The 144179-nt window shown below is 38.3% G+C and overlaps 1 protein-coding gene and 2 long non-coding RNA genes across 5 annotated transcripts; 1 reads left to right on the forward strand and 2 right to left on the reverse strand.

The window, feature by feature from the left end:
* Positions 1–15128: 15128 nt before the first annotated feature.
* On the reverse strand, positions 15129–61931 carry ITGB1 (integrin subunit beta 1). Of its 2 annotated transcripts, none has more exons than XM_042945303.1 (16): positions 61678–61931; positions 44234–44300; positions 41209–41294; positions 38471–38693; positions 36586–36756; positions 35851–36089; positions 32466–32621; positions 31590–31685; positions 31161–31250; positions 29355–29495; positions 28976–29175; positions 27276–27514; positions 26831–27053; positions 25986–26218; positions 23679–23845; positions 15129–16306 (listed from the first exon to the last, which is right to left on the reverse strand). In XM_042945303.1, the coding sequence occupies exons 2-16, from the start codon at positions 44298–44300 to the stop codon at positions 16241–16243; spliced, it is 2397 nt and encodes a 798-aa protein (XP_042801237.1). In that variant the 5' UTR covers positions 61678–61931; the 3' UTR covers positions 15129–16240. The 2 variants fall into 2 exon arrangements, with proteins under 2 accessions (XP_042801237.1, XP_042801238.1); XM_042945304.1 differs by lacking the exon at positions 61678–61931 and adding an exon at positions 61217–61396.
* On the forward strand, positions 49159–54931 carry LOC122224038. The gene is made up of 3 exons (XR_006204636.1): positions 49159–49359; positions 49748–49894; positions 53385–54931. It is a non-coding gene; the product is annotated as an uncharacterized LOC122224038 (long non-coding RNA).
* Positions 61932–104815: 42884 nt separating the features above from the next.
* Positions 104816–126203, reverse strand: LOC122225521. Of its 2 annotated transcripts, none has more exons than XR_006205223.1 (4): positions 126129–126203; positions 110518–110699; positions 110119–110194; positions 104816–108397 (listed from the first exon to the last, which is right to left on the reverse strand). It is a non-coding gene; the product is annotated as an uncharacterized LOC122225521 (long non-coding RNA). The 2 variants fall into 2 exon arrangements; XR_006205222.1 differs by having other exon boundaries at positions 110518–110772; positions 126129–126185.
* Positions 126204–144179: the final 17976 nt, after the last annotated feature.

The raw sequence follows: 144179 nt of genomic DNA on the forward strand, positions 1-144179 counted from the left end.
TTTAAGATAAATAATTAAAAAATAAAAATAAATGCATACTAAAAATGTTTTAAATTATGGTTATTTACATTTAATGAGAACTAAGCATATTTTAATATTGTTATTATTAGATACTTTAATTTTCTCCAAGAATCACCTACTTATTATATTTCTGGTAGTTGCTTTTGTTATTGCAGAAATTTTTTGTGTAATAGGATTTAATTTTTTAAAAATTTCTCTCAATTCAAATTTACAGAGAAATTGAAGGACTTCCAGAAGGAATTCTCATATAGCCTATACCCAGATTCATCAATTGTTTATTCTGTATTTTTGTCTTATAATTTTCTCTATGTTCATATATATATGATATAGATAGATTAGATAGATATAAATGTGTGTCTGTCACAAACATATTATTTTTTCTGAAATGTATAAAGGTAACTTGGAAGATAGTGACCATATTCTCATCTCCATACCTTCAAATCTAAGCACACAATAAACACTATAAAAATAAATGAAAATTAAATATCAATGTAGTGATTAGTTAACTCACCACACTCAGGGTCAGGGAGAAAACAATGACCACAGGAAGCAAGGAGAGCCTTTGCAGACAACTGGCCTAAGGGATAGAGCAGCCAGAACACAAAGCAGAGCACATGCAGCATACACCAGAGATATCCCCCTGAAGTGTCAGGCCCTGGGCACTACATGACCTCTTCTTCATAAGGCCATTACTTTCAGGAGCAGAAGACATGATTGGATTTTCTCACACAGAGAAGAAGGCAGAGGCCTTGACAATGCAAAGATGGAAGAATTTATCACAAATGAAGGAAAAAGATAAATCTACAGCCAGAGATCTAAGTGAAACAGATATAAGTAACATGCCTGATGGAGAATGCAAAACAACAATCATAAGGATACTCACTGAGCTTTAGAAAAGAAAAGAAGACACCAGTTGAGACCCTTACCGCAGAGATTGAAGAGTTAAAATGGAATCAGAGATGAAGAATACTATGAATGAGATTAGAAACAGGCTTGATGCCATGAACAGCAGGCTGGAGGAAGCAGAGGAATGAATTAGTGACCTAGAAGACAAAATAATGGAAAATAATAAAGCTGAACAAAAGAAAGAAAGAAGAATTATGCAACATGAGAAAAGACTTACAGAACTCAGTGACTGGATCAAACATAATAACATTTGCATTATAAGACTTCCCTAAGAAGAGAGAGAAAAGGGGGTAGAAAATTTATTTGAAGAAATTAATAGCTAAAAACCTCCCTAATCTGGGGAAGGAAACAGATATCCAGATATAGAAGAGACAAAGAATGCCAAACAAAATAAATAAAAGCAATCCAACACCAAGACATATTGAAATTAAATTTGCAAAAATATAGTGATAAAGAAAGCATTTTAAAAGCAGCAAAGAAGATAGTAACATGCAAGGGAAAACACATAAGGCTAACTGGAGATCTTTCGGCAGAAACTTTCCAACTAGAAGGGAGTGGTATTATATATTCAACGTGCTGAATGGGAAAGATATGCAGCCAAGAATATCCAGCAAGGCTACCATTCAGAATAGAAGGAGAGACAGAGTTTCCCACACAAAAAGAAAAGTTCATGACCACTAATATGAGAAATATTAAAGGGGACTTTTTGAGTGGAAAAGAAAGACTAAAAATGTCAAAGACAGGAAAGGATAGAGAAAATCTCTGGAAATAATGACAAAACAAGTAATACAATAGGAATAAATACAAATCTATCAATAATTACTTTGAATGTAAATGGACTAAATGCTCCTATCAAAAGACATAGGGTGTCAGAATGGATAAAAATACATGACTGATCTATATACTTCCTACAAGAGGCTCATTTTATACATAAAGACACCTGCAGATTGAAAGTGAGAGGGTGGAGAAACATTCATCACACAAATGAATGTCAAAAGAAAGCCAGAGTAGCAATACTTATATTGGACAAACTGGCCTTTAAAACAAGGACTTTAACAAAAGACAAAGACACTATATAATCATAAAGGGGATAATCCAACAAGAAGATACAACAGTTGTAAATATTTAGGCACCAAACATGAACGCACTCTAATATATAAAAACTGTTAATAACAAAAATAAAGGAATTAATTAGTAATAATACAATACACAAAAATAAACTCAAATGGATTAAAGACCTACATTTGAGACCTAAAACTATAAAAATACTATAATAGAACATAGACAGTAATTTCTTTGACATAAGCCAGCCATAGCAACGTTTTTCCTAGACATGTCTCCTAAGCAAGGGAAACAAGCAAAAATAAACTATTGGAACTACATCAAAATAAAAAGGTCTTTTCACAGAGAAGGAAACCATCATCAACAAAACTAAAAGGCAAACTATTAAATGGGAGAAAATATTTGCAAATAATGTATCAGATAAGGGTTCATATCCAAAATATATAAAGAATTTATACAATTGAACACCAAAGAAACAAATAATCTAATTTAAAGAATGGGCAGAGGACATGAATTGATATTTTTCCAAAAAAGACATGCAGATAGTCAACAGATACATGAAAAGATGTTCATCACTCATCATCAGGGAAATGCAAATCAAATCCACAATGAGGTATCAGTTTACACTTGTCAGAATGGCTAAAATCAACAACACAAGAAACAACAGGTATTGTCAAGGATGTAGAGAAATAGGAGTCCTTGTGCATTGTTGAGAATATAAGTTGGTACAGCCACTCTGTAAAACAGTATGGAAAGCTTCTCAAAAAAAACATTTAAATGTTACAGCCACTCTGTAAAACAGTATGGAAGCTTCTCAAAAAAAAAAAGGAAAGAAAAAAAATACCATATAATCAAGTAATCCCACTACTGGGTGTTTATTCAAAGAAAATACAAACATTAAATCAAAAAGGGATTGCTTTCTTAATTTCCCTGATGTTTTATTTTGGTTTATAAAATGTTACTGATTTCTGTATGTTAATTTGGATCCTGCAACTTTACTGAATTCCTTTGTTAGTTCTAACATTTTTTGATGTAGTCTTTTGGATTTTCTGTATATAATATAATCTGAAAACATTTTACTTCTTCCTGTCTAATTTGGATGAATTTTTGTTTCTGTTTTTTCTATAATTGCTATGACTAGAACTTCCAGGACTCTTTTAAATAGAAATGATGAAAGGGGTACTCTTGTCTTGTTCCTGATCCCTGATAAAAGTTTTGTGTTGTTGTTGTTGTTGTTTTTCATTGAGTATGTTAGCTGTTGGCTTGTCATATCTGGCCTTTATTATGTTTAGGTACATTCCTTCTATACCTAATTTGTTGAGAACTTTTATCATGAAAGAGTGTTGAATTTCTCAAATGCCTTTTCTTTATCTCTTGAGATGATTATAATCTTTCATTTTGTTAATGTGGTGTATCACATTTATTGATAGGCTATGTTAAATCATCCTTGCATCCCTGAGATGAATCCCAGTTGGTCATGGTGTATAATCCTTTAAATGTGCTCTTGAATTCTATTCCAGTATTTTGTTGAGGCTTTTTGCATGTATGTCCATCAGGGATATTGGCCTGCAATTCTCTCCCTCCTTTCTTCCCTCCCTCTTCCTTCCTTCCTCCCTCCCTCCTTCTCTTTCTTTCTTTCTTTCTTCTTTCTTTCTTTCTTTCTTCTTTCCCTGTCTCTCTCTCTCTCTCTCTCTCTCTCTCTCTCTCTCTCTCTCTTTGTCTGGCTTTAGTATCAGTAATGCTGGCCTCATACAATGAGTTTGAAAGTATTCCCTTCTCTCCTATTTTTTGCAAGAATTTGAGAAGCATTAGTATTAACTCTTATTTAAATGTTTAGTAGAGGGGCACCTGGGTGGCTCAGTAGGTTAAGTTTCTGACTTCCGCTTAGGTCATGATCTCACAGTCCGTGAGTTCGAGCCCCACGCTGGGCTCTGTGCTGACAGCTCAGAGCCTGGAGCCTGCTTTGGATTCTGTGTCTCCCTCTCTCTCTGCCCCTCCCCTGCTCATGCTCTGTCTCTCTGTCTCAAAAATAAATAAAAACATTAAAAAATTAAAAAAAATAAATGTTTAGTAAAATACATTCATGCAGTCATCTGGTCCTAGGGTTTTATTCATTGGGAGATTTTTTGATTCCTGATTTAATTTCATTGCTGTTATTACTCTGTTCATATTCTTTATTTCTTTGTGATTGTCTTGTTAGGTTGTGTGTTTCAATTTATCTATTTCTCCTAAGTTACTTAAATAATAGTAGAGTCTTATGATCGTTTGTATTTCTGTTGTATCAGTATTGTCTACTCTGCATTTATAAATTTATTAAGTCATTTCTCTTTTTTTCTTAGTCAAGGCAAATGTTGGTCAATTTTGTCTATGTTTTCAAGAAATCAATTCTTCATTTTGTTGACTTTCTACTATTTCTTTTATTTTTCTCTAATTTTTATTATTTGCTTCCTTCTGCTAATGTCAGATTAATTTATTGTTCCTTTACTTTTCCTTGAGGTGTAAAGTTAGATTCTTTATTAGAGAGTTTTCTTGTTTCTTAGTGTAGTCATTTATTGCTAAAACCTTAGCAATTAGGACTGCTTTTGCTGCATACCATAAAGTTTGGTATGTTATATTTCCATTTTTCTTTGTTACTAGGAATTTTTAAATTTCCTTTTTGATTTTTTTTCTTTGGCCCATTGGCTGTTCAGAAATGTGTTGTTTAATTTCCACATATATGTGAATTTTCTACCTTTCCTTCCACTATTGATTTCTAGTTTTATACCATTGTGGTTGGAAAACATGCTTGATATGATTTTAATCTTCTCAAGTTTTTAAAACTTATTTTTTGACCTAACATATAATCTAATCTGTAGAATGTTCCATGTGCACTTGAAGAGAATGTGTATTCTTCTGCTACTGTATGAAATGTTCTGTATATGTGTCTGTTAGGTCTAGTCCAAAGTTTAATTCAAGTTCATCATTTCCTAATGGGGTTTCTACCTGAATTATCTTTCCATTGTTAAGAATGAGATATTAAACACTGTTGAAAGTGAGATATGAAGTTCCCTGATTATTGCATTACTGTCTATTTTGCCTTCAGATCTGTATATTTAGGTGATCCAATATGGGATAGGTATATTTACAATGGTTATATCCTCTGAACGAAATGACTCTGTTATCATCAAAGACTGATTTTGTCTTTTTTGATAATTCTTAAAGTTTAGTTTGTCTGGTAAAATTATAGCTACCCCTGTTCTCTTATGGTTTTCATTTGCATGGAATATCTTTTTCCATCTCTTCACTTTCAGTCTATCAGTGCCCTTAAAGTTTAAGGGAGTCTATAGTAGGCTGAATATGGTTGAGTCTTATTTATTTTTTTAATCCTTTTAAGTCCTCTGTATTTTTAATTGGAGAATTTAAACCATTTATATTTAGTATAATTATTGATGGATAAGGACTTAGATCACCATTTCGTTAATTGCTAATTGTTTTATTGTTCCTCTCTTCCTCTCTTGCTGTCTTTATTTGTGAATTGATGATTTTTTGTAGTGATATGTTTTACTTTCTTATCATTTGTGTATTATAGATTTTTGCTTTGTTATTATCATAATACATTTATAATACATCCTATAGCAGTTTATTTTAAGCTGATAACAACCTAAATTCCATAAAAAATTCTACATGTTTACTTATACTCCCAGTTTTATTTTGTTGATGTCTCAATTTATATCTATTATATTGTTTACATTAGCAAAATATTGTATCTATAGTTATTTTAACATTTTTGCCTTTTAACATATATGCTAGAGTTCAGCCTAAATTATACATCATCATTACAGTACTATTTTGATTTTGACTGCATATTTTCATGTTACTAATTAGCATCCTTTCATTTCAGCTTGAAGGACTCCCTTTAGCATTTCTTGTAGGGCAGGTGTGGTGGTGTTAATTGTAGGGCAAGGTGTAGCATCTCCAATTGCTGGGAGGTACAGCAGTAGAGGTCTATGTTGGGGAATACTGTGGGTGTCTCTGTGGCCAAGATTGTGGAGTTCGTATGGTTGGCAGTAGCAGCTGGGCTATCAGGGTCCTCAGGAGTGAAGGCTGCTGGAGTCTTCCTGTTCTTTTTCGCCTGTGGAAGAGGTTCTAGCTGAATGAATCCCTCTTGGTGCCAGTTCTGATGTACTAGCACTCATATTAGCACTAGAGCCAGTCTTGGGATCAGTTGCATGTGGAACTACCACAGCAATTGGATCCTGGGATACAGTGCACTTGCTGTGGCAGGGGCACTAGTGTTTGAGGTGTGGGATGTGCAGATTTCCTGTGGAACTGAGATATAGGTCTCTGGGTAGTGCTTGGAGGAAGGGAGTATGCAACATCATGGGCCCTGTGGTAGCAGGGTATGGTGGTGATTTGGCCTAGGGAGCTGGGTGCAGTAGCACCATGGCCTGGGGATGGTAGGTCAAAATCCTAACTCTGGCCCCACAGAGTAGTCTGGAAACAGCAGCAGTACGTCCAGGTGATATAATGTTAAAGTCCTATGGCAGAACCCAGAGGGTTGAGTGAAGAGTAGTGATTTCTTCTATTAATGGCAAGTCAAAGCCACAACCTCTGGGACCTGGGGCAGAGGACAGAGCAGTGGCAGCTCCTCTGGTTCCATAGATGATGAGGTGTTGTGGTTTCTCAACTGGAGTAGCAATGACTGGGGTGCCTGGGGGCAGGTCCCACCACAGCAACAGCTTCAGTCCTGGACAGATGGGGGCAGTTGGGAGGGGCAACTCCAAGCAGCTCTGTCAGCTGGAATTAGTGTTGGTGCATACTGTGGGAGTAGCAAAAGTGCAAACATCTATGGTAGTGAAGCCTGCTGGAGCTCTTCTGTTCTCCTTTTCCCCAAGGGGTGATATCCCTCCAAGGGAACTTGTCCTGGATGCCCTAGCATGGAGGATGAGGTGACTCAGGTAAAGGGTCTCCTCCGCTTTTCTATGTGGTCATCCTTGGTTTTTGAGCTCTGCAGGATTTCTTCTGCTTTTTCTTTGTAGTGCAGTTTTTCTAGAGCTATTTTCATTGGTTTATATTTTATTCTTGTTGTTTTGTCGGGAAAATAAGCATTGGGATATTCTAGATCCCCATCTTGTTGATATCACCTCTATCATTATTTATTCAAAGGAATCATGCATCTTTTTGCTCCTTTACTTTTTAACATGTAATAATATATCTTGAAAATCTTTCCATATCAGCACATTCAAATCAACCTAATTTTTTTAAGTCCTTTATATTTGAGAATACCATAGTTTATTTAATCAGGCCTCTGGTTAAATGGGCACTTTGGTTGTTTTCAGTTTTCTCTCTAACAAACAATGTTGCAAAAAACATCATTTGAATAAACAGATGTTTTATAATCCATTTTTGGTTTCTATCAGCTAAAAGATGAGTCTTCTACCTAAAAGGAATTGCCACTATTTCCTCTGTAACATTAATTTTATGATCCTTTTCTTTCGCAGTACACAAATTGTCTCTCACTTAAAACTGATTTTTTGAAGAACCATAAATATAGTAAGCATATATATTATATGTATTCCAACCAAAACCCATCATTCCAGTGTTTGAACTTTTAAAATTTCTCTATGAATGCTTCTCAAATTGTGTCCTCTAGACTAGTAACCTAGGCATCAACTGGGAATTTATTAGAAATACAAATTATTGGACCCTACCTCAGACCTACAGAATCAGCTTCGGAGTTCAAGTCCAGCAATCTGCTTTAATAAGTTTTCAGGGTGATTCTGACATTAGCTAAATTTGGGGAACAATTGTACTATATTTATACTACTCTATGTTAAGGATGTCCCAGTAACATTTCTATAGAAACAGAAAATTAAATTTATGTACTGCTTTTAAATTTCCAATTCCATTGTTACTATTATTCATATATAATAACCTGTTTTCCCTATGTAACATATGATAAAAATTATATCAATAATGAAATTAATTTTTTAAAATCACAGTAACTTTTCTTTAAAATGCCTGAAAATCTCTATCCCACCATACTTTTGAGAATAAATGAATTCTTGTCAAGATAACATGAGCAAATTCATGGAGATAGCAATGAACATTTCAAGTGTGGAAGCCTTATGAAAATAACACTGACTTGAAAGAATGGTGCTTATTGAACAATAGTGTGCAACACCCTGGATAAATAGAGTAGGTCCATATCATAGAGGAGCTTAATTGGAAACAGGTGAGTTTGAATGTTTGCAATTCTTTTTTCTAATTTAAAAAAATGTTAGTTATATTTTAAATCACAAATGATGAAAATACCCTATTCAAAATGTTAATGTTTAAACACTACACAAGAAATTTCAAAAAAGAAGTAAACATAAATGCCTCATGACAATAATGTGACTGATATGTATTAGAGCATATTTTGTAGAATTAGTAATGGCATAAAATATAAGTGCTAACAATTTTTTAAAAAAATTAATGTTTATTTTTTTAATTTTATTTTGTTTTTCCTCCAAAATGACAAAACGAGGGAATTCACCCCAAAAGAAAGAACAGGAAGAAATGACAGCCAGGGGCTTAATCAACACAGATATTAGCAAGATGTCTGAACTAGAATTTAGAACCACAATAATAATACTAGCTGGGGTTGAAGAAAGCATAGAATCCCTTACTGTGGAGATATAATAAGTAAAATCTAGTCAGGACAAAATCAAAAGTGCTATAACTAAGATGCAGTCTCGAGTGGATGCCATGATGGCAAAGATGGCAAAAGCCATGATGGCAAAGAAGCATAGCAGGGAATGTGATACATAAAATAAAATTATGGAGAATAAGTAAGCAGATAAAAAGGGGAAACAAAGGCAAAAGAGCCCACTACAGGACTTAAAGAACTCAGTGACTTATTAAAAAGGAGTAACATCCAAATCATAGGAGTCCCCAAAGATGAAGAGAGAGAAAAAGAAGCAGAAGTTTTATGTGAGGATATTAGAGCAGAAAACTTTCTTAATCTGGGGAAGGACACAGACATCAAAATCCAAAAAGGACAGAGAACTCCCATTAGATTCAACAAAAACCGACCATCAACAGGTATATCACAGTCAAATTCACAAAATACACAGATAAGGAAAGAATTATGAAAGCAGCAAGGGGAAAAGAGTCTTTAACCAATAAGGGAAGACAGATCAGGTTCACAGCAGACCTATCCACAACTTCGTAGGCCAGAAAGAAGTGACAGGATATATTCAACGTGCTGAACAGAAAAAAATAGGCAGCCAATATCCAGCAAGGCTGCCTTTCAAAATAGGAGAGATAAAGTATTTTCCAGACAAACAAATAATAAAGGAGTTCATGACCACTAAACCATCCCTGCAAGATATTTTAAGGGGAACCCTTTAAACTGAGAAAAGACAAAAACAAACAAACAAACAAAACAAAACAAAAAGCAACAAAGACCAGCCAAAAACACCAACAGGCAACACAACGGCACTAAATTCATATCTCTTAGTACTCACTCTAAATGTCAGTGGATTACATGCTCCAATCAAAAGGTATCGTATATCAGAATGGATAAGAAAACAAGACCCATCTATATGCTGCTTATAAGAGACTCATTTTAGACCTAAAGACACCTGTAGATTGAAAGTAAGAGGATGGAGAACCATCTATGATTCTAATGGTTTTCAAAAGAAAGGTGGAGTAGCCATACTTATATCAGATAAACTAGATTTTAAAATAAAGATTGTAACAAGAGATGAAGGACATTATAATTAAGGGGTCTATACACCAAGAAGATCTAATAATTGTAAATATTTATGCCCCCAACATGATAGCACCCAAATACATAAATCAATAACAAGCATAAATAAACTCATTGATAATAATACCATAAGAGTAGGGGACTTCAACACCCCACTTACAACAATGGACAGATCACGTAAGCAGAAAATCAACAAAGAAACAATGGCTTCAAATGATACACTGGACTGGATGGCCTTAACAGATATATTCAGAACATTTCATCCTAAAACAGCAGAATACACATTCTTCTCAAGTGCACATGGAACATTCTCCAGAACAGATCACATACTGGGACACAAATCAGCCCTCAACAAGTACGAAAAGATTGAGATCATACCTTGCCTATTTTCAGACCACAATGCCATGAAAATCAAAATCAGCCACAAGAAAAAATTTCTAAAGACCATGAATACTTGGAGATTAAAGAACATCATACTAAAGAACACATGGATTAACAAAGAAATTTAGACCTCAAAAAAACTTAAAATTTCATCTTCTCAATAATTCTGTTCCAAGCCAAGAAACCAAATTTAAAACAGATCAAATGAAAGAGTTTTCAGCACTTTGGGCATTCCTGAGAGATGGAAAACAAAAGAAGTGATTTCTAGAATTGTCCCAAGTTACAGTCTTTAAAGTCCTGTTCCAAGACACGACTCAAGGAAGGTGTGCCAAGGCAGAGCTTAGCATACTCCCTGGAGCTGAGCATCCAAGCAGGCTAGAACACACAGGGCAGGGTAAAAGAAGAGCTGTGCACAGAAAGAACACTAGAGATCTGCTAAGTGTCCCTGTAAGTATTCAGTAGACTACCGATTACTGTATTTGTGTGAGGAAACTGAGGATGTATCAACCCAAAATGGTTAGAGGCTTGCAAATAGCCAGGAATAATTATTCCTACCAGATTAGAGGACCTCAGAATCCGAAAACCATGTGTAGAGTACCCAGAAGGATTTTGCTTAAATAAATGTGGGCTAGCCCTGATTAAACACTGCTCTGGTTGTTTGTTGTGTCAACCCCCACCTATTGATAGTGATGCTGTTGGCTAGGAATGCCTGAGGCACACATGCCTGCCCCATATAACTCCTAGTGAGGTCCCACCAGACATCTCCCCCACTAGGGCCAAAGTTGTGGCTGCACGGGTCATCGTGGTTCTTATTATGATTGCAGAACACACTTAAGAAACTATCAGGTAACTTTAAGAAACAAGATTTATTACTCATAGTTCTCAGTGGGCACATGGCCTGCCCAAAGATCACACAATGAGGTCGGGAATGGTGGTAGAGAGAGGCTGTGTATCAACTTGGGTCTCTGCCTTCATTATGGTCTGGGGGTGGTGTGCCTTAAGTTTCCTGCATTCACTCTTTATTGGCCAATTTAAAGCACAGGAGCAAGAGCTAAGGATCAGGAAGTGTGAGGTGGGGTCACTCAAGCAGTTATCTAGGCTACCCAGGGCTTTCCGAAGGAGGGACCTTCATGGGTGTCGGGGGGTGACCTAACGTCTTATCTGGTCCTTTAGGGTGTAGCAAAACAACTTGGGTTGTTTCTGCTTTTTGGCTATTGTGAAGAATGTTGCAATGAATACTGGCACACAAGTGCCACTGTTTCAGTGACTGCTGTCAGTTCTCTTGGGTATTAACCTGGAAATGCTGGGTCATATGGTAATTTTCTGTTGAGCTTTTTGAGAAACAACCAATATATTTTCCATAGCTGTTGCACCATTTTGCATTCCCACCAGCAAGGTACAAGTTTTCTAAATTCTCATCAACACATTATTTCCCACTTAAAATTACTGCCATCCTAGTACATGTGAAGTGGTATTTAATTGTGGGTTTAATGTGCATTTCTCTGATGGCTAATGATGTTGTGGATCTTTTCATGTGCTTATTGATCATTTGTGTTTCTTCTTTGGAGAAATATTTATTCAAATCCTTTGTCCATTTTTAATTTTGTTGTTTTATTGAGTTGTAGTTATTTATGTTCACCCCTTATCAGATATGCAATTTTCAAATATTTTCTCCCATCCTGTAGGCTTTCTTGTTACTCTCTTGATAATGTCCTTTAATGCACAAAAGTTTTCCATTCTGATGAAGTCCAACTCCTACATTTTTTTGTTGTTGTTGTTGCTCATGCTTCTAAGTCTTGTCTAAGAATGCATGGCCAAAACCAAGGTCATAAGGAATTACCATGTAATTCACGTAAAAACTCTTCTAAAAGTTTTATGGTTTTAGCCCTTAGGTCACTGATCTATTGTGAGATAATTTTTGTACATGGTGTGAGGTGTGGGGTCCAATGTCATTCTTTTCCATGCAGAAATCCAGTTACCCAGCACCATCTGTTGAAGAGACTTTTCTTTCCGCCTTAACATCTTTGTTAAAAATCAATTGGCCATAGGTGTATGCATTAAATAACTCTTTTGTGTTATAAAGGGAATAGAAAAACAGAAAAGGTAGCGATAGCAGGTTTGTTACTGATGGAAATAATCTAGAAGAGAGGGGAAAACAGTGATGCAGTGATGCTTGTCTTAGTAGGCAAGAGATAACAGCATCTAAAATAAAGTGGAAGGACTGGCCCAGGGGGATAGAGTCCACCTACAAGAACTGGCAGGAAGGTCGAGAAGCTCACTGCAGATGATACTAGGTAGGTAGATACAGTTGTGGTAACTTATGGAAACAAATCCATCTATTCAACAAATACTTATTAGTCACCTATTACTGTGCCAGACATTGCTCTAGGGATACAATGATGAATCAAAACACACAGATTGCTGTATTCACAGACCTATCAAATCTAGGGATAAGACAGAAACGTCAAGTACAAAGGACACATATTAACCTTGAGGATCTGAAACTGGAACTGGAATGCAGGTGTTGAGATCAAATTCATGTTTTAAATTGTTGCCCAGAGGCCACTTAGCTGTTGGAGGAGACCCGAATGCTGATATTATCCCCCAGGAATAATCCTGGTCAGTACGCAGTATTAATGTAACATTGCTATCAATGAGTAAAGTCAACAACATATCAAATACTACACATGAAATTGAAGGTAACTCTGTCTTCTGTAAACTATTACAATAAAGTAATGGATTAAATAATGGGATTTAAATATTCTGATAGTGTTTCCACTCACAAAGTGATCCATAATTAACTCTTGTTTAATATTAGTCTATTTTAGAATTAGTCCTAATAATAAACCCAAAGTAGAAAGTCCAATAAAATTGTATGAAATATCACTAGTAGCCTTTTATGAACTCTATCCCCTTGAAAAATTCATATAAGATCTTTAATACAGTTAAAATCTAGTGAACACTTAAGAGAAATTATAGAAGGAAATGAATATAAGGATTGTCATTATCAGTGGACTTAAGACAGTAATACTTGCCTCATACTTCATCCTAGCATTTTTGTACTCCAAAGGTTCTAGTTGAGAAAACATGTCACCATCACAGTGGTAACGACTTAATGGGCTATTTCATCTGAATCTAATTCAGCCTCAAAATCTGCTCGTACCTATCAGTCAGAAGCCACTTTTACCTATCCCTAAATTCTTAGAAGAATCCTAGAACATGATAGAGATTCTAAAGAGCCACTGAAGTCTCTTTATATGCTCAGTAGTATCCTGGAGATACTATTTCTGAACTCCTTTGAGCAGATCAGGTCAGAAATATCCAAGTCTTCAAGAGGACAGGCAATAAACCTGGCAATAAAGACAAATGGCCTCTATTCAAGGTTCTCTCTCAAACTCCAGCAAGCAACAAGGAAAAGAGGCCAATTCCTGGTTAAAATAGTTGACCATGGTAACTTTTTTTAGTATAATGAACTGTTCTTGTGGCTTAAGGTCTTATCTGGGTATCTTATCAAATAAATTCATAAGGTTATATGTTGCAAAAGATGAGAAAACTTTGTAGAATGTCAGAATCACTGCAACAAATGTGACTATTGACATTTGACATCCACAAATAATTTGTGAATGATACGTAACATTTTGCAAATTTTCATAATAGTGTTTAAAATAAAAGAAACCTTATAACTGTTACTTTACTTTCAGGGCTCTTACTTTTTGGCAAGTGTTTCATTGGAGGTTTCACTGGAAAATAAACATTTTCATGACAAAGTTCTATGTGGCTTCAATCAAAGCTAATTTCCCATCTCTTAGATTGTACTTTGAAATTGCCAATTTTAAGCCTGAATTATTCAACACTCTTACAGTCAGTATGAGAAATAAACAACTCCAGCTTCCAAATAAAAGGATTTCAATAGAAAATCTTTTTATAAATTGTAATGGAAATCTAAAAATTCACCATATTTCAGTCTCAAGGAACTGTCCGGAAAAAATACGTATATATAGAAGAATGAGTTTGTTCCTCATTATAAAAGCAAACTCCTGGAGTAGAAATATGTAATTCAATCGATTATGCCTACAGCATAAGGAAATGACCTGAGGAGTATGTGTGGTGGGAAAGAGAAAACAAACAAGACAGTTTCTCTCATGAAGCTTACAATCTAGTAAAAATGTATGATTCTAAACTGATATAAGCACAAAAGGATAACTATTTTTAAAAATGTTTAAAAGTTTAAAAGTTTCAACACAATTCTCTCCCCCAAATCTTTCTGACATTTGTTGTATCTCTAAGAAGGAATATATGTCTTTTAATATGCTTTACACAAGTATTTTTTTAATGGGTATATACACTTCTCTGACAAATAAACCAAAGCCAAATGAAAATAAGATTTCCAGGGCACCTGGGTGGCTCAGTCAGTTAAGCGTCTTGACTTCGGCTCAGGTCATGATCTCGCGGTTCATGAGTTCGAGACCCAAGTCAGGCTCTGTGCTGACAACGCAAAGCCTGGAGCATGCTTCACATTCTGTGTCTCCCTTTCTTTCTCTGCCGTCCCCTACTCGTGCTCGCTCTCTCTCAAAAATAAACATTAAAAAAATTTACAAAAAAAAAAAAAAAAAAGAAAATAAGATAACAATCCTGTCAAATCTTAAATAAAATGACGTAATTTTAAGCTTCTAGTCATCAGTTCTAAAACATTCAGAGTTATTCTGCTTGATGTAGGGGTGAAAGCTATCTGCTGCTGTAGGGACAGAGTGGCATGGAGGAGGGAGGGATGAGGATCTATACAATATTATCTAAAGAGCCCAAAGATAGTCTGACAAATCTATTTAACCATACCACTTTCCTTATGTCCATGGCACATCTTTTTTTTTAAGATATAGATTTTAGTTTCTTAAGTGAAATATCCATTAACCAGAAATATTGTCAGCCTAAGCTATAAAAATTTCACGCACAGAAATTGACAAAATATATCAATACAGAGCAAAAACATGCAATTTAAATATTTTAGGCATTTTTATTTAATAAATAACTTCAGTAAACAGCATGTAAAAAGTGAACTGTTAAAATTAAAAGGCACTTAACACAAGAACGTGAATCGCATGAAACAACACGGGCAAATGGTGAGAAGGAACTATACAGTGGTCTGTTACAGCGCTGAAAGTAAGACGTGCGTAAGTGATAGCTGTTGCGAAAGTCACAGGACAACTTCACATGTTCATTAAAAAGGCAAATTTACAGCTGGAACATCAAAGAAAAAGTATTGGTTAAAAAAAAAAAAAAGTCTTACCCCAAATTGCAAACAAATACATTAAATGATTAGAAGAGGTGATAAAAAAGCACCAGGCTTTAAACAAAATAAAACGAATAAATTCACCCAAAGGTCCTCAATTCGGCAATTATGTAAAGTAAGGCCTTTATGTAAATAATGCTAAATTAAGGACTTTTCTGCAGAAAATTTCCCGATACTTTTATCCAAGGCTTGATTTTCTAAAGAGAAGGCGTAAGAGTTACCAAGATTAAGTAACTCTTAAAATGGCACACAGGTTTTAAAGCTATGTTTTCCCTTCCTAATTGTGACTTTTTCCAATGGCCTCTGTAGATCAAATATTCCAAAAGTATTTTACATCAGTAATTCCCAACATACTCACATGTCATCCAGTCTTGTCTAATAGGCAAATAGCAAAATAACAAATTTAAAACAATTCTAGTTAAGTAGGATATTTACTTTGGATTCTGTATAACTAAAACCTGACATGTCTGTAAAGCTAGAAATCAATTTTAATACTTGATTAACAGAAACTCTCATCATACTCATTACTTTACTCTCTTTCAATCGCTCTAGAAATATCATTTCATCCAGTAAGAGCCTGATTTCAATAGTCCAGGAGGAAAAGGTCGAAAAGGCACAATGTGACCTTAGCTGACAAGGATAGCCATCCTGTCTCAAATTTTTTGTCAGTCCCTGGCATTATTACATTATTTTCAAAATAATAAAAAAAAATTTAAATTATACATATTGTACATTTTCAAAACCTGCACATGAGAAAAACCATGGTGATACTGCCCTATCTCTACCTTACTGTGACTATGAAAACTACGACTTTGCATTCAGTGCTGTGAAATTTGCATGGGTAGTGCTCATTTTCCCTCATATTTTGGATTGACAACAGTTGTCACGGCACTCTTATAAATAGGATTTTCACCCTAAAAAAAAAAAAAAAAAGAAAGAAAAATTATCACTCTACTAAAATCATGCAATATTATTTTATAAGACAATGTTGAAAGTTATGGTCATTTTCAGAAGTCGTTCATATCACACTCCACTTTTTAAAAGGACATTAATAAAAAGTTTACACAAAAATGAAACATGAAATCTTTGCTCTCTACAAATTGAAAGGTGACCCTGTAAATTTGGCATTATTTCATTCCTGAGTCCTTCCTACACAGGGACTGATTTCAGAATGTCCTCCAGATCAGAGAATGTGCTGTTATGGCTTCTCTCCTTTAAACTAGTTTTGAATGCCCTTAAAGAAGTAGTAACTCTTTTGTCATTAACTGTCTGATTCTTAACCCTTTATTGTGGTGAAGAAGGTTCTTGATAATTACTAGGAATCCCTGGCTGTCAACCCTGTGAGGGAAGTGTTCTCCAGAGGTTCTTCCACCACAGAAGTTATTGACATGGAGAGTTGTGGGATAAGGTTGTCGTACTGTCACTGAGGGTACTGTGCCTCCACAAGGCACTGTGTTGCCAAATCTACTTAGAATGTTAACAAAAATAGGGGTGCCTGGGTGGCTCAGTCGATTAAGCGTCTGACTTCAGCTCAGGTCACCATCTCGCGGTCCGTGAGTTCGAGCCCTGCGTCGGGCTCTGGGCTGATGGCCCAGAGCCTGGAGCCTGCTTCCGATTCTGTGTCTCCCTCTCTCTCTGCCCCTCCCCCATTCATGCTCTGTCTCTCTCTCTCCGTCTCAAAAATAAACGTTAAAAAAAAAAAGAATGTTAACAAAAATAATTACCATTCTCCATTATTTTTTAGTATCATATTGATGAAGTGTTTCATTTTTATTGCAATACTAAATTTTAGTAAAGAGTACTGAAATCAAGCCCAGCAAATGACTCCAAGCCACAAACCCAAGAATTCTTTCAAGATCCAAAAATAGCCTGAGATTGATGTTTTAAGCAGACAAATAACATACAATTGCACACTACCAATTTCTTAAAAAAAAAAAATCTTATGCTAAGTGATACATTTAAATATCTACTATAACATTTTATTTCTCCTATCCTTATGAACTGAAAGTAGGCTTGAAAGCCAAGTAAGAAATACAGCCAAATAATCTATATCAGAGGAAATTTACAGTGAGCACAAATCAGTAAATGTTAAATTAAAACTTAAAATACTACATTTTTAGACAAAAATTAAGATTTTGAAATGCTGTTTGGTTTTATATTGTACTATAGAGAAATTTGTGGTGATTTTAAAAAATATTTATAGGAAGCATCTAAATAGTAATTTTTACTTTTAAATTTTATTTACACTTACTTCACTGCAGGTTATATTTGGATATGGCTTGTATTGCCACAATTTCTGCCCTCTAGGAGGGTACAGTTTGGTGGATGACAGACATGCAAATAAGTTAAGGCACTCTGATAGAGCACAAAATAGAATTATGTACACAGTATGGGAACAGTATAAAAAAAGGAATGGACTTTGAGAAGATCAGGGGTATTTTCATAGAGAAATTGACTATAGATAAAATATTAAAAGATGAGTAGAAACGCATGCAAAGGGTCATGTGCAAAGTTAAGCCCTAGGGAAAAGAATGGCATATTTACGTAGAAATATATATAGGGGCACCTGGGTGGCTCAGTCAGTTAAGTGTCTGACTTCAGCTCAGGTCATGATCTCACTCATCGTGGGTTCAAGCCCTGTGTCGGACTCTGTGCTGACAGCTCAGAGCCTGGAGCCTGCTTTGGATTCTGTATCTCCCTCTCCCTCAGCCTCCACCACCACCCACCCTCCACTCACGCTCTCTTTCTCTCTCAAAAATAAACATTTATACACACACACACACACACAGTTTTGAAGTTTTTAAGGGTGCATGTGTGAGTGTATGTTTTGAGGTGTGAGCAAGGGAGGGGGACATAAGACAGAAGAAAGTGCCAAATCATAAAAGGTCCTGTATGCCATGCTAAAAAGACTAAATTTTATCCTGTAGATGGGAAATCACTGAGAAAAAGCTGAGCATGAAAAGGGTGGAGTGGTCGTGAAACACACCAAGTAAACTATTACGATTTCAGCTCAGCAGTTAGTCTGAATTCCAATTAAGACATGACAATATGTCCTAGCCCTGCCCTAACCCCATCCCATAGTATACAACTCTGTCATTTTAGAACTAGTCATTTCAGAACCATGGAGGAACTCAGGATCCCTCAGAGACATACATATAGGAGAAAAAAAAAAAACCATATCAATTTCTGATCTCTAGTCCAACTGAAGCAAATATACAGACATTACAGGAGACATTTCATAAGAGACAGGAAACTGCATCCTAGCAACTACATTCTTAACAAGTTATACAGTACAAATAAGTTACACTCTTTATTTCCATCTTCCTCGTCAGCATAAGAGGCTAGAACCTGCATTCTTTCAAATAGACTGAGAAAACAAATTACCATTTAAGTTTAAAACAATACATTAGATATATATTTAATACTTAAGAATTATAAGGGAAGTAAACACATACACACAACACCCTTACCCCCAGAAAACAAAACAAAAAACAAAAGAAGAAAAAAATACCCAAATTATTGACGAGTCCAAAGTATGTAAGGCAGAAACTTACCTTGGGAGAAGTTTACCATTTCATATACACAAACATTTATATTCATTATTACATCCAAGCAAAATTTTAACATGCAAGGTTAGAGGTAAAGTTAAACTATCTGTGTCAGGCATCATTTTAAATGGAGGTAAACTAAAATAAATCAGATTAGTTTCCATTGTACAGAGTGCAACCCCACCCCTATCTCTAGGAAAAAAATCAAAGCATATTTAAATCAAGAGAACAGGGTTATATTCAGAAATGAAGTCCTCTGTACTCAGTAAAACATCATCTTTGTGCTTACTCTGGAATCACGGACAATGGTGGCTACAGAATCATCTCTATAATATAACACTTTAGATATACAACACACAACTGTCAGATTAGAAATCCACATTTAAGTGTGCATAACAGCAGGGAAATTAGACAATTTTTTAATCTACCTTAAAATTATAAAGTTGATAATTTGATTTTTTAAATGTACCTACATGATAGTCTTATGCAGTAACATAACTACAGTTCCTGCTCATTACCCAAAATATGTTAATGACATAACTTACTGACTGGCAAACCCTGGTCTCATGTCAGAAAAGTGTTTTATGAGCCATAATTTGTTTTTTCATTTCTTGATGCTCATTCATTAATGTCTATTATTTATTTCTACTTTAATTTTTGTGAGAAAACATCTCAGACTAACCTGTAGCTATTAACTTGCCTGGATTTCACTAATGAATAATAAAATTTTAACCAAACTCATGCTTCTCGGGTTATCCAAAAGGCTTTTATTTTGGCTGAGGTAGTAACATTTCAGCTAGAAATTAATTTAATGATATAAACATTAAGTTTCACTATTAATTATTGATCATTTCCTTCAAAGTACAATTAAATGTATAGTAAAGGTGTAAATTTCACCTTTCAATAGAATACATAGAAATTCATCTCATTTGAGAAGTAACCGTATGGAACTGCCAATGTTTGTTTCTGATGAAGAAAAAAGAAAGAAAGAAAGAAAGAAAGAAAGAAAGAAAGAAAGAAAGAAAGAAAAAGAAAAAAGAAAGAAAGAAAAGGAGGAGGAGGAGGAGGAGGAGGGAAGGAGGGAAGGAGGGAAGGAAGGAAGGTAGGAAGGCAGGAAGGCACGAAGGCATGAAGGAAGGCAGGCCCTAGCAAGTCAGTTTCTTTCTAAAAATACTGTGGTAATTAATGTCCATCAACAGAAGAATGGATAAAGAAGATGTGGTATATATATACAATGGAGTATTACTCGGCAATCAAAAAGAATAAAATCTGGCTGTGTGCAACTATGTGGATGGAACTAGAAGGTATTATGCTAAGTGAAATTAGTCAGAGAAAGACAAATATCATATGACTTCACTCATATGTGGAATTTAAGATACAAAACAGATGAACATAAGGGAAGGGAGGCAAAAATAATATAAAAACAAGGAGGGGGACAAAACATAAGAGACTCTTAAATACAGAGAACAAATTGAGGGTTGCTGGAGGGGCTGTGGGTGGGAGGATATGCTAAATGGGTAAGGGGCAGTAAGGAAGATGCTTGATGGGATGAGCACTCGGTGTTATAGGGGATGAATCACTGGAATATACTCCTGAAGTTATTATTGTACTATACGCTAATTAACTTGGATGTAAATTAAAAAATTAAATAAATAAATAAACTACTCTGGTAAGGATTAGGTGAGGTGAGAAAATGAAAGATGCATCAAGTCTCAGACTAATTCAAAACCATAACAGCCTGCCCATATATGAGTGTAACTGTAATCTTCTGCCATCAAATTTAATTTTGCCATTGCCAAAGTCTTAACCTGCTCAGAAATAAAAGGAAAATCTGACAAGTAATGGTTTCTATTATTGGGCCTTCCTACCTCTTAAAAATATTAAACATTCCTATATTTTAAGTATACTCCCACTAAATGAGAAAAACAGTAGTGTTGGTTTCTAGGTCATGAAGTGGTAACTCTATTACAATGTTTGTCCAATGCGGTAATACTACTCTAAGTTACTACAAATGTCAAAAAGCCTTAATTCTCTATAGAGAATGAGCTACCTCTTCTTAACCACTAACAGTCCCCTGAAGACATGTGATTGCTGCCAGCATACTGCAGTGGGTAAGAAAACAGACTCTGGAGTCCAAACTGCCTGAGTCTACATCTGAGCTCTTCCACTCCCTAGTCAAATTACCTACTCCTTCTGTGCCTCAGTTTTCTAATATGTGAAATAAAAATAAAAGTTGTGGGGAAAGGAAAGAGGAATTCTAGATCACCAGCCAGGAAAATGTGTTCTTATCTTAACCTTTTCAATCAGCTTTAGGGACTTACATGATTATATTAAAATATGCTAAAAGCATTTCATGAAAATTCAGATATAAGGTAGAATCCGTCCACTAGTAAAAGACAATAAATTTGTCATTCAGGTAAAATAAACATTCACCAAATAGCTTATCCTAGCTTAGTGAAGAGTGATCGGCAAGCCTCATTACAGCTCTGAAATTTTCAACGAAGTTTTTATTGAAAACTGTAAATAGGACTTTCTCTTTAAAGTCTGTTATCTTTTTTTAAAAGTTCAATGTTAGATTTGAATATCAGAATCATTCAATAACCAGAAAAAAAAATAAATGTAAAAGATATTCTAGGTTTTTTTTATTTTTTAAGTTTATTTATTTGAGAGAGAGAGAGAGAGAGAGAGAGTGTGTGAAAGAGAGCACACACGGGGGAGGGACTCTGCACTGTTAACAGGGAAGCCCACTGTGGGGCTCAAACACACCAACCATGAGATCATGACCTGAGCTGAAATCAAGAATCGGACGCTTAACCAAATGAGCTACCCAGGCACCTAAGTCTTCTGTTTTTAATGGAATTTCAACTTAAATCAAGAACTAAAGAATCTCAAAATAGTTCTAGAAGCAGTAACAATGATACTGGAGTTGTATAATATATAAATGTTTCACCAAGTTACATTTATTTTTCTATTTTGCAATTTAGATTTCACTTTTCCCTATTTCACCCTAAAATCTGCATATAGTAATTTGTATATAAAGATAATACCATTTAAAACACAGGACTGTAGTGAAAATTAAAACTCACAGGCTGATATCATATACTGTAGTTCATCAGCCAAAACACCCAGACCCACACCATAGATATTATTAATAACACCCTATTAAAGGTATGAAAAACTAGGGGCGCCTGGCTGGCTCAGTCAGTTAAGTTTCCGACTTCGGCTCAGGTCATGATCTTGTGGTTTGTGAGTTTGACCTCCATGTCAGGCTCTGTGCTGACAGCTCAGAGCCTGGAGTCTGCTTCAAAATTCTGTGTCTCCCTCTCTCTCTCTGCCCCTCCCCTGCTTGAGCTCTCTCTCTTCTCTCAAAAATGAGTAAATGTTAAAAAAAATAATTAAAAATATGAACTAAAAGGTCTAAACAGGGAAGTGAGTCAGTGCTGTTGAAGAGCTGGGATCTGACCCTAGGTCTGTCTGACCACAAAGCACATCCTCTTTTTTACTACAAACCAGTTGCTGCTTCTTTACCATAAAGCCTGTTTGAAAGCCCTTCTAAACACTCACTCTAAATTAACACACGCATACACACACAAAAGCCATGGTATGGCCATATAAATAAAGCCAGACTTAAAAAAAACAGCAGTTGTGATAAAGGACACACAGTGCAGGTAAAAGGGATAAAAGTTCACATGCAAACACAGAAAATGAAAGAAAATACGAACGGCAACTTAGAGACCAGCTTTACGTCCATAGTTTGGATTCTTGAAATTATTAATAGGACTCTTGTAAATCGGATTTTCTTGCTAAAGTAAAAGAAATAGTTTCTAATGATTTCTTCAGGAAAAAACTGACATGTATAGTGTTTAAACACTGTAAGAGAATTTTTACTATTTTTGCACTTCTGAATATCATGTTTTAAAAAAAAAACCCAAGCCAACTGTAGTAAAATGCAAATGACTAAATTCATTTACAATTTAAAAATAGCGAAGACTGCCTTGTTGCATCAAAAGATAATACATGAAGGCCAACATTTGGCTAGTCTACCCTTGGACTTTGTATTTCAAAGCACATTAAATGCTATTACATTTCACTTTCAGCTTTTAAAAATTTTTACAAAGCAAATTTTATTGAGTTATAATTTGCAGAGAATTAAAAATACCCTTTTTAAGTAGAGAGTTGTATAAACATGCCCACAATCAAGATCATCCCAAGAAGATCCCTCAATGCTCTCCTCCCCCCACTCCAGCCTCTGAAAACCACAATTTCTGCCCCTATAGTTTTGCCTTTTCCAGAATGTCATATAAATGGTATCATACAATATGTAGTCTTTTGAGTATGGCTCCTTTTGACTTAAGGTTCTTTGTTGAATAAAACAAAAAAAACAAAAAAAGAGAGAGAGAGATGTTTTCCACTGAGTATCTTGCTATACGGACAATATTTAGAATTGTATTTTACATTAGAAGAAAAGGCAGAAGAGCAGATTCAAGATCAAAATTAAGGAAATAAAAACACTGACCACAGTATCCAAAGGATACTTTCTCATAATGTTTTATTTTAATGGGACATATTTAAGATGTCTTCTGTTTTTTGCTAAATGCATGTTCTCTGGATAGTGAACTTTTGGGGAAATAAAATATTTAAAGAGGACTTTAATAACTTTAGAGTTAACAGATGAGTCTTAGAAGTGTTACATTTACTCTGTGAACAATCTTGCTTTTTTACATGTTTTTCAACTTACCGTGTCCCATTTGGCATTCATCTTTTCCTTTTCAAATTTGGCAAATTCCCTTCTGTCATGAATTATCATTAAAAGCTTCCAAATAAGCAGCAATGCAAGGCCAATAAGAACAATTCCAGCAACCACACCAGCTACAATTGGAATGATGTCTGGACCAGTGGGGCACTCTGTAAAGTCAAAGTTGAAAGGAAAGAATGAGCACACAAGGGATTGATATAAGCAAAGTAGGGCCCAAACTACAAAGTCCTGGTTAGTCTCTTAGCAAAACATATAGGAATAAAAACCCAAGATAAGTAAATGCATACTATCCAAAAGTATAAAAAAGAGACTAGAACTAACATGAGGATATATAACCAATAAACAAAAATCATATGTATTTCTATATATTATACAGAAGTTTGTTTCTACATATTGGAAACTGAAATTTAGAAAACAGTACCTTCTACAATAGCATCAAAAATCATTAAATACTTATGCATAAATCTAACAAAATATGTGCAAGATTCACATGCTAAAAATTACTAAACACTGATTAAAGAAACCAACGAAAACCTGAATAAATGGAGAGGTATTCCATGTTCATGGGTTGGAAGGCTCAATATTATTAAGATGTCAATTTTCCTCAAATTTGATCTATTTAAACTCAATGCATTACCAATCAAAATGCTGGCAAGATTTTTGTAGATATCAGCAAGTTAATTCAAAATGTATAAGGAAGGCAGAGAACTAGGCAAGTGTTTCAAAAACACTTTGGAAAAGATCAAAGTTGGACATTTTACCTTATCAGATTTCAAGACTAGCTGTAAAGTGACCGTAATTGAGACAGTGTGGTATATTGGCTATAAAGGACAGATGCACAGAGTAATGGAACAGAATAAAGAAAAATAATTTTAGAAAGTATTAGAATTAGAAATAACATAAGATCACCTGATTTTCAGCAAAGGTAGAGAAAGGTCAGTCTTTTCCACAAATGGTGCTAGAACTCCAGGACATCCATATGCAAAAAACTGAACCTTATTCCATATTCTAAGAATAACTCAAAATGGGCTATGAACCTAAGTGGAAAACCAGAAACTACAAAACCTCTGGAATACAGGAGAAAAAGCTTTATGAAGCTGAGTTAGGCAAGAAATTCTAGATATAATAAAAGTAAAAGCAATATCCATAAAAGAAAAACCTGGTAAATTCTAGTTCATCAAAATTAAAGCTTCGATACTCTTTAAGAAAACACTGTTAAGGAGCGCCTGGGTGGCTCAGTCAGTTAAGCATCCAACTCTTGATTTCAGCTCAGGTCATGCTCTCACGAATTTGAGCCCCGCATTGGGCTGCGTGCTCTCTCTCTCTCCCTCTCTGCCCCTTTCCCATTTGCATTCTCTCTTGCAAAATACCTAAATATGCTTAAAAGATGTATACTTTAAAAAACACTTAAAAAAGTGAAAAGATGTTGGTTAAGCATCCAACTCAGCTCAGGTCATGATCTTGCGGGTTCATGAGTTCAAGCCCCACGTAGGGCTCTATGCTGACAGCTCAGAGCCTAGAGCCTGCTTCAGATTCTATGTCTCCCTCTCTCTCTGCCCCTCCCATGCCCATGCTCTGCCTGTCTCAAAACTAAACACTAAAAATAATAATAATTTTAAAAAAGGTGAAAAGACAAGGAAGCATAAACCAGGAAACAATATTTGCGAAACATGTTATCTGAAACAATAGAGACTTCAAAAAAACATTTTGGCTATTTCTTTAAAGTTAAATACAGGCTTACCAGATGCCCCCTAAATGCATTCCTACTATATATTCAAAAGAAATGAAAATTTACATTCCCACAAAAATCTGTACACAAATGTAGACAATTCAAAGAATATATAAAAAGGCGCCTAGAAAAAACAAAATAAAAAATGTTTCACCTTCTGAGAAGCTGAGCAAATTCATGCCTTATAATATCCTTTAACAAGTTATTTTTCCCAATGTCCAAGCCTAAATCAAGCTCAAACTTAAATATTATCAATAATGATATAACTCTTAGTGAGTATCTATTTAAATAATTGTCAGGCAGAATGCCAAGTGTTTTGTGTGTATTCACACATTTAATTTTCAAACTCTCCACTCATAAAACTCAAAATTTGTTTTCTCTTTTCCTTATTTCTTATACAGTCAATGAAATACTATTTTAAGCTTTGAGACTAAAAATGCCCTAACTTGAATGCTGGAGGCTGTTTCTGGGTGTCCGGGAAACCACCAAGAGGCCTAAGTAGTAGTAAAAACAAGACATAAAAGAAAATGCAAAGAATTTTGAAATGATCAGATTTTTACCTGGAGTCTCTACAACATGAACAATGGCCTCATTGTTCCCATTCACTGAATACGTGAAATAAAACCAGCAATCATCAACATCTTTCTCTTTACAATGGGACAGGGGATCGACCTGGCCTGGCTGTGGTAATTTGTCTCGATTTTCAACCTTGGTAATGTTGAAATGTGAACATTCCTGTGCGCATGTGTCTTTCTTTTCTCCTTTATTGAAGGCTCTGCACTGAACACATTCTCTGTTAAAACACAAATTATATTAAAAATTTATTTAAAAATTAAATATTTGCTTAAAGATTATTTCGTGTGAATAAATGGGAGAGGCATGACACTTCTAGATGGGAAAACTAAACGTAAAGATGCAGTTTCCCAAGTGAAATTATAGATTTAGTACAGTTCAAACTAAAATCCAAAAAGAAAAAGAAAACAGAGTAGTAAAATAAAACTAGCCCTATCAAACATAAATATAAAACACAAAATCAAAAGAATTTAAACAACGTGTTGTTGGTACAATAGTTCTTCAGAAGGCAAAAACCTTCAATTTTGCTTAGTTTAGTGAAAAGATAATAATTAAACAGCTATAACACTAATTTAACAAAGGTTACTATGTGGACTCAATTATACAGCAAATTCAGACCAAAATAATGGTACCAACTATTTTCATATGACACACATTAAGTATCATATGACAAACACTCCCTAATGAGAAAGAATTTCAAAGATTTAGAGTGGGCTACAGTGTCAGATATTTACACTGTAACTTATTATCAGTACTGTTCTGGTTGTAGAGAGAAAACCTAGTTAGGCCAACAGACAGTATCAACTTCTTCAAGCAACTAGGAAATACTTACTTATGCTCAGCACAGACACCAAGGCAGGTCTGACACATCTCACAAGTTGGCCCTTGAAACTTCGGATCTGTACACTTACAGGCGCCACACTCACAGATGCCCCTGCCATTGCAGATCTGTCCATTTGTGGCCATGCATGAAGTAGTATCCAAAGAACAGTCACAGGCGCTGCCGGTGTAGTTGGGATTGCATTCACATACACGACACTTGCAAACGCCATTTCCTGTGATTAAAAATATCGTTTGTCATAACAATGGTCAAAATATAAAATTGCAGCACTGACTTAATAGTAAAAATCAGCAGTAATGTGGAAGAAAATGTAGCTAAGGATGGACAGACCCCTCAGTGCTGTCCTTTTCTACTTATTCATCAAGCAAATTCTTAGACGTTTCTTACTGCATTAGATAGGATCACATTTTATGACCATTCTCAGACCCTTTCTCACCTCCACAAATTAAGCCATTGGATCTATCACAGTTGAAATTATCACATTCGCAGAATTTGCCAGAATAAATTTCATTTGTATTATCCCTCTTCCTACAAACACACTGTCCACAGACACACTCTCCATTGTTACTACAGATTTCTGAACTGTTTTCTTTCCTGCAGTAAGCATCCATATCTTCACTGTTAACTTCATCTGTGCTACATTCACAATGTCTACCAACACGTCCCTCGTTGCACCTAAAGAAAGAATCCAAAATTTCAATCACATAAAATAACAAGTCATACTGTGAGAAAGAATGGGAGAGGAAATAAGACTATGAACAGTATCTTCAAACTACAATTCTATTACATGGGAGTGTTCATGCCACACATCACAGACGTGTACAAAAGTGTACCTATATGCGCATACACACATGGGTGCACCAGTCAAGTTCATATGGAATATATGCAAAGGCATGGGAAAAAACCTGTCTTCAGAAAAATAACCATTTTGATCAAGATGAAAATATAATCTAGCATTGAAAAGGTAAACAAAACATTTGGAAACACAGGATCAACTTACTTTAAAAGAGTGTAACAGCTGTATTCAAATGATATGCTATTACATTTGGTAGTATAGGTGAAGTAACTCTAAATTTAAAGCAGTGGTCCAATTGTTAATCTAAAAAAGTACAATAAGGGGTGCCAGGCTGGCTCAGTCCAAAGAACATGCCAATTCTGGATCTCGGGGTCAAGTTCAAGTCCCATGGTGGGTGTAGAGATTACTTAAATAAATATTTTTTAAAAAGTACCAGAAACACACCCCAAAAAGATCATGGAAGGTGAAGAAAAACATATTGAACATATCATTTAAAAATACCATTTAAAAATAAAACAAATCTACATGACTCAATCAGGATATGTGCAACATAAAAAATTAAAATATTTTAATTATTACTTAGACAACTAATAACTGATGGTGAAATACAGTTATTTTTCACAATTGAAAACTCTTCAAAGCCAAGTCATTTGGGGCTGATATTTAGATCAAAATACTCTCTCCTTCCTCCTATCCTTTAAGGAGACAGCTGTATTCAGAGTATACTCAATTTTAATTTTTAGATAAGAGGTAAATATCATAGTCTAAAAAAAAATTTAAAATAATTTGATTAAAGTTTTGTTAGTAATAGATCTATGTTCATAAAATAGTGTTCTTTGCAAATATATTTTTTAAAAAATTATTCCAACAATGCAGAGGTACATGCACAAGGTGAACACCCTTTACTGCTTCCTAGTTCCATTTCCTAGATAAAACCACCATTGTTAAGTTTGATATATTTTCCTAAAACATTTTTCTGTAAACATATTTTATCTGAGCTTATTTAGCTCTAGAAAATACAGGCTGCTATGCTATTATATGAGGGAAAAACCCAAAGGCTACCTTAACAATTTGTTAAATATATGTCTTAGATGGCTATAAAACCTTTTATTTCAAAGAGCAGTCTTCTTAAGGAAAAAAAGGGGGGCGGGCAACGAAGAACTTTCTAGAAATATCACACACAAGATTGTCAAATTGGTAACGTGATGAGCAACAGTGGTTGGAACAAAGAATTTATTTCCTCCATATAGAGATTTTTCTCCTCGAGGTCTCAAAGCAGCCTGTCTATAACTTTCTAAACCTAGATCTTTCTCTGTCACTCTCCAACAACCTCAGCTCACCTGCAAGCTCCACACTCGAACGTTCCATTTCCTTCATGACACTTTGGACTGCTAGGGATGCCTTCATTTTGGCACTCACATTCACAGATGAACTGAAGAATAATTTCTACTTCTTCAGTAAAGCCCAGAGGCTTAATTTTAATGATTTCAGAATTCTTATTTGGACATTTATTTGAAGTTATGCTAATTTCAAATTGAACCTTGAAGGAAAAAAAACAATTAAATTAACAACAAAGCAATCTGAATCTGCTAAAAAGTATTTCAAAAAGCTACTAATTTCTTTCACTGTTTCTCAAATTATAAACTGTTTCTCAAATCTATAACTAGATTATAAACAAGCAATTTTTTCTTTCCTTCAGAAAATGCTTATACAACATACCTCATCTCCAATGGAAATATTGGAACATTTTCTTCCATTTTCCCCTGTTCCATTCACCCCATTCTTGCAGTAAGATTTGTAGTTTATTGTTACTCCTTCTGGCAATTTGCTGTTTTCCAAAATGACTTCTGAGGAAAGGGACTAAAAGAAACACTAATCACACACAGGAAAGGCAAACAAAATAAAGTACAATGATTGGGTAAAACCAATGGGCAAAATGAACTATTAAGAAAATAGTATCATTTAAATAAAAGGCTTGGAGCCAAATTCTGAGTGACTAGAAAACACAGACCCCAAAGAAACAGGCTCTAATTAAAATTTTTCAAAATAATGTACATGATTAAAAAGTAAGAGTACTGGGGCATCCAGGTAGCTCAGTCGGTTAAGCATCCAACCCCTGATTTCGGGTTGGGTCATGATCTCATGGTTCATGAGTTCAAGCCCTGCATCAGGCTTTGCACTGACAATGTGGAGCCTGCTTGGGATTCTCTCTCTCTCCCCCTTCCCTGCTTGCACTCTCTCTCTCTCTCTCTCAAAATAAATAAACTAAAAATATATAATAAGATTATTTGTGCTTTAATTATTGATGATCATACAGTGCAGAAAAGGCCTAATATAAATTATGAAAAGTCCTAAGACCTCAGAACAAACATTTTCTGTCCCCATTTGGCAATATGGCTCTTCTCTGGCCCTACCACTTCCAGCCAACTAGGGACTAAGGTAAACAACTGACTATACACAGTCTGGGAACACATATGCTTAAGAGCCATTATAGACCAAGCCAAAAAAACCAAACAAACAAAAAACAAAAAAAACACCAGCAAACTCAAAACCCCAAGTACAAAGAATTCAAGCCAATGTTTTTGTTTTTTTTTTTTTAGAATATCAGAATGCTCAGGACAAAGAGAAGACTCAGCGGCAAGCTGTCACATGCCTACATGCCTGTGACTAAGGAAAATATTAAAATATTCTGTTGGGTGGAGAACTATGGGGAAGACATGAACCAAACGGAATCCTGAAAATCTTTGTAATACAAAACCCGTCTCTTTGCGTAGGGTCTTTCCAAAACATTTTAGGAAACCCTAACATGAGGTAAAAAGTATCTTAAATTCAACCTGTTAAAAGGTTGAGGGTGGACACACATTGATTACCATAATGTTAGAAATGTCTCCTGACTACTTAAAATGATTATTCATCAATGCTTAAGCATCAGAATTAGCTGTACACAATTCAACTTCATGTGTGGGGAAAAAAAATCTTATAAATCTTTTTAAAACAGTTAAAGCATATATATATATATATATATATATATATTATATATATATATATATATATATGTATGTAGATATTTTATGGTACATATATATATGAGTGTCTGTGTATCCCTTGAGAATAGAAAACTGCATCTCTGAATACATGGCAAGAGAAGAACTGGCAAAAAACTTTTCCAGAATAATTCATCACAACCAATCTACAAAGGATTGAGAAAGGGGAAGAGAAGACTGAAGTAATCCTGTAAATCTAAGTTATGTTCCACTTGTTTTCTGACAAGGAAACCTATTTAGTGACATTGAATATTTAGAATCTTCTCCACATGTCTTCATCACATTTTTGCTTTGTTGAGGCTATGTAAATAATTATGCTTTAGCAAGAGAATATAAGATGTTTTCTTCCAGATATACAGAATGTTAGTTTTGTGTTGTCCTCTGGGCTTGCTAAACTGCATATGGAGAGAGTTTTACTTTCTTTGAGCAAAGTATTCTCAACAGGGTATTGTCTAAAACAGTTTATTTAATATGTACTTACATTGTATGCATCAATAATCAACTGAATTACATTGCTGGAATTTGCAGATAAAGTTCCTACTGCTGACTTAGGGATCAAATTTTTCAGTTCCTGAAATTAAAAGATAAAACACATGAGATACAAATACTATTCATTCAACCAATCAGCATCTACTGAATATACAATATTTATTTTTAATGAGTTCCCTATCCATTTCCTAAATAACATAAGGGGTCAGACCAGAAAAAACAACTCATTTTATATGTGATTAAAACTTAATAAAAACCACTTATGTAAAATCCAGCCAGTCTGGCTAGTGACACTTTCCCACATTTCAATTCAGACATATGATTTTGCCTCTAATGACTAAACATAAAGGGTCTAGAAACTGGTTCTTCTTTTTAACCCATATATGCATATATATAGATAGATAGATAGATAGATAGTTACCTTGTAAACGGGCTGAAATTCTTCAGTAACTGCAAAAATTGTCTGAATGTTATTTTCACTTAGTTTCTGGACAAGGTGAGCAATAGAAGGATAATCCTAAGAAATTAATAAAATTTGTAAGTAATTACATCCAATGTATTCCAGTTTTCCAATACTTTTTGAAAGTAATAATGATCTGCATATATAACTGGATTACTTACACAGGACTGCTTGAAATAACACAAATAACTGCAGACATGGGAGATGTGTGCACATGGGTTTCTAATTTTCTATCTTTATGTATGTGTAAAAACTTCAATAAAAAGATTTTGAAAAGCAAGGCCTATGTGTATTAAATGTTAGAACAATTAAATTGAAGAATTGTCAATAATTAAAGGCTGTATCATAAATCACTTAAGAAAAAGACCAAATTTTGCCAGGGTTTAGATTTCTTCTAGAACTTGAATAATTTGACAATCTTTGTTTTCAGTAAAAATAGAGTGCCTACTTTCAAAAATCTTATAGAAATAAGATGAGGAGTATATTACTATACAAATTATTTGCTTAGGAATAATATCAACTTTGCTACCAAATGATATGAGCAAGTGAGAAAAGCCACAGCGACAGGTTGAGGCATGGAAAAAAAAAAAATAGTGTTCAAGCAGCTCCTTTCACAGGTGGAGGCCCTTGGCTCAGCAGCAGGAAGCAAGCACAAAGCCACATCTTCAGAACAGCAACACTAGCTTCCTTGCACATTAGGTTAGAGCCCACACTTACCAAAATAACAAACCCCCAAACCTAGTAAAACCTACAAGCTTAATCACCCACAATACTCTTAGTATTAAACACTAAAATTCCACATGAGTTCATTCAATGTATAAGGAATTCAGCACTTACATAATAATGGCTCATTGTGTACACATCATTTTCCAGGTGACACTGTCCATCATTGGGTAAAACAATGCCACCAAGTTTCCCATCTCCAGCAAAGTGAAACCCAGCATCCGTGGAAAACACCAGCAGCCGTGTAACATTCCTCCAGCCAATCAATGACTTGAAAAGAAAATGATTTCAATTTAAAAATACTATCCACGATCACTGCAAATAAATCTTTAACCCTCATATAGGCTGCCATTGTACTTTTAACCTAATTCTGTATCTTTTTAGCTTCTTTTTTTTGCAGTGCTAATACTCTCGCCAATAAATGCACAGAGCCCACGCATTAAGGCTCCTCCACCCCATTGGAAAACTATGTCTTGCCTGGTTGCCCATTTCTCTCAGCTAGTTTTTGAAAACTATCTTTGGGGCGTCTGGATGGCTCAGTCAGTTAAGCATCTGACTCTTGATTTTGGCTCAGGTCATGATCTCACAGTTCGTGGGATCAAGCCCTGCGTCGGGCTCTGTACTGACAGTGTGGAGCCTACTTGGGATTCTCTCTCTTTGCCCCTCCCCAACTTATGCATGCTCTCTCAAAATAAATAAATATTTTAAAAATAATAAAAATAAAAAAAAAAAAAAAAAGAGGTTAGAGTGGGAGAGAGCCAAAGCATAAGAGACTGTTAAAAACTGAGAACAAACTGAGGGTTGATGGGGGGTGGGAGGGAGGGCAGGGTGGGTGATGGGTATTGAGGAGGGCACCTTTTGGGATGAGCACTGGGTGTTGTATGGAAACCAATTTGACAGTAAATTTCATATATTAAAAAATAAAAAAAAATAATAAAAAAATAATAAAAAAAAAAAAATAAATAAATAAAAATAATAAAAATAAAAAACTGTATCTTTTAAAATCAACATCTCCCTTCCCCACTAGAAGGTAGGCTAACTCTATGGGGGGGGGGGGGGGCGCGCGCAGGGAGCACATCTGCTTCTTCAGTAGCAAGCACAGGGCCCGGCACACAGTAGGTACCTGATGAATATTTGCTGGGGAAACAGAAATGTCTCAGCCCATTCCGTCCTTTACCTACTGCTGTTGCCTTGTTCTCATCCATCCTTCCATCCTTGCTCCCACCTTCTATAGTATATGCCTCCTTTATCAGCCCTCTGTATTAGGCTTTCCTTTTTTTAACTACAGAAGAAATCATCTTCTCCAAACACCTGCCCTACCTAATTCCATCCAGTCTACCTCATAAGTACTATTTGTTCATTTATTTTATTCTCTTCTTTATTCAACAAAGAATTTAAAGTAGCAATAAAGGGGCACCTGGCTGGCTCAGCCTGTGGAATGTGCAACTCTTGATCTCAGGGTTGTAAGTTCGAGCCCCATGCGGAGTGTAGAGATTACTTAAAAAATAAAATTTAAAAAAAAGTAGCAATGAAATCCTCTTCTATGGTAAATTTGTAATTACATTTGCCTAAATTTACTCAATACATCTTGTATATATCCTCATAAAGCTGTAAATTCCTTGAAGATATGAATTCAGTTTACTAATGCTGGCAATCCAAGTGTCTCTTGCATCTAGGGAAGTAGGTGGAACAGTTACTCTCAGTCAGCATGATAACCATGGAAAGACAGTAGAGGCCATGGATGCTATGGCTTGCTCTAATCCCACAGGCTGAGGCACAGCTGGAGGCAGCCCAAAGAATGTTCTCTCCACAGGGAGCTGCCAACAGGATCACAAATAAATGTGAGAAAGGGTGGCAGGCTAGGCACTACCTGGAATATTAATCTTTCTTCCCCTTTAAAAGCCGAGACTAGGGGCGCCTGGGTGGCTCAGTCGGTTAAGCGGCCGACTTCGGCTCAGGTCATGATCTCGCGGTCCGTGAGTTCGAGCCCCGCGACGGGCTCTGTGCTGACAGCTCGGAGCCTGGAGCCTGTTTCGGATTCTGTGTCTCCCTCTCTCTGACCCTCCCCTGTTCATGCTCTGTCTCTCCCTGTCTCAAAAATAAATAAAATGTTTAAAAAAATAAATAAATAAATAAAAGCCGAGACTATCTTTAAATTACAACTGCCCCAGGGAGAAATCAAAAGTAACAACAATATAGTACTTAATATTTGCTGAGTGCTTACTGCCACTTTATATGGATTACTGTATTTGTATTTCCTAACAGTCCTATCAGGTATATCTACTATTGTCCCTTCATACTGAGAAGGATACAGTCCTCGAGTGTGGCTAAGTAAATTGTCTAGCATCAGTAGCCATGGGAAAATGTGAAACCATGTTCTAACAGTCTATTCTCTTAAACACTATACCATACTGCTACACCATATCATTATCTTGGATATCTTGGATATAAGATATAGCACCTTAGCAAAAACTGGTTGAAAAATAACCATTAGGAAGCTTCAGGAATCAAGGAACAGGGAACATATATGAGTGTTCCAGGGAACAGGGGTACCATAAGGAAAAAAAAGAGGAAAAATGAGACAGAAGTAGGTCTTAAGACAAATCTTATTTAATACCTCACAATGCTTACTGGTTTCAGCTTCAGCCATGTCATGAAAATGTCATCTCAAAATCTTCAGCTGCTAAATGGGTCATAGAATTCTATCACTAGTCTAATGGAGATGAGCTTACTAAAAACCTTACAATTAAAATTATTAATAAGGGCGCCTGGGTGGCTCAGTCAGTTAAACGTCCTATTCACTCTTGATTTTGGCTCACAGGATCTCACAGTTGTGGGATTGAGCCCCACAGTGGGTTCCAGCTGAGCATGGGACCTGCTTAAGATTCTCTCTGTCTCCCCCCATCATGTGTTCTCTCTCTCAAAAATAAATTTAAAAAATAAATACAATTAGTAATATTGTAGGGCTTCTCAAAATATATATGTTCATATAGATTACAAAGCAGAATTTAAAAAGTTCTTTTTGAATTACTAAGACACAGGAAGACATCTTTCAAAGACAATGAGAAGAAAACTGATCAAAGGAAAATGGTATCGGAGATACAATTCCATTTGAGCTCTTTTAATTCTCCTGGTGATACCTTGGACAAGATCAATTCCATCTTTGGCACAAGCCAGAAAGTCAGGACACCTGTGCCTCTTCTAAACACCTAGAATGCTAGCCAAGCATAGCTAAACTGCCCCACTGTTTCAAATGGTGAGCATTCTGGCTTTTAAAATCCCATATAAAAGAAGTAATTGCCTGGTTGAAATAAGGACGTAATGATTAAATATGCTTTTACAAAACACTTGTGTAGCTGGAGGGAATTTAAGGGATCCAATTCTGTATTTCTCTGGGATAATGAAGGATGATTTGGTAAGTAGGTAATGTTTCTTTACTGAGAGTAAAATCACACCTAAAATTCATACAATAGCCCTTTGTAGGAATGAATGCACTTACTCCGCAAACTGCAACTTGCATGATTGCATCGAAGCCACCTTCTGGAGAATCCAAATTTCCAGATATGCGCTGTTTACCAACAAGTTCATTAAATACTTCCCCTTTATCAGTAAGACTGAGCACATTTTTGTAGCTAAATGGGCTGGTGCAGTTTTGTTCACTTGTGCAAGGGTTCCTGAGCTTGGCTGGTGTTGTACTAATGTAAGGCATCACGGTCTTCTCCACAAATGAGCCAAATCCTGTGAAGGAAAAATGCATGTAGAGAGAAGGATAGATGGATGGACAGACATGAACTTGCATTAAAAAGAATAAAGTATGTTACCACATAGAAGTCAACCTTTTTCTTTAATGAGAAATAAGATTTTAATAATAAAGTTTGGAAAGGAGATCATTCTAACACAAAAAATCCAGGTGTAAAATGAGATTAGGTTGTGCTGACAGGTGTAGTCATTAATTAGTAACGAATTAGAATTTGAGTACTCAACATGTTTATAATACAACACATGAATGGAATAAGTCCCTGTTTCATTATCTATGGTGGTATGATGTGTGTTAAGTAACATGGTAGCATAAAGTAACAGAGGGACAAAGATTACTAGATATGTGACAGGAATAGGTTTCCTCTCAGAAAGAAAAGGCTAAAAACTGGCCTGTTTATTTCATAAGTATGTGATGAAGAACAAAATTGCCAAGACTTAGACAAATGAAAATTATTAGTTTTCTTGATATCCCTACCAATCCGGAAATCTGAAGTAATCCTTCTCATTTCATTCATCAGATCTGTTCCAAGACTTTTGACATTCTCCAAATCATCTTTCATAGAGTAGGAGAGGTCCATAAGGTAGTAGAGATCAATAGGATAGTCTTCAGCTCTCTTGAATTTTAATGTAAATGTCTGCGGCTCCCCTAATTAAACAGAGATTAGAAAATGAAGTTAGTTTCCAGCAATCAAAAGCAAATGAGAAAAACCAAATTGGATTCAAAAAATAAACACTATAAAATGAAATGTATTACTGCCATAATCTTTTTTTTAAAATGTTTATTTTTGAGAGAGAGAGACAGAGCATGAGCAGGGGAGGCGCAGAGAGAGAGGAAGACACAGAATCCAAAGCAGGCTCCAGGCTCCGAGCTGTCAGCACAGAACCCAACGCAGGGCGCGAACTCACGAGCCATGAGATCATGAACTGAGCCGAAGTCGGAAGCTCAACCAACTGAGCCACCCAGACACCCCACTGCCATAATCTTTACAAAAACCTGGGAATTTCACTGGTTAACTAAATGAGTGTATACTCCATTTCATTCAACAAATACTTACCATGCTAAGCACTGGGCATTCAAGATGAAAAAGACAATACTTCCATGGGCAAGACAGACAAACAGTAGATTTATAACTATGACCAAGGACAAGAGATAGATGAAACTGCATAAATTAGTCTGGGGTGGGTAAGGCAGGGCACATTAGAGAGTATACCTGACTTCTAGAGGGTGAAGTTGTAAGACATTCTGTACTCTGTTTATATGTTAAGTAAATATCGTCTGATTTTTACTTCAGAAAACCTGGCAAAAAAAAAAGTTTTAAAAATGAACTGTAGAGACACAAAGCCTTGTTAAGAAACTACTGCAAAAATCCTTGAGGAAGACATGAAGATCTGAACTGAAACCATGAGGAAGAAGAAGAGGGGAGGGATAAAAGAGGCAGAAGGTAAAATTCATTTAGAAAACACAGAAGAAAGAGGAGGTTTGGGTGAAAACTCATTGCTTGTTAACTTGTGGATGTTCTCTATACAGATTTCTAGTAGGCAGCTGAGTAAATGTGTTTGGGGCTTAGGAGAAAGGCTGTGTTACAGCACACAAATGGCTTTAAAGTTACGAGGGAAAAGCAACAATTAACTGCACTACAAAGAGGAAGGAAGAAAAAAGACACAAAAAGGAGACTGGAAAGTAATGTTAAGAGATAAAAACTAGGAGTGCTACTGCTGAAGCCAAGAGGAGAGCATTTCAAGAAGTTTCAAGGAACGGTACAGAAAGGTTAAAAGAAGAAAAAAGGCCCTGACAGGGATCCACTAGGCTTGGTGGTTCAAAGTGATGGTAGAGCTTTGCCAAAACAGGTAGAGAAGCAGACTGAAAAGTGCTCAAGAGGGGAAGTCATGGAGACCACAGTGTGCACCATTCTGTTGAGAGAAAAGGGATGGAAACTGGGAAGTGGAGGAAGAAGGCTTGTTTTCTTCTTTCTTTTTTCAGATGCAGGACTGCCACAGATTCTCATAAAAACTTACTATTTTCACAACATTAAACAAATACAAGGAAAAACACAGGTTAGAATGTTGTCTGTATATTAAGTAATTATACCTCAGGATGGATACTTTTATTTTTAAAACCCATTAAATATAATACTTTCTGACTCTTTAACAGAATTTGCTTTGAACATGAGGCAACCTTTATTATTTCAAATATATGTGACTTGCAGAATGCTATGTCTGCTACAAATTTGTAAAGTTTGACACATTCCACATTTCTATGTGAGTACCAGTCCGTATGTGAAAACCCCTTGATGGAAAATATAAAGTTGTCAAAAAGCTCCTGTTGAAATAAAGGTATTCATGCAATTAGATTTCTGTACCTGATCGCAACTGCAAAACCAACTGCTGAGGCTGGATTTGAGTAATATCTTCTGGCTGGAGCTTCTCTGCCGTTCCTTTGCTACGGTTCGTTACATTTTTATTTTTCTTTACATCTTTGGAGCCTCTGGGATTTTCTATGTCATCTGGATGGCAACCCTTCTTTTTCAAAGCTTCTAAATCATCGCATCGCGCAGACGTAGGCATTCCTTCTTGTAAAAATGTCTAAGTGACATACAAAATATAGGTATAAATAGTAAGTATAATAGTCAAACATTCTGTTTAATCATAATTGCAAACATGCAATATTTAAATGCAAAAATCAGGTGACACAACTAACACACTTCATTTTTGGTTTTTAAACAAAATACCCTCTTCACCCAAATCATATGCTCTTGTTTAAAAACAAACAAACTCATTCTCTAGAAAAGTAATACCTTTGTTAATATATTATTAATAATTTATTACTTTGGTAATATTTAGGACTGACCTAAATGTACATTTTAACTGTCCCACTTTCAAATTATAAGTATTTAATCAAAGGAATTTCTTCAGTGAAATCACTTATTCAGAATGCTTAATGGCCACTAATAATGTATATACCCAACTACTGGACAAGTATTTTTTTCCCAAAATTTCCCTTAGAAAAATCTTATATAAGTCTCTCATTAGCCTGAAGATGTCTCAATTAATGATACAATTTTTAAAAAGGAGACCAAGAAACTTAACACAGAATTAGTAAGTATTCCTAGAGGTTTGAAAAAATTTCAAGTATTGGCTAGTATTTTAAATAAGTCTTTTAAAATTTATTTTTAAAAACAATAATCACAGTGGTGATTATGTGACAATACAAAACAATAATAGCAGTAAAATTTGATTACCTGACAAGGTCATGAATACATATCCACAGAGTGCATTTTAAAAGAATAAAAATAAAAAAGGTCTGAATGGTATATAAATGGTACTTGTGGCTTGGGGTAAAATTTCCAGTAGTGATATGACCTCAAAATGTGTTATACCTCAAACAAATTAGATGGAAATAAAAATATTATCAGATGACTGAAGAAGTATCTCAGTGAAAGCAAAAACACTGCTGTTAAGATGCACGTAAAATCTCTGAATAAAAATTTTTCATGAAATCTGAGGAGAAAAACAATGACCTTAGTGTATAGGTGGGTATGTGTCACTTCAAAATGTGTACCTATAACAATCAATTATTAGAATAGACATTTGAGTATTTCACATATATCCCTAAAAATTGTATATAGTTGTACTAGGCCAGAGTTGTTTGCTTTTTTTGTTTTTTAATTTTGACACTGGGAAAATGAGGAAATGCCTTTTATTTTGGGTCACTTTATCTTCAATTTCATATGGTATTTGTTTACTATCTACAAATTTCACAGTGCTGTGTAATGAGGATATTTAAATACAAAGAATATATAATGGTTTTGATCAGTTACTTTTTTTGATCGGTTACATAAAGAGCATTTATGTAACTAGAAAAACACCTGGAAGGGAATACCAAAGGGCAGATAATTCAAAGCTGAACTACTTTCTTGTATTATCAAACCTGAAATACTACCAAAGCACAGGAGCCTAGCGTGGAAAACTTAAGACTGTAACACTCAAAGTTTCACTAAACACATTCTGAAATACCCTTTAATAATTTAAGAATTATGCCACAAATATCAAAGGCTTAAGAACAGTTTGGCAAGTAAGCCTTGCCTGAGACAGAACTCAGAGCACTCCCTATTTCTTCCACTGTCTCCAACTGAATTCCAGAATACCATTTTTATGAGAACAGAAAGTGTCACTAGGAAAACTTTGAAATAACAAAACAAAAACCTCTGATTTTCCCTTTCATATGGTTAAACCATACAAAATATCTGATATTTGACCAGTTACGTACAGCTACAAACAAGCAGTTGAAATGTGTGGGGTCAAATGTCTGACTAAAATCAAGCAATTAACCTTTGACCTTCTGATATTATTTACCCTGTGAATAAATTATAAATCCTCAAAATGACTTCCCTTTATTCTGTTTTGATTCATTCATTCATATTTACTTTTTCATTTAACATTAGTAAGCTTTGTGAAAGGTATCAAGTAAGCAATGTACAGAGATGACCACTGAATAAAATTTAAACCCTAACCTCAATGGGCTTTTATTAGGCTGCAAATCAATTCTATCTTAGTTTTAACTCAAATATAATTAGGAAGGTTAATTTCTACCTCTCCTGTCAAAAAAAGAGAAAAATCTACAACAGTCAAATTAAATGGCTAGGGATTTATGGGAGGCTATTCAACAGAAATATAATGCATGCCACAAAGGCGAGCTACCAATGTACTTTAAAATTATCTAGTAGCCACACAAAAAGAAAAAATAAAATGAAACAGGAAACTAATTTTAACAATATATACAAAATATGATCATTTCAACATTATTAATGATTTTTTTAATCATTAAGTCTTCAAACTTTGGGATGTATCTGGGGCTTACAGTAATTCTCAATTTGGAACATCTTGGAGCATATTTAAAGTGCTCAATAGCTACATGTGCCTAGTGGCTACTGTGTTTAAATAGCACACCTCCAGACCATCACATAGTGTTAGACACAGAATTGATACTTATTCGATAAACACTGATTTAACTGAAAATCATATCTAACATTTCGTAAGGGTACAAAATTGGGCAACAGTAAATGACTAGAGAGTAAATGCCTTGAGCAATCTTACTTACTGAATTTACACACCATCCACAATTTGGCCCTGCTTGTATACATTCTCCACAGGATTTGGCATTTGCTTTTAAACATCTATTTTCATCTGTCAGGAGAAACAAAGAACAGACAACTTTACTTGAAGTTTCAAGAGAGAAAATAATGAAAAATGATTAAAATGCAACATATATAAACGTTAAATATGAATAACAAAATATGTCATATATTGTTACATATTATAATACTATGTATTATATTATATTATATCATATCATATCACATCATGTTACATTACATTACGTTATGTTACATAATAGTTACTGAACTGATCCAGATGTACTCCAAAGACTGGTGATTTCAGATTACCTTGGCATAGAGACCCATGAAAAAATAGTGATCTTTTTCTTGTCTTCTATAGCAGACTACGTACCAGTAATCTATACGCTTATTCTTTTCCTCAAAGGCATAATTTCAGGATCTATTGTTTGATGGTCGTAATTGTCAGTTTTCTTACAACTGGGTAAAATATTATTTATTTTCAATTAACTCATACTACCATATCCATACCTCCAGAAGCATCTGCAACTGCTTTCCTTTTATTTTTAGTATGTAAATACTTGAAAAGCTCAATTCATCCAGTCCACAATCTCATGATTTTTCAAGCTCTATGTCCAAAGTATGTCTCACATTTCTTTGAACCTACCTAAGGATCAGCATGCCTTTCATGTGGTAAGCACTAACATGGTCTGTCTCCAATGTGTATTCTCTAATTATAAACCTAGCATATACCCATAGTAGAAAATTTGGAAAATATATAAAAGCGTAAAAAACAAAAAAATCACCCATAATCCACTCCCTAAGAGATAACTACTGTTAACACTTTTGTATATTTCTTTCCAGTCTTTTTTCTATAAAGACAGATTTAAAAAAAAAAATAGCAAGGAACCACACATAGAGACATTATTTATATAGAGAATATATATTTTGCATACTACTTTTTATACTTTATCCTGTTTCATTTCCAGTTCTTTGGAACTGGAAGCCTGGGTGGCTCAGTCGGTTAAGTGTCCAACTGTTGATTTTGGCTCAGGTCATGATCTCATAGTTCATAAGATTGAGCCCTATGATGGGCTCTGCACTGACAGCATGGGGCCTGCTTGGGATTCTCTCTCTCCTCTCTCTCTGCTTCTACCCCGCTCAGGTACTCATGTTCTCTCTCAAAATAATTAAACTTAAAAAAAAAAAAAATCTTCAAAAATATGCCTTTTAATGGTTATATATTACATTATATTAATGTACCCTATTTAATGTTGGGCAAATTTAGATTTTTTTCAATTGCATAAGTGCATCATTCACACACTTGCTCACGTGCACACACAAATTCTCCAAACACAAATATAAACATACATGCACACACATATATGTACCCACTGTGGTGACCATTCTCACAATGTAAAACTCTAATGATTTCCTTATCACAGATGAAAAACAATAGAAACACTGAGTGGAAAACTATTAATGTTTTTAATATTCTTTTTTTAAAAAAAAAAAATTTTTTTTTTTAACGTTTATTTATTTTGAGACAGAGAGAGACAGAGCATGAATGGGGAGGGTCAGAGAGAGGGAGACACAGAATCTGAAACAGGCTCCAGGCTCTGAGCTGTCAGCACAGAGTCCGACGCGGGGCCCGAACTCACGGACCTGACCGCGAGATCATGACCTGAGCCGAAGTCGGCCACTCAACCGACTGAGCCACGCAGGTGCCCCTAACATTCTTAATATACACTAACTTCTATCCAAAAGTAATATTTAAATTTATAATCCCACAAACAGTATACAAAATACCATGTTCACCAAACCTTCAGCAAGCACCAAGTACTTTTTTAAAAAATTGTTTTTAATGTTTACTTATGTTTTTCAGAGACAGAGAGAAAGAGTGTGCAGGAGCAGGGAGGAGCAGAAAGAGGAGACACAGAATCCGAAGCAGGCTCCAGGCTGTCATCAAAGAGCCTGATAAGAGACTCGAACTCATGAACCAAAAGATCATGACTTGAGCCTAAGTCGGCTGCTCAACCGACTGAACCACCCAGGCGCCTCCAAGTACTTAATATAAAAAATCTTTTACTCATTTTACCCATATAAATTAGAGTATCAATTCACTTGTCACTTATTTAAGGTTTCATTCTTACCATATTTTACTGACCATTTGTTTTGTAAATTTTGTTTGCAAATGATTCCTCTATGGCATTCATCTGTTTTTATTAGGTCTCTATACATGCTAATGAAATTAAACCTTTATTGAGTTTCTCATCTTGTTGAGAAGCTGATGGTGTTCTGACATCTACACACTTTGAGATTTTATGTTGTTGTTGGTTTTAAGTAAATCAACATTATCAATAATTTCCTTTAAAGTTTCTTCCTTCATTTTTCCATGTAGTAACTCCTTCCTGTCCTGAGATCAAATAAATGTCACATGTAATGTACGTTTTGAGATTTGGAGGAGGGAACTACACATCCATTATTCCAGAGGTGGGTGCACCATGGTTTGTAAGAGGATTAAATACATTTTCAGCTTTACTTTTTATTCATCTTCTAAATAAACATTTTGCCAAGATTTTATGATCAAAGAGGGAGAACATCTTCTAGAACGTCAGTTGTGATAGTAATGGCTTGTTCATAATCCATCATCCTACACATTTACTTTATTTTCTTCTAATACATTACACACCTTTGCTTTCTCTCTGCTCACTTAAACCTCTGTTACAATCTTAAAAGACCTTTCTGCAGCATACTATATTCCTGTCGCTTCGGCATTTCCTTAGCCAACTGGCCTTATCTCTATTCTGGGTGGTAGCGGCGAGAGGAGCCGGATGCCGAAGGGCCTTGCAGGCCTCTGTGAGAACACTGCCTGTCACCCTGAGTGAGATGGGGCACTGCAGGGCTTTCAGAAGGAGCAGCATGATGGAATCTAAGTCATCAAGAAGTAATACAAGACACTGAAATGAAAAGATAACCAGAAAACTTTTTTTTTTTTTTTTTTTTTACCTGCTTGGCCAAACACACAGCAAATTGAACTGATCAGTCCAATCCAGAAAATCAGTTGTAAATTCATCTGAAATACAAAATGTACATGGCTAAATATTAAGAAAATAACAAAAAAGATAACACGTTAAACACAAAACATTCCCAGTCACCTTATCTTCTGTTGATTTCATAAACATAATACCTCTCAGACCATTTCTTCTGCCATCCTTCTTTATATCTTTTTTCCCACCACCTCCCCTTCCCAGTTACCTCATCTTTCACTTACTCTACAATAGTTTCCGTGCCAGATCCCTGAATCCATTCTTGCCTTTCTCCCTATCAAATATATTTTAACATCTAATTAACAGTGCTCAAAAAAGTGCCAAGTATTCGCTAACACCATAAAAGCTATTTAACAGTCTTTGTTCCACGGAATCTCTCTCTATGCCTATTACCTTCTGTGGCTCCTATGGGGGCCACACAGCCAGCCACATCCAGATGCCTCCGTTACCTCAATACTGAATTTTGAGTGAACCCGTCGAAATCCTCACGGTTCACCCCCTTGATTACAACTTTTCAATAATTTCCATTTCTCCTCAGGCTAAGACCAACATCCTATACAAGGAAGGCCTGACTTAATTTTTGAGTCTGATCTCCTAGAATTAGTTATCTTTTTAACTAAAATCAACTTCTATGCATGGGATTAGTGAAATATTCCATTCAATTCCCTGTAATTTCTAGATCTACAAATGAGACCTAAAAAGAAAAAGTTTGGGAGGGTAGCTTAAGAAGACCTGACAGAGGCTTAAATGTCTCCCAGAATCTCCAAAGAAAAATTAAGTATTATCCTGTATATTATTCAGAATTATCCCAACCTGCACCCATTAGGTATAGGACTATTTTCCATTTTCATAATATTAATCTACACTTTAGCAGAGCTGTCAAAGATGGGTCTCGCCACAGGTCACTAACCCTATCCTTTAACTGTTTACTGTTCTTGGACCAGGAGCCAATTATGCATGAATATCTGCCTCTCCCACAAGAATACAAAAACCAAATACAGTATAGACCAAAAATGTTTTTAAAATGATTTTGAATGTAAAGTACATATTCAGATGACATGTATGTAAAAATTACAGTGTACAAACATAAAGTACATACACATAATATAAAAATAATAGGTTTCTTTGTTTTAACACTGTCATAGTGTTTTCTTCTTTTCACTTTCTTCATAAAAACAATTATGGCTGCGTAACTGTGTTGGATTTTCTTCTGTCTTGGTAATTTCCTTTAGTAGGAAAAACATTTCTTAAAAAACAAACAAACAAACAAACCTCTAGCTTCAAAAGCTTCTATTCTAGGATGCTATTCCCACTGCTCTGGGAGAGTGCTTCAAAATTGTGCTCAGAGCACCCCAGGATTCCTGTGCCTCTTCTGCTGTTAAATGCTGTTTAAGCTTTCTCTGTTGGCTTCCCAGAGAAGAGCAGTAAGAATAACTTGCGTAGCTACATACTCTACACTGTGCTCAGACCAGAAAGTTCTGCTGTGCCACGAGCTTATAGTTTTGCTTACATATCACTTGTAACTGCATCCGAAAGACCGACAGAGGCAGAGTGTCATGGAAACAGGCCATGCCTACAGTTTGCCTTCTATGGCCTTTCCAACAGGTTTATGTGCCATAAATCCACGTAGGCTAAAATTCTAAGCAATTTGCATAATGTTATCAATTCCAAAGTTATGACAAAAAGGGCCTGGAACATTAAGACTGTGATGAATGGACCATCTGGGCAGTTTCTACACAAAGTGAACAGAACAAATATTTGTTCCATATATGGGCTGATATGTGTTTCCTCAGGATATTCCTCAGGCTACTTCATGACCACTAGACTGCTTTGAAAAACCTTTTAAAATATTACACAATTCAGAGGGTTACCACTAAGCTAAAGTTACTAGGTCACAGAAACATTCTATTATTAGTCAGCCTCGCAACCTTATGCTATGTACCTTTAAAATATTACTTTAACCACCCTGTCCTTTTCCTTCTGCAAACCTTGACAAGCCAGAGATCAGCTTCTGGAAGAGCTCCAGACCCAGAAGGCAGAACAAGGCTTTAGTGTTAGAGAACAGCTCAGAGAACAGGACAGGAGCTGAGAACAGTTTCAAGGACACTTGTCAACTCTCCTGTGACTGGTCAGCACACTCACAAGACACAGAGAGGCACTGTCATTGGCTGGTTATGCCTGTAAAAGGCCAGTCTTTCCCTCAAGGAAACAGAGAAGCCACTGGAGACAGAAGAAGACAGCAATGAAGAGTAAAGAGCAGTGAGGACAAGGCTGAGAAGAGACCGGGTTAGAAGTGGCCAGGAGGAAAGTGCGCCACAGAGAGCAGGACATGCGGAGGAAATGGCACAGAAGATTCAGCAGCCTCCCCGTCAATCCAGCTCTTGAAGGTACTAGATACTCCTGCATGGGTGGGGAGAAGAAGGACACCCCAAGAGCTTCCTACAGCATTTCAGAACCTCCTCAGGAAGTACTTTCCAAGTGTGGTCTTGTAAGTATCTACTTCAGATTTACCTGGATGCCCACCAGGGCCTAAAACCACAAGCTCGGTAGGTGAGGCTTGTGCTCCACTGATTCCCAAGCAAAGGAGTTTCCTACCAAAGGCATTCCATGCAGAACAGTTCAGTATGAGGGGCCAACAGGGAGAGATGCCTCCAGGCATTATCCTGATCCTATCTTTTGTCTCCTGTTTGAAATCAAAGGCCTAGAAATAGTTGTCTACACTGTTCTCCATTCTATAATCCCCTACTCCCTCCTCAACCAGCTGTAATTGGTGTCCATTTCCTACCATGCATGTGAAACTGCTCTTGCAAAAGAGAACCCTCCAGGCCTTATCTTACTGTCTGCATTCATTCATTCATTCATTCATTCATTCATTCAAAAATGTCTTGACTGCCTACAATACGTATTCTGCAAGATACATCAGTTTGCCACCCACAGAATTCACACAAAGCACTTAATACACATCGCCATTCTTTCTTAATGCACTCGAGTCCTCGGGCTCTCCTGGTTTCTCCCCCACTGCTCTGGAAGTTCCTCCTCTGCCAACTATGTCCGGTTTTGTGCTATATATGGAGATACAAAATTTGCTGTCTCAGGAATTTTCCATTCCAAGACAAAAATACAAATGATTACAATATGATGTGATGGTTTCTGTAGAGAAAATAAGGACAAAGTGCACTGAGGACACCAAAATCTGCCTAGCCACGTTCAGTGGCTTCATGAGTTTGGCAACACTAGAACTGCAGACATACGGGAACCAGGCAAATGGAGAGAAGTGTTCCAGGCAAGAGGTTAGTACCTGCAAAGTCATGGAGTCCCGAGAAGAATTAGATAACTTCTTTCCAATCTTACTTCTAAACATACATGTTTGGGTGACTCCCCAACCCTCACCACCCAACTGGGATTGTCTCGCTCTAGCTTTACAGAAGACTAGAAAACATGTATCTATATGTTATTTGTAAGGTAAATCTAGTCTGTGGGAAGGAATATTTTTATCCCTGTAATTTTCTAAAGTACAAACTATGTTAAAATCTTAAAAAATCATAAAGGCCAAAAAGAATCTTAACATACTTATGCATTTCTGAAACTGAAGTTATGAGATGGGAAAAAGAGAAACCGAGGACAGCAAGGCAGGAGGAGTTAGGTTGCAGCCAGCCAGCCATGCCCAGTTGAGATACTACCCGATACACAGCAGGGAGACACCACAGGATGGAGCAGCACATGCCACACACATACACTCACACACACACACACACACACACAACACACTCATGGCAGAAAATCAGCGAGGGAGGGGAGGAGAGTCAAGACAAGAGCTACAAACGGGCACCGCTCTCACTGCTGAGGTTGGGCCTAAATGAACTCACACGGTAGTGATGAACAAGAAGACAAACGTGCGATTAGGATAGCTCAGTGGGGCCTGACAGTTGCTTAGAAAACGAAGTGTGAGAAAGAAAAGAATCACCATTTTTGAACAAAGAAGGCAGAAGGAGAATGAAGTTAGAGGAGCAAAAATGTCTTAGCTACAGATCTGCAAAAGGTGAGAAGCCTGAGGGGAAGCAAGGGAGGACGACACCTACGGGGAAGTAAAGACACAGATCCTCATCTCAGGAGGTAGGTCAGGGTCAGAGATGATTACCCAACAGTGGATGGCATAGAGGCATAACCGAAACTAGGAAACAGAGGAGACTGTGAAGACACAGCAGAGGGTAACTGATGGTGTGGAGAGGGTGAGCCTCCAAGGCACAGAGAGGGCGAGCATCCAGAGTGCGGGTGAGTGTAGGAGCCCAAGGAGAGGGGCTTCTCTCAGTCAGTGCAGAGCAGGGCAGCCTAGGTCCCTTCTGCAGGAGGGGCAGGGCAGGAGTAGGTGGGGCTGAAGGCTGGAGGACACTAGGAATCCGTATAGCAGCATCACAGAGCTGAGGGCCCTGACTTACAAAGGCCCATCTGCAACACTCGAAACTACCTGCTCACACCCATCTTTCCTGATGGGCTCCGGGCTCCAAGAAGACAGAGGCTTGGTGTGTCTTATTCAGCTTTAGTACCTAGAAGCACCTGGCACAAAGTCAATGCTCAAAAAGTTTTGCAGAACTATATTAAATTGTATGACATTTTTCTCTGACATTACTCAGAAGCCCAGAAGAGTTCTCAGAATTAATGTGCAGATCCTCTCTAAATAGAAAATAGTTACTGTAGACACCCTAGTGATACCAATTTTCAATTCATTTAAGTATATACAGCCAACTTAAAGCTAGATATAAAATGCTTCATAGTCCTGGCTCTCACACTTTATGAACCAAAATTTACATATGCAAATACAAACTAGGCACTAAAATAATAATTACTCTGTTACAAGGTAGTCAACCAGATAATCCAGATGTTGGTTGCATACTGTTACAATTATTAGCACAAAAGCACAACATTGTTTTACAAATTCTTACAGCTCAAATCACTGAGACTACTTCCCTTGGGTTCTCAGACTTCACTCGAAATCACTGCATTAATCCATTGGTTTACAGAACAAGTGCAGGCACTGAGGAGGCCTTGGCTGTGCTGACAAAGAGTTAACAACAAAGAGCACAACAGGTAGGTGAGAGAAAAGGGGCTCATGTAAACAGGGGAGGGAAGAGAGCTAGAAAATAAGGACAGGTTTATCATTTCAGAGACAGGCAGTCTTAGGTAAAAAGGTCTAAGTGATGCTACAGCTTTGGGCAATTGTTTTGGCCAGAGTTCCTTCTGAAAGTAGAGGTCGAGACAAAAACAGGAGTGCAGGCGATTATTATTACCGAGGTGACCCCAGGGAAAGACACAGATAGTAAAAAGAGTGAACCGAGACAGCCAATTCAGGAGACTTATTTACCACGGGGGTGCCTGGGGGCTTGATCTGGCTGAGAAGTTTTGAGAAGCATATAGAAACTGTGTCCAGAAGAGGGTCAATGTGGAGAAGTACATTAATTAATTCTAGTCCCCACAGGTAAAAGTTTGCCCCAAGGAGTATTAATTCCCCCACACTTCCAAGAACTACAGTGCATCTGCCCAGAAGGCTGCACCAGCTTCTCACCCCACAGACAGACAAGGGAGGTCCCAAGAGGAACCTGAGGCATGCTGCAGTCAGCCAAAAGTGAGTCATAAAACGAACTGTTCCCAGCAGCACTGGCTGCAATCAGAGAAGAGGCCAGGAAGAGGTGGGGACAGAAGGGGTCTCTAATTCAGTGCTCAAAGGCCACTGGAGTTGAAAGAGTCAAGAAAACAGCTAGAAAAGAGTGTGAGTTTTATCTGCATGAACTCTTGAAGACCCTGATGATGGCAAGAACTGTGGAGGGTTTTAAGTCAGACACACATACATGTACTAAATCAAATATAAACAATCTGTTTTAAAAATTTAGTATTGAAGGGGTGCCTATGTGGCTCAGTGAGTTAAGCATCAGAGTCTTGAGCTTGGCTCAGGTCATGATCTTGAGGTTTGTGCAATCGAGCCCCGAATAGGGCTCTGCACTGACAGCACACAGCCTGCTTGGAATTCCCTTTCTCCCCCTCTCCCTCCCTCCCCAACTGGCACACACGTGCACTCTCTCTCAAAATAAATAAATAAATTAAAAAAAAAAAACACTGTAATTTAGTATTTAAGATACATGTAGCTCTTATCCGTCTACTAGCTGTGTGAAGCTAACCTGTCTTATAAATAGCTATCTCCTGGAAGTCAGTGCTTGGCGTTCTTTGTATGAAGCGCAGTATCTTCATATTTAATAAAGAAACTAAAGATAAAGGTAACTGAAAATATTGAGGTACCCAAAAACCAAAAAAAAAACCCAAACTAGTTAAGCTTAAGGAGGGCAAGGAGTGTGTTATGCCCAGCACTTCAGTAACAGGCTAGCACAGAGTTAAGAGCATGGATAGAATGCCTAGCTCCAAATCTCTGAACTGTGTTTGAAGATTTTGCTTTTTTTCATTCGTAATTATAACCAGAAAATTTTTGACTGATTCACGTTAGGGGGGAAACAAGATATGGAAGAAAGGATAAGGGTTAGAAATAACACGACTGCCAAGAACAGATAAATGTTCATTATTATATCCAGAGACTTACCAAAACCTTTCTATGCTGTTTAACAATAAGGTTTAATCAGATGCTATTATATTAGATACCAATTATCATATTAATTAAATATAACTAGATGACTTATTTTAGGTTCCATATCTAAGGATTATTCTACTAAATACACGTTCTAACACTTGGATTCCTAACAATTTATATGTAAAATAATAAAAGCAGCAAATTCTCAATGTTTTATATTACATTAGGCAAAATACAGGTTATTTATGAACATCAGTATCACAGATTACCTTGCACAAGATCAGGGTAGGAGAGAACATACCTAATACAAATAGAAGACTTGAGGCTTCTGTCAAGGAGAAGCAACCTAGGAGAGGATGAAAGAAGGAAACTTCCCTGAAAAGACATCTTACCAGTAGAAACATGAATCTGAATGCTCTACACCAGTGGGATTTCATTCATGGACTGTTTGTAGTCCTGTTTGTAGTTCCACAAAAGGAAGATCTATTTGTCCATTTACAGGGCCAGAGTAGGTATACAGCAGGCACAGACAAGAATAACACAATACACTGAGTTTTGATGATTTAGGGTAATTTGTAGCAAAGTTATCTCACTTTTAATTCAATACCTTCAAATGATTATAATAATAATAATGATAAAAAATAGTAACAGCTATCTCTCCCAAGTGACTTCGTGGTTGGCAATGATACTACCTTTGCTTTACAGATGAGGAAACCAAACCACAGAGAGGTTAAATAACTTCTCCAGAGTCACACAGGTATAATGGAGATCAGACTGTCTGAATCACAAGCTGTGAGACTGGATTTGTGCTTCATGAAACTAAGTTTTTGAAGGCCTACTCAAGTCATTATTGGAAAAAAAAAAAAAAAAAAAAAAAAGACTATCTGTCCAGTGTGAGAACTGACTCAAAGCATAGAAATGGAAAGGATTTATAATGTTTTGTGAGTTTATTTCTCAGTGCTTCAAACTGAATGGAGGCTAACAAGTTATTTTAATTGTCAAATTTCATGAGTGTACCCACAGGTTTTGCATCTTATTTCCATGGAGACATTTTACCCTAGTATTATTTTTTTTACCATATTCAAGTTTATCTAAGGGGTCATAATTCATTCCTTAAACAATAGATCATCTTAAACATCTCCCCCAAACAATAACATTTTCGTGGTTAATAGCCTGCACTGTATACATTGTCAAAACTGCACATAATTATTTTAATCTCCACTCTAAACTCACCTTTATTCACCAAATTAAGTGTGATTTTATGTTCTATTCAAACTTCTAAATATATACTTATTTTAATGTTTTTAACATTGTCACAAATAACTCATTTGGCATTTATATTTACATATAACATCTTCAGTAACTTTTTATGTACTAAATTTATAGAAATTAAACAATTACATTTTACAGAAAAATTACTTTTAAAAATATGGTGAGTTACAGTTATTTCAAGTTTTAAAATAAGGTGGCCAAAGCCAACTAGTACAAAAAGAAGTCATCTACAAAAGATTTCTTCCTATAAAATATTTGCAAAGGGTACATTTTTATTCAATACAACCAATTCAAGTCAGCAAGTATTTATTACATATCTACTATACTAGATAAAGCTAGACACAGCTGGGATATGAACCTAGGTCTGATTCAAAAGCTCAAGCTTTCAATATAAGTAGGTTTCTAATAAGAAAAGTTAAGGGTGGGGTGCTTGGGTGGCTCAGTTGGTTAATATCACAGTTGGTGAGTTTGAGCCTCACTTCAAGCTCCACACTGAATGCACAGTCTGCTGGGATTCTCTCCCTCTCTCTCTCTCTGCCCCTCCCCTACATATGCACTCTCTCTCTCAAAATAAATAAATAAAACTTAAAAAAAAAGTTAAGGGTTTTCACTTTTCAAATGCTCTTTCAGACAGTAGAATTTACTTCCTTTTTTATGTCCTAACTTTTTGTTTATGTATTGAAAGAGAGAAAGCACACATGCGAGCCAGGGAGAGGCAGAGGGTGAGTCCCAAGCAGGCTTTGCTGTCAGCACAGAACCCAACATGGGCCTTGACACAGGGATCGGTCCCACAAACCATGAGATCGGTGAGATTATGACCTGAGCCAAAATCAAGAGTAGGACGCTCAACCAACTAAGTCACCTAGGCGCCCCTATGTCATAACATTTTAAAATCTTTTCCCCTTAATGGTAGAAAAGATGAGGATACCTACATTAAGGTATATCATAAATCTCTCCTAAAAATATAAGAAAGTTGTATTCATCAAGTCTCTCCCACTATCATTATTTTCTGTATCTGCTTTTTAAAAGGGAAAAAATAAATATTTTTCTAACATCTAAATCTAGATTTTTCTAAAATCTAAAATATTCTAAAAGAATAGTATTAAATATCAATGTAGGCCATAAAAACAACACAGAGCCAAACTGCAAGCCTCAGAGAATTCACATACAGCTCTTCCCACTTCTCCCCACAGAGAGCAGTAGGATGGGGAAGTCCACATGCAAGGTGGTCAGAAATGCTACTGATCTCTATTCCATCAAATTTCAGGGTGAGAGGGAGGACGCATTCCTCTGAGGCAAGAGCATCTTTCCCCTACAAGAAGAACACTGAAAGTCAACATTTTACTTCCCTTTGTCTGGCAGGAAGATGTATGTGCTGGTGGTGACTGTGAAAGTGTTTATGACCCAAACAATAAGCCAAAATTAATGATCAACAAAAACTTAGCAGAAAGGATAAAAAAGAAAAAAAAGAAAGAGAGAGAAAATAGGAAAGAGAAAAGGCTAAAAACTCCAATGTGAAGATGCAACTAATACCTCACTAGAAGTCTTTTTCTGCCTAATGCGGAGAAATAGAACAGTAGTCTCAACTAGAAACCTTTCTATAATTCACTACTCCCGCCCAGAAGAAAAGAGTGCTTTTTATGAGCACTGACCCCTTCTTACCCAAAGGTGGCATCAACCTGAAGATAATGAGCTCCAACAAAAAGGTCAGGCTGCTCCAAAGCTACAGGCTCACAAAATGATTTGAAACCTGAGAACGGCTCATGACAGGACTAGATGCTTTAAGAAAATGACAATAACTGAATAGACTGAAGCAAAATTCATCACTAGTAAGTACTCTACCCACCTTCTCCAAGGCAACATGAATATGGAAGATGGATCACCATCACCTACCACCCAGTCCACAAGTGCACAGGAAAGATAAAGAATGGATATACTGCATGTTGGCACATAAAGAGCCTCAAAGATAAATCAGCTGGGGGGTGGGGTGGGGGGTGGGCAGGTAAGGGCATGGAACTTATTCAGGAAAAACTTCTACAGAAGAAAAAGTTAAAGGAAGTGAAGAATCTTCCAGGAGAAAATCTAGATGAACTCATTATGCTCTTGAAGAGACTTAGAAAATCTCAAATAGGTCTTCTAGCAATCAGTCAAAAACAGTTAAGACAACAAAACTAGAGGAAAAGCATAGAGAACTCAGGGAGGAAATTTAAGTTGAAATCCCTATAGAACTCTTAAATATGAGCAACAGAATCAACATGGCAGGCAAAGCATGGACGAGAAAAACCACACCGAATTCAAAATAATTCAAGCCAATCAGACACATTATGATAGAACCAGTAGTGATCTAGTAAACAGGTAACTGGTAGACTACTACCACCCTTCCAAAAGGAGAGCCTATGTGAGAATGAAAAAAAAAAAAAAAAGAATTCAGAGCTTTCGGGTTGGTAAACTGTGGAGATTTAGGGAGAGGGCATGGAAGAAGCTCCCTGCCCCTTCCCTATTCCTTGTCCTACGCATCTCTTCCACCTGGCTGTTTGAGTTATATCCTTTTACAATAAACTGTTAACCTGGTAAGGACAAAACAAGCAAACAGAAAACAATCAAGCATTAAACTAAAAAAAACTGGTGAGGGGGCATGTAATAAACTCAAAGACTGAAGAAGGACAAACTTAAACACAAGCAGGAAACTAAACACCTTAACAAAACTGTTAAGCCGTATTATTAAAGGCTGATCCAAAATGAGCATGGAAAGTTGCCCGAAATGAATTGTTCCAAGATCCTCTTTGCACTCAAAAGAGAAAACATTACCTAGCAATTGATATTTTTCAAACCAGCCTAGTAAGCTGTTCCTTCTCTACACTCCCTGTGGCTATAGATTTGGCCCTTCCCTGGGAGGAGAAAGGAGTAAGTTAGTAAGAGTTTTGTTTGAGAATTTAACTATGGGGCAAGTTTACAAAGATAATTGTGAACGCAGCTAGCAAAAAGTGAAATGTTAACCATCCTGTTATAATAGCATCAATAAACACTGAAAGTAACAGTTGTTCCACATTATTTTCATTAAAGGGAATTGTAAATTATGTTCCCAAATTGTGTAATTTTACCTACTTTTAGGTAGATCACTCTAAAATTCTTTCTTGATCAAAACTCTAATAAATTTTGACCATATCTTTTGCCACAGCTCATCTCTGCCCTGTAGTGGAGTGGAACAAGAACAGCACTACATATATTTTAAATATATAACACATGTTTTAAAACAAACTATACAAAGGGAGAAATCAATTTCCCATTGTACTCAGCACTAGGTGGGAATAATATCTAAATACAATGATCAATGTAAAAGCTCTTAGCAACACACATCATTACGATTATCTGTAGACTACATTTTACTTAATTTCTGAATTTTCTTCTTGCTCTCCAACACATTCACTAGTCATAGGCATCTAAACATAAGAACCTGAGTGACTACTTAATAAACGGTTTTCAATCTTTTTAAATCCATACTTCTTTAGCAAGTACAAATCCATTCCTATTGTGTTTTTTGTTGTTGTTTTTCCTAATATAATGTTGAATGCACTTTTTCAAACTACAACCTTCTTCTCCAACAATCAAATATGACCTACCATGACCCCTTTTAGGAAGCACTGAAATCATAATATGAAATAAATCATACAGTGGTGCCTGGGTGGCTCAGCCGGTTACCTGACCGACTCCAGATTTCAGCTCAGGTCACAATCTCATGGTCATGAGATCAAGCCATGCACTGGGCTCCACGCTGGGCATGGAGCCTGCTTAAGATTCCCTCCCTCCCTCCCTCCCTCTCTCTCTCTGCCCCTCTCCCACTTATGCTCACTCTCTTTCTCTCTCTAAAAAAAAGAAAAATCGTACATTAACTGTAAGATATTGGAGAGCTAATTATTATTCTGAATTTCACAAAGAGTACAAAAGCTTAAGTTACTCACATTCAATAAACATTTATACACTCAAATGTGACTTCTCTACTTCAAATGGTACATTCCCAGTAAGTTTTTCATGTAAATACTTTCCTCATCCACTGAAACTATATTCCCTACAACAAAATAAAATGCTAATTTTTTTTTTTTTTTTTTTGGCCTTCACTGGTTCTTCATCTCTTCACACCACAATAAGCAGAACTACTCCTTTTCTGATTCTTTATTTAAGTTTCTAGCACAGCAAATAACAAACCTTCAGTGATGCTCAATATCATATTGTTTTAATTCAAACGTCTATTATAACTATACTCACATCTGTGAACCATACCAGACAAAAGTTGGAGGACAAAATCCAGGCCTTCAACAGATACACACACACACACACAAACACACACACACACACACACACACACATACTTTGCTAAATTAAACTGAATTCTGCCTTATACCTGCAGTGTCCTTGGAATATGTCACCCATCTGTCACCCATTTCTGTGCTCATACCACTCCAAGCTCCTTTATAAAGCCTTCCAGGGGCGCCTGGGTGGCTCAGTCGGTTAAGCGTCCGACTTCGGCTCAGGTCACGATCTCCCGGTATGTGAGTTTGAGCCCCGCGTCGGGCTCTGTGCTGACTGCTCAGAGCCTGGAGCCTGTTTCAGATTCTGTGTCTCCCTCTCTCTCTGACCCTCCCCCATTCATGCTCTGTCTCTCTCTGTCTCAAAAATAAATAAATGTTAAAAAAAAAAATTTAAAAAAAAAAAAAAAAAAAAAAGCCTTCCAAAACCACTTAAGCCAATGCTGATCTTTTCCCAAAATCTATTAAAGAAAATTATCTGGTACAGTACAATGAGTAAAGTATTCTTTGGTATTTGTTATGTTTCCCTAGAATAAACACAACTTGTCCTAACTAGACAATACACTCAACAGTAAAGTCCACATCAACTGCTTGTTCCACCTCCACTCAGCATAGCATTTTCCAGGTAACTGGCTCTCCATACACAGATAGATTAAAATGTAACATACTACAGAGTTACATCCCACAAAGAACTAACAGTAATAGATTTCGCTGGTCAACACTGGCAGGTTTTCTTAAAGCAATAATTTGGCACAGTACCTGTCCTCTCTGGTTATGATACAAAAAAAATGGCTGCTCACGGGAGGAGAGCTGCCCTCCACACTGCATGGGTGACTCACAGAATGACAGAATGATGGAAACATACTGACCACTTCTGTAAGGTGCAGCTGTAGAAACCAAAGCCCTGGAAGGTGAAGGTGAAGTATTCCAACAAAGGTCACAGAGGGATTCAGTGGCAGAGCTTGTACCGAAACCCAAGTTTCCCACCTCTCAATTACAAAGCCTTTATTACATCAAACTGCTCTTCCAATATGAGTCTAAAATGACTACTAAGTCATTTTGTCTTTACCTCAAAAATGTCAACCACAGGAAAAACTTGTGAATTCTCAAGTCACTCACTAAACTGTCACACAAAAAGAATTAGGAATTAAGAGAAGAAACAGGACAGGAAATGCTTTCCTGGATTCCTTTTCCTCCACCCAGCCCTGGACAGTTTGTAAGTGTTCCCAGGCTTTCTGTCCAGCCCCTTTTCACTCTACACACTCTCCTTTGGTAGTCTTATATGCAGGCCATCGCTTCAACTAGCCCTTGTAGACTAAGAATTCCAGAATCTGAAGCCCCCAGCCAGACTTCTTATTTTGAGCTCCCAATCTGTGTGTTCAGCTACGCTCTTAGACATCTCTACCAACGTCCCATAGTCACTTATAAAAACACTCGGCATTATAATTCATCATTTCCTCTCCCTCCAGTCAACCTGTACCACCCCCTTGTGATCATACTGCCTATCTTGGCAAATGACACCACCTACCCAAAAACCCGTGTCACTTTGGGTTTCTTTCACCTCTCTTACCTTGAAAACCAAATCTCAATTCCCCCTCCTGAATACAGTAGCGCTTGTACCCCATCCAAATCATTCCCTATGCCAATGATCTCCAAAGCTTTTCCATCACTCACTTTTATTACTGAAAAGATTTTTGAACAAACATATGCCTAAAATATGTACATATTTATTTATATATTAAAATTCATGTACTTCTACAGCAGTACAGTTAAGATTGTAAGTCATGATAAAAATTTTAAACTTTAAATAAAATATATATATATATAATATTAAATCTAATATGTTCTTCCCACGCTCCAGTAAGTTATTTTACACATCCCCGGAGTCTAGGAAACTGCACTTTGGAGACTACATGAGACTAGTCCAATAAGTAAGATATATATATGTATATATTCATATATATATAAGATATATATATATGTATATATATATACAGATACACACACACATATGTATATATATATACATATATATGTATGCATGTGTGTACGTGTTTATATAGGTATGCAGTAGGCATTTGAAGCCCTTTCTTTTTACTCACACATACATATTTCAAGATGATATACAAATGCTTTAGCATACTGCTAAATATGGTTAACCTTACTAAAGGCCACAAACCAAAAAGTTTAAAGGTAGCTGACTTCTAAACACCCACTCAATATTATTTTATAAAGAAAACAATTCTGTAAGTCTTATAATTATCCATCTTTAAAAAGACAAGAAATTGACAAAGTATAATTTGGCTCCTTTTGCACATGGCTCCTGGAGGAGAGATACCGTATTTTTTTCACCTACCCACTGAAATACGCTAAGGCTGCTCATGTTCCGGGCTTTATGCACTGTACCTCCCTTAACCCAAGTACATACTGAAATATTTTTTCAGCTTTCTACATCTATAGATACTGCTACCATTCACCATCCTGAAGAATAATGCACTCTTCCTTACTCTTATCCCTGTCAATCCATCCACCCCACTACAACAAAAAAGGACAAAATCCCGCAATATATAACCAAAGTTAGAATAGACCTGCTAATACAACAAGAGATATTTACATATTTGCACAATAGAATCTTGTAGGATTCTACCCACAACCTGACACATCCTAAGTTTCCACACAGAGTGGGGAAACCTAAAATTTAACAAGGGCCTGTATAAATCCTCAGATAAATTCAACTTGTTACACATTCAGAAACTGAAAATCTCGAATTCAAAAGTTCTGCAACTTTCACCAAGTAGATGTTTCATCTTATCATTCTAGCAGTATAGTTAAGAGCAAACCAGTGCACTAACAGAATATTAACGAGAAAATATTTTCTGGAGGTAGAAAATCACACTACCCTACCCCCCCCCCCCCCCACCAATGTTGTAAGCCACAATTTATCTGGCAAGAAGTCAAACAATAAAGCTATTATGTGGCAAGTATCCCATTAAAATTATCACATTAAACTGATTAATTCTATTACAAAGTGACAAGATGTCCCCAGAGAAGCTCCTGGTATTAGGAATTTATGGGTAACAATACAGAGAACTATATATCCATTTAGTGATGGAAATTTGAGCCAGATTTTAATTATACTGACCAGAAAATTAAGAAAAAAGGCACCTGATTGTTAAAATTACTATATCTAGCAATTTTCAGTATTGTTGATTCTATACTTTTTCATGTACAGAATGTTGAGGGTCTTACAAAATGATAATAATATAGAATTTAGCATTCTTTTTTAAAAAAAGTCAACATTACAAAAACTTAAAACTTTAGATCTGTGAAGTCAACACAGATGCCTTAATTTGGAGTTGATTTGCTTTCCATTTGCAGAAGTATTAACCACATCCCCTGTCTTCTTAACCAGCATTCTAATAACATCTTCCATTTTACAGCAAATTTTAGAGGATAAGTAAATGGCTTTTTCCTCAAAGACCTGTCCCCAAAATACTGACTTGTTTCCTCTGTTTTCTATGTACCACTTCATTATCTTAAGTCACTCATTTAATACTGATCAATGAACTCAAAGTATTTAAAAATATGAACACTGCAGTGGAACGCTTAGGTCGGTCCTACCCCCTCTGAGCCTAGCTCTCCACAAATGCAGAAGAGGTAAACTTCAACTAAAATTTCTTAATCATTTCTAAAAGCTGTCTATTAATATAACCTAAAGGCTGTGTGTAGTTTAAGAAAAACACCTAATCAAAATTCATTTTGCATTGTTATTTTTGTACCATCAAAACAACAAAAAATAACAACCCAGTAATTCTACCCACATGAGTATCTATGTGGAATGTGACCCAAAGAAACCTTGCTAATTATGTTATTAATTACATCCCCAGATTTAAAAAAAAATCTTTTTAATACACCAAGAAGAGATGAAAAGGAATTGTATTTATTATCTACCCTAAATTGTTTTCCATATTACATTTGATTTTCACAACTATATTGTAGTTATGGAAAGTTACCTGTGGCTCAAACATGAGCTCTGGAGCTAGACCCCTTGGGTTCTCTACTTGCTAGCTGGATGATCACAGGCAAATTACTTATGCTCCCTGTGCCTCAGTTTCTTCATTTGTAAAATGGGGATGAAAATGGCACCTACCTCACTGCATCGGTTCCAGGATAAAATGAGAAAATAGACTTAAAGTGTTTACAGGTAAGCATGGCTGACACTGTCGTTATTATAATAATAGTTACTTTTATTATAGTGTAGGTATTCTTGTATCCCATTTTACAGATGATAAAAGCTTAAAGAGGGTAATTTACTGGTGCTAGGTTTTGACTCAAAAGCACAAATTTGGTGAAATAAAAACTACTTGGACACAAAATATTGATAGTCTTAAAACTACAACTCGTTAGGAAGCAAAGGAACTGACACGTAGTAAGACAGGCACCAGGGGCAGGTCGGGCACTCAAACTTGCGGAGCGGCAGGGAGCCCGGGCCCAGGACTCTCACTGCAGAGGGAGCCGACACTCAAGTGCGGCCTTCATAAACACGAAGTGGAAAAAAATATATGCCAACACTGCGCCTTCTCTTCCTAGCGGCTCCACGATGCCAACTTTTGTTTGGGCCCACCCGGCAATTCATCCCGGGCCACAGGCCCTGAAGGCCACGGCCCAACTTCTGAAGTTGGAAGCGAATTACTAAACCGAACGCTGAAATCCAGACAAAGGGAAACCGTCAAGGACTGTTCAAAGTCCTAAAGCTTCGAGTCGCTGGGAGGCCTGCCCCCATTCGCCGTCTCACCTGCACGCGCCCAAGGCGGCGGACGGAAACCCGGGCACCGCGTGGGGTCAGTTCGTTCAACGGGGTCCGGGCCACGAATCAGACAAGGGTTGCTACGAATGGCATGTGTCCGAGGGGCCGGTCGCGGGCCCCGGTCCTCCGCGGACTCCAGCCCCGACGTGACAGCGCCCAGGCCGACGACCCTCCCACTCGCTGCGCCGCTGGGTCGACTCAGCGCCCTGGGGGCGCCCGGGCCGGGGGAAGGGAGGAAGGGCCCCGGGAGAAGCCGGGAGCGCGGCCGCCGGCCCAGACTTCCTCTCCGGCCCCGGGCAGGATTCCGCTCGCACCCCCGCCCCGGCCTCCGCGGCCCACTCGGCCCCAACGCCCCACACGCAGGGCCCGGCGCGCGGCGGACCGCCCGAGGTCCGGCCGCGCTCGGGAGCCCGGAGGCCGCCGCCCGCCCCGCCCCCCAAGGCGCCTACCTTCTCCGGGCGGCGTCCAGGCCCCGGCGCGGTCGGCTCGGGCCTGCTGCTCCGCGGCTCCCGCTGGGTCTCTCCCGAGGGCTGGCGCGGCCTCCCGGGTCTCGGGCGCGGCGGGCGGCGGCGGCTGCGGCTCCTCCTCCTCCTGGGGGCGGGAGGAGGAGACTCGGCGGCCCAGAGCCGCCCCCTGGCAGGAAACGACCCCCGCGGCACCTCCTTCTCTGCGAGGCTGATCCTGCTCCTCCAAGCCGCTGCGTCCGTCCTCTCCCTCCGGAAACGCATTCCTACCCCGGCGCGTCAGCCGCGCCCGAGGCGAGGAGGCGGCGGCGGAGGCGGTGGAGGAGGCAGGAAGACCGCGGCCCAGGACAAAGGAGCTGGCCGAGCGGGGCGGGAGTGGGCCTGGGGGAGCCGCGGGGGGCGGGGCGGAGGACTCGGCCGGGCCTTCGCTGTGCCTCAGTTTCCTTTTATGCCTGGGGACGGAGGCGTTGGTGTTGCACCAACGCTCTGCGCGGCCCCGGCAAGCCGTAATACCTTACCGTGAGGGAGGGCTGGATGGGCCGCAGGGAACCTGCGGCTGGACTCCTTTTCGGCCTTAGGTTCTGCTTCCCCCAGGACACACCCAAGGGTCCCTTTTGCCCTGGATTGTCCCGGCATCCCCTTCAGCCTCAGGCAAATCGAGACAGTCACCCACCCTACAAGGCTTCGTGGGGCCAAAAATGTTTAACTTTTGGAATGCAGTTAACTAAAACTAATACTGTTTTCTGGAGTGATAGTTTGCTTGTCTTGGGTCTTTGAGAAGGTGAAGACGGGAAGGAGTTCGATGCCAAGAAAGATGGATTTTAGGAAGGTTTTAGAAAAAAAACCTGGTAAGTTGGGGATCTGCTTTTGTTAGATTAATCTGGAGGTCCGTTTATGGGGAACAGGAATAAGGAGGGAAAGTTCCATCCATAAGAATACAGTGTCTGTTTCTCTTCACTTTTTTTTAGTAGGTGGAGAGGAGGGCTGGAGGAGGAACATTTAAAATGGAAGGGAAACATTCATTGTGAGAATGGCTGGACACATTTTGATAAGAGGCTTGGAACTTGTACCAACCAACATCATATTGAAACCTAGTAATTCAGACTGTGCTGCTGGCAGGCCGCCATCCTGTTAACAGAAAATGTCACAGCCATGCCGCCCGGCCAGCTGCAACACCCTGTTGGGAATAGAGTTCAAATGAGATTTATGAAACTGAGTAATGTTTCACTTGGGGGAAATTAGAAGCTGATATGCCCATTTGGCTGTGAATTTTATAGTCTTTAAAAAAAAAAAAGTTTATTTTGAGAGGGAGTGTGTGTGCGCGAATGGGGAAGGGGCAGAGAGAGAGGGAGAGAGAGAGGGAATCTCAAGCAGGGTTTGTGCTGCCAGCACAGAGCCTGTCAAGGGTCTAGAACCCACAAACCAGAAGATCATGACCTGAGCTGAAATCCAGGGTCAGATGCTTAACGGACTCAGCCACCAGGTGCCCCTTGGCTGCCAATTTTAAATAAGATAAAATAAGATAATTCTACTTATGGAAAGTTTGCATATTGCTCACCAGCAAATTCAAATCTGTTGATTAGATAATCTCTGAAGACCTCGAAGGGATGAGCTTGATTTTTCCCACTTAATGGATGACGCTAAATGATGTTTATTGTTATCCCAAGAGTAAAACTGCTACAAGACCTCAACATTCTTGGATTTAAAGAATCTTGGATTCTTGGTTATACCACTATTCAAAATTACTAAGAATTGGCCTAGTCTCAACATGGGAGACTGAAGTTCAAAGATAAAGCATAATTGATATATGCCTGATTTTGCACTACATTTCCCAGAATTTTCTTTCTTATGTGATTTGAGGAGGCACTCTTTGCCACAAGAATATTATGAGATTTAGGGGCGCCTGGGTGGCTCAGTCAGTTGAGTGTCTGACTTGTGATTTCAGCTCAGATCATGATCCCAGGGTCGTGGGATCAAGCCCCCTCGTTCAGCTCCCTGCTGAGCATGGAGCCTGCTTAAGATTCTCTATCCTTTTGCCCCTCTCCCTCACTCATGCTCTCTCTATGTCTCTCTAAAATAAAAATTAAAAAGAAAAAAATATGAGGTTTAGATTTGTACAACCCTAAACTAAATGAGTTCAAGGGCAGTTTAATCATCTCTCTAATTCCAGGGTCAAACATTATTCCAGGACACATAATAGTGGCTCAGCTAATGTATGGTAAATGAATAAATAAAAAGGTCCTTTTGCTCCCTTGGGATAGGTTAGACCATTTGGCTAAACTGAAGTGTGAGTAGCAATTTATGTACAGAAGTCATGAGCCCTGAAGAGGAGAAATTAAAGAAATATGGTAATTGAGAAAAGCAGTGATTGGTCAAGAGTATGGCTCTACTTGTGATTTCATAAAATATTAATTGATAGCTAACTATAAAATTTATGAATACTCTATAAAAGGGTTGGTCAGTCTTACCATGCTGAACAGGAAATCCTAGTAAGTAGGAATAGTGCAAGTCACATTGCCAGATCAAATCATGATAGAACATCTATTGGTAGCTTATGTTTCAAATTATATTGTACCTATACTGTCTCCCAATTATTGTGAATTGTCTTCTATCTCATAAGTCATTACGTCAGATAATTAAAAGTTGGCCTTTTCTTTAGTTTTGCCACCACACTACTATATGTTCTTTGAAATGTATCTTTATTCACCCCGTTTTCCAAAGTGAAGTTTCAGTGTTGGTCACCAGCAAAGACTATTGGATACTCAGGTTCCTTTCAATCAGCATTTAATCCTACTTCTATGTATAATTAAAGGATAGGCTTACATAAATGAAAGGAACCACTAATATTTAGTGAGGCACAAAAGAAACTAAAGGTTCTCTATGAACTTGATTATCTCTTTTAAGCAGCAGGATCACAATTTGATTACTGACCTTTAGAACTAGCAGGTTGTATTTAATCCCGTGATTATAAAATACAGGATTGGGAGTGAGTAAGCCGATGTTGGCTTCAGGAGTGGATAGCTGTCTTTCCCTTGCAGTTTGAGCAGTCTTGGGACTTACCCTCTCACATATCAATGTGTTTAGTAGGCATCCCATGATAACTTGACAGCTTTTCAATCTTTGAGAGTAGAAATAACCCTAAGTAGTATAAACTTTTGTGGGCTAATAGTTTAGTACATGTTCATCTATAAATCATTTTCAACGTGCAATAATCATCAGGGGATCCTGTAGGATTAGAACAAAGGATGAATGTCTGCATTGTAGGAATAGAAGTATACCTAAGACCAAATTTTTCTTGGTGTTGGCTACTGACTGGCACACTCTCACACAATATACCAGATTGCCTCTATTTTTAAATTTTTTAGAGAGAGTGAGAGGCACATGTGGGAGACCCAGGGAGGGGCAGAAGGAGAGGAAGAGAGAATCTTAAGCGGGCACAGAGCTGGACACGGGGCTCCATTGATCTCAGAATGGTGAGATCATGACTTGAGCTGAAACGACGAGCTGGATGCTTAACCAGCTGAGGCACCCAGGCACCCCCCCTCCCCCCACCAACCCCAGATCACTTTTAAATAAGCAGGGAGACTTTGTGTCCTGGTATGCCCAAGATAGTCACAGTTTGTTGTCCATGCATAATTCCCAAAAGTACATCCAAGATATGGATGATAGATTCTGTGGTTGCCCAATAAATAAGAATGTCCAGACAATAAGGAATGAGAAATAGTTTTAGAAATTCAAAGAGGATACATAGGGACACATTGCAAGTCACGTTCCAGGTTTATAGGTGAAAACCAATTCTAACATTAATGATAGGGAGGGAAAATTGTGTAGGGATGAGTGTGGTAAATGAAGCAGTTTGTATTGATGAAAATGCCCTACTAGTAACTTTAATTGAGGAAAATCTTTGACAGTAACCTGGTTGATCAACAAGACTTGTTTTAAATACCATGATAAATGTATGTGGTGGTTTCTGGAACAAATTGACAACGGCTAGGTGAGTCTTCATTTACTTTTCTAAGAACTGTTTCTACAGAGTGACCTAGGTATATTTTCCTCATTTGCCATCTCCAGCCACTTAGATTGTAACTTCTCTTTAAACATTAAAAAAACAAAAAGGACAAAGATGAGTGGATGGGGAGAGAAGGAATAAAAAGTCTCTGATAATGTCTTAAAATGCTAATGTGGAAGTGCTTTAAAAAAAAACACCTTTATTTTGAGAGAGAGAAGAGAAAGAGCATGAGCAGAGAAGGAGGGAGGGAGAGAATCAGAGAAAGAGAGAGAGAGAGAGAGAGAGAGAGAGAGAGAGAGAGAGAGAGAACCCCAAGCAGACTCTGTGCTGTCAGCACCAAGCCCAATGCCAGGCTCGATCCTATGAACTATGAGGTCATGACCTGAGCCAAAATTGAGTCAGATGCTTAACCGACTGAGCCACCCACACTCCCCTGGGTTAATCACAAATAACTCCATTTCTTTTCCTAGGAAACTAAAATCTCTCTATTAAAATGTGAATCTGTGTGCTTTGGTTCAAAACAAAACAAAACAAAACAGCCATGGGAATTACTGGCTTTTTGAAAAACAAGAAAGGGTGAGACAGACCTTCCAGTTCCTTCTTTTTCTGTCTCCAAATATATAAATAACATGCAAATAATCATATAATGCAGAGAAACTGGAAGTTCATTTATTTTGCAACTTGTATTTTTGGCTTTGGGACTTTGATTTCATGAACACTCCTCAATACCCTAATTGCCAGAGCAACCGTGAAGCAAGACAGCTATCATCAGTATACATGGTGTGTGTCTGGGTAGTTGACTGTCCTGTCCTGAGGCTTTACTTAGTTCTTTACTTTTTGCTTATTTAAAAGTAGGGTGGAACATGTCAGAACAGTCTGGCCTGATTTTCAATGTGTCCCTTATAACTTAGGCTAGCTATTAAAGCTTTTCCTTTTTCTAAAAAAAAATTTTTTTAACCTTTATTTATTTTTGAGACAGAGAGAGACAGAGTATGAATGGGGGAGGGTCAGAGAGAGGGAGACACAGAATCTGAAACAGGCTCCAGGCTCTGAGCTGTCAGCACAGAGCCCGACGCGGGGCTCTAACTCACGGACCATGAGATCAGGACCTGAGCCGAAGTTGGACGCTTAACCGACTGAGCCACCAGGCGCCCCAAGCTTTTCCTTTTCTAGATAACAGTTGCTGGATTATGACTGTAAAGATGGGTCACTTACGAGTGAGTCTTCCTCAACTAGTTCTGTTTCCTGTCTTCCATATATAGCATCCCCATTTTTCTCTTGCTCAATCCATCCAGTATTGCTTCCACTGGGTGTGAGCATTCTCTCCCAGCATTCAGATGCTGAACATTTTTAAGAGCCCAGAGGGAGCAGTGTTTTTAAGCAGCTCTTTTCATGAGTTTCTTCAGCTGGAGAAGGGAATGTGCTTTCCCAAATAAGAATGAAGAATATGCCAAATATAAGCAGTTGAACAGCACTGGAGTTATTTTTAGGAACCGGGGTCATTCAGTGCGGGAAATGGTGCTGCTACCAGTGAGTTATGGCAAGTGACTATAAAACAGTGTTATTTTCTTTCTTTATTTAATTACTTTTGAGTATCGAGAAAATTTGCTATTTTGAGTTAAGAATAGCTTGATTTTAGGCCAGATTCATTAGAGGTAGAAAGGTATATAAGGTATATTTGTTTGGAAGTAAAAGCACCCTCCTCCCCCAGATTAATCCCCATAACATATTATTTAAGACAGAGTTGTTGATATGTCAACACAGGCAACCCATGAATACATTAATTCCCAAAATTGTAGATAGAATTTCACTTATACAGCTCTGTATTTTTGCAGATATTTTTTGTTTTAATGGGATCTTAACCTCAAAACATTAAGAATCAGTTTTTTAAGCCCAGATGCAATCAGTCCCTTTTACAGACCAAGAGACTAATTTTTTTTTTTTTGCCCTAGATTTTTGAGTTGAATATTGGTTAGTCTTATCTAATTTTTTAAACATCAGATAAATGTCCAAATATTTTGTTATAACAAGATATTCACTGCAGTGTTATCTAACCTGTAGGAAGTAGAACAGAAAAAATAGAATCATTTTTGACCAAACCATACAACTAAAGAGTGTTTGTATTTAATTTTTAAGGTAAAATGATCCTTCAAAGAGAAACTAGAACCTTGTTATTTCAAATCTCCAATTTATATACTGGGACTTAAATGCCTTCAAATTATATCTAAAAATTTTCCTAATCAAAAATCGTTGTAAATTTTTAATTAGATAACAATTCTAAATAAACTTTAATTATATTTCCTAGGAATATTTTCCATATAACATTCAGAAGAATAAGCCCTGTGGCTTTTCTACTTTAGGATTTCTGCATTGTTTCTGGCTGATGTCATAGGCTTTTCACTCTATGATCACAAGAATTCCCTATTTAGAACTGCTTATGGCTGCCACATGCCTAAAATGTCAACTAAACTGTTTCTTCTGTACTCAGATCATTGGCTCTGGAAATGAAACACTTCAATTTCACCAGCAGGGAGAAAATACATACAAAATACATATCTGATAAAGGACTGTTATCCAAAATATATAAAGAACCCTTAAAACTTAACAGTAAGGAAACAAACAACCTGATTAAAAATAGGCCAGGGGCGCCTAGGTGGCTCAGTTGGTTAAGCATCCAAGTCTTGATTTTGGCTCGGGTCATGATCCCAGGGTTGTGGGACGGAGCCCTGATATTGGGGTCTGTGTTGAGTGTGGAGCCTTCTTAAGATTCTCTCTCTTTCTTCCTCTGCCCCTCTCCCCCACTCGTGCACTCTCTCTCTCTCTAAAATAAAATTTGTTTTAATATATAAAAAAAAATAAAATTAGACCAAAGACCTTAACAGATACCTCACCAAAGGATATATAGAGAAGACAAATAAGCATATGAAAAAGATGTTCCATGTCATATGTCTTTAGGGAATTGCAAATTACAACAAGTCCCAACTATGCACCTACTAGAATAGCCAAAATCCAAACACTGATAACACCAAACTCTGGTGAGGATATAGAACAATAGGAACTTCCATTCATTGCTGGTGAGAATGCAAAATGGTATAGCCACTTTGGAGAAACAATTTGGTGCTTTCATACAAAACTAAACATACTCTGCCCATATCACCCTCCTTGGTGATATGATAAAAGGAGGTAAAAACTTATGTCAAGACAAAAATCTGCACACAGATGTTTTATAATCACTCTTTGTAATTGCCAAAACCAGGAAGCAACAAAGATATCCTTCAGTAGATGAATGGATAAATAAACTGTGGTCCATCCAGACAATGAAATATTATTCAGTGTTAAAAAGAAATGAACTATCAAGCCAAGGAAACTTAAATGCAAATTCTAAGTGAAAGAAGCCAGTCTAAAAAGGTTACCTCCAGTATGATTCGGACTATGTAACATTCAGGAAAAGACAAAATTGATTAACTAAATTCTAATATATCCATGGAATATAACAATCAGCAGCTTAAAAAAGAACAATGCGTTGGGGGTGCCTGGGTGGCTCAGTTGGTTTAGCATCCGACTTTGGCTCAGGTCATGATCTCACAGTTCACAGGTTCAAGCCCCACGTTGGGCTCTGTGCTAACAGCTCAGAGCCTGGAGCCCATTTCAGATTCTGTGTCTCCCTCTCTCTCTGATCCTCCTCTGCTTGTACTTTGTTTCTCTCTCTCTCTCAAAAATAAATAAAAAAAAAATTAATGCATTGGACCTGAATGTATGGATATGTAAAGATATTTGATATAGATTATGTGTGCATTATTAGCAAGATGCAGAACATATTATGGCATAATCCCTTATAAGAAGTAACATTAGTATTTTCCACATTTTATAGGTGAGGAAATGGAAGCAAGTGGTTGCACTGAAACACTAGAAAGTTAGAGCACCGAGACTGGAACCTGGGCAGTCTGGCTCTAGGATTCACATGTGTGTTCATTGTACTTTAGTGTCTCTGATCCCTTGTGTAACTTTATAGAGATATTGTCTTCCCTGTTACATCTCTGCTGTGACTACGCAGATCAGTCTGTAATTCTAGATATAAGCCATGTTCTTCGATACCAGCATTTTCAATAATAGTAAGGTGACATTTTCACTTCCCTCTGTTACTTCTTGTTTATCTCTTTATATGTATAAGTATAAATAACTTAATATATATTTGTATAATATATGAATATTATATTTATATAAATATATATCAGATATACATATTTGATATGTACATATCAAAAAGGAAAGGGTGACATGAGATTCTAATTGTTATATATCAATGTAAACAACCATATACGCATAGCTAAGATTATTCAAACACATTCCAATATTGGTCTGTTACATATTTTTTATTAGAGACCTTGTAAGATTCTAACTTTCTTAAGGGCAGTGAGTATATCTTAAGTGCTTTTGTGTTTAACATGGGCTTTACATATATGATTATATTGCTTCTGTTTACATTTAAGGTAAAATAACTACCACTCTTCTCTGACCTCATCTTAAACCATCTCCCCTTTGCTCATTGTACTTTGATCACATTGATCTTCTCTGTTTCGTGAAGTCTGACTTCACCAGGTGTGTTCTTATCTTGGAGTTTCTGTCTTTGTCGTTCTGAAATGCTTTCTCTTCATATGTCTACTTCCTTCTTATCAGGTTTCAGTTTAACTATTACCTCTTTAGAAGGTCTTCCCTACCTTAAAATTTAGAATAGTCTCCCCTGACCCTCTCCATCACATTGCCATATTTTAATTCTCCACATGGCACCAGTCACTATCTGATATTTTTCTATTTATTTGTTTCTTTGATTATTTTCTATATTCCTCCCCTAAAGTCCAAACTCCATGAGAGTAACTGCTTTGTCTACCTCACCCAGTTCCCAGAAGTACTTGACACATGCAGAGAGTAAACAATTCAATGAATGAGTAAATGCTTGTTTACTATTAACAACAAATATTATGGTTATTTCAATACCTTGTGAAGATTACAAAGCAACATTAAAATAACATCTTAAAAAGCAATTATTTAGTGTAGCTTTCATCCTTAATCTTATTCCTTAAAATATTCCATGTGATTCTTGATAAAAACACTCAACAAACTAGGGATAGAAGGAAATCATCTCAAAATAAAGGCAATTTGTGAAAAACCCATACTCAGTGGTAAAAAACTGAAAACTTTTCCCCTGAGATCACAAGATAAGAATGCTCAGGGGAGCGTTCTTTTCCACCACATCTATTCAATACAGTCCTGGAAGTTCCAAACAGAGTAATTAAGCAAGAAAAAGAAATAAAATGCATCCAAAATGAAAGGAGGAAGTAAAATTAGGATTGTTTGAAGAGGTCATGATCTTATTTGTAGAAAACATTAAAGATCTCTTTCTCTCTCTCACTCATGCACACACACACACACACACACACACACACACACACACCTGTTAGAACTACAAGTAAATCCAGGAAAGTTGTAGGATACAAAATCAATGCACAAAAACCAGTTGTATGTTTTTTGTATGTTGTATCTTTTTTGTATGTATATACATTAATCCAAAAGAGGAAATTAAGATATCAATTCCATTTACAATAGCTTTAAAAAGAATAAACTACTCAGGAGTAAACTTAATCAAGGAGGTAAAAGGCTTATACACTGAAAACTGTAAAACATTGCTGAATTAAAGAAGACACAACTAAATTTTAGGACATCCCTTGTTCATGAATTGGAAGACTTAATATTGTAAAAATGTCAACCCAAAGTATAGATTCAACAAAATCTCTATCAAAATCCCAATGGCAATTTTTATATAGAAAAATTCATCCTAAAGTATTGGATTTCAAAGGAGTCTGAATAGCCAACATAATCTTGAAAAAGAAGAACAAAGTTGAAGATTCAAATTTCCTGATTTCAAAGATATAGTAATCAAAATAGTGTGGTGCTGGCATAAAGACAGACATATATAGATCAATGGAACAGACTAGAGAGACCATAAGTCCTCATATATATGGCCAAATGATTTTTGACAAGGGTGCCAAGACTATTCAATGGGGAAGGGACAGTATCTTCAACCAATAGTATTTGGAAATTTGGATAGCCACATGGAAAAGAATGAAGTTGGATCCTTACTTTACACTATATAAAAAATTAACTCAAAATGGATCAAAGATTCATAAACATAAGACCCCAAACTATAAAACTCTAAGAAGAAAACATAGGGGAAAAACTTCATGACATTGGATTTGGCAAAGACTAGTTGGACAAAAAAACAAAACAAAACCCCACATAGGCAATAAAAGTAAAAGTAGACAAATTGCACAACATCAATATTAAAAACTTCTGTGCATCAAAGGACACAATCAGCAGAATGAAGGGCAACCTATGGAATGGGAGAAAATATTTTCAAATCATATATCTGATAAGGGAGTAATATTCAGAATATATCAAGAACTTCCAGGGGCTCCTGGGTGGCTCAGTTAGTGAAGCATCCAACTTTGGCTCAAGTCATGATCTCACAGTTTGTGAGTTTGAGCCCCACGCTGGGCTCTGTGCTGACAGCTCAGAGCCTGGAGATTTGGTCTCCCACTCTCTCTGACTCTCTCCCTCCCCTGCTCATGCTGTCTCTCTGTCGTTCTCAAAAATAAACATCAGAAAAAAAAAAAAAAGAACTTCCACAACTCAACAAAAGTAAAAGCAAGCCAATAAAAAATGGGCAAAGAGATCAAATAGACATTTCTCCAAAGAAGATATACAAATGTCTAACAAACATATGAAAACATGCTCAGCATCACCAACCATTAAGGAAATGTAAATCACACCACAATGAGATACCACCTTATACCCATTCGGATGACTATTACTAAAAAAGAAAAATAAGTATTGGCAAGGAGGTGGAAAAATTGGAAACTTTGTGACTATTGACAGGAATGTAAAATGGTGCAGCTGCTATGGAAAAAGTATGGTGGTTTCTTTGAAAATGGACAATAGATGCTCAGTCGGTTAAGTGTCAGACTTGATTTGGTCCAGGTCATGATCTTGTTCGTGAGCTCTAGCCCTGCATCAGGCTCCACGCTGATGGTGCAGAGCCTGCTTGTGATTCTCTCTCTCCCTCTCTGCTCCATCAGCGCACTCTCTCTCTCAAAATAAATAAATGAAATTTTTAAAAAGTGGAAAATAGAATTACCATATAATCCAGTGATTCCACTTCTGGGTATATATCTATATATCTAAAGGAACAGAAAGCAGAGTCTCCAAAAGCTGTTTGTACACCTATGTTAAAAGCATTATGCACAACAGGCAAATGGGGAGGCAACCCAGCTGTCCATTGGTGAATGAATGAGTAAACAAAATATGGCATATAATACATAATACAATGGGAATATTAATTCAGTCCTAAGAGGAAGGGAATTCTGACACATGCTACAACAGGGATGGGCCCGAGGGACATCATGCTAGATGAAAGAAACCAGTCACAAAGAAACCAAATGTTGTATGAGGTACCTAGAGTAAAATTTATGAGACAGAAAATAGAAATGTGGTTGCCAGGGGCTAGGAGGCTGGGGAAATGGTGAGTTTAAACAACAACAAATGAGCATAGAGTTTCAGGTTTGCAAGATAATGAGAGTTCTAGAGCTTGGTTATGCAACAATATGAATGAAGTTAATACTGTTGAACTATACACTTCAAAACAGTTAAGGGATAGGGTGCCTGGGTTGGGTCAGTCAGTTAAGTGTCTTACTTTGGCTTGAGGTCGTGATATCGGGGTCTGTGGGTTTGAGCCCTGAGTCAGGCTCTGTGCTGACAGCTGAGCCTGCTTCAGATTCTGTGTCTCCCTCCCTCTCTGCCTCTCCCCAGATTGTGCTCTCTCTCTCTCTCAATAATAAATAAATAAACTTAAAAAATTTAAAAAAATAGTTAAGGGGTGCCTGGGTGGCTTAGTCGGTTGAGTGTTCAACTTTAGCTTAGGTCGTGGTCTCACACTTCATGGGTTCAAGCCCCACGTTGGGCTCTGTGCTGACAGCTTGGAGTCTGGAGCCTGCTTTGGTTTCTGTGTGTGTGTGTCTCTCTCTGCTTCTCCCCCACTTGTGCTCTCTCTCTCTCTCTCTCTCTCTCTCTCTCTCTCTGTCAAAAATAAATAAATAAACATTAGGAAAAAAAATTTTAATTGTTAAAACGGTCAATTTTATATGTATTTTATCACAATTTTTTAAATGTGTATTTCCTACTTCAATACACTGGACATGCCTAGAAACAGTAATAAGTTGGAAGCAAGGAATACTTCTGGTATCCAAATTGTTATCTACTGGAAATTCCCAACCAGTTAGAAGCTTGGAAAATGATTGATTACAAACCTCAAATAGCAAATATAGGAGATGAATTGAGACTGTTTGTGTGTGCGCGCACTTGTGTGCATACCAGAAACCAAAGAAACTATCAAGCATTAGTTGGGTTTTTTCAAAAGGACATAGGAGCCAGATTAAAAAGGCCCTTCCAACTGTTACAAATGGGACAATTTGATCATCAAAGGAAAAGTGACTACTTGATTCAAACACACTGAATTTATAAAAATTTATGAGTTCATTATTTTTAAAAAAGAAAAAAACAGGAAAGTTAAAAAACTGAACAAACAAGAATTTTTTTTTAAAAAAAAGAAAAGGCCATTGGAGGTGGCTAGAGAACTAACTTCTTAGTCTGGAAACGTAATTAGAACAAAAGACTTAATCATTTATCCTCCCTTTCCTGTATAAATTAATTGACAAGGTATCTAAATTGATGTGTTTATTAAGCAAAGCTCTTTTTAAAGAAGAATGACAGCTGAGAACTACAGAGGAATGATAAAAGTAGAAAACTACTATTTGACAATCTCTATTGAAATAATTGATTCCTCTAAGAACTATTAGGGTAACGTTTAATGGAGAGCTACACACTGGAAGCATTGACTGCTTTCATCTGAACTCAGAGGTCCATCTTAGCATCACTAAAAGTGTGTCAACCAGACATGTGCTCCTTAATGTGATATATTGTGAAGTACAGAGCACTACCTGTAAAATATTTATGCCAAAAAAAAAAAGAGAAAAAAAATGATGCAGAATCTAATCACATTTAGATATTACTTCAAGTTAATAGGAAATACAGGGGAGGGAAAAACAATTTAGATGACACTACAAGAAAGCATCAGAAAAATCTTTGATTGTGGTATATTCTACAGGACGACTGATTTGAGTTTTATAAGGAAAGATCTTGAAAAGAAAACCTAAAAAGGTGAAGGGATTTAAGAGACCTAACTATCAAATTCAGAGTGGAACTTTTTTGGATCCTGATGAACAAACCAAGTATAAAAAGATATTTCTAAGATAACTGGGGGAACTTTGAATATAGACTGAGGATTATATTAAAGAATTAATATTTCTTTTGATGGCATGTTACTGCTATTGTGATTATGTAAGAAACTTTTTTTAGGCAAATATTTAAGAGTGACAGGACATGAAAAAATGGTGAAATAATAGAATATCTCAGGGATTTGTTTTAAAATACAAGAAAAGAAAGAAAAAGATGGATGAAGTAAGCATGACAAAAGATTAGTAATTATTGAACGGAGGTAGTACACATCGTTATTCAAAATAGTAGGCTTGCTTTTGTGTGTGTTTATAAATTTAGAGTTATCATATATTACAAATGCTGTATTATTAAATTGAAACATGTAGTAACACCATTTCAACAAATAAAACTCCCCTTATTTTCCTGGATTTTTCTTCCAATCTTATTCTAACTTTATGCCTTGAGTAGGTTTGTCCACTGCACTTCATCTTTTCTGTTGTTTTTCTTTAAATTAATGGACACACCAAAGAGCTTTAATTTTAATTTAACCATAATCAGAGTAAATAAATATTAATGAAAATAATAAGGAAGGCAATTTTTATACTTTAAATTTAATTATTAAAATTACACATTCATAAAAATATAAATTGATCACTTCATCTTCTTCCTCCCACCCAAACTGAATATAAGTACCTACTTCAAAATAAATTTCCTCTTTCAAGAGAGTAAATTCTGATATCTCTGGGAAAAAAACTTATTCTCTCAAATACCCTGGCTTTTGGACTGAAGCAAATCAATGAAGCACCAGTTGTACCCTTCTGGACATTAAATATCTGGTGATTATAATGACATCCTTATAAAATATAACTTTTTGGAAAAAAGACACTACATTTTATGGTGTATAAACTATGAGTTATGTACACAATTAGTGGAAAATTGATTTTTAAAAATGTTGAAAGCCTCCAGTTAAGGAAAGATTAAGTCATGGGGTGAAGGGTACAGCGTAGGGAATACAGTCAGTGGTATTGTGATAGTGTTGTATGGTGACAAATGGTAGCCACACTTGTGAGCATGGCATAACATGTAGTTGTGGAATCACTGTGTTGTACACCTGAAACTAATGTAACATTGTGTGCCAGCTATACTGTAATTAAAAAAAAAAATGTTGAATTTCCTTCTGTGAGGAGGGATTCAGTCAACCAGATAGATGTAAATGTTTTTACAAGAGTCAGACTGAGGCAGTACTGAAGATTCATTTTTAATTTATAGGTAATCTGTGTAGATAGCTAACATTGTGGAAAACAGGATTGATCTCAAAATCATATTGATGTATTAGAAATTGGGGGAAAAATTATAATAAAAAAGGAAAGAATAAATGACAACATCAGCATAAGATAATTTATATAAACTCAAGACAGAGACCATTTGTTTACAGATTTGATAGAGATGGGTGAATGGTGACAGTGTAGAGCCATTGATAAATGTCAATCTGAAAATGGCATGCCTATACACTCCATTAATATAGAAATTGCAGCCAAATCTTTCTATAATCAAGATTTCTAAGTTTTGAAAACCACATGGACAAGTTACTAATTCGAATATAGCCTCCTAGAAATCCCATTCATGCATCTCAAAATTATTTTCAAAAATAATTCTGCTTTATATCTTTGGTACCATATCAATTTTCTCTCTTCCTTGTCGTGTATTTTCATTCCCCTCTCCCACACTCCCAAGTGATACTAAACTGGGGAAGCAGAGGTAAAATAGAAGCTGTGGGTTTCTGCAAAGTTATGGGGATTCATATACCATTTCGATAATTTAAGTAGGACACCAGAGTACCCCAGTGGGCTGTTTCTGGGGTGGAAAAGTCTTTCTTTGCCCACTGTAGAATGCAATACAGCATGATTTAGTATGAAAGCTTGCACTCTGAAGTCAGACGAAGCTGGACTCTCATTCTAATTTTTAACACCCCCTCTCTAAGCCCTAGCTTTTTCATCTGTTAAATGAAGAGAATAATGACCTCCTTCTCAAGGTTCTTATGGACAGTAAATGAAATGAGATAATATGTGTAATGTAATCATTAAATGAAATACTGTGTGTAATGAATATAGTAATGCTGGCACATTTTTAAGCTCCCTTTATTTTATTTTTTTTAATGTTTATTTATTTATGAGAGAGAAAGAACACAAGCAGCGGAGGAGCAGAGAGAGAGAGGGAGACACAGAATCCAAAGCAGGCTCCAGACCCTGAGCTATCAGCACAGAGCTCAATGTGAGGCACGAACTCATGAACTGTGAGATCATGACCTGAGCTGAAGTTGGACGCTTAACCGACTGAGCCACCCAAGCATCCCAAACTCCTTTCTTTTTAAAACCTCTTGGAATATTGGGGTGCCTGGGTGGCTCAGTTGGTTGAGTGTCCGACTTTAGCTCAGGTCATGGTCTTACGGTTGGTGGGTCAAGCCCCACATCGGGATCGTGGGTTCGAGCCCCAAGTCGGGCTGTGTGGTGACAGCTCAGAGCCTGGAGCCTGCTTTGGGTTCTGTGTCTCCCTCTCTCTCTTGGCCCCTCCTCCGCTCATGCTCTGTCTCTCTCTCAAAAATAAATAAACATTAAATTTTTTTTGTTTTGTTTTTTTGTTAAATCCTCTTGGAATACCACAAATGTACCTCGCTTCCAGTCTCATTGGCCTGGTTAGGCAGTGGCAACCATCTTTGTGCATTGTTCAGTACCCTGAAGGCTGAAGAGGTCTTTGTTTTGTCCTGTAATGACTTGTGTGAATGGTCTGGTTAGGTCCTTTCAGAAAGCTATCTATAACACTGATCAGGTCAGAGCAGTGGGACCCTGTTAACTTGGTGAAAGTTCAGATAGGATCCACTGGGAAGGTTAAAGGACTAAAAGCTAAATGAAAAACAGAGCAAATGGGTTTATTGAACCAGGGGGAGTGGAGGCTGGTTACTGACAATACTGTCAAGTTCCAATGGGCTGTTATGTAAAGTAGAGGCACTCAACCATTTTGGTGCTGTGTAAAATGATACATATGCCATACTGTCCCTGGGGACCACACTCTACACACCAAATTTGGCTCATGAGGAGCAGATCTTTCAAGAGATTATACTTGAATATAATCAGGAAGCAAAAATAGGAGACAAGTGAGAAAAAAATGGGAATACATTAAATCGGGGTCTTAGTGGCTGTCTTTGCTCTTTAGAGCCCGCCTCAGTTGTGAGGAAATTTGACTCCATAGATATCAGAGTCACTTACTGGTGTTCCCAGTTTAACATTCACAATTTTCATTGGTGTTTAGCCACTAGACTAGAAACTGGAGTAAGCTTTGCTGAGGTGAAATTTGGATTCCTGCAGGCAAGTGTTCAGGACTGAGTCAGCAGCCGCAGCTCAGCACAGCCCGAGTGTTGTTCTCCCTTTGTCACTGAAAACAGTAACTTTAGTAAAAGGCAAAAATATATATATATATATTTTTACAGAAAGTGGAAGTTTACAATAAATTAAACATCCTGATGTAAAATTGTTGGTGTGTGAGGGGGAAGGTAGTTCTGTAGGGAAGAAAGTAAAAGCAAATGCCCTAGCCAGTTAAAATTGCTCAAGTGAGAGATAAAGCTTCAGGGATAGTTAAATGGCTGGTGATTTTATGTGTCTATGGCCAGAAAACACCCAACACCTGATGAAAATTAAATGCTTTAGTGCTACTGGAATACCCAGACCATCTCTGACATACATCTCGTGAATGTCAAGTCTACTGCAGTGATGTCCAGGGTGATGTACAGTTCGGCTGCTTCCCAGTGGGGAAGCACAGTATAAACCCAGCCCTTGGATTCTGGTTGAAGAAAACAAAGAATTGTTGAGTAGTGTTAAAAACAAGGCAACAGGCCCCCAAATAGAGTCACTTATGCTAAGCCCCACGTCACCAAACCCAGATTTGACTTAATTACAGTTTTGGCTCTCCCAGAAATGGAGTCTTAAACCAGTCAATCAAAAATCACCACATCACCAGTAGCTAGGTAATCTGCCCAAGAGACCCCTGCCATGTCCTAAAGAAAAGTGACCTTGCCATAACCAGTCTGCTTTTTTGTCTTGCGTAACTTCCCTGCTCCCATCTGCCTATAAAAGTCTTTCATTTTGTACAGCTTATTCTATGTGCTCTGTTCTATCTGCTCGCGTGAATGCTGCCTGGTTCATGAATTCTTCTATAAAGCCACTAAGATCTTAAAATTTACTCCTGTGAATTTTGTTTAACAGTAGGAATTAGTCACTGAAGTGAAATAATCATCTCTGGAGATCTTTACAAACAGGCTATATTCTTATTTGCCTCTAAGCAGTCAATTCATACTTCAAGCCTGAGGCACAAGTTAAATGGTTTCTTATCCCTCCCTAGGCCTTTTGATTTTCAGAAGTATGGGTGCTCTTTCCCTTGGGCTATTAAAAAGAAACATTTTGGCTAGCACTAGGATGGCAAAGCAGAAAGCTTTTTTTCAGATGTTACAAGAAACGACTATTTTTGTAAAAGACTACATGTATTTGAGCCCACAGCATTATCAACAGGTTGACTAATCTGAGACAGGCCTGTGATGTAAATTACAACTGCTGTCTCAAGCATGTTAAAAGTCTTGCAGCTGGTAAATCAGGATGTTATGCAAAAATAGGTGGGAAGGAAATAGCTTTGTTGCTATTCCACTTTGATTATATTTTGATTAGATGTGATTAGATTTTGATGTTACCAGTGTCAGGTTAACCTGCACTTATATTTTGAAATTGTGAACCTTCTGTAACTAGTTGAAAAAAATTCCTTCCCCGCACTCTGTAATCATAACGTCATTTGTAAAATAAGATGATATTGACTCTATTTACAGGTAGATTTGCAGTTTGGTTTTGAGCTTGCCACACTGCCAGTAGAGATTTGAAAGAATTTTCAACTCCAAATTTTATATTTGGATATTATTGTATGTTTGCTTAGAAAGTGCAATCTACATCACCTAGTTTTTTTCTCCTTAAAGGACTTTTAATAATATTTTGTTTTATAAACTAAAAATATAGATATACTGATAACTTTTCTTTTTTCCAACTTATGCAACTTGGAAGACTTGAAAGGCAACTATGAGAGGCAGAGACATTAGGCTGGAGAAAGGGGAAATTAATATAGAGGTGATTCAAAAGGGGTAATGAGAGTGACAGGCAAAACCCAAAGCACAAAAGACATACAGGATGGCTCAAAAGGAAACAACCAGAAGGTGAAAAGCAAAATTCTGCACGAAAGGACAAAGGAAAAGGTAATAGCTTTTAAAGAGCTGCTTAGACTTGAGATCCGTGGTTATGACTTGAGACCAACCTACAGCGTCATCTTTATGTAGGGGCTGTAAGAGAGGGCTTGGCTAGATTTAGTTAAAAATTTTTTTTTAATGTTTATTATTTTTTTGAGAGAGAGAGAAAGACAGAGCATTCGTGGGGGAGGGTCAGACTGAGAGGGAGACACAGAATCTGAATGAAGCAGGCTCCAGGCTCTGAGCTGTCAGCACAGAGCCTGACATGGGGCTTGAACTCACAAAGCGTGAGATCTTAGCTGAAGTCAGACTTCATATGGAAGTGTTTTTAGGTCTTATTTGACAGAAATATCTCAGATGCTCTTCAATATTGTAGCTTTCCATGTCAGAACTGAAAGGTAAAATACTACTTTCATTAAGTTTTTTTAAGTTTATTTATTTTGAAAGAGAGAGAGAAAGAGAGAGGGAGGGGGAGGATGAGCGGGGGAGGGGCAGAGAGAGGAAGAGAGAGAATCCCAAACAGGTTCCACACCGTCATCATGGAGCCTGAACTGGAACCATGAGCTGAAATCAAAAGTTGGACACCTAACTGACTGAGCCACCCAGGTGCCCCAGGATTTCTTATCTAATATAAATAGTCCATGGAAAGTGTTTTAAATATTTAGCAACGTAACAAATATTAGATGAAATAATATTTAATATTTATTATTGGATATAGTTTGATATAAACTTAATTTTTATATAAATCTGGATTCTGAGAGCTCACTTTTACTCTGATATTTTAGGCAAGCCTCAACTGCTTTTTTCATGAAGTTACTTTTCTTCATAATTGTGGGGATATTACTCAGGCCTTGAGTCATCAGACAAATGTTGGAGATATTTGTCATCTTCCTTTTTTATTTTTTTTTTTTTATGTTTTTTTTTTTCTTTTTGGTGCTTTGATCACAGCTTGTGTCAGCTTCAGTTAAATACCACGAGCAAGGAGACTTTGTCCTATTTCATGTTGGCACCACGATTTGAACACTTAGAGACCGAGCCTTTGAATGTTGCCTGGAGGCTGCTGACAATTGTTGCTGTGATTCAGCTGTACTTCCTAATCTTCCTATTATTGTACATTGTATGAATTATCCTGCTAGGTGGCATTATAGGGCAGCACCAGCTCCTCCCCAGCCCTTTTGGGACCTCTAGTTATCCCACTCCTAAAGCCAAATGGATACCACCAAGGGAGTAATTACCCAGTTATTAAATATGTTACTTCAACAGTATTTTCTCAATTCAATTTAGCTGGGCATTACAGGGAGAACTATTTAACTTCTGAGCCACAATTGAAATCCTGATCATAATGCACTTGCTTTTGGACAGCATATTGATGTCCATACTGCTTATTTTTAGCGATGTTCCAGGGTTAATGTTTATACTGAGCAGCATAGGCAGCAGGCTGACAGTTCAGATTGGACAAGCCTTTGGCATGACTCAGGGCTTAGCCCAGGCTAGTCACTTTATCCCTTTTAAAACATCATGAGAAGAACTGGATTTGTGGGATATATCTCCCAAAGAGAGACTGGGCTGCCCAAAGAGATAAGGAGAAAATTAACTCGTAGTTAAGTTTTGAGGTGTCTACTTTTTTTTTTTAAAGTAGGCTCTATGCCCAATGTAGGGCTCCAACTCACAACCCTAAGATCAAGAGCCTCATGCTCTACCAACTGAGTCAGCCAGGTACCCTCGAGGTGTCCACTTTTTATAGCCCTCTCCTGTGCCTCTCTATTCCTGTTTCTGGCACAGGCCAGGATAATGAGCTCCTAGAGAGTCCCAATTCTTCACCGCTCATGATATGCCAGGCACATATGTTCTAAGCAATTTATCTACATTATTTCATTTCATTTTTTTTTTCATAATAACCACATGATGGGGCGCCTGGATGGCTCAGTAGGTTAAGCATCCGACTTCGGCTCAGGTCATGATATCACGGTTTGTGGGTTCAAACCCTGTGTCGGGCTCTGTGCTGACAGCTCAGAGCCTGAAGCCTGCTTCAGATTCTGTGTCTTCTTCTCTCTCTGCCCCTCCCCTACTTATGCTCTGTCTTTCAAAAATAACTAAATGTTAAAAAAAATTTTTTTTTAAATAACCACATGAAATAAATATTAGTGTCCCAATTTCATAGATTGTGAAACAAAAACTTAGAGTAGCATGATTCAGAGTGAGGTCCACAAACTGTTCATGGTCCTCAGTGAAGTTAGGACAGAAATTAGGAGCTGGCATTTAGGAATGTTCATAGCAATTTGACATTGCTAAGATATTTCTGTTGTATTTTGCAAAAGGATTGGTCCACAATGGATTGGACATTACAAGGAAGGAAGGAGGAAAGAAGGAAAGGAAGGGAAGAAAGGAAGAAAGGAGAGACGGAAGGAAGGAAAGGAAAAGAAAAAAATGGATTCTTCTCCATAAACAGCTTGAGAAATATGGGTTTAGACATTTCATGATTAGTCCAAAGTTGCACATCAGGTAAGTGTCAGGACCAAGATTTACACCTTACCCAGGCTTCAGAGCCCTTGCTCTTTAGCATGACATTGCCGTCTCCTGATTTGATAATGGTGATGGTGAGTGAAGAAAGAAACTGGTAATCTGATGACAGTATGACATTATTCTTAGGACCTCAGACTTCAGAATTGGGGGGGTGGGGGGGTGGAAATAAGAGACTTTTCTCAACAGGCAAGGTTCTGGCTCTTGTGTAGTCACCACCACCATCATCTTTTTGACCACAGTCATCATGGTTAATATTAATCAAGATCTAAAAGCCAAGAATTGTTGGGGCGCCTGGGTGGCGCAGTCGGTTAAGCGTCCGACTTCAGCCAGGTCACGATCTCGCGGTCCGTGAGTTCGAGCCCCGCGTCGGGCTCTGGGCTGATGGCTCGGAGCCTGGAGCCTGTTTCCGATTCTGTGTCTCCCTCTCTCTCTGCCCCTCCCCCGTTCATGCTCTGTCTCTCTCTGTCCCAAAAATAAATAAAAAACGTTGAAAAAAAAATTAAAAAAAAATAAAAGCCAAGAATTGTTTCATGCACTTAACATCATTATGTTGTAATTGCCAGGTAAGCTCAGTGAGGCGGATGCTATTGGCTCTGCAGCAGCAGGACCAGGAGGCAAAGCACGTGTGCTTGACACCAAAGCCTGGATATTTCACCATTACACTATGCTTTTCCCACCTATAGTACCCGACAGAGTCCCAAGGATGTCTGTGGAGGCATTGGAGCTTATTTGTAAAAAAATGGGAACATGAGAATCAGACTAACTGGATTTGAATTTGATTCCAGGGCTGTGTAATCTTAGACATGTTTCTTAACCCCTCTGTGCTTCAATTATCATGTCTGTACAATGCGGATACCAAGATCTGCCGCCTCAAAAGCTTATGGTAAGGATTACATTTTTTTAAATGCATGTTAGCACAATGTTTGGCACATAGTGTTTTGTAAATTGTAGCTATTGGTAATATTATTAAAGTTATATACTAGTAAGTTTTTACACTAACACAAGGCTTAGAAAATGTGGAGGGTCCCCTGAGTGACTCAGTCGGATAAGCATCTAGCTCTTGGTTTGGGACCAGGTCCTGCTCTCACGGCTGGTGAGTTCAAGCTCCCTGTCAGGCTCTGCTCTGACAGTGTGGAGCCTGTTTGGAATTCTCTCTCTCTCCCCCTCCTGTGTATTCTCTCTTTCCCTCTCTCTCTCTCTCTCTCTCTTTCCCCCTTGCACATATGCTCTCTCTCTCTCTCAAAATAAACAAATAAATCTAAAAGAAAGTTTCTAGAAAATGTGGAGTATTACAGTTTGTGGATTTTGCTTCTCAGACTACTAAGTTTTGCTTTTCACAATGATAATGTGTGGCTTTAAGGCATTGTAACTTGCCACACAAGAGTGAAAATAACCTAATACATCCTTCCTATTTGCTAGAATGACACGATCTTATTGCAGGTATCCTCATTTGATGAAATTGCTTCTCTTTTAAATATTAAAGAGACTTCAATAAACATCAAGAAGCCCTTACTCCAGAAAAAGTTTATACTTGTTCATTAATTACCAAGAGAGTTTTGATTTCCCTTCTACAAGTGTAAGCTCCAGAAACCACTGCCCAGGAGAACTCAATTCCAGCAACTTATCCTCCTTATAAATCATATTTAAGACTGACTTTTAGGGGCGCCTGGGTGGCTCAGTTGGTTAAGCATCTGACTTCAGCTCAGGTCATGATCTCATGGTCCGTGAGTTCGAGCCCTGCATCAGGCTTTGTGCTCTCAGTTCAGAGCCTGGAGCTTGCTTCAGATTCTGCCTCCCTCTCTTTCTGTCCCTCCTCCATTCACTCTCTGTCTCTACCAAAAAAATGAATAAACAGTAAAAAAAAAAAAAAAAAAAAAAAAAAAAAAAATTAAAAAAAAAAAAAGACTGACTTTTAAAAAATGTGCCTGGGCACCTGGGTGGCTCAGTGGGTTAAGTGTCTGACAGAGCAGAGATCCTCCTCTCCCTGACAGCAGGGATTCTCTCTCCCTTTTCTTTGCACCTCCCCCACTCTCAAAATAAATAAAGATTTTTTTTTTTAAAAATGTGCATTAAAATAATTCGTCCTCTGCTGATTTTCTACTAAAAAAAGCAGCCTCACGCTGGAGGTGGGGTGGCGGCAAGGATTACACCAGGGTCTGTGTGTAAATGCACAAAATAGAAAAGAGCAGCCGAAGCTACCGGCCTGAGCTCCAGCTGTGGGTGTGTCTCCTCCGGTGCAGCGTTTCCACCAGCCCTGGGCTGCTCTCTGGTACTGCCTTCTGGGAGTGCTGAGCTGGGAGCACTGTGGGGAGCGTACAGTCACTGTTACAAAGTCATGAGTCAGATTCTCTTGGCAGCGGACTGATTCATCAGATCCTGCCTCCATATCATGACTTGACAGTCCCGCTTATCCCATTCGCAGGCGCTCTTCCAGCTCTGCAGTGCTGTGCAAGGGAAGGAGGGGGGTGGAGCGGGAGCGGGAGCTGGGGTGGGGTTGATGGGGTGGGTGGCTTGTCCTGGAGCAGCACCGTTGAGCCCAGACACCCCCCCCCCTCCCCGCCCTCTACTGACCATTTCTTTGAGAGATTCTGCAGAATTTGCTCTTGCTTTTTCCCCTCTGCTGTTCATTATTGACCTCTCATCTTTTTACAAGGATTTAAAAGATTCCCAGGAGTGCCACTGCCTTTTTCACTGACCTTTTTTGGGTAATAAACTAAAGCAAGTTGATGTTTGAATGAACAAAATGTGTTATACTTCTTGCCATAATCTGACTGTGTGACTCTAGACTATTCTTTGGTTCAAAACCTCCTCATCTGTGAAACGAGAGGTTTGGACCAATGTTTTTTGGCTTGGGGCCCCCATACCCTGAGAATCTGATTCATTTGGGTGGGTGGGAATCTATATTCTGAAAAACTCCCCATGTCATTTGGATGGGCACCAGGTTTGACTATCATCAGACTACACAATTTTCAAGGGCCATTCTAAGTCTAAAATTCCACATCTCATGATCTTTTTTGTTCAACCAACTTGCTTTGAGCCAAAATAGGAATTTATTAATCGTATAGCTTTAGGTGGACTACAAAAGGGTACAAAGAGTCTTATAATTTTATTTCGGTAAAAATGAAATGTTTATATCTTTTATTTATTTTGAGAGAGAGAGAGAGAGAGAGAGAGAGAGAGAATCTTAAGCAGGCTCCACTCACAGTTTGGAGTGGAGATGGGTCTTAGTCTCACCACCTTGAGATCATGGCTTGAGCTGAAATCAAGAGTCTGATGCTTAACTGACTGAGCCACCCAGGTGCCCCGTATCTTTTATTTTTTAATCAGGTTCAGTTGGGCCACTGCAGAACTGTTTACATTTAAATTCCCATTTACAAGGATGAAATTCTATCCTGAAAAATTCCAAACTGACCAGAAGACCCAAGCCAGAGCCTAGTTCTCTGTGGCCTCTCATGACCAAGTATAGCCAGAGTCCCCAGAGAATGCCTGGGTCAGCAGCACTCAAATGCTCCCTTGTCATTCACAGCCACAGCCAGAAAAATTCGCAGGGAACAGCACTTCCTGCCTTGTGTGTGAGCTACGAACTGCATCAGGAAATACAGTTTGTCAAATTATATTTTCTGGCAGAGCCCTTTGTTGAAATAGCCACATTATCTATGACATCAGTGACAAGGCCAAAGGTGAGAAAATACACATGAATTTATTCCTTCGAATATTCAGAAAAAGGCAGGGAGGCCAGATGTTTCCTTTCTAAGTGACAAAGGGCCTGGGAACAAAAGGTAGGAGCAACAATTTTGAAAGATCCACTTGGACTTCTTTCTCAGTACCTAAGAATATTCCTAAGTTTAATGAGGGCATCCTCTGGATCCTAGAACAGGGCCTGGCACATCATAGGTAATAAATACCAGACAAATACATGGATCAGGGAGTTCTGATAATCTGAAGATCTTTACCTGCTAAGAGTTAACCCAGGAAAAACTAACTTGCAAGCTCAGAAAGGCAGACATTGGATCTTATTCATTCCATGAGGCTTGACAAAATTATCAGTAAATATTTATTGAAATGAACTGGCCAAGAGTGCTGCTAGTTAGAGGAAAAAGTGAGGCAACATAGCAGCAACTGTAAAGGCTAAAAGAGTCTATATATATTACAAATCCAGAATTTCTTTTTTTTTAAGTTTATTTATTTTGAGAGAGAGAGAGAGAGAGAGAGAGAGAGCAAGTGGGGGAGGGGCAGAGGGAGAGGGAGAGAGAATCCTAAGCAGGCTCCCCATGTCAGTGCAGAGCCCAAAGCAGGTCTTGAACTCATGAACCATGAGATCATGACCTGAACCAAAGTTGGACGTGTAACCAGCTAAGCCACCCAGGCATCACAAAAAACCTATTTCTTGAATAATCATTTACTGATTCATTGATGACATGTGACTAAATGTAAGGGCATCTTTAACTGTAAGTGATAATACTTCAGTAAGAGGAACAGCATTATTTAAGGCAATGGGTTATACGGATTAATTTGACAGGACCAAGAACTGAGTGATTTATAATAGTGAAAAATTGAATTGCCCTAAATGTCTAACAATAGGGTAAGGAACTTGTTAAATAAACTATGATATTTTCATACAGTTATGTTTTCAGTTAAAATCATGTCTTCAATCCATTCGTTGTCATGGGGAAATTAATGTATGTTAAATAAAAAAGATGTGGTAGCAGAAACCATTGATTTCCTACTCATACCATTTCCCTGTTTCCTAACAACACAAGTTTGTTGAGCTTTCTATCCTTCTCTGCATTGCTGTGTGCTTCAGGGGAGGCAGGTGCCAGCCCTGCCCAAAGGAAAGAATCCTCAATGGTGGCTGTGAATTCCCTTGGCTGCAATTGGTTGAGCACAGATAGGTATGTGGTTCATTTCGGCCCAGTGAGGTGGTTTGAAGGTAGGGAGGCTTCTGGAAAGGCTTTCCTCCGTCTTGAAAAGAGACACCAGAAAGCAAGATCCTTCTATAACATGTTCGTGAGTCTGCAAATGATGAGTGTACCATGGCAGCCACTGTGTCTGGGGCTGAGCTGACATGCCAGGAGAACACAGGAAGATGGAAAGGCCCTAGAGACAGCAGCACTGCTGATCTGCTGATCAGTCAGCCTTGGAGTCATTAGCTGTAGGTCAGTGGCCGAACAGCAGTTCACCAAATGCCCATCCTCTATAATCAGTTCCCCATGTGGCCAATTTGCTGAATTTATTCACTTATTTTAACTCTTTAGATATAGTTGACTGCTTTTCATTCTGTCTTCATAATAGCACTTAAGGAATATTAAATTTGTCCTGGTTCCAGCTCCTTGTTGCTCTAACTTGAAACTAGTTTCAATAGTTATTGATGAATAGTCCTGCTGTGGGACCCAAGGAACTTAACAAAAATCCCCTATCCCTGGACAAGCAGAGCAAGACTAACTCCATTTTGTGCTACACCCACCATCTCATGTATAACCCCCACATGACCTACTTATTGCTTAAGACACTCCCCCACCCTAGTCAAGCCGCTGAGCACACGCTTACTGGAAACCGACTCATATAGGAATGTGGAACCCCTAACCGCCAAAGAACGTAAACCCCGCCTTTTGCCCGCCAAACTTGCACACCAATTCTGACCAGAGTGATAGGCTAGTTCAAACAGTTACTATAGGATAAATTGTAATTCAATTGGCCACCTGTGTGTGGACTGACATGACTATGCAAATTTCTGTGTGTGTTACAATCTCATTGGCCACCGGCCCCTATAAAACTGCTACGCCTCTTAGCCTAGGGGTCCAAATCCCTACTCCGCTGTGTCGGGTATACTTGGGCTCAAGCTCAAGCTTGCAAATAAACCCTCGTGCATTTGCATCGGTATCGGCTCCTTGGTGGTCTCTGGGATTCGAAATCGGGGGCATTATACCGCCTAAGAAGTCACCTTATCTCTGGATTTGTGTGAGCCAATTATTTCATATTCTTTAAGACAAATGAATATTGAGTCCAGATTTTTTCTGACTTGTCACTAAAAGCACACTAATACATGTAGGTTCAGAGAGAGGGAGAGAGAGGAAGGGGAGGAATTATTTCTCACTTATTTCTGGCTTGTAAGAATGGGAAGTGGCTGACTTGTTCATTTATTATATTCATTTTTGTACTTTTCTACATTTTCCATATTTTTAGTAATGAACATGTACTGCTGTTTTGAATAAAGTGAAAAGTTATTCTTAAGGGCTATAAATAGTATTAAGTGCTAATCTCAGAGGGTTATAAAATCACTGGGAATTGGCATCTTGCTTAGTAAAGTGGTGGGTAGCAGGAAGACTCCTCAGATGCAATTGAATTAATTCCAGAAGAATGAGTATGCTTAGGATAAGTAGGAAGAAGTAAGTCCATGAGTCCTGATTTGGTTGAGGAGAAGAACTGGACGAACACTTTTATCATATTTATTGTTTCCTTTCTTCTCTTCCTGATGCTTTACAAATACATAATCGCCTTTCATCATTGCAATGGTCTTGAAAGCATGTATTATTGTCTCTGTTTTATAGAGGTAGGAACTGAAGATCTAAAGCTCACAGGATTAACAAATATTGGAACTGCGATTTAAATGCAGATCTCATATTAAATGCCATGTATCACACCCACATAGATGACCTTTCTGGAGTGAAAAATCACAAAATGTTAGAGCTGAAGAGACCATTCAAACAAAGCATTGTTTTGATGATAAGCATTGTTTTGATGATAAAACCCAACGCAAGGTAGGAGCATAAAACAGAACTGATTGGCTTATGAAGCAAGTAGGGAAGAGAGCAGACCGGCATCACACTTGGTTAGATCCAGAGGCCAAGGTGTCAGCCTGTATAGGAGGTATTAAACCATTTCTTCTACAAAAGGAGAGCGTGTCGCAAGGCTGCAAAGAGGGGGGACGTAGGAAATATGCCTCAATAATACCCCTGCAAACCTCCTGTAGTCTCAAAACATGAGGTCCGAAGGAAGCAACTTCTCAAGGTAAAAGTGGTAGTCAGTCCAAAAACCCATTCAAAAATTTGTGGCAAAGATATACATCATTTTGGTTTCTGTTGTTTATATATCATTGTTTTTCGCATATTACTGTTGTCCTTTAAAAAAATCATGCTTAAGAAATCTGGACACAGTGGGGTGGCTGGGTGGCTTAGTCGGTTAAGGGTCTGACTTCGGCTCAGGTCATGATCTCATGGTTCATTGGTTCTAGTTCCACATCGGGCTCTGTGCTGACAGCTCAGAGCCTGGAGCCTGCATCAGATTCTGCATTCTCCCTCTTTGCCCCTCCCCTGCTCACGCTTTGTCTCTCTCAAAAATAAATGAAAACCTTAAAAAGAAAAATAAAAGTAAAAGAAATCTGAACAGAGCTACTCGTTCTTTTTTCCCATAGACAGAGGAACCTCTCTTACTTCCTGTCATCCACCAGTAAAGAACACCGACCACAGGGTGACCTTTCAATGTAAGGCTTTAATTAGCATTAGGCTGGACCCTGTTTTCCAACTCAGTGCAAAATATATTTTAGAAGCTTCTGATTATACATTTACTACAGGAAAGGAGAGAACCTACTTTCTTTTTCCTCACTTAGTCCCCAGATCAGGAGTGGGTAAATTTTTTCTATAAAGGGTCCACTAGGAAATATTTCTGGCTTTGCAACCATATGGTTTCTGAAGCAACTACTCCCCTGTGGTCGAAGTGCAAAAGCGCTTGTGGACAATATGTAAACAATGAGCATGGCTGTGTTCCAATACCATTTTATTTTTAAAAACAGGAAGTAGGCCAGATTTACTTGGCAGTTCTTGGTTTGCCAATCCCTGTCTTGGATCACTGTTTTTTGGGGTTTTTTTGTTTTTTTTTTTTTTAATTTCTGATTACAGGCATTTTTTTTCCCACACCCATGACAAAGCAAGAGAATTTCACATTTTATATGAGTGTATTCTATGTTAATTATTTTGATGGTTACAAAAGCAATCAGTATGAAATAGGAATTATTTTTGCCTGTTTTGTGTGTCTGTTCACTCTAGAAAAGGAATAAACTTTTCAAGGCATGCAGCTTAAAACTTTTAAGTTAATAAAACTACTTCAATAAAAAAATCATTTAATGTTTTAAAACCTTGTATTTCAAATACAAATTTGATTAAGAAAAAAGAGCTATGCAATCTGAACTGTGACAAGTAGGCAGGATCATAAATTTGAGGAACCACTAAATTATCTTTTCTTGACTGTGGAAATTAAATGGTATTTTCCTGACTAATGAGATAATAGAGTAGTGCTATTTTTATTTATTTAGATTTTTTTATTCTTAAGAAATCTCTACACCCAATGTGGGTCTCAAACTCACAGCCCTGAGATCAAGGGTTGCATGTTCTATTGACTAAGGCAGCCAGGCTCCCCAAGTAGTTGTTATTTTAAATCTGTAGGAATTCCTGCCGAGTGAACCTGTTGACAGATTGTACTTGACTAGTTTTTTGGGGAAGGAGGGAGCACCTTTTTCTATAAATTAAAAACACCTGGGCTAATAAAATTTGAACATTTATTAACATAAAGCTTTAGATGTACATACCATATTATTGAAACTCAAACTCAGTTTAGTGATAGCTATTATCACTCAAAATATTATTGTCAAAAATAGGAGCCTAACTTACTGTCTTTTTTTTTTTTATATAATGTTTATTTGAGAGAGAGAGTGTGTGTGAGCAGTGGAGAGGCAGCCAGAGAGGGAGAGAGAAAGAATCCCAAGCAGGCTCCACACTCAACATGGAGCCTGATGTGGGGCTTGATCCCACCACCCTGGGATCATGACCTGAGCCAAAATCAAGAATCAGATGCTTAACCAACTGAGTCACCCAGTTACTCCTACTCACTATCTTTTACTTTTTTGTTGTTTTAATTTTTTTAACGTTTATTTATTTTTGAGACAGAGAGAGACAGAGCGTGAATGGGGGAGGGTCAGAGAGAGAGGGAGACACAGAATCTGAAACAGGCTCCAGGCTCCGAGCCATCAGCACAGAGCCTAACTCGGGGCTCGAACTCACGGACCTCGAGATCATGACCTGAACCAAAGTAGGACGCCCGACCGGCCGAGCCACCCAGCCACCCCTCTTTACTTTCAAACATAACACAACATGGAGATCAGAGAGGTTACCTGATTCTTCCTAAGTTACATATCTTGTGACCAACAGAGCTAGAACTAGAATCTAGATTTTTGGACTCCAAGTTCATAGTCTTGTACCATATTTACCATACCGCCCTCATAGACATGTAGACTTTTCCAGTTCTCAAGATTTAAAACATTGTGAATAAAGGAACAAACTATCAAGTTTTCAGTTATAACCTAGAACTACTTTTTGAAAATCACAATGAAAAAACTTGTGTTTTGGGCACAGATCACTTAAATATGTAGAATGAAGGGGTAGGAGTATATATGGATTTTGAAGCTGTGCTCTGAATTCCTAGAAGCTCAGGTGAACCTCGGAAGTCAGGGGCATGAATATGCTTAAATCTTCCACCATGGATATGTCTTTGGCCCAATTATGAAAATTTAGACTATACAAGAAGGCAGTGTACCAGTTTTAATATTTTCTTATGTTAGTGACCTCTGTAGAATTATATTTGAAAACAAAATTGTCTTGCTAAATAATTTACTAGGTTAGATCATTTAGCTAGTTTTTAAAATTTGTGGCACTTTAAGAATGAAATCTACACCTGAATGTGAAAAATCTGAATGAGGATAGCAAATAATTACACTGTTTTAATAGAAAAGCAATTTCAATTATTCCCATTCATTGATGATTTTAGTAAGATCTATACTGCATCTGACCTATAATCAATAGTTTCCAACTCTTTCAGTTTTAGAGTGACTTAAACTCTTGTGTGTGTTTAATAAACATTAAACATGGGTTGAATGAATGAATGAGTGAGTGAATGACTACAGATTTAAGGTCCTGGAAAGGAAAATCCAAAGACCCCACAGTTAAATGTCAAGTAAGAACAGCCAGATATGGCTCTGGAAGCCAGGTGTCCATTCCCACTGCCCAATCTTCTTTCCTTTTATTTATTTATTTTTTTATTGTGGCAAAACGTGCAGAACACAAAAGTTAGCACTTTAAGTTTTTGTAAGTGTGCATGTCAGTGGCATTAAGTATATAAACATTTTTGCAATCATCACCACATCCATTACCAGAACTTTGGCTTCTTCCCAAACTGAAACATTGTACTTATCAAATAATAACTACATGGACCTCCCTCCCCAGCACTTGGGAACCACCATTCTATTTTCTGTCCCTATGAATGTGACCACTCTAGGTGTCTCATACAAATAATAATACAATGATACAATAATTGTCCTTTTGTGTCTGGCTTATTTCACTCAGCATATTGTCTTCAAGGTTCATCCATGGTATAGTCTGTGGTAGAATTACTTTTTGGAGCTGAATAATATTCCACTGTATGCCATTATACATGTATACCATTCTTCTTGTGTCTCCATAATTTTGCTTTTTCCAGAATGTCATATTATTGGCATTAGACAGCTTGTGGCTTTTTTCAACTAGCACTTATTCACTTAACATATTCACTTAGCAATATGCATTTAAATTTTTTCCATGTCTTTTAATGGCTTGATAGCTCATTCTTTTTGTGTGGAAATAAGTTTTAAACTCTTTGCTACCAAAGAGTGTGATTCTTAGATCGTATGGTAGAAATATGTTTAGTTTTATAAGAAATTTCCAAACTGTCTTCCAAACTGGCTATACTATTTTGCATTCCTACCAGCAATGAATGACAGTTCCTGTTGTACTTCCTTACCAGCATTTGGTGATATGTATTGGCATCTCATTATTTTAATTTGTGATTCCCTCCTGACGTATATGTAGAGCACCTTTTCATATGCTTATATATCTTCTATATATCTTTGGTGAGGTGTCTGTTCAGGTTTTTTTGCCTATTTTTTAACTGGATTGGTTTGTTTTATTAAATGTTGATTATTAAGAGTTCTTTGTTCATTTTGGGTAGTAGTCCTTTATCAGATAAGTCTTAAGAAATGTTTTTCTCCTAGTCCTTTCATTATCTTGACAGCGTTTTTTAAAAGAGCATTCTCAAGATAATTTTATTTCTGAAAACACATTGTCTTTCTGTACCACTAGATTTTGGTATGGACCAAAATTGGTATTATTACCAAAACTGCTCTTCATCTTGGAATTCCCTTCTCAGAGATTGTGTTCTTCTTAAACAGACTGAAATACATCATGCCTAGTAATCAGTTTGAATAGCATCAATCTCAGGCCAACCTCTGTGCAGGCACAGAAGTCTCTTGTTATACCCTACCTAGCCTATGACATGGCTGTCTGTACACCCTACGTTTGCCTAAAATGGTCAGAAAGGTCACACAGGACAAAAATCTGATTTAAAATAAAAATTATTAAAAAATACAACACTGAGGGTCATCTGGGTGGGTCAGTTGGTTAAGTGTCCGAGTTCGGCTCAGGTCATGATCTCACAGTTGGTGAGTTTGAGCTCCACGCTGGCTCTGCGCTGACAGCTTGGAGCCTAGAGCCTGCTTCAGATTCTGTGTCTCCCTCTCTCTCTGTTCCTCCATGGCTCACGCTCTGTCTTTCTCTCAAAAATAAATAAACATTAATATATACATATATATATGGCACTGAAACTGTTCTGTATGATATTTAATAATAGATACGTGTCAGGTATGCGCATACGTGTTAAATGTCTATTATGCATTTGGCAAAACGCATAAGATGTACAACACCAAGAGTAAACCCTAATGTAAACTATGGACTTTAGTCAATAATAAATGTATCAGTATAGGCCCATCAACTGCAACAAATGTACCACACTACTAATTTGAGATGTTAGGAAAACTGTGTGTGTGAGTGTTTGTGTATGTACTGGAGCAGAGTGGTAAATACAAGGGCATATGGGAACTCTGTACTTTATGCTGGATTTTCTGTAAACCTAAAACTCATCTAAAAATTAAGCCTATTAATTAGGACAAATATACTGCTTCAGATTTCTCAGGTGATTTTATTTACATTACAAATTAGTTGAAATGTATGAAGAACATTTTTTAAAAGGTAAAAACAATAACAAAAGTTAAAGACATCAATTCATAAGGTAGAAAGCTAAGATAATTATTTGGATAATTTAATATGATGTTGAATACACACCTTTCCCCTACCCCCTACAATCCTGTTCTTTACTAAAATGACTCAACTAACATAGAAGGAGAAATGTCATCCCCTCCAGTGGAAACTGGAAAGGATTCTTACATGTCTGAGATTGTGAAAGGCAGAATTCTAAGAGGGTTTCCCCCCAAGAGTCCCACCTTCAGTATACATGGTTTGGATAATCCCTACTCTTTTGGAATGTGGAATGAACTTTTGCATATGATGGGTAGTTACTCCCTTGGTTAAATGATGCCATATGGCAAATGGTGATGGAAGAGTCACTCCGTTGATTACATTTTATAAGGCCCTCTTATAGAGACTGGAAGGAGACTGGAAGTCAGAGAAACGTGCTTCTGCGGGCCTGGAGAAAGGCAGATAGCCAGATTGTGAACTGCCTTTTGGGGCTATGTGACAAGAGACCATAAGGGGCTTTATGAACTGAGAGTGCTTCCCAGCAAGAGAATAGGAACCTCGGTCATATGGCTGCAAGGAGCAGAATGATGCCAAAAACTTGACTAAGCTTGTGGGAGGACCGAGAGCCCTATATGAGAATGGCAGTTGTGGCCAACATCGTAATTGTGGCTTTGCGAGACCAGCAGAGGATCCACCTAGGCCATGACTGGAATCCTGACCCATGGAAACTGTGAGATAATGGGATGTGTTATTTTAAGGCATTAAGTTTGTGGCAATTTGTTATGTAGTAATAGAAAACTAATACAGAGTTTGCACATGGGAGAGTCAGGTTACAAGAAAGACCATCTGGTTTTGTTCACCTCTCCTATGGGAAGCCTTTGGACTCTGTGGTCAGAAGCATTGTCTAAAGGAGTGCCCTCACCGGTCTGAATCTCTCCAGTTGGCCAGAAGAATAGATCCAATTCCAGTTGTCACCTTGACCCCATTGCTTCCTGCCTTGATAGAGAAGAATCAGCATGCCAGACCAGTTTGCTCTGTACACTTAGAAGGGAAACCACCTGCACCTTGCCGTCATCACCAATCCATCTAACGAAAGGCTCAACAACTTTGATTTGTCAGCTCTCAGACCATTTCCTCCTCGGAAATCCCAGAAGCACATTTCTCTGACTTTTAATCTCCTTGCAATCTGCTGTAAGAATTATGAATGTACCAGAGACTCATACCAGCTAACAATACTAAATAAGCTAGACAATAGCACCAAATCGCTAACTACATAAGTAGAATCATCTGGTCAAAAGGAAAGCACCAAGGTGATTGTTTAGAACAAATGAACCTCTATGAAAGAACCAGGAGAGAGTTTGGAAGAAACATTCTTATTCATATTCACAGTGAGACCTGAGAGGATATCACATCAATTACAACAAACAAACCAGGGCACCTGGCTGACTCGGTTGGTAAAGCACGCAACTCTTGTTCTCAGGGCTCTTGGTTCAAGCCCCACCTTGGGCATGGAGCCTACATACATAGTTACATGCGTACATCTATCAAACCAACCACGCTTTCCTGAAAAAGAAATGCTCTGAAATCAAGAAATAATTCTTTGAGGGGCGCTTGGGTGGCTTAGTCATTTAAGCATCAGACTCTTGGTTTCCGCTCAGATCGTGGACTCAGGGTTTGTGAGCTCAAGCCCCGAGTTGGGCTCTGTGCTGACAGTGTGGATCCTGCCTGGTATTCTCAATCTCTCTCTCTCTCTCTCTCTCTCTCTCTCTCTGCCCCTCCCCTGCTCACACTCTCAAACTCAAAAATAAATAAACTTAAAAAAAAAAAGAAATAGTTCTTTGAAAAAAATTTCAACCATAATTAACAAAATGAAAATCTGAATGACACTGAAGAAACAATTCCAAAAACCAAATGACGTTGACAGAGCACACACATAAGGAGAAAGATCAGGAGAAAAGAGGAGCATCTTGGAGAACAGATTTGGAAGTCTAATTTAAAAATAATCAGAGTTCTAAATGCAAGGAAAGGAAGCAAGGGAAAATGAGTAATTAATGAACTAATAAAATATAATTCTTCAGAGCTGGAGAAAGGATTGTGTTTGCAGACTGAAAATGTTCACCAACCAAAGATAGAATTGTTTTTCAAAAGCTCATTTTTAATATCAGGAATTATGAGGGATGCCAGGTTTTACCAGGGCTACAAGTTAACAAGGAAAAGAATTATAATTCAGAATCCTAGATATTCAGAGATTCACAATGTAATAGTATACCAATCAGGTACACTTTTTGGATAAATAAAAACTGAATCACAGTAAAAATCCCAGGAAATAAAAAAGTTACAATATACAAGAAAGGGCAGCACTAGGACAAATTCAATAAAACTCAAATCTAAAAAAAAATTTATTATTACATTTTTATTTATTTTTGAGAGAGAGAGGGTGCAAGTGAGCAAGGGGCAGAAAAGAAGAATCCCACGAGGGGCAGAGAGAGAGAGGATCCCACACAGCCTCCACACCCTCAGCATGGAGCCCAAAATGGGGCTCAAGCTCACCTGATGTGGGGCTCGAACTCACCAACTGTGAGATCATGACCTGAGCTGAAGTCGGATGCTTAACTGACTGAGCCACCCAGGTGCTCCAAATCTAAATTTTTGATAAATGAAGTATGTTGCAATTAAAGTAATCTTGAAAAATAAGTCATGCTGTAAAATAATTATTAAAGCATCTGGAAAATTGGGCAGATTATTCAGTAAAGCCTGGTAAAGGAAAATGTAAGGGAGGGAGGGAAAAGTGAAACCTTGCAAAATGTCCCAATTGAGGTCTCCAAGTAGGAGAGAACATAATTCTGATGTGATGTTAGAATCTGACAGAGAAATGTGGGCCCACATTTCTTTGTTAAAATATAATAATGATTACTAGTAGAATTAAAATAACACGTAGAATTGCCTAGCCAATAAAAAGAGAAAAAGAACACATGAAACCTGGTCTAACAAAGAATCAATCAAGAGAGGAGGAAGCAACGTTAGCGGAGGGGGAATTTCTGCAGTGCTCCCTCGGGTTTACCTGCTGTCAACCACGGCCTTCCTAGCTTCCTCTCCAGAAGAGTTGTCTGTGCCAAATGTACTTGTGGACAGAGGAAGCACTGGCTGTTAGATGAACAAATGGTTGACTTCATCTCATCCACGTTATCTTTTTCCTGCATCTGGTAGGGAACCTGACTCCAGGCCTGAGGAGGCCCTGCCAGCCCTCTCTCTGCATGCTTGTTACTGCTTCAGCACAGTCAGAAAAGCGGGTGGGAACCCCACCATTCAGATTTGGGTGTGAGGAGGGTGGCTCATGTCTAAACTACGCTCTGGATACCAACCAGCTTTTCCAGAGTTCTGTATTTAGGTGCTTGTGTAGCAAATAGCAAAGGGAACACTGTTTTCCATTTGCCTGCTAGGGGAAGCCCATGGAAAGGGAACTGATTGGCTGGATCAGATGATTCATTTGGGGAGGGGTCTTTGATCATAAGAACATAATGCTAAATGGTTAAAATGTCAATCATACCTTAACCAGAATGGCTCTAGGAGCAGAAACAATGGCTACAGAAAATGGACACATACAATGTAGTAGGTGGGTACATGAAATATTTTTGAAGGGAGGAAGAGCAATTGAAACTATAGCAGTATTTTTAAAGTGTATAAACTTTGACCCAGAAATTTCTCTTATGTAATTTAACTTTGCGGGGATAGTTAGTCCTGGGTAAGCAAAAATTCAAAGATGTTCACGGCAGCATTTCCCACAACAGGGAAACCACTGCGGGGACTCTTAAAACTTCAAGAGGAGACAGATTAAATACATTGTGGTGTATTCTGTCAATGGCTGCAGTCAATACAAGGAATGGGGTTGATCTATATATATTACTCTATAAAGTTACATAAAATTCATTGCAGAATATTATCTTATGACCATACGGAAATGTACATGCATGTGTGTGGGGGAGTGTGTGTCTATCCTTAGAAAGAGGTCTGGCAGGATATTCTCTCTCTGGTCTCCCAGGAGAGTGGAACTATAAAGTGATACTCACATTTATCTTTGTGCCTTTCTGAATTGTTTAAAATTTCCACAATGAGAATGTTAACTTCTGTTTAAAAAATTAAAGACAGTCTCTGTAGTGGAAAAATATTGTTTCAGAGGAAAACATTTTTCCCCCCTATTTTATGCAAAAAAAGATGCTCACTGGGTGATTATTTGGCTTCCTATGTATGTCACCTTACTCAGTCTTATCAGCGGTTTAGAAGGATTTTTCTAGTTGATTTGCACAGAATAGATACTCCTTTTTTCCCAGCTTTATGGAATCCAAGAATAAACCCATGGGCTCATGCTGGTTATTTAGTATAATGTTTAAACTTCCCATGTGACAGACTTATAATCTGATAATCGATATAGCCATATAAATATGTATATGCAAACCTGTATATTAATTATTATCACTTGATAATATAACTATATGTAAGTTTTAAAAATGAGAATTTATTGCTTCCAAGGGGTTCAAAAAACCCTAGGGGCATAATTACATATTTTAATAGAGTGCTAAAAAATAAGTAGAGACAGATGTTACGACCATTTTATGAGTGGAAAAGTGAGGTAGTGTGAGGTACGCACATGCTTGCAAAACAGAAGAGTCAGGAACAGACAGACATAAAAGCTTTCTACTCTTTTCCAAACATTCATCCAAAAGTCCTTTCCCTCCTCTTGAGAACATTCTGGTCAAAATTCTTGGTAGTTCTAGTTTTTGGTTTGCCAGTAACTATCACCTCACAAACATCAAAGCCATTACTATACATATTTATAATAAACGTTTGGACTTGTCAGCAAGGTTGTTTTATGGCTATATTTGCATTATTTTTATACGTATAGCAATGCTTCAAAGGCACAGACATTTTGTCGTAGATCATAAGCTGGAATGCTTCTATTTAGAATATTTCTTTTTTTTTTTCAGTAAAAAGTGAAATGAACATAGGGATAAAGGTAGTAACAATTATCATTTTTAAAAATCAAGGTTGAGCAAAGTCTATCTTTCAAGTTCTCCAGAATTTTAATAACTTTAACTGTTTTATAACTCATGCCAGTTGGATTTCCCTGAGTGCGCTGGCATTTGCAACACTTCCGTTTTCTGATCTGTCTTTTGAATCATCTGCAGACTTAACACGGTTAGTAATCATGTCTGCTGAAGGGCAGATTTCGCCCTGTCCCTCCCAGCAGGCACTCCTACTTAATGCCACTGACTCAGGCTTCTCTGGAGCTCTTTTTTTCACCAGACACTTTTCTCCCTATATATGGTAATACTGCTCACACAGATAATCTTGCCTTGCTAAGAAAGCTGGAAAGTGAAATCACACCAAAACTTGAGACGACCGTAGGCCACGGTAGTTTGTCTTCTAACAACGGTGAGAGTCGGTTACGAAAGCAGGGAGACTGACCCCGAGTTCCCCGGAAAGCCGCGTGCCCCGGCCGCGGTCCCGGGAAGGCGCGCGAACGGCGGGCGGCGGGGCGCGGCCGAGCAGCGCTCGCGCAGGCCGGCCGCACGCCCCGAAGCCGCCTGCTCCTGGGGCCGAGCTGCGCGCCGGATCCAAGCCGGGTCGCGCGAGCCCCGAAGTGTCACAGCGGGCTGGGCGGTTCTCTTCTCAGCGAGCTTGCTGTCACTCCGTGCTGCCTGTTAGTAGGGCCTCATGGCACTGCCTTCATCTAAGAAACGGCCATTCCACTTGAAATAGAGCACAAAGAGGAAGTTCAAAGGGGGACTGCAAGCATGTGGAGGTCCCATTGCGTGCAGGCATAACTTGAAATAACCTGGAGGCTTTTTCCTAGTAGAGTTGGTCAAGAAAAAGCTATTTATTCACAACGGCCAGAGATTTTAGGAAATGCGTAGAAATAAGTCTTCAATAGGAGCTTATTAGCTTTAAATAGCTGTCTCTTCCTTGACTTTTTTGGAGGAAAAACTGGATAACTAAAAATATCATAAGGAGCTTTTTCACCCGAATTTTATACTAAATAAAATATTTATTTTACTTTCTAGATACAGTTAGAAAACATGCAGGAGGACGTTGAATGTTCTTCAACTATTGAAAAATATGTAGATGTCTCACAGGCTTCAGTGGATTTTAAGTTCCTTTGGGATAGATGTGGTAGCTACTATACAATGTAAAGGTAGGACTCACTGTATAGTGTGTTGCACAAAATAGACACAAAGGATGTTGACTAAACCTAGTTTTACAAAGGATGTTGACTAAAGCCACTTTTCCAAGTGATTTAAAATTAGTCAGGTTTGAAGTTCACTGTTAGTTTCTTTCTACTAAGTTGATTAAGTACAGTTGTATCCAGGAGCAGAAAGATAACCTAAATGTCTCCTTAAAGTAACTTTTGATAATGTTTCTCAACCTTGGGGTGTCTGGGCACTTTTGAATGGCTGGCAAAGGTTCTTTGGTGGTGATGGTGTGTGGCTTTTGGTAATAATCTCATTGCTATTCATCATGATCGTGTGTACCTTCCACCTATAAATTCCCACTGTGCCCTTCCTACCGGATCTCCCTCTACCCTGCCCTGCGAAAAATAATAAATTTAATAAATTAATAAAATTTAATAAAATTTTATTAATAAATTAATAAAATTAATAAATTAATAAATAATGCATTATAATCAATATGGTCTCACTTCATAATGTCTTCATTACCACTTTCATTATCTGTTCCCTCCACCATTTCCTACATGGACAAAATAAAACAAAGTCAATTAAACAGAAAACTTGAAAAAACAAAAACAAAAACCACCAAAACCACCAAACCCCCCAAAAGCAAAGCATACTTATTCAGATCTGAGTATACTGAACCCCTGGCTCCCCCAATCACTTTCAGTGGAATGTGGATAGCTGTTATGTATAAAAGTTGAGTTTTCTTATATAAGCTTTGAGGACAAACAGAAATATGTGAGCCATAATGCTTCTTTTTTTTCCATACTGTGGCTTTCATTTTTTTTTTTTTTTTATGGGATGGAGAGAAAGTAGTTATTCTCTGCCATCTAGCGTACTAAGTTGGAATTGTGTTTTGCCACTAAGATCCAGTAACTAAAATTCATAAAGATAGTGTACTGATTCAAAAAAAGATGGATGGATTCTACAAACAATTGTGCTTCCAAGCTCCAGAGATCCACATATTAGAAAAAAACACACAGAAAAAGGACACAGTGATAAACATTTATTGCAAAACTGGAGAGCAGGAGTTGATGCTGGAAAGAATAAAAAAACCCACTTACAGAACCATGTAATGAATAGCTGTTCGTGGTGAGGAAATATTGTTGTAATTGATGAATTGATAGCATTCAGAATTCTCTGTGGAACAATTACTTGAAATGATCCTCCGATAAATTTGTCAGTGTATACTGTCTTTCAAAGACCCAGTCTCAACCACTTGCATGAGCTTTAATCCCTTGTATCTCTATAAGCATGCATCTGTATCCCTTGTATCCAGTCAGCTAGTCTTTCCAGTTTTTTCCTTCATGTTTCCATTACCACTACTAAGAGTGGGTAATAGAATCTTTTCCATATTGCTTTCCATCTTCTTAGCTCTTACCAGCTTACATAATAATTGCTATACAATCTTCCTTAAACACTGGGTCACTGTTGCTTGAAAAGCCCCTGGACCCCTATTTCTCTTTTTGCTTACATACCTCCTTCACCTGGCTGCATTGTTGCGTTAATCAGATCTTTTCCTACCTGCAAATTTCTTTTCCCTTTCTTCTTGAACATTTGCGCCAATCTCTTCATGGTCCCTTGAATAGCCCTGCTCATTGTTCCAGTCTTCACTGGTGCAGTTTCTCTAATGGGGAATGCCTGTCCTTCCTTTCTTTCTCCAGCCAACTTTGCTTCATCTTTCAGGATCCAGCCCAGCTGTAGCCCCTCCATGGATACCCTCCCTTGCCTGTGAAACCTTAGGGGAATTACAGGTTATATTCTGTAACTGAACACTTGTGCAAATACTATGCTATGGTTTACCATTATTTCACAGGTTTTAGTTCCAATTCTTCCAAAATCTATTGTGAAATACTCTGGGCCACGTATTTTCTTAACTCTCTTTAAGCCCCCCTTGGGGTCTACACTTCTGGGAGCACTGGGAGCTCTTGGATACTTGTTGACTGGTTTTCTTCATCCTCAGCACAATTCTACAAGGCAGATGGAGCTGGTATTGTTATTTCCATTTTATGAACGAGGATAGCAAGGCCCAGAACATTTGCAAGACTTGCTCTTGTCAATGATACTGCCAGGACAGGGGCTCTGGGGTCTTCTGTCTAGCACATCTCTTGGCACACTTTGCTGTCATTGGACTGGCAGGGGTAGATGAAGCAATGCACTAAACCCTTCTTTATTTTCAGCTACACATGCTATAGATAACTGTCATGAACTCATATTGTAGGAAGCAACCAAGCAACAGATTATAATCAGGGCGTGTAGTTGTGTCTCCTGCTTGGCAATTTCAGTTCTATCTTGGTGGTTATGCCACATTTTCAGCCCACACCCATTTGTCCTGTTTGAAAACCACAAACTGGTGTCCCGGGGTATATGACATTCTTCCACACAGCCCGCGGATTAAATGATTTGTTGGGACCTTAAAACAACTGTGACTCTGACTGTCTCTTGACATTTCTCACCCAGTGAAAGAAATCCTGGGGCACCCAGTCTCACACTGCTGCTGAACAGTTAAAAAAGTCACTACTATTAGTGTCTTAATCAGAGTTGTTAAGGGAATCAGGGAGGATTTCTAGGTAGTTCCAACTCTGGCCACAGGATGGATTCATTTTCCTTGCTGTGTGCACCTTGGGTGATTTGCCAGCACAGCAGCAGAGTCTGCCTCCTTCCACAGACTTACACACAGGGGTCCCTCCACTATGCATTCGTTCTCTCCAGCCTGCTTAGCGTGGTGGGAGGACTCAGTAGCAAAATGAAAATATCATATCTACACGAGTCAAGCAGTTCAGAGGGATGGCATTGATGAAATCTGCCCTATTAAAGATCTGGAAAATAAATGCTACCTAGATTGTTAAACAGTTCTACCAGTTTAAAGTAACTGTGTATTAATTGAACAAAAAGCAGCAGGAGAAGGTTTAGATTCTGTAAAGAAAGTCTACATTCATAGGTGTAACAAGGGACTTTTATAACTGTATGTCTGAGGAAATGATCAGAACTAATCTAAAAGTGTCATGAAATGCAATATTATTACCTTTATTTTATGATAACACTGTTAACACATAAAGAAGATTGGTTTCTACCTGAGCTATAAAACATTTTCATGATTGTAACGGTGGGAAATTTTAAGCTAAAAATTAGATCCAGAAGTTTCAGTTTTACAAGATGAATCAGTCCTAGAGATCTACTGTACAGCATGGAGTTGACAGTTAATACTGTATTATATGTTTTAAAAATATTTGTTAAGAAGGTATATTTTATGTTAAGTGTTCTTATCACATACATGTAGATAAATAAAGTGGGCAGGAGGAAAGTTCTGGAGGTGATGGACATGCTTATGGCATGGATTGTGGTGATGGTTTCATGGGTGTGCATTTATCTCCAAACTCATCAAGTTAGATACATTAACTATACACACCAATAAAGTGGTTAAATTTTTTTTAATGTTTATTTTTGTTTTTGAGAGAGAGAGAGAGAGAGAGAGAGAGAGAGAGAGAGAGAGAGAGAATGAGTGTGGTAGGGACAGAGAGAGAGGGAGACACAGAATCCATAGCAGGCTCCAGGCTCTGAGCTGTCAGCACAGAGCCCAAAGTGGGGTTCAAACCCATGAATAGTGAGATCATGACAACTGACTGAGCCACCAGGTACCCACCCCTAACATGTTTTTTTTTTTTTTAAAGATAATTAGATCCAACTAGGAAACTGCCATATAAAGCATTAGATGCAGAATGCTCATGAAGAGCCCAGAATTACCACCACTAAGAACTACCTAAAAAAAATGACATCCCTTCTAACGCACACAAAAGATAAGCACAAATTTCATTGCCATCAGTTCTCCCAGGAGGCATGCGGAAAGGTGGACCAGCTCTTCTGATGCCTGTTTTGCAGGCTTAGAAAGTTAAAAAGCTTCCAGTTCTTACATGCCTCATACTGTGGTGGTGGTGGTGTGGGGTGGGGATGTGATCTGAAGCCAGGCCTTAGAACTTTTCTTCCATTAACTACCCATATACCAGTGTGTTAAGATTTGAACTGCATCAGGATGTCATATTGACTATTCAGCCCTTGGAATATGTTTGCATAGAAGATTATTTTTCTAGTCTTGCGAAAATTTGAGTGTTCCCTGAGCAAATTTCTAATGTGGCATCTTGGGGGAAAAAAGCATTACGAAATGCTTGTACTATAAATTTCACTTTGTGAGTCATCTAGATTTTATGAATCTTCCTACCGCTTCACACAAAACTTTATTAATAAAGAAAAAGAGGATTGGAATCATGCCCATGGTTTCTGACTCTTTTATCGGCCAATGATATCTGCAAAGCCACTTGCTATCATAAGTAACTAGAATCAGAACCCCTAATGGCCAGAATATCTCATCAGTCAACTTCGGACACAGTCCTCACAAAGCAATATAACCCAAGATGTGAGGTTGGACACACACTGGGGGCTATTGCTTGTCTTTGGTTCTTCACAAATTTATCAGAAACTCTATTCCTGAAGTCCTGGATGCAAACCACATCGTTTCCATTTAATGTGACAGATTGGCACTGATAGATGGTGTTGACATCACATGATATATTGAAACACCAGATTTCCTGCTGAGAAAATCCTGGGTAGGTTTGTAGGACCAAGTCAACTTAGTAGAAAATACTGTATTGACTTTTCATGTACTAAGGCTCTAGTTTCTGATTTCTTGAGTGCCTAGGGAAGCTTATTGCCATTGGAAATGAAAGCTTGATTGATTAGAACAGAGATGTGCCTTTTAAAAGATTGAATTGCTCGCCTTAAAGGATCAAATTCAACTCTCAAGAGGGAGACTGGCCTTATGATTCTTTTTTCTCCCTAGGCAGTTGTGATTCTTTTTTTTTTTTTTTTTTTTTCATGCCTTGAAATAGCAAATTGTGGAAGATCATTCTGTGTGGATAATCTTGTGTAAATTGTCCCTCAGGTGTAGGTCTAGAGATTATAATCTATGAGAAGAAAGCTAAAAAAATCCACAAAATACAGGCAAAACAGGAAATGTTTTCTCACTTCAAATGATGTCTGCAGGAGGGCATTCTCAGTGGGAGTGGACATTCAGTTATAAAGTTAAAAATTGAAGAGTACTTAATAATAGCTTCACAGTTTGTCCTGGAGTGCTCCTGGACACATCACCCCTCTGTCTAACTATAACTATGACTTCAATCTGATTTAACTCAGTTTCCTTGTGTCTGACCAGCATGCTCACAAATGATGGGCATTCTCTACCCTTCCCTTGAAGCAGGTGTTAGCTGGTGATCTGGACCATTTCTATCTAGATGATGGTGACATCTGAGTTCAAGTCCCTTCTAAGTCAAGTTCTAAAAGTGAGTCCAAGGCAAAATAAAATCTTATCTTTTAATGGGACACAGGCAAACTGGATTCTCAGAGATGTTCTAGGTAGGGAATTATGTTGATGCCCAACCTATTATAAATTGGCACTTGCATAATAGGGTCAACAATTTGGTAATTTGATATGATTTTGGTTAGAATCTGCACACATACACCGTTTGGGAAGTGTAGAGGAGTACATGAGAAGTGCTCTTCTGGCCTTCATCTTCCACTGACCCAATTTCCCTGTCTGGTCACATCTGTTTTTACAAATTTCCTTGTTCTTCCAAAGATGGTATGTATCTACACTCATACACACATACACAGATTATATGTTATGTGTGCATATAATTTTTGTACAAATGGTTGTGTATTCTATACCTTATTTTTAAACCTAACATTATGATTTTGAAGCTGTGTCAATCTTTCTGTCTGCTGTATAGTATTCCATTTTGTGGTATAATTTATTGAATCAGTTGCCATTAATAAACTTTTAAATTGTTCCCAGGCTTTTGCTGTTACAAACAGCTGTGCAGTAGACATCTCTGTACATACCTCGTTCACATATATATGAATATATTTGGAAGATACATTTCTTAAAGTGGATTTGATGGATCTTATTTTTTGTCATAATTAATGATACACTTCTGTTTTTTTATTGACCTTTTTATTTCTACATTTCACTATGTGGTCTGTGTTTTTTCTTGCTTTTTGCTGATTATATGAAAAATATAAATTTTTCTCTAGTGGTTTGTTTTAATAAGCATGTGGTATACTTTAGTTAAGACCTCTATTTCTTTGATCAGCATTCTTTGACTCCTTACCATATTAATGGTGAAATCAGCAATTTCCACTTCTCCTTAGTACTCCTTCTAGTAGCTGATTTTGATTTTTATTATTTTATTATATTTGTATATTTTAAAAAATTGTATTAGCTGGTTTGTCAGCTTTGCTGCCTGGCTGTGAAAGTTAAGGAAGTCTCTACCCTTACATTACCTTCCTTTTTTTTTTTTTTTCTCTGAATTGTGCTGTTTATATAATGTTTCCATTGTTAGGAAATCTCTGTCTTGGATATTCAGGACTTCACTACGCTATGTCTTAGTGTTGACAATCTGATGTAACTTTGTATTCCTTTGAATAAGATGTGCCATTTAGGATTTAGAGTCCTCTCTCATTAATTCTGGATCCAATGAATGTGTCTTCTTTATTGATCATTTATCTACATTCCCTTCCAATTCTCGTTTATTGCCATTTCACTTTCTCACTCTTGTCCTCCACTGTCCTTATGTGTTCTCAGCAGTGTCTATTCTCCTTGGTGCTGCTTCCAAAGTAACCCTCATATTTCCCTAAGGGCTTGTTTTTTCCACCTATTATTTCACTTTATCTTCCCTGGGCCCTCATAACCCAATGGAAAATTCTTATTTCATCAATCAATAGCTTCATTACCTTTTGTGAATTCTTGGTGATACATGGACTTGATGCTAATTTTTGCCTGGGCTGTAGTGCCACATTTCTGGCATATTTCTGATGCTTTTTAATTTGTCACCACACCACTGCTCCCTAGCCCCCATGCTCTGTCTCTTTCCATCTTTTCTCTTATAGTATCTTTGTATACTACATCCCAGGATGATTCCATCTGGCTATCATTTCTCTTTAGGATGGGCATTCTGGACCAGCAATTGCAGGTGGTACCTAGGTGGCAGGAAGAGAACCTTGTAAGTCATAGGAAAGATCCTCCCAGCAGAGTCATGTACAAGAGTGAGCTCTTTCAGACTTCTTCATGCCCAACAGAGACTGGCAGCACTGTGTGCCATGCACAGGCCTTCACCTCCATCTTGTCTGATGGATGGATGGGATAACTGTGATTGAGCATTCAGCTCTGCTTCTCATGTTTCTGGAAGACAGAGGAAAGGGGCAGTTATACCTTTATTCTGTCATTTAAATACTGGAAATCAATTGCTACTTTTTAATTGATATTTAATAATAGATAAAAGAACAATAATAGATAAAAGAACAATAAAAGAGCAAAATGAGCCACCTCTGCTGCTTACTGGCTATGCAACTTTGGACAAGTCTTCAAAGCTCTCTGAGCCTGTATTTTGTTATCTGTTAAAGAGACAGTAATAAAGCCTGTGTAGTTTGACTCATGGGGTTGATATGGAGAACAATGACAAAAAAGATGCGAAAGTACTCAAATTGAATTCACTATATGTTAGGTGATGTCATGATTAATAATAATGTAATTATTTTGAAAAAAAGAAGATCGCCAACTCTTTACGCCCATCTTAGTTAAAAATTTTGCAGGCTTCAGAAGGAGGGAGGTTCAAGAAAGTATTTCACTCACTCTGGATTATCTTTTTATTTCCAAGGGGACATTTCAAATTTTAAAAGGATGTGCCCTTCCAAGGAGTCATCTTAATTTTTAAAGAGCCCCAAATAAATCCCTTATAATTTCTATTATCCACTTTTATCACCCTTCTGTCCTTGCTACTGCAGCTTTAAAGTGAGCTGTCCATTATTTGTAGGAATCTTTTAAGTTCCAAAAATAAATGACCTTAGAACTCATCAACAGTATCTCCAAAAGTCAACTTGAGGGAATACTCTAAAAATCTCTGAAAGAATTTTATGTCCTTGCTCTGGAATGACGTTCTCAGAAAGCCCCATTAACCAGAATCTGAGTCTGTTTCAGGTTTACTGGGTATTTGTCACCAAAGCAACTAATGAAGCATTTCTTACAGTCCCAGAACTCATTCATGCTAGAAAACCTGACTCTCCTATTTTGGAAGAGCAAAACATATTGGCCCAAAATATTTATTGGTGGGTTTTAAAATTACCATTCATATCATATACTTCTTCAGTGCAGGTATTTCAAATATAGATCAAGAAAGTATGCCCCTTGTGTTTTATAGGGTATATCACTAGATTCACAAGAACTGGAAAAGTAATTCTCTGTTTCATTCACCTTATTTAACTTTATAAAAGCTATACATTTCAATAATCCGTTGTCAATCATTCAACAAATATTGAAGAATGCCAATTCTGTTTCTAGAGCTGTTATAGGTGAATGGGGATATAGAGATGACACCAATGACAGAACTGAACATTTATTTTGAATTTAGGATGTGCCAGCCATTGCACTAAGCATGTGTTATCACATCAAATGCTCAAAACATTCTCATGTATTAACTTCTGTTGTTGTAATACATAATTTTTTTTGGATTACAACAAGAAATATTGATTTCTGGCTCATATTATATTGAGGTTGGGGGTCAGCTGCAGCACTGCTGGTCTGTTCTGGGTCCTACATGTCTTCTCATTCTGAAAACCAGGTTAAAGCCACTTTCCGAGACAGCAAAAAGACTGAGGGAAACTTGCAGTGCTTTTGAAATCATGTTTTCAGTCATGACAAACATCTCATTCATTCTGGTCCCTTTGGCCAAAGCAAATCACATAACCACACCCAGAGCCAGTGGAGTGAACAAGTGTACTCCATCTACTGAGAAGACTGGCAATGGCAGTGAGAAGACAAATAATTATGAATAATCATGCAGTCTGCCCCAATTTGTTCTTCTGCTCACAAGATGCTTTCACCTCTCCCCAATTTCCCCAAAATACCAGGCATTGGGCGCAGATGTCCAGAATCTGGTGAATATATATCATGTCTGCTGGCTGCTCTTCTTGATTCAGTGACCTATGAGTAAAGTGAAAAGTTGTCAGTCCTCTTATTCTCCTAAACCCAATATAATACAATAGTGGAGCAGGGACACTTTATTAAAAAATTGGAAGAATGGGGGCACCTGCGTGGCTCAGTCAGTTGAGCATCCGACTCTTGATCTCAGCTCAAGTCATGATCTCACAGTTTGTGAGTTCAAACCCTTCGTTGGGCTCTGCACTGACAGCGTGGAACCTGCTTGGAGTTCTCTCTCCCCCCTCTCTCTGCCCCCACCACTCTTGCTCTCTGTCTCTAAAAATAAATAATTTTTTAAAAAAATTGGAAGAATTGGAGGTACATACCAGTCACTGGTGAATAACAGTTCTGATATTCCACTGAACAGAAGTTGCAAGTTCCTCTACACTAATGGTAGGGACTGTTCCTTGATTTGCTCCAGTGATATTTTCTGGGAGTCATTTCTTTGTGTTCTCCACGATGTTTGATTGGACAACTCTTCCTTTTCCGTTATCCTCCTTGGCCTCTTCTGAAGTGAGTATCAGAAAAGATGCCATTTGTGACTGACAGGCTATCTCAGATTGCTTCACACCTGTAGAAGACTAGGGACCCAAGAGTTATTTATGATTTGAATAGTTGTAGTCTCTTCTAATCCAGGCTGGGAGTACTTTGGCAACAGCTCTCTACAAAATTTATTTTTTCTTTTTAATCAGTTTGATCCCAACAAGTTTCATGTGAGTCAATAGACATACCCATAACTTTTCAAGAAATAAATTCATAGATACTTTGATCTTATCAAGCTTCAGATGGATGCACCTTTAGTGTCTTTTCCCTGAGCCATTTGTCTAACTGAGATCATTTACTAAGGCCATATTAATCTAATCAGTAGACTTGACCAAGGGTGTGTTGGATCTGTGAACAATCTTTGTCTGAATTTTAGATTCTTTAACTTGTTAGAAATAAGAAAGTTTCAATTTTCAATCCTAAAAGTTCTGAAATTTCTGGATATTTGCAGCTCTTCTGGACTCTTCTTGGCAATGCTCCCTGTGTCTTCTCGTTCCTGAACCCAGGATGAAGAAGTAGCCACTACATGAGACTTGATGGTCTCAGGGTGGAGGTCAGAACACAAGAGCTCATCTAAAAACCTCTGCTCAGATGAGGCAAATGGTTCATCTATTTATGGCCCATCTCGGCAAGTCACAAGGCCCTCATATCCAATCAGTGGGATGAGGATGTCTACAGGGAAAACTGGAAAAGATGAAAAGGAAATGGATAATTGTGAACAAATGATACAATTTCCATGCCTCATGAGGTAGATACTGCTATAACTCTCTTGATAGAGATGGAAATTGAGGCACAGAGAGGTTGAGGACCTCTCTTGGACCTTGTCCTCTATCTTCTTAGTAGTAGAGCCAATATTTCATCTTAGGGAGTCTAACTCCATGATGTTGAATCGTTTTCTAGACTCTTCCTCTGGGAACTCTCATTTTTGTCGAACAATCTGTATCATCTTGTCTAAATTTTCAGCAGGCTCCAATGAAAACAATTTTCGTGGAAGACTCAAATACAGGAATAATAACGCTTTTTGTAAAAATGCTGTGACAGATTTCTTCAAGAAATAATTCATTAAATTGATGCCAATTATAACTTGTGAGATCATAAAGCTCAATGCAGGAATACTGAAAACATGACAGTACTCTTAGGGCAGCATATTGAATAATTGGATCTCTTCAGAGAAGCTCTCAGCTCCCTCTCAGAATTGCTATGCTACACTCTCACCTAGCCTCTGAGAATATAAAAACTTAAGGTATCAAATAGTGAAATGAGTTCAAATTCCTGAGCATTACACTCCGTTAAGGAAATAATTTGTGACAAATCTTAAAAGATTTGTCATTATTAGCTCAAGTCTCTGGATTCAAAAGTTCTTTTAAAATAACATGGTCAGAAAACAGCAATTAAAGCCATATGTTACAAGCCCGTTGTAGCAAGAATTCCAAGTGAGGTGTTTTTGTCCTTGACCCTTCATCCTTTTCCTACTCTCATTTCTTCAGAACTGGCTCAGATTTTCCTGGAAGAAGAATTTTTTGTAAATTTCATTCAGGCTCATCTCCAGAGAGGCACGGATATCAGACCTACTATAGACTGCGGCTCCCAAACACTCCCTAAATAAATATATTTATATACACATTAAATAAAATTAAAATAAAAGCAAGAATGGCCTTGAGGAAAGTCATAAAACACAGCTGACACCCTGAATGACGTGTACAGGATAGGAGGAGCAAGGAGAGAAGTGATTTGGTTTTATGGAACTGGTTCTACACTGCCTTATGGAGGTAGCCAATCAGGGCGGCAAGAATGAGGTAACCACTGCAAACCTATTGGCAATAAGTTAGTCAGAGATAATCTGGGGCTAGACATATGCTCTGGGAGTCCTTCTGGAGAAAAGCGAGCCAGCACCATTGGTATTTATTTATTCATACAGTGGAATATACCATGTGCAAGCAGCTACTTTTTCCCTGAAAATTTCTTCACCCACTGAATTAGCATAGATTAACTACAGGATGGAAGATATCCAACTCTTTGTAGTTTTAATGGCATAGAAAGTTTATTTTTCACTGGAATCATAGTCTATTTGGTGGGTGGCCTCCCATGCATCAACTCTGGCACTTCCCCCCCATCCTTCCATCTTGTGACTCTGCCATTTTTGGAGTCTCAGAGTTTTCCACCAGAGGTTTCTGGGAGTGGCGTCTCTCGCATTTGCCCACGTGTCAAAAAACTCAGTCACATGGCTCCACATAACTGTATGGGACACTGTGCAATTCCGTTTTCCTGGAGGACTAAGAAGCGGGTGTATGAGTTTGAAGAATGTATTACCAAGCCTTGTAGAGGGGAAACCCCCTACGGGTAAGAACTGAGTGATGTCTACTTATCGCGAAGAAGAATGCAACTGTTAAGTCAGAGGAGTTCTCTGCTCTTTGGTAAAAGAAATTTTGAGCCCTTGGCATCTGGTACAGAGCTCTTCACGGTTCAGTTCCAACCTACCTAGTTTCACCTCTTGCTGCTCACTGCCCAGCCTCCACCTTCCCTACCACATGCATGTAACACTCCTACCAGATCAGACTAGTGGCTATTCTTTGAATGTGTCACATATCTTCACACCTTTGGGCATTTGCAAATGTTTCCTGTTTGAAACACCAACTCACCCTACACATAAGAACAAGCTCAGACAGTTATTTTTCTATGAGACTTTCCTTGAACTCCCTCCTGCAGGCCCAATTAATTACCACCTTCCTGACACTCCCAAAATATCCTATATATTACTTTACCATAACTTACTATGTTGCATCTTTCTTATTTGCTTGCCTACATGTCTTTTCCCTGTGCTGTAAAATGATAACTGAGTGAATCTACACCTGGGAATCCTGAAGGCTGTCACTGTCTCACTGAAGAAACTCTTAGTGAACATAAGAATCAAACCATAAAAGACTCTTAAATACGGACAACAGAGCCGGGGTTGCTGGAGAGGAGGTGAGGAGGGATGGGCTAGATGGGTGATGGGCACTTAGGAGGGCACTTCTGGGGAAGAACACTGGATATCATATGTAAGAGATGAATCACTGGGTTTTTCTCCTGAAACCAGGACTACACTGTATGTTAGCTAACTTGAATTTAAATAGAAAAAAAAAAAAAAAAGAAAGAAAACTAAACAAAGTCATATGAAAATAGAAATGAAAAGAATTTACCTTTATGCTAAATGGGTAGAAGAATATGACATACCTGATATTATTCTGCATTTTTAAAGATGTACATGTCAAGCTATATGAATAAATTGAGAACTCTTCTTAAAAAAAAAAAAGGAATCAGCCAAAATTTGGAATCAATAAAAAGACTGAGTTTTATTGAAGAAAAGTTGTAAGCTGTTTGGAAATGTGTTCTAGATGCATTATTCATCTCTGGAGAAATATAAAAACTAAAAGTGTAAGTAATGCATTTCTGAGGCCAAGATAATCATGATGTTGTGTTCTTTGCCCTGCTCACCACAGTGCTGGTTCAGGTGCATGGAAAAGAATAAAACCGAGCTCAGGGAGAGCCTCTGATGAAATGCAATCTCCACAAATTTTCATGGAGGAAGCCTCAAGTTTTGGAGAAGTGCAGAAAAGAAATAAGCTTATATTAACATTTCATTGCATGATCCCTGCAAAGGGTGCCCTTCCATGGGGGACTGTTCAAAGCTCTGAGCTGAGCCCTGCTGAGACCTACTCGGAATCCTTCTTTCCCAATAAATAGGCCTGAATTTCCACCTTACCAAAGTCAACACAGACAGCTACAGTTCAAAAGAAAATTTTCCATTACCATAACGGATTGTAATAAAAAGCATTGGCTGAGCCTCTTCCTCTCTCTTTATCTTGGCATTTATGACTCTAGGTTTAGTAACTTTCAGGGTAAAATGAGTTCACTCCTTATTCAGATTTTTTTTTTTATTTTTTGCACTCCTCATTTCATGTGGTTGTATTTATACAAGCTCACAACCTCTCTCCTGGCTCTGATTCCTCAATGCCTCAGGCCAGACCTTCTAAGACACACTTTCCCAGCAGTCAATGCCGTGGTTATTGCTCCCAGTTTGGTTAAAAATAGACCTTGTACTGCTGCTTCAATCCTTAAAGAATAAGAGGTGAGGTCATTTTCTGCTTGGAGAGTGGATCCAGACTGAGTGATTGGCACTAGCACATTCAATTGCAGAAGAAACAGGTGTTAAAGTGACTTCTCCCATCCTATTAAATATCCTTTTCACACATTGATTCACAGACATGTTTCCATTCTCATGACTGAATAGGCAACGCTGTAATTTGTCCGCTCCATCCATTTTTTCCTACCCCTTGGCATCAGAATCTGCCTAGATAGTCTATTGTCTCCGTAAGTTTCTGCCCAAGGTGAGTGCTAGAGGGATGATCTTATGAAATTAAGCAGCGAAAAGCAACAGGCATGTAATTTGCCAGGGCTAGCAGGCAATTGGTAATGGGCTTCCTCCTACTGCTTTTCACAAGCTTTCTGACAATAGCTCTAAGTTACTAAAACTTCAAGCCACAGAAATGACTCCACCACAAAACTGGGGACAAGGCAGCGGCATGTATAGAAAGAGAGAGAATTCTTAAATGAAAGTACCAGACACTAGAAATAAGGAAAGTATCAATTAGACTTCTTTCAAGTCTTTCAGCTATTGTATAACATATTATGCATAGGATGTGTGGAAACCAACAAAACATGTTTACACTTGAGCAGGCTAGTTGTTTGCAAACCTCCTAGTACAAAACTCAGGGTTAAGAAGACAACTTTAGCTGTAAGTCCCAAAACTGGGCAAATGAGGTCAGAATAAAAAAAAAAAAAAAGGTAGATTTTAAAGAAAACTGTATCCTAATGCCAGTTTCAATATTGAACATATCCCTGACTTTGAACAAATTACTTCATTACTTGAGACCTCAGTTTCTTCATGTGCAAATTGAGGAAGTAAAATTAGGTAGTCTCCAAGGTCACTTCTGGCTTTAATGTTCTGTGCATGCCACATCTGTATATCATATCATCTGGAAAATCAATTCCATTGTTACTGCTTTTAATTTATGTCACTAGAAAATGGCCATAACTGTGAAATTAATCTCTTGTTGGTTTGTCTTACTATTTTCAATTCTGAAAGAGTCTGTGTCTATGTGTGTATATGCATGTCTAGGATATGTATTTGTGTAGGGTGCTGTATTCAGATTTGAAATCCTTAAAGTAACCAAGTAAAACCATTGTGTTTAGGAGACTAAAAACCAGAGGGTCAGGCTCAGGGAAACTTAGTACTTTCCTTTCTCTCCTTTTTAAAAGTTTTCTTCCAATGACCCATCCCCTTCTCTGGCTTCTCTTTCAGAATCTGAGAAAGTCTCCTGTAGACCACGGTGCTGCTGGAGAGGCCTCTAAGCACCATGCTTCTACTGCTGCCTACAAAGATCACGATCATCCACTCAGGGAAGGTTAAGGAGAGTTAACAGAAGACCCGGAAGTGTACCAGACTGGAGAGGAAGCTAACCGGGACCAGGGGCAGCTAAGGATAACACCGAAATGGTGAGGAAGCAGTTTTGAATTTTCAGGCCAGTAGACTTTTTGTAGATTCAGACGTACCCTAAGCAAGATTCTTTGATGACTTCTTGTTCTACAGTTGGAAGTATTTTGGTGTCAGCTGGCTAAAGTGCATAAAGCAAAAATCAGTATTTCTTTGAACATGCGCTTTTGCAAAGTTTAGTCTTCCTCAGCCTGGTTATTTGAACTTGTGCTATAAATTCCTCTGTATGCATGTTTCAAATAACAGACATTATTTCCCTTTATTCTTACTTAAAATAAATATAGACAGGAGAAAAACAGTTTCAAAACAAGAATTAAAAAAATAATAAAATTCCGTGGTACAGATTCAACATAATGCTCCAAATTATTTTGTTTATATAACTGGGCTAAGATAGTTGGCCTAGTGATCTTTAGCTGGATTTTATGTGTGTGTCCAGCAGAGTGCTATTAAAAAAGTTAAAGCAGATTCCAGCTTGCTGCTAAGCTGATGCTGGTGCTGGAAATAAGACCTGGCTGGTGAGTGGGTAGGGGGCTCATTAGGTGTCTACTTGTTTGAGGTACTGAGGGCTCCTGGAAGGAAACCAGCCTAAGGAAAAAGGCAATGGGATCCAGACTTAACCCAGTAATAAAGCCTTATTACAAGTTGGATGAGGGGAATACTGAGTCTTTCACTCTGCTTTATTCTTGGCTGCTTTCCACTAAATTCATATCCCAGGAAAAATGTTTCCCTACATAAGGACTGTTGTCCTAAAAATTCTCATAAGATGCGGGGGGCACAGGGAACAGATCCAGGGGCCCCAGTGTAATGAGTTGATGATCAGTGGACATGATGACCTTCAGGGAGGGCAGTGAGTGTGCTCAGCAGACATGACGTGAATGACGGTGCAGACAGCAGAGGCAGGTGCCTGTGGATATGCTTCCTGAAGGCAGCATGGGAATGTACGGATGAGGCTGTCTTGGACAGGTATTGTTATGCCCCACAAAGGCTAGACACCACAAAAGGGAAATATTAAAGAACCCTGGAGACACATTCTGAAGATCCCTAGAAATACCTGAAACAAGGGGACACTGAATGCAGGGAACCAAGCAAGACCAAAAAGCAGCAAAATTATAGTGACAGAGGATGAAATTTTTAGTTTGCCCTCTTGGAGCTTATAATCTAGTTGGGAAGACAAGACTATCACACCTGAAAGACTAGGAAATGATAAGAATACGAAGTGATCAAACACTACTGCATTTTGAGATTACATTTGGCCTGATCATAGTGGCCTTTGTGAAGAGTGTGGAATATGACATGGTCTTAAAGACAGAGTGGGCATTGAGTAGGCAAAGAGTCTTCTAGAAAGGGTGACAACTGCAGTCCAATAACAAAGCCTTCTTACAAGTACACTGAGCCCTTGCCACATGCCATGGAACTCATTAGGAATTTTATGCGGAGCATGACTAATCCTCACAAAAACTGGTAGGGAAGATTTTATTTTCATCACTGTACAGAGGTGAAAAATGGAGGTTTGGCTAAATTAAGTGATTTTCCTTATTTGCAGTTAGCAAGGGGGACAGCTGAGTCAAGAGCGGATCACAGATCCACCTGTTTCCTAAAACAGTGAGAATAAGAATGTGGCGCAACAGTTAGGATCCAAGCCAAGCCAAGGTTTGTGTGCTGTTGTGTAAGGAAAGGGGAAGTCGCTGGTGACTTTTGGTGGTGCTGGGTGGGGGGAAGACCACCATGGTATTAATCATGGTTGGGCTAATTAATCAGGAATTGAGATAGGAAGAGCTTGGAAATAAAGACAATCTATATAAGGTACACTAAGTGCACGTATATAAATAAAGGTGCATTTAGTAATCTAGACCTTATGGAATTAAAAGGAATGGTGAATTGAACATTTGAAAGGAAGAAACTACAGGCCTTGGTGACTTCCTCTTAATAAGGACCATAAAGCCTAAGGAGAATTGGAAAACTCTCAGGAAATGCTGCCTTCTATTTGGTGGGCCAGGTTCTGGCAAAGCTAGGTCAAACCATAAATCCAGGTCAGAACCAGAGGCCAGAGATCCTCAGACTCATGAAACTGGAACTGAAATCAAGCTCAGGAATTGGTCACAAGACTGGGCCCAGAACCAGGCACTGGGTGGGATGAGAAGGGCTGGTGATAAGGACCCCTCTGATATCCCGAAGTCCTTGTCAGGCCCAATCAAGGGTGTAGGCAAAACAAGAGATTTCTATAGACCAAAACCAGAGTCCCACAGAGTATAAGAAGCACAGAACTGAGATGAAATCAGGAATTTCATTTGTCTTTGTTCCAAGCAAGGAGACCAAGGGAAGCAATCAGCATCCAGCCTTTTAGAATTATAGTTTTAACTGAACTGTATTTTAGCATTGTCTCAATCTTTAAAAGTGGTTAGGTTCTACTTACATACATGATATTCCTCAGCTGAAATACTTAATAAGTTATAGTGCCCTAATTCTCATCCTGGATTGTGTGTGTGTGTGTAAAATTGTCTAATGTTAAAATGTATCACTAATTTATTTTCTAGTGTCTAGGTTAGAATATAACTATGAGATATATATCAAATGAATTTCATGGCTATAGTCCAAATGTAACAAATGAATCATTTAAAACTATCCGCATATTGGTGATGCCAAATTTTTCATTTTCTTCCATTTTATAAATGCATCATATCTCAGCTCAAAATCAATCTATTAACCTTGAAAACATTTTGAGCTGGAATGAAGGTTAGCAGTGAACTTTGCGACCTTCCACGTGATATTAGTCATATTTAGCAATTATTATTGGCTTTGAGTAATGAGCCAGTTGAGACAGGAACAGTAACATGGCGGATACCAATAAACTAGACTTCAGAGACCACAGGGAAAATAAAGAGTATGCAAAATCAGGCTTTTTAAGCCTCAAGCTTGTCTGCCCTAAAGCTCCTGCCTTTAAAAAGAAACTGAACATCTTGTCAGCTATTCTGATAAATTACACATAAAATACTCTAGTAAAATCTTTGTTATGAGATAAGGAATTCTGTTCAATGAATTTGAAAGGCAACCGAAGACTAAAACAACGACGTGTCTGCCTTCTAAACCTCCATTGGGATGTGTCTGATGGATTTCCCAGGTGCCAGGACTGTTGATCCTGCCATGAGCCTGGAGGAACAATACAGGTATGAGCTGAGCAGCATTATTTTAAAAATTAAAGCCCAAGTAAATGCCTCAACTAAAAATGCCTTAGGAATACATAAATATATTATCCTCTGGATGAATTTTATATTACATTATGTTGATTTTAACACAATATAAAATATAACATAGATACTTTTGGATTCATAACGTGAAAGAACAGTTAATGGTTTGCCCATATGGGACATATGAAAATGCTTCCCTTAAATTCTTTTGCCATGTTTTATGGATATTTGAGTTTCATACAACTAACACAGTTTGGAGACTTGTTGCCATAAATGGAATATTTTTCATCTCTATTATTTGTTAGACATCAAATAAAACAGTGCCATCTTGACTGTAAAAGGGCCCAACTTCACAGAATTTGAAAAGTATGTTAGTTGTATTGTTTTCTTAATTTTAAAATATTTTAGATATAAACAATCTCATTTCATCTGTGGTCCTTAAAATATACGTAATTTTATAATATTACTCAGAGGAAACACTAGATTTACCTCTAATGCCAAATATCAAGTATCTTCTACTTCTAAATTGGATGAAGTTTTTAAAAAGTTAGTTTCCTAGAATCTTTGCCTATGTTAACTTAAAGGTGAAAAACATTAATTTACATTAATTAAAAATTAATATAAAAAGATAGTCAAACCACAACTGTAAGCTGTGAAATCTAGAAATTTGGTACTAAAGATAAACCATCTCTGTTAGAATTGTGGGTAATAGAAAGTCACTTCTGGTAAATAAACTCAATGACCCTTCCAGAGAGAGAAAGAAATTAGCAATGGCTGCTGACTCCAGAAATTCTTCCAAGAAACCTAGAATCATGAAAATTCATTCAGTGGAGTTAGGAGACATAGTCCAATTATCCTGGGAACCAGAAATTTTTCTACCAATTGTTGGGAGGTTCTAGCCAAGTTTTTTTTTTTTTTCCTTTTCCTGTCTTTTGGTTTTGCTCACTGTTGCATTGTATTAGCTGAAAATGTTCTGAATAGCTATAGCAAAAAGAACGAAGGATGGGTGGACAGACCTGGTATACTTTCGGTGTATCCCACTACCCATCTACTACACTACTAGGTTCATTGTAGGTGCTCAATTCTTATTGCATTAAAACTATCCCCACAGAAAATGGAACTCCTTAGAAAATGGAAGCCTCCTCTTCCAGAAAAGATCCAGATACAGATCTTTGGGAGGGATTTCAGAATGAGCAATGGATCTGACCTATTGAGGCCCCAGAATACATTGGTTCCTGGCTAGGAAAAGGATCCAGAGGCCAAGTTAACCAAAACAATTTGCAGATAGATTTGAGTCTTATTGTACAAGACAACTGATTAATTCTGGGGTACACTAGTGGAGGACTGTGGCTGATACAGGCTTTATCCCTACAATTTTCAGCAATAGACAGCAATAGAGGATTAAATCACAAACTCGTCTTGATGTTAGTGTTTCACCAAGACCATGTTTATAAAGACATATTAGAATTTACTTTTAGTCTTTCTTTGTAGCAAGTAACAATGTATATGTTTTGTTTAACCTCTTCAGATGTTTTGAAATGTTTTGGTTTAACTGGTGTGTACTTTATTAATGGCAGTTCATCTCATAGATCTCTTAATGACTTGGCTTAAGAACAAAATTAAACTTCCTGAATTTGATTTCTCTAAAACATATCCACCAAATGCAATTGCCCTTTCTGTCAAATAAGCCCTTACTGGTTTGTAAGTCTGAAGTGATTTTTTTTTTTTCCTCTCTCATTATGGTTGTTCCAAGACTCTTGACATTCTCTAAATCATCTTTCGCTGAGTACAAGAGGTCCATGAGGAAGTCAAGATCGATGATAGACTTCATCTCTCTTGAATTTTAATGCAAATGTCTGTTCCCCTAATCAAACAAAGGTTAAAAAAGGAAATCAAATTAGCTTATTACAAAAGCCAGCATAACTGAACTGACAAGAAAAATGCTTTCTGTATGAAAAGCCTTTAATCAATACCTTAAATAAGAATGTCACTGGAAAGAAGGGTTCATATGTGGTCAGTTATAATCTGCAAATCAATATGTTCTTTTTAATAAATATTTGACCACAGTAGCTCAATAGGCATTGCCCATAAAAGCTTCTTTCTTTAAACCAAAATGAAACAAAATTACAGCATAAATGTAATGTTCAGGGCATAACTAAAGCTGTGAGGGAATTCAGGGTTAGGGCTATTTCACCTTTTAATCATTGCATATTAAAAACAGATTTTCTTAGTACCTTGTTTCATGTACCAGTCCCTTACGTAATCTATCTGTTCAAAAGTAAAATGATGTTGGAAAAGAAATTACTTATTAGAGATAGATCTAGGTTCAAGTCTCCTATTCTAGGTTTAGTTGGACTATCTGGAAGTATTTAATCAAATACTCTACATGCAATAAAGCTTCAATTTTGGCAGGTTTTTAACTCAAGTCTGTAAAAATGAAGCCATGCGGCAGGTGACTTTTTATAAATAAGTATACTTCCATTGTATTCCATCAAACCACAATCAGTGAATATCTAAGCACTTTCTTCATTCATAGTAGCATGTGTACAGGTTGTTTGCATTGTTACCAACATGACTTGGAATCTTCCACTTATTGGATGTGTGATCTTAGGCACATCACTTAATTTTCCATACTAGAAAGTATGTTAACAGGGATGCCCGGGGGCTCAGTCAGTTAAGCGTCTGACTTCAGCTTAGGTCATGATCTCATAGTTCATGGGTTCAAGCCCCACGTTGGGCTGTGTGCTGACAGCTCAGAGCCTGCAGCCTGCTTCTCATTCTGTATCTCTCTCTCTCTCTCTCTATTTCTCCCCTGCTTGTACTCTCTCTCTTTCTCTCTCTCAAAAATAAATAAACATTAAAAAAAAAAGTATATTAACATACTGTCTGGCTCATTATAAATGACAAATTGTAACTCTGACTATGAATTATTATTACTTGAATTCTGATGGTGGACATAGAAAGAAACATAATTTAATGCACAATTTTGGTTTTAACAGCTCAGTGGCATCCAGGAGAATTAAATAAAATATACCTTGGAACAACCCATCGGACCATTGGAGATACCTAACCATAATCTATAATTTTACTTTATGTCTTTAATTTGCTTACTTTCACTTTTGACATCAAATGAGAGAGTGGAAAATATGTTTTTTTTACTTCTCTTTATCAGATAGTAATTTAGAAATAACTCATAGCAGCTTATTAGGGGAGTCAAAATCATCTAAGTATGCAAAGGGAATAGAATTGTTCCTAAGTTTCTGCATATAAAGTTACTCTACACGCAGAATACATAGCTTTTGTTCTTTTATTCTCCTTTTTGGAGATATAATTTTTTTATTCTTTCATAGGAATTTCTTTCTTAAAGAAGTTTTGCAAAGCAGATTCCCTAAAAAAAAACGTGGATTGCTTAGCAGGATCAGTGAGGATGCAAGATTTATTTCCTCCTATACTTGAAAAAATATGTACCATTCTCGCCTTTCTGAGATAATTTTGAAGTGGTTTCTGCATAAAGTAAGAGGTCTTTCTCTTGAAGTATCAATGAACCTGACAAGGAAAGTCTAGAGTAAATTTACACATCAAAAGCCTGCTACTTGGCAACATTAGGAAGCCTCTAGCTACTGCTGCTGTGGCTTCTACTACTCATTTATTTAATTATTCTTAGGTGACCATGTCAAGATTTCTAGACAATCTCCTTGGGAGCTAAGTGCTTTGAATGTTTTGAACTATACTGGTAAGTGGAAAATCAGTGTCCTTGAGTATTAGAGACAGTGTTCTGATGAATTATAACGTATATTAATTAAAATAAATGTTTTTTAATGGGACTCTTTCCTGACCTATTAAGGGTACCTAATTTAGGGTCATGCATACATTGACATTATGACTTTTTAAATGAAGAAAAGTGATGATGGTGACCAACATATGTGCAATAATTTCTAGTTTACAAAGTGCTCTATTTAATCATTTCCATATCTGTTATTTAATTTATCTCTCCCAGCTATCCTGTGAGATAGGCATTATTATTCACATTTTACAGAAAAGGAAAATAGATCCTTGAGAATTCAAGAATATGTCCCAAGTTATACAGCTAGAAAATTGTCAAAATAAGATTTTAATCTAGACCCTTTAGCTCCAAATGATTCCTTCTTTCCTATTACGTAACAGTGATTAACATTTTCCAACTTTTCTCCCTGTGTATTTGAGAAGGCTGAACATACCAGAAGTCCAAGATAGAAATGGTTAATGCAATTGTGTGTTTATGATTTTTCAAGTAATGCTATTTTAAACTCTCACATGTATGATTTTGAAGTCAAATCTATGGTTCAAAGTATTGGTATTTGAGGCCCATAAAAGTTGTAGATGTTGTATTTTGACTTTGAAACTGCAGGGATCAGGATTGTAAATAGAAAAGTTCAAGTTGCTCAGGAGTAAACTTCCTATAATAAAGTATTTTGTGAGTAATCACGATGTTCAGGACTTCAACATTTCCAATTGTCTTGTAAATTTAAGATGCTCCCAAGTAATGAAGGGTGACCTATGGAAGCTTGCAGATTAGATATCAAGTAATTAGATTTGTTCAAGAGCTTATCTGCTACTGAGCAAAAATTGCAAGCTTAGTCTCATCTGGGATGATTCCTGTTTGCTTCCTGTCTGCTAATTTGGATAAAGCAAGGTCATTTCACTCAGTCTACCTTCTTTAAAACACATCTACCTTCCTGAAGGGCACTGCTTTCTTTAGTGCAGGGCACAACAAATGAATTATCATTATTTGGGGTTCTCATTATGAGATGCCAGAGAGAAGGCATTACTTATTCATAGATTTGGATAGAAGTGAAGCTGTTCTGATGTCAAGGATAGAATTACATAGCGCTTCAAGTATCTTGGAGGTGGGTGTAATGCTGAGAGAGCAGAGAGAAAAAAAATGATCTGACCTCTATCTGGCCTACGGGCTTCCAAATTATGTGACGTGTGGAATTTGTTGAGGGTCTCCATCAATTGATGAATGAAAAATAGCCATTGATTCCCTTGTGTGTACATAACACCATGTTCAAGACTAAGGGAGATGTACATGACAGGACAAAAAATCCTACCTTCTAGGAATGCATAATCTAATTGAGGACATCTCAAAATATTAAAGGGGAGTCAATGATATGTCCCCAATTAATAGTGTTTGAATCCTTGCTTTAGAAGCCAAGGGACAGAAAGAGCAATCCCAATGGGGAAGACTCAGGCAACCATTTACTGAACAAAGTTGTGTGGCATGTGGGTAGGATGTAGAAAAAAGGATAGTCCTGAAGAGGAAATCCACAATGGAAGGAAAATTATGTGAGTTTGTTTTTGGGGACTGGAGAAAAAAAAAAGTCTGGGATATTAGGATGAGACCCACTGGGGGAGGGCCTGAAATGATAGCCTGCAAAACCTTCAGTTCACGACATATACAGCAAAGTGCCCTTTTTGAGGGGCAAACATTTTTGAGGGGCAGATGCCCAGATGGAGGTGATGTGTCAGAATGGCTTAGCTGGTGATATCAAGCATGAAAATGTGGGTGAGTAGGGCCAGTGACTGGAGGTAAGGAAACCTTTCAGAAGTTGCAACAATTCAAGACCACTTTTGCATTGTTCACATTAATGAAGTCTTAATATGTATCTAAGGAATTTCAGCACAAATTATGTGATGGTCAAGTGACCAAACCATCAAGAAACTTGTCGAGATAAATGATGGTTGATTTCTGTATGGGAAGAATAACAGTTGCATGAATGGTGGCCTGGGGTGGGAGAGGGCCATGACTATGAATGGGAGAGGTGGTGGGAACAACTTCCTAGTAGTAACTCCTTTCCTTCTCTGGAAGGATCTCTGTCAACCCCATTGCAATCTTGTGGCAAGAAAGCCAGTCTGACGTAGTAAGATTAGTTACCCTAGGATAGCTCAGGAGCCCAGCTGGGAGGGTAAGTCAGTAGATAAGTACAGGAGATTGGCAGGCCCGGGAATTTCCCTACTTCCCCTAAGGGCAAGGTCATTATCACAGACACAGAAGATGGTACGCTACAAATCAGGGCTACAGAGAGCAGACGCTTGGTTGAGTAACTATGAGGTTCCCTTGGAGAATGGTAGGATGCCTGAGGAGAACAGGGGATGTCTGAACTGAAATTACAATTCTAAAGTCTCTTTTTTTTTTAATTTTTTTTTTTAACGTTTATTTATTTTTGACACAGAGAGAGACAGAGCATGAATGGGGGAGGGTCAGAGAGAGGGAGACACAGAATCTGAAACAGGCTCCAGGCTCTGAGCTGTCAGCACAGAGCCTGACGCGGGGTTGAACTCACGGACCGCGAGATCATGACCTGAGCCGAAGTCAGATGCTTAACCGACTGAGCCTCCCAGGCACCCCTACAATCCTAAAGTCTCTTTGACCTGAGTGTATTCTCATAGGGCAGGAACTGGATCCTAGGTTCTCTTCTCTGGGTAGACACCACTAACTAAAGCAATTGTTAGTCCTAAGAGGAAACAAAATAAAGTCATAGGGGAAATTGCCAGGGATTTGACGAGTACAAATATAATGAAAAAAAGAAAAAAAAAGGCAACAAATGGGCAAAATTCTCCCAGAGGAAGCAGAATTAAAAATCTTCTTTCCCTCTTGGCCACTATAGTGAGAGGAGCTGCCGCCATGTCTGCCTACCTGTGATGGATGGTCTCCAGTGGAATTGCTCTGGCTTCCTGATCAAGAGGAATAAGCAGTCATACAGCATGAACCCCAGTCATCTGAAGGCTGCAACTCCTTCGCTACAATGGGCTGATTCACTGTAAGACTGCGGGCGTGGAGTTGGGGCTATGGCAGAGGTGTAGTGGTGGTCAGGATGCAGAGATCTGGCCAGTGAAACCCTGTGACTTCCTGGTGCAGACCACCTTCAACAACACACTGGCCACCCTCAAGTTCAGGCATATGACCTAGAAGAACATGTACCACCCAGATCTGTACTTGGCTGCGGTCCACAGAGCCAGTGCCATCCTGTGCAGCCAGAAGCCTGTGATAGTGAAGAGGAAGCTGCCTGCCCCACCAACAGCTCCTGAGTACCTGCCCCCCCTCAACACCTCCAAGGCAATAAAGTTGTTAACCACTTAAAAAAAACCTCAAAAACTGATCAAGTACATAAATACAAGTACAAAATAAGTACAATTAACATCACCACAGAGATATGGAAGACTACTGAAAAAATGCCACAGGAACAAGCAATTATAAAGAAGAATCAATTTGAAATTTTGACTTTAAAAATATAATTGTTGAAATAAGGGAATTAGTGGATGGTTGAATAACAGAATTGATACAGCTGAATAAATAAAATTCTCTTAAAAACATCACAATGGGATAAAAAGATAGATTGAGAAACAAGCGAAGCTGTAGAGAAGTAGAAACAAATATCAGGACAAGAGACTCAGAAATAGTGAAAAGGCAAAATAGAGGAGATAAAATATTTGCAGGCATACCGACAAAAGTTTTTCCAAAATTAAATGGTCAATCTGGGATTAAAACCCAGGAAGCTCACCTCTAGTCTTTGGACTTTTGGATACTCGCTTTCTGCTTTGGCAACCATTGGGAAAACTTTGAACTGGTTGAGAATTCAGCAAGCCTCTGGGTAGAAGATGGACAGTGTTGCACCATACCAGCGTTAATCAACTTCAGCATGTAGTGGAAAATAAGACATTACATATAATAGTGACACAAAGTATAACTCAGAATTAACCAGAGAGGAAAAAAACAGACTATTACTGAATGTGAAGAGCTACTTCTTAAAAGGTTTAGCTTGGGAACGGTGCAGTCATTTCCATGGGGCTTAGTCTTGAAAGAGGTTCAAAACATTTGCCAAAATATTGTGAAAAAACCTGTCAACAATGGTTGTCTGAATAAAATCAAATATCCGGCTATTTCCAAATATCTGTCTGAATTATGTTATTGGAGTATCAATTTTTTCATTGTCTCTCTTCATCTGGGAAATGGGCACACATGCAGATTTGTTTTAGTCGTGTTTGTTAAGGCATGGAAGTCAGAGCTAGCAGACATACCTTGTGACCCTTCCCATAATGTTTGGTCATGGAAATCCCCCAAAGACAACCTCTCCTCTAAGGCAGTTGTTGGTGATGCCCTAGTGTATTAACTTACTGCATGAGAGTATGCAGGGGAAAATATGGCCAAGTACCTGGTGCAAAATGCATAACTGTGTGGATATGCAAATTATGTGCAGACATACCTAGAACTTTAATAAAAGTGTGATGGAGCTCAAATACAATTGACTAGAGGTTCCCACATGTGGTGCATCTGGAGGGAAGCCTAAAGGAGAACTGATCCCCCTGGCTTATTTTCTGTTGTATCATGGACTATGCATCCCATGGAAATGCCTGGCACTCGGATAGTAAGTAATAAAGCATACTTATATTCATCACCTCTTTTATCTTCTTAGCAGCCCTGGACATGATTTATTTCATACTAAAACTTAGAGGGGTAGAGTTTCAAAGTTGGGAGGAACCTCAGAGAGCCCAGAACAATCCCTCCATTTTGTGAGTGAGAAAAGAGTTCCAGAAGAAGTAACTCACTCGTCTGAGTCCACAAGCAAAGGTGGTGGTTGAAGATTGGGGATTATTTGCCACTATAGGGATTCTTCAACTCTCTCCAGAAGCAATGGGAAAATGCAGCTATGGCCCTGTAGTGCAGAGCTCCAACAAGCTTTGCAGAGCTGTGGTAGGGAACGAAGTGCTTTGTGAAATTTCAGAGGCTCCTGTCTCAGACACACCCCTGTTAAAGGCAGGAATTCCTGCCAGGGCTCCAAAGGGAACTGGAGCCAGAGTCAGCTGGTAGGCCTCCAGCTTCCTGAGTGGTAGGCAGGGCTTCTACATTCTCACTTCCATTCCCAAGAAAGCTTGTGAAGAAGCTCAGGCCAAGCTTATTAGAAACAGGGTTTAAGGGCAATTTGAGCATCTCATTCCCAGTCTTGAGGCTGCTGCTAAGGGTGAGTCTGAAGGCTCACAGGTTCATTACCATAGTCTCCTCCCTCAGAGTCTTGCATAGGACCTCAGAACAGGTTTAGTGGGGAGCCTGATTGTCATCCCATTTCCTCTGCTCTTGCACAGGGGGGTAAGCAAGAATTGTCTTCTTACCGTTTTTTATATAGTGTCATGCATAACAAATGGGGACATTTTTATGGTGTTGGAGAAAAGTATAAATGGTAGTTGTGCCACTTCATTCAGCAGAAAACTAAATAAATATGTTTTGTGTTTTTTTTTTTCAGTGAACTATTCCCATGATCTTTTTGTCTGACTGCAAAACATCAAACATTGTTAAGGAATTATAAATAGCATGCGAATCAATCTGTGGCATTGCCTTACATAGGCTCTTGAAATCTCAGTAATGATTTAATACACAAACATGTTCAGTGCACCTGCCTCAATGAAATGCAGTGATTTCCCCTGCTGACTGGTATGTGGTTCCCTCCCTCTGTTCCAACTGTACTGTGCTTTCTTTTTTTCTGTCCTTGTTTCTGATCCTACCCAGCTTTCCAGTAGCTTGTGTTTATCTTGTGCATTAGGTATGCCTCCAAAGTGATTTTCTCTTCTGCTTTATTTTGCTGAGGTGGTGTCTGCAAATGTGATTAGGCAAAAGATGAACAGCCTTGCAGAAATGTCCTTCTTTCCAACTGAGCTAGGGTTGGGGGATCTCACCATCTCCCCTTATGAATAAAACACAGGGCCAGTTTTGCTACTAACACATAATTCAGGATTGAATTTATAATGCAGAAATAATTTGTATCTGGTGAATAAAAATCGTGACTGGACTGGGCTCCACATATTTTTTTCTCCTTTCTTGTTCTTTGTGTTAAAAGGCAGAACACAGGGGGAAAAGTCTTTTAAAAGCAAGCACAAAAACTCTAGGCTTGCTCACTGGGTGGGCTGACATGGGATGCCAGATTTGGGTGATTAGGTACAGAAGGTTTCCATTTTGTTCAGGTTCTGCTCTTTAGAATTAGTTTGGAAACTATTTTAATCAAGTCAGTTGAAATGAGCATGGTTAGGGAAGTGATTCATGAGTCGACTAAATATCCAAGCCTAAGCAGTCTATGAATACATGATGTGGTTAGAGTTCCTTTATTACTCAAAGGATGTTGACTGAGCCTCCAGTTTATGCATGAAGAACCTTTAGCCTTCCCAAGGCCAAGGCCATCCCCTGGTGCTGTCTGGCTTGTGTTCTTAAATAAATTCTCCTGTTCTCAGGCAGCATCTTTCTCAGAGCTACTGTACGACTGTTTCAGTTGATCCTGGCTGTTGCTCTGGACACAGTGGTTCTTCATGGCCTGCTCCCGTGCTCTGCCATGACTCCAGAAGAGACCCTATTCCAAGAATTACTGGTAGGATAGTTTATGCCAGGCTATTATGAGGCACAGAGATTGCAAAAGCCTTTTGCTCGGTGGCTCAAGTTTAAGCGCCACTCCCAAGTCCTTGGTTCCTGTCCCAGAATTTACTTCTTCTTCCTTCAATAATTAACCAGAGAAATATCCACTTCCCTCAGAGAAATCCCACTCTTATGCACAAGGATGTGTAAAGGTTTGATATCGGTATATTCTGACTTAATAGTTAATTATTAATTAATAACATCATTTAGGAGAGTTGATACACAGGTCCAAGTTGGACTATGTCAAGCCCAGGCTGAGTTCTTTCCATGGATTCTGTTCTGCTAAGAGGACTGTTTTGTTGGGAAGCACCATTCCTTTCTATCTTTTGCTAGTTCTTCAATCTAGATTCTTTTGCAATCTCCAGACTACATGCAGCAGTGTGTACAATGCTCTCTAAAGTTACACAGAGCTAAGAAACATTCCCAGTACCCTTCCCTCAAAACCCTCAAAAAAGGCAAGAAATCTTAAATGGCTTTGGCTCAGTTGATTCTAGCAATGTTTCAATTCTTCAAACAAAATGTCTCTCAGTGTTGAACACTGCATTCAGGTCAATGGTCATTTCGAAGTACCAGGAACAATAATAGTGTACCTTCCTTCAGATCCACACAGTTAAAGGGCCATTTAAAGATTTTCCCAAAGCAAAGATCAGTCTTTAAAAAGGTGAATGCACATCTCCAAACCACAGTATAGATAGAAACTCTTTGTATATTAGAATGGTTCCTTCTTCTAGATTCTAACCATCAAGTTCCAAAACCAAATAATAACACAAACTTTAATTAGTAAATCACTATGCAATGAAATTAATAGAAGAAAAAAAAATTCATTAGGTTGTTAAACATTTTTTTTTCCTACTTGGGTTACTAGAGGAACCGGGATTAAAATAAAAGCCAAGAGGTTAGTGTGCCAGGGCGAGTGGAGAGGAAAACCTAAACATATGTTGGACATCTACTATGTTCAGTGCTGAGCTAAGTAATTTACATATGATGTTTTATTATACTTCTCAAACATCATGTGATTTAGCCATTATTGTAGCCACCTGGTGGAAGAGAATATAATACAGACTCAGGGATATTAGATATCTTGTGAAAGGTCACACAGTTGGTTTCTAAGTATGGAGTTTAGATTCAACCAGGTCTGCAAGATTCTAAATCTGTTCTCTTTTCTCATGGCTGCTATAAGTTTAGAGGGTATGTTAATTAAGCTGTGGAAGCCTAATGGGATCCCCTTCTCCATCCTTGTCCTATACTCCATATACTTTGTTTGAGAAAACAAGTGTGACCCTGTACTTTGACTTAAGTAGTTCATTCCTTTGAGTCCTTACTTTGCACCATACACTGGGGGTATTGCAGGCGCAGAGGACAGTACTGGTGGGGAAGTCATTTCAGCACAATACACTTCTTTTTTTTTTTTTTTTAACATTTATTTATTTTTGAGACAGAGAGAGACAGAGCATGAACGGGGGAGGGGCAGAGAGAGAGAGACACACAGAATCGGAAGCAGGCTCCAGGCTCTGAGCCATCAGCCCAGAGCCTGACGCGGGGCTCGAACTCACGGACCGCGAGATCGTGACCTGAGCCGAAGTCGGATGCTCAACCGACTGAGCCACCCAGGCGCCCCAGCACAATACACTTCTAACTCTCCTAAATCACACTTCATCCCTGTTGCCCATCCCCCTTCCACACCACGGCCTGAGGAGAGACCTAGGGTTGCAGCCTTGTGTCATTTGGGACATTAAGAGAGCTTGAACTATCTGAAGACTCATTCCCATGATTCTTTGCTGTGATGTCTTTCTGTAACTCTGCATAATTGACTGTGGATTTTTAATTGTTAGGAGGGTAAATTTTTAATCAGGAGTAGGATAAAAGTAGGTGATGGAAGAGATTTATGAGGCTTTCAGGAAACTTACAGGAAAATCCCTGAAAAAGTCATCATTTGTTATTCTTAGTATTGACTTGTTAAAAGTGAATCTCATTACCTTTGTTTTATCTGGCATATTTATGGAATATGTTTATTTATTAATGAATTTTTTTAAAGCAAATGTAACAGACACATCAGGGCATTCTCATGATCACTTCACTCTATGGCTGTGTATATTTATTACTAGCCTCTAGAGACTGTTCAGAAATGGAGAGTTCCGGGAAAACAACAAAAAGCATTCAATTCCTTAAAATGCACGCATTCTATGAATCATTTATTCAAAGGATTAAGAAGCAAATATATTTCTGAGTTTGTCTGTGATCACAAATAATCCTCCCCAGCACCCTTCCCAGAATCGTACAGAACAATTTTCTTTTCCTTCAAGGTGACAGCTGTGGCTCTGAGGTCGTGGTACAAATAGGTGGGTGCACCTGACAAGAGTTTACTACAGAAATTTCTCTCCCAAAGCCTGATCTGGTTAAGCGAGGATGTGGAGGAAGCTGATCCTATTCTCTTCTTCCTTAGATCTTTGCACTCATTCTCCATTGCTTCCACTTTTGCAGATGTTGGTAGGCATCACAGAAGCCCACAAGTGACACTGGCAGTGACGAGGCAGTCATAGAATCAGAGACTGTCACCTCAGGGAGGGATCTGCAAGCCATTTCACAATCAGTTTCTTTGTTCTATAGCTTTGGAAACTGAGGCCAAGGAAGAGTCACTGACTTTTCCATGGTCACCTGATAGTTCGTGGAAAAGCTGAGTCTCCAGCCTGGGGCTTTTCCCCATTCCATACTGACATGTGAGATTTCAGGGGTTTTATCGGATCTAAATTTCCATCCCCTTAAGTCTACAGCTGAAAGAGTAGCAACCACATACTTGGCTTGAAAATCTGAGAGTGCTCTACACACCTAGAAGGGTGCATCAGTAACACTTTGTCATCAGAAATCCCAGGAAGTGAAGAACACACATTTGAATGAAATATTCCATGGCCAGTAAACAAGCATGTGCACATTAATAATGAAGACCGTGTACTGCAACAAGTTCCAAGTAGTATTTCTTACTTGATACAGTAGTTCCCCCTGATTCACAGTTTTAGTTACGCATGGTCACTCGTGGCTTGGAAGCAGAATCATTAGAAGGTCAATAGTCATAGCCTAAGACTATGTCACAATGTCCATGCCACTCGCCTCACTTCACCACATTATGTAAGCATTTTATCATCTCACATCATGACAAGAAGGGTGAGTATGGTACAGTAAAATATTTTTTTAAATTTTTTTAAGGTTTATTCATTTTTTAGAGACAGAGACAGAGCATGAGTGGGGGAGGGGCAGAGAGAGAGGGAGACAGAATCCAAATTAGGCTCCAGGCTCTGAGCTGTCAGCACAGAGCCCGATGCGGGGCTCGAACCCACGAACTGTGAGATCATGACCTGAGCTAAAGTCGGATGCTCAACCAACTGAGCCACCCAGGCACCCCGGTACAGTAAGATATTTTGAGAGAGACCATGTTCTCATAACTTTTGTTATAGTTTTATTTTTTAATTGAAATATAGTTGACATGTAATGTTACATTAGTTTCAGGTGTACAATACAGTGATTCCACAAGACTATACATTATGCTGTGCTCACCGCAAGTGAAGCCACCATCAGTCACCATACAATGCTTATTACAATGTCATTGACTATATTCCTTATGCTTTGGCTTTCATCCCCGTGACTTATTCATTCCATAACTGGAATCCTGTGTCTCCCACTCCCCTTCACCCATTTTGCCCATCTTCCCACCCCTCCCCTCTGTCAACCATCAGTTTGTTCTCTGTATTTATGGGTCTGTTTCTGTTTTTTTCATTTTTTCATTTGTTTTGTTTTTTAGAGTCTCCAAATAAGTGAAATCATATGGTATTTGTCTTTCTCTTTCTGACTTATTTCACTTAGCATAATATTGTTTTAATTAGTCTTAGTTATTGTTGTTAATCTGTTACTGTGTCTAATTCATAACTGAAACTTTATCATGGGTATGAATGTACAAGGAAAAACAGTATACATAGGCTCGTTTCAATACTATCTGCAGTTTCAGGTAACCACTGGGGGTCTTGGAACGTATCCCCTGTGGATGAGGGGGGACAACTGTAATTGCGGGTTGAAGACTTAAGTCAAGTTTTAGGATCCATAACTGTCCTTGAGCTCTGCTTAATTTAGCAATAGCACAAGAAGAGGGTTGTGTTTTCTGGATGCTGGGTTCTGATAGTAGGCCTAACCTGCTCCAAGATGTGATGGTTTTCAATTTTTTTTTCTCTCTTTCTTTCTCTTTTCTTTTCTTCTTTCTTCTTTCTTTTTCTTTTTTTTTAGGATAAGGCCAACAGGATCTTCTCATCAGACTATGTGCTTCTACGTGTGTGTGTGTTTCTGAAATGGCACTTCTCCTCTTCCTTTTTTAAGTTCTGATAATCTAGCAGTTCAAGTACTTCTGTAATCCATCACCTACTGCCCTGGAAACTAAGGGAGGCTGAAGAGGAGGCAGCAAAATGAGAGTCTTGGGCTGAATGTTTCTGGCAGACATATTTTGTTGGCTCAAACAGTACTTTAAACAATTTGAGGCAATATTTACAAACTGGTGGCTTTGTTTGAAAACCTGGATTTGGGATGTCTCTCTCTCTCTCTCTTTTAACATTTACTTATTTTTGAAAGACAGAGCATGAGTTGGGGAGGAGCAGAGAGAGGGAGACCAAGAATCTGAAGCAGGCTCCAGGCTCTGAGCCATCAGCACAGAGCCCAACGCAGGGATCAAACTCGTGAACTGTAAGATCATGACCTGAGCCGAAGTTGGACATTCAATTGACTGAGCTACCCAAGCACCCCTGTGGTATGTCTCTTTAAAAAAAAAAAAATCAGGGGCACCTGGGTGGCTCAGTCAGTTGAGCATCCGACTTCGGCTCAGGTCATGATCTCACGGTTGGTCAGTTTGAGCCCCATATCGGGCTCTGTGCTGTCAGTGTGGAGCCCTCTTTGGGTCCTCTTCCCCCGCGCCACTCTCTGTCTCTCCCCTGCTTACACTCTCTGGTAAATAAATAAACATTAAACTAATAATAATAATAATAATAATAATAATAATAATAAATAAAACATTAGAAGTGCTGGCCACACACAGGAACCAAATTCCTCATGGCAGAATTGTCAAGGTCTGTGCCTTGTCCACCAGCCATGCATTCTCTTACTGAGCCCCTGGCACTGCAGGGATCTGGGTTTGCAACCTGTATTAAAGAGGAAATAATTAAAGCCACTAAATCGCATCTTCACCACAATTTATTTATTCTTCTATTCACCCACTCACAAATATCTATTGAACCCTGACTCTACGCCAGAGCCTATTCTAACACTGGGGATAGCACAGTGAATATAGACAAGATTCCTGCATTGGAACTTACCATCTAAGAGGGGAAAACAGTGAATGAATAGTAATCAGGAGAAACTCAGCACACCAACTGGCACTATGCAGGGTGATCTGATAGCGACTTCAGATGGAGAACCAGGAAGACTTCTCTGTGGGCTGGTATGGAAGCTGAGATCCTGAGATCAGAATGCAGGAGAGGGGTTAGCCAGGCAGTTGTCAGGGAGAAGAGGGTTCTAGCAGCTCAGAGCCTCGCTCAAGGATCTGAAAGAAAGTCCATGTAGCTGGACAGAGGGGTCATGCAGAGAGCCACGCGGCACTTTGCAGCTCACTATGGAGATCAGATTTTATTCTAAGATGGATGAAAACCACTGGAGAATTTTATACAGGGGAGTAGTGTTATCTGCTTCAAATGACTGCTTCAGAATGTGACATTTTCCATTTCAAAACAGAGAAATTAAATCCTAGAGGTTTAAAAGAAGTAAGCACTTCTCAAGATGCTTCAGTTTTGCTAAAAGAATGACTTATTCAGTGTAAAAGTATATTAGTTTCCTGGGGCTGCTGTAACAAATTACCACAATTTGCTGGCTTTAAACAACAGAAATGTATTCTCTCACAGTTCTGGAGGCTAGAAGTTCAACATCTGCTTCACTGAGCTTAAATCAAGGTGACAGGAGGGCTGTGTTCCCTCCAGAGGCTCTAGGGGAGCCTTGCCTCTTCCAGCTTCTGGTGGCTGTAGGCATGCCTTGATTTGTGGCCTCAGAAGCAGACCCCAAGACAAAGATTTGATGCAGGTAGTTTTACTTAGGAGGTGATTTCAGAAAGCACCGGTAGGGGAGTGGGAAAGTGAGAAAGAGAAGGGAAGGAAGCCAACAAACATGTTTTTGGCCATATTACCACTATGGGCAGCCAGGGCTCCATCCTACTGTGGAATGCTGGAAGACTATGTAGAATGGGCCTTGGGGTTCTTTCATCCTAGAGGTGAGGGCTTAGGTATGTATCCTAATTCCCATCAGCCATTGGCTGAGCTGCGAGCTGGTGGCCGGAGAAAGCCTTTATCACATAGTAGAAGGAGCTGTAGGATTGGCAGATGCAGGGGTAGACACAAGTGCTCTGGGCGACGCCCGGACATCTGCTGTAGTAGATGGTGTTTTTAAGATTTCTCTTGGGGGTGCCTAGGTTGCTCAGTCAGTTAAATGTCCGACTCTTGATTTTGTCTCAGGTCATGATCTCACTGTTTGTGGGATTGAGTCACAGCGTTAGGCTCCATGCTGATAGCACAGAGCCTGCTTGGGATTCTCTGTCTTCCTCTCTCTCCTGCTCCTCTCTCCTGCTTCCTCTCTCTCCTGCTCCTCCCTTGCTCATGTTCTCTCTCTCTCTCAAAATAAATAAATAAACAACAACAAAAAAGATTCCTCTTGAGCCTGTTTCATTTTATATTAAAACCAGTGGATGTATTGCCAAAAAGATTTCCTAAAGAGACCAGTGTGAGAAAGTTTATAAATATGCTACTAAATACATGATTTCTTTCAAGTTTACATTTGTCTGTGAAAACTGAGAACATTAAATTAAAATTCTTTTAGTAGTTTGACTATTAAGTGCATGTGAGCATGCATCTAGTAGGTTTTTACCTGTTAGATGTATCTAAGCATGCACCTATTAGGTATTAGGTATTGTGAGCATATAAAATAGAAGATTTGGCCCTCTTGCTCAAGGAGTTTATAATCTAGTTGGAAAGACAGAGACACATAAATGATTTTCATAAAAGCCTTCATAATACAGGTTCATGAAACAACACTCATTCTTTCATTCATGAAATATTCATCGTGTTATACTATTTTAGGTACTGACGGTCCAGGGGTAAATGGCAATGAGAGCTCTGCTTTCATGGAACTCACATTTTTGCCTGTGATTCTTTAACATGGTATTTCAGGTTCACTCATGCTATCTCTCCTTTCTCATTTCTGGCCACTTCCTTTAAGGTGCTGATGCTTAAGCCACACGGACAATTCATGAATTGTTTGGTCGAAGTTTACAGAGCTTGTGAACAGCAGAGCCAGGCCAGATGGAGCCTGCATGATCCTTGTGCTGATGCTCTAGGTTCTCACCGCCACACTCACCGAAGGTAGACAACATTATGTTGACGGACAGAAATATTTTCCATGAAAATGAAATATTTTCAGTGTCTTGTTTGCAACATTTCCTTTTTTTGGCAACAGCATAGTAGGCTGAATAATATCAACGGCCCAGATGTCTATAATTGAATCCCTGGGACCTGGGAATATGTTGCCTATATGGCAAAAGGGATTTTGAAGACATGACTAAATTAAGGGTACTGAGATGGAGAGTTGGTCCTGGATTATCTGTCTGAACCCCATATAAATGCACAGGCCTTTACAAGAGCAAGGCAGGAGGTCAGGGGGAGAGAAATGTTATGCTCTTGGCTTTAAGGAAGAAGGAGGCAGAAAAGAGCCAGAAGCCTCTGGAAGCTGGGAAGGGAAATGAAAGGAATTCTTCCCTGGAACTTGCAAAAGGAACCCAGCGCTATGTACATATCATAGACTTCTGACCTCCAGAGCTGTAAGATCATTATCTTATTATCACTGTGTTGTTTTAAGTCACTAAGTTTGTGGTTATGTGTTATAGCATCAAGAGGAAATGAATGAAGATGGTGTAGCAGAAAGGTGTCTTCATCTATGAAATGTGAGCTTTGGACCTGTTTACCCCACGGCTCTTTCTGGTTTGCTGTCTATGCCCACCAGGTTTGGATCTTCAGCAGGAGACAGACAGGATCACTCAAGGACCACTGTCCTGCCTGGGAAAGTTTGGAGTTTGAGCACTCAGTCCAAACTAGGAGCCCAGGAGTTAATCTAAGGCACAAATGCTTTCAGTGATCAGTCTAAAATGCAAGCAGCATTTTACTGGCAGCTCCTTAAAAGCAGATGACTCATTCAGAAATATAACATTTGGTCGATGGCTATGTCAGACTTTCAGGTAAATTTAATCAATGGACAACCACTATTTTATTTTTCTCCAAACCAGAATTTCATATTACATTTCATTCCATTAGCCTTGATATAAAGTGGCAGTTGATAGCAAGCCATATTGACAGGCCCTCCTGGGCATAATCTAGTAGTCACCTTAAATCACTTATTCACGCCATGATTCATGGCACACAGAAGAGCAGGTACTCATTGAATATTTAAATATAAAGCTAAAACAACAGAATGCTCAGAATATTCTATTTAGGTTATTTAATCCACCTTAATTAATTAGGAGGCGTTTGACTGCCCCTCAGCATCCCAGTCATAATACATGAAGTGTGTGTTCTTACAATAATAAAGGGAAACAGGCAGGTGATCCTCAGGTGGGGGAGGCGGATGGGATGACAGTGTCTGACTTCCAAAGTTGCTGTCCCCAGGGGCTAGCACCTGCAGTGGGCTCCCACTAGGGACAGCTGTCTTTCTTCGGTGCAGGGGATGATGAATATCATTGTAGATTACAAACATTTCTTGATCACCTAGTAAATGTCAGGCTAGTCATTAAGGGTTTAAAGATTAATAGGACTCAGATCCTACCCTGCAGGGTCCTCAGTCTCAGAAGGAAGAGCAGAAATCCTAACCCCGGGAGTTTCTCTGAAGTTTTTGAATTATCTCCCACTGACGAGTAATTTTAGTTTAGCAGTGCTGGTGATGAGAAAGCTAACAGTGACTTAAGAAGCTAGCTTCTAGTGGGTCTTTACTTGCAGGAGGCTAGCATGATAGGTTTTGAGGTCGAAGAAGGACGCAGACTTGGAGGTTCTTCCTGGTCACTGGAAAGCACTGCAGTGAGATGGATGGTACTGGTGGCAGAACTGTCACCTGAGAATAGGTGACGTCACTTGGAGAATAGTTCTGCGTGGTCTCCGCACAGCATTCAATTCCTGTTGGGCGCCATTTAGCTCACAACAACATGTCGTTTGAGAATCTGAGAAAGAATTCAACCAGACCAACAGAAAATCCAGCTATGAACGAAAAGTTCTATGTTGGGCATACATGAGAGTGACATGCAAACCTGCCACAAAGCAAAAGAAAGCAGACCTCTGCTGGCCACAGTGAGAAGAGGGTGCTTGGATCCCCTCAGGTTTTGCTTTCAAGAAGCATGTGATGCTATAAACAATTCAATCCAATCTGATTCTTATAGTATGTGAATGCTTCGGGTTGGTCACAGGAGGATTCTGCCCACGAGGTAGATGTCCAGCAGTAGCGAGAACACGGAGATGTGAACAGATTAAATCCCCCACCCCCATTGTGTCTCTTCTCCTGCCAGGTCTTGTTAGAATCCCAGAGCCATGGCCCGTGCACAGCCTGCAGCCGGGGGGAGCGGCATTCACTGAGGGCAGAGTTCTGTGTGTGAGCCGAGGTCCTCGGTATTGAGGGGTTGCTGAGATACCAAGCAGGCTCTGCCGTAGAAGAGTTTACCATCCATTTAGGGAGATTTGCCATATCAATGCAAAGATAACCATATGAGTTGGAAAGTGAAATATTCATCAAAGTTTACAATTTGTCCTGAAAGATTGAGGGCAAGGGGTTTAGCCTTTTTGGAAAAAGTGGGCATTGGGCTGGATTTTTAAAGTACAAACCAGGAGGCCTTGAGCTGCTAAGAGAACCCACACACCTTTTCTTGCATGTGATTTTTACACTAGCTGCTTCTTAGAGGCAGGATGGTGTTGTGGGAAGACCCGAGTCTAGTAATAAGATAGGCCTGAATCCAAATCACTACTCCTAATGCTGCCATTTCCTACCTTTGTGGGTGAGGCACTAGAAATGTCTCTGAGCCTCAGTGTTGCTACTTATAAAACATAATAAGATTTAACATGTTTTTTAAAACATTAAATGAAAAATATGTAAGGTGCCTAATTCTGTCTGAATATTATAGTCTGTGAAGGTAATGGTTAAGTGACTTCAACAAAGACTTCTGAAGATACAAACACTTAAAGAATAGAGATATTCATGTCTTTCTCATGATAATTCATCCCTAATAATGCTTTAATTTGGTGGGGTCCCCTACTCCATGAAGTCCACTGGGGAACCCATGCACCTCTTATCTCAGTCTTCTGTTATTTCCTAGGGTAGGTATCTGCAATTATGGCCCTTAGGTTGTCTTTGTAAGTAAGTTTTATTGGAACCCATCCATGCCCATTTGTTAACATACTGTCTGTAGCTGCTTCCATGGGTAGAGTTGAATAGTTGCAATAAAGACTAAATGGGCCATAGAGGTAAAAAAAAAAAAAAATACTATCTGGACCTTTAAGGAAAACATTTGTTGACCCCTGCTATAATCCTCATGTGCATGGTGGAGGCTCAGATATGGCTGTGTCCATGTTCCAGCTCTCTAAAAAAAGAAAAGAAATTTGAGGGCAACAATTTCCTTTTAAGGTGGAAGTTGCACACATCACTTCAGCTCACCTGGTCACATGGTCATATCTGACAGCCAGGTGTGTAGTCTTTAGTTGGGCAACCATATGCCAGGCTGCAACTGCATGACTTTGGAATAAAGGATGAATGAATTTTGGAGGAAAACCAACGATATCTGTCACACTATGAATTTCTTTTCTTTCCAGGTGTCAGTGTACTCAAAGGATCCCCAGTTCTTGTTCCTCCAATACGATGTCCTATAGCCTCTGTTTCTTGCTTTCCAGAGTTCCTCAATTTTTATTTCTTAACATTAATATCACTCAGTTCTCCTATAATTTTAGAATATCTGGCTGATCCCTTTTAGAAACTGAGAAACTGGGGTTTCTGAACCTTGGCACTTGACATTTTGAGATGCATAGTTACTTGTTGGCGGGGAGAGGTGTAGGCTGTCCTGGCTACCATAGGATCACAAGCAACATCTCTGTCTTCTATTCAGTAGTACACGCCGTTGTCACAACCCCAAATGTCTTCAGACATTGCCATATGTCCCCTGGGGAGGAAAGAGAAACCAAGTCATGTAGCCCCAAACTAGGACATCTACCCTTTACACTTCTGCATGTTTAATGTTCACTAATCTTGTGGTTCCCTCTTGGTTGAGATCGTCCAAGATAATGACTTTTTTTTTTGGATTAGAAAGCAGTGTTATTTGACTACATTTAACATCTTAGGTACTGAGCATCTAATAAGTCCTTATCTTTATGTGTGAAGCCTTTTAACTCTAAAGAGCTCTTGGTAATTATTCCACCCAAGTAATCCCATGGGTGCTAGGATCTCTTCTAGAATATCTGCAAGGATTGGATCAGGACCCTGGGTTAGGGGAGACTTTGAGGCAGTCAGAAAAGAAGCCATTTGAGTTAGTCATCCAAAAGCGGGCTCTGAGGAACAGAAGCTCCCTGAGAAACAGTCAAAGTGGACTTACTAAGTTCTCATACTCATGGCATGAAAACCACTAGCCATGTTACTATGAACTACACAATAGTCTAGACCCCAGACTTTAGGATGCATAAAAAACATCTTGGAGCTTGTTTAAGCTCCTATCTGGGGCAGGCTGGACAGAAAAAAATATTTTTAATACCTATCCCAGGAGATTCTGATGTTAGTGATCCGATCCATGGACCTCAATTTAAGAAACACTGTGTTAGATGAACTTTTCGGAAATCTTTAAAATATAAGTCCCTTAGTTTATGTGAGGCCAATGGTTTGGACCAGCCAGGCTCCCCTTGACACCGGACAGGAGATGTTCAGGCCTCCTGTCCCAAGGAGAGAGCGATCCTTTCCCTCCTATCATACCGGCAGTTGAAATCCAGAAAATGCAAGAGAGGAGAAAAGCCCCACTTGCAAGGGAACTGGCCTTTAGCATAGCTGTCCTGACCCATGAAGATCAGGCTTTCACAAACAAGACCAGTATCTCCCTCAGGTTCATGCAAGTAAGAGTGTGGGGAAGGGTCTAAACCGTGGATGAGAATCGGCTTCTCTATAGACTAAGTCCAATATGGGATGCTATGGGTAAAAGACTGCCCTTCATCCTCGATTCTCTTCTTTTTGTCCACTTCTCCTCCCATTTCCTTCTTTCCTCCCTGCCTTCCTGTTTCTTTCTTTTCACAAGTCAATTACAAATTCTTCATGAGAAGCACCCTTAAGACAAGGTCAAGGGAGTCCCACCGTTCATATCTCTCCTTCTCTTTAGGTTTTGAGATGACCCGTTCACTCTAACAGACTTTCTGACACAACAACTGGCACTGAGCTGAGCACACAGTTGGAGCTTTGACAAGGCACAAGGTCAGATGCTGGGCTCAAAGGTGTGCTTCCCAGATGGATAAAGGCTCTGTGGGGATAAAGTAGTTGTCGTCTGATGGCAATACTAAATGCGCTTCCCCTCTCCCATGGCTCCCCTTTCTTTGACCACAGACACACCCTCAGAGTTTCCTTCCTCTGACATTCCTGGCTCTGGCATTTTCTGGGGTTGCCATGTTTGACAGTTATCACAGCCCTAACTACAACTCTACTGCATCCTCCCTACAACGAACCAACTCTTACCTTGTATCCCTCTTAGCCTCTGGAGTTGGCTAGATCTTGCATCTCTGGGTTGAGAGCTGATCTGGTCTTCCCTGGCTACAGGGTTAAAACAGGACACTTATGACTAGCTGGTATGGGGGTGCTCTCTCTCCTTGAGACCAAGGATGGTGTATTAGTTTGCTACAGCTGCCACAACCTGGGTGGCTTAAACAGTAGAAATTTACCATCTTGAAGTTCTGGAGACCAGAAGTCTAGAATCGAGGAGTTAACTGAGTTAGTTCCTTCTTAGGACTATAGGGGAGAATCTGTTCCATGCCTCTCTCCTAGCTTCTGGTGCTTTTCTGGCAATCTTTGGTAGAGATGAGCCACCCCACCTCTGCTTTCATGTTCACATGACATTCTGTGTGTGTTTGTGTGTGTGTGTGTGTGTGTGTGTCCAAATGTCCCCTTTTTATAAGGACACCAGTCATACTGGATTAGGGGGTCACTCTACTCCAGTATGATCACCTCTTAACTACATCTGTAACAATGTTATTTCCAAATAAGTTCACATTCTTGGGTACTAGAGGTATGGACTTGAACACTTCCATGGGGGCACAATTCAGCCCATAATAGATGGTGATTTTCCCTGCATGAGTACATATTAGGCTCTTTACCAGACTAGAGGGAAGACTGAGGCACTCAAATAGAGTGCTAAATTTGGGGGATATAAAATAGCCCAGGATTCAAAGTAAATACTACACTGATATATGTTTAAAAATAAAAATTAATCAGGGCATCTGTGTGGCTCAGTCAGTTAAGCATCCGACTTCAGTTCAGGTCATGATCTCACGGTTTGTGGGTTCGAGCCTTGTGTTGGTCTCTGTGCAGACAGTTTAGAGCCTGGAGCCTGCTTCTGATTCTGTGTCTCCCTCTCTCTCTCTGCTCATGCTCTGTCTCTCTCTCAAAAATAAACATTAAAAAATAAAAAAAATAAAAATTAATAAAAAAAACCCCAAGATAAACAAAATATCAAAATTTTAAATAAAAACAGCATCTGACTCCACAGTCGCCTGCTCCTGACTCTCACTCAGCGGCCATAATGACCTCTGCAGGGAGAGGCCTTGTCTCTCTTTACTCTTGAATATAATTCCACTAAATTAAAAAAAAATTAATGTTTATTTATTTTTGAGAGAGAGAAAGAGAGAGAGAGCATGAGTAGGGGAGGGACAGAGAGAGAGGGAGGCAAAGAATCCAAAACAGGCTCCAGACTTTGAGCTGCCAGCACAGAGCCCAATGCAGGGCTTGAACCCAAGGAGGTGAGATCATGACCTGAGTGAAAGTCAGATGCTCAACCCACTGAGACACCCAGGTGCCCCTAATTCCACTAAATTTAGAACACAACCAAAGACATTTTTTTGGATTTTAGAATTCAGAAAGCTCATTTAACACTAGGAGTGAACTTTATTAATTTCCTACCTCAGTAATTCTCTGCCAAGTACTTTAACACTTCTTTCAAACTACGTGTTTAAT

This window comes from Panthera leo, chromosome B4 (genome assembly GCF_018350215.1).
Source record: "Panthera leo isolate Ple1 chromosome B4, P.leo_Ple1_pat1.1, whole genome shotgun sequence".
In the NCBI taxonomy this organism is placed as follows: domain Eukaryota; kingdom Metazoa; phylum Chordata; class Mammalia; order Carnivora; family Felidae; genus Panthera; species Panthera leo.

Bases quoted from the DNA above. Each gene is read 5' to 3' on its own strand.
- ITGB1 (XM_042945303.1), bottom strand. From the start codon at position 44,300: ATGAATTTACAACTGATTTTCTGGATTGGACTGATCAGTTCAATTTGC. The intron at 36,757-38,470 runs GTACAGAAATCT...CTGTTTAATTAG, and splicing joins GGTTTTGCAGTTGCGATCAG to GGGAGCCGCAGACATTTACA. The intron at 29,496-31,160 runs GTAAGTACATAT...TGTTTCTTTTAG, and splicing joins TGATTATTGATGCATACAAT to TCCCTTTCCTCAGAAGTCAT.